The sequence below is a fragment of the Peromyscus californicus genome, unplaced genomic scaffold, assembly GCF_007827085.1.
Source record: "Peromyscus californicus insignis strain IS unplaced genomic scaffold, ASM782708v3 Scaffold_15__1_contigs__length_86483966, whole genome shotgun sequence".
Lineage (NCBI taxonomy): Eukaryota > Metazoa > Chordata > Mammalia > Rodentia > Cricetidae > Peromyscus > Peromyscus californicus.
The window spans coordinates 63,982,422-64,126,600 of record NW_026294447.1 but is presented as its reverse complement, the minus strand read 5'-3'; the positions used below and the strand labels follow the sequence as shown (position 1 = coordinate 64,126,600).

The following is a 144,179-nucleotide window of genomic DNA, read 5'->3' as shown; positions in this document are numbered from 1 at the left end:
TAACTGGAAACACAGTTAATAATTGTCCTTCCTAAGAAACTTCTTTAAGGCCTTTTGTGGGTAAGAGTCATTTATTTATACATTAGCATCCTGAAGGAACATATGCTGAGAAGATGCAAGGGATTTAGTAGGAGACCTTTTTTTCTGGGACTTCCTTTTCCTTTGGTGAGAATGTAGTGCTAGCCTAAGCTGGTACCATAGGATTAAAGTTTTTTTTTTAAATTTTTATTTATTTATTTATTTTTAATTATTGAGAAGTTTTCTACTCATTTTACATACAAACCCATAGATTCCCCCTCTCCTCCCTCATCCCGCCTCCCAGCTTCCCCCGCCAATCCATCCACTGTTCCCACCTTGGACTGCCAGCCAAACTAGTGGAAATGCGGGAACTGTGGACCAAGAGCTGTGTAGCCCCATGGTACTGGACTAGGCCCTGTCGATAGTCAAGGAATAAATGTTTTATTATAACTGGTCCCATAGATCAGCACAACTTATCACCGTTCTTTCTTCAAGATTCTTAGTGAGTCTCATGGTTGTCATAACATGGATGTTTCTTAGTCATGGTCAATTCTTGATGACTTTATCTTAATTATGCTCTGACTCCAATTCATTTATATAAGTTTTCTAGTTGGTTTGTACACATTCATAATCAACTCTGATTCATCAACATTGTTTCCACATGTTAAGGAAAGCCCTTCCCCGTGATGTCATTTAACCAAGAGCAAGCACAGATTTGAATTCCCTGTGTTGAGTCTTCCTGTGTTGTCTTCTGTTGTCTCTGTTGTAGGATCTGAATCTCTGTGTTTATCTCCATCTCTTCCTCTGCCCCTCTGAGCCCCTCTCTGTCTCTCTGTTCTCTGTCCCCCCTTGTCTCTGTCTTTCTCTGTCATTAACAAAGATCTTTACTCTGTATTTATTGAACAGCACGGAATGCATCACATCAGAAAAGAATTAAGGATATTAGACAGAAATCTTTAACAGAGTTTTACTAGAGATTGACAACTTATTCAAGCTCACTCACTCAAATAAAAAATAGTGCTACAAACATCTTTTCTTATTCAAACAATATCTGTATAATATTTCTAACTATTCTGGATACTTTATAAAATTTATTGAAACCTAAATTTGTGTTTTAAGCAAATATCATAACACACATATAAACACATGTGAATTAGTCTTCCTTCAGGTGCATGAAGATCACACAAAATAAGGTTAGAACTATGCATTATCTCATTTTGTAAAAGCTGATTATATTGGAAATCATAGGTGAATAATGTTTGGTGTTACAATGTTCTCCTTTTTTAATAAATATTTTTATTTTATAATTAATTTAATTTTACATATCAGCCACAGATTCCCCTGTCCTCCCTCCTCCCACCCTCCAGCCTTCCTTCCAATCCACTCCCCATTCCTACCTCCTCCAAGGCAAGGTCACCCTTGGGGATTCAGCTCAGCCTGGTAGATTCAGTTGAGGCAGGTCTAGTCCCTCCACCCTACAACAAGGCTGAGTGAAGTATCTCAGCATAGGCCCTAGGTTCCAAAAAGCCAGCTCATGCACCAAGGACAGGTCCGAGTCCCACTGCCTGGAGGCCTCCTGAACAGTTTAAGCTCATCAACTGTCTCACTTATCTTGAGGGCCTGGTCCAGTTCCATGGGGGCTCCTCAGCTATTGGTTCACAGTTTATGTGTTTCCGCTAGTTTGGCTATTTGTATCTGTGCTTTTTCCAATCATGGTCTCGATATCTCTTGCTCATATAATCCCTCCTCTCTCTCACCGGTTGGACTCCTGGAGCTCCACCTGGGGTTTGGCTGTGTATCTCTGCATCTGCTTTCACCAGTCACTTGATGAAGGACACAGTCAATAAGACAAAATGAAAATGTTCTCTTAAAGGAAGGTTAAACTAACAGCGTGAGTGTACAGTATGAACATAGTATGAAGAATTTCAAAGTATATTGTTCACTCTGGCTGTGTAGTCCATCAAAACTTTAAGTCTCTTAGAGTGTCAGAAATATTTTTATCATAATTTATTACCACAAAAGTATAATTCTTATAAGCTGGTTAAAAGTACTATTAAAACGTTTTTCACAGAACTCATTGACTGACACAATGTATGTACATGATAATTGTCAATAGTTCTGAAATTATCCATTATGCAGTATTCTCTAGTCTCATATTTACTGCCTTCCCAGTCTCAGTACTCTGACCTACACTGTAAAGTCTTTACAGAACACAGACCTACGCTGATACAGCAATATTTCTCACAGTCCTTTGGGTAGTTGGTGGTCACACTTCTGTGAGCATAGGGTTTTGGATAAACATATGAATAACAACTGGCATGGAGACCTGTGGTACTTGGCTTTTTAAGGGTTTGATTCCATAAGAAGACTCTTTATCTCAGAACAATAACATTTCATGCTCCTCTAGCAGACATTCCTTCTATTTGGGTAATATATTGTGGCAGGCATGATTTTTCTAGGCCAATTCTGTACTAAAGATTACACAAACCTATGTTGAGTTTTAAACACTGTTTCAAATACCAATAATTTCATAAAACATCTTCCTGTCTTCCTCCAACTGGAAAGCAGTGATTGATCAGGAAGCAGTTGATCTGATAATATTGATCTGATAATCAGTAGCATTATTTCATATTAAGTAACGAATTTTATGTATCATAGGGCAATTGTTATCCAATCACAGATTTACACTCTATGTGAGTTTATGAACACATTTCTAGCAGACCTCATGGAGGACTCCAAGAACCTGAGCTCTGGCATCTCTGCCTGTAAGTACCGAGGTCCCAAAACTCAAATATTATTCTATTCTCAAGATGGGGAAATGCATTCTTAGTAGAGGGAAGTGCACAAGTCTCTGCTTACATAGGGCCGAGCAACTAGGGCAGGGACAGGTGTGCTTTTCTTTCTGTTTCAGCTTCCCAAGTTCAGGGTTCCTGTCTGTCACCCATGAACCTTTGATAATTTTTCAGATAACTGTCAAGGGCTAAAGCATCTGGACCTGGCCTAGTAAAGTCCTCACAGGGTTTGTCTTCGCCTGAGCTGTCTCTAACTGGTCTACTGCAAGGTGATACCTACTGACACTGTATTTTCCCAGCTTCACAAAAAAGAACACACTGCTGGGAAAGAAAATCATTGCAGATTCAGAAAACAAACTCCTCTTTGTTCAGCCTCTTCTCCACTTCCAGGAGACCTTATCCTATGTCAGGTAGAACCCTTTGTTTGAAGGATACAAGATCTGACAGAGATCACTGCAGTTAGTTCCTCAAATCTATGTCACTCTGCTGGGAATGCTGAAGAAACAGAAATGACACAATTTGAAGGCCCTCTTAAGTCACCCTGAAGACAGTTTATCTCATAAAAAGTAGGAATTCCTCAATTAAAAATTAGGACCTAATAATCTTTTCTCATGGGAGGCAGTTTCATGGCTCTTCATTCTGAGTCTCACCCCAAATCAGCATAGAGTGACGTGTCCTGGGGAAGAGGCAGGAAAGGAGGGATGGAAGGAAATGAAAGCAGGGCCCTAGAATGCAGTGTCTAGATTTCTGTCTGTCTTTGGGTATTCACAGGCATGGGTCCTTTATTGCGGGAGGGTTACATGAAACAACCCATAGCAGATAAATAATAAATACAAACACACTAGTTCAAAATTGTAAAACATTATTCACATAGAATGATGCTCTATAGAATTAATGCAGTTTTATTTTTCAACCCATTGTTTTGCAAGAATCAGCACTAAGCTTCATTCTTGAAACCAATTTCATCAGTTTAATATCTGGATTCAACGGTCATAAACTTTGTTACTCCTTTTAAAGTTATCAACATTGTATTATGATGTTCTCTATGGAGTACTGAGTCTGAGCTGAGATTTCTCTATTGATTTGTAAAAAATTTAATTAAAATGGTGTTTTTCTGAGAATTTCTTACATGAGTACTGTACCCATCAATATCCACATCAATATCCATCCCTCACTCCATCTCAAGTTCATCACTTCTTCACCTTTAATTAATACTTTTACATATGTGTATTTCTCTCTGTGTGCAGGTGTGTATAATGTTTGAGCACAGTTAATTTTATGTATGTACATGTGTTTTTAGCTGACCATTGGGATTGAATAACCTTTCAGGGAGCTTGATCATGGAGAAAACAGGCTCTCCCTCTCTCAGCAGTCATTGATTATCTGTCACTCTTTATTTAGCGGGGAGAACTGAGACATCACCCCTATACTATGGCCATCTAGTTTAGGAAGCAATATTGTTGATATTTCATGGGTGAAGCATCCCTGTCCTGATTAGAATATACCATCTCACAGTGAAATTCTGGTCCTCTAGATCTTACAATCTTTCTGTCCCCTCTTCTAGGATTTTTCCTGAGCCTTAGATGTAGCGTTAACATTGAAGATATATCAAGTGTATCTGGGGATCCCAGGGTCACTTGTTCTCTTCATGTTTACCTGATATGGCTCTCTGTAATAGTCTCCATCTGTAATTAAAAACAAAAGCTTCTTTGATGAGGGAGTGTAGCTTTTATATGAGGTTATAAGGATAAAATTTTAGAACACAGTTAAAAAATATATTTGTGTCTTGCAGGCAGGTCACCATTGTAAGTCAAAGGGGTTGTAGTTGGGTAGTTGTTTACATTTCTCCTTTGGTAGTATGCAGAGCATCTTTTGTCAGAGCAATGAAACAATATCTGATTGTAATTCTGACTGACCACCTAAGATTGAATCCATTCCCATTCTGGAATGCCAGGCAGTTGGGCAGCACTTGGATGCAAGAACCCTGAGGAGGAGGAGGCCTATCGGGTAAGAAATAGCCATGTCTACTCAGCAGTGGAGAGAAGCAAGGCCACTTGAGATGTGGGAAAGAGCAAAGACAACATGATGTGAAGGGGAGGGATGTCCCAGGAAGAGAGCAGGCTGTAGAGAAGAAGGGGCTGGACTCCCTAGTGGTGCAGGGAGGGGAGTCTCTAAAGGCCATGCTGTACTTCTCTGTAAGAGCGACCTGTAGCATGAATCTTAAATTGTCTTATTAATAAAAACCAACTCAGAGCCAGGTATTAGAGTGAATGCTGTAAGATCAGAGAAGCAGAACAAGCCACAGCTATCTCACATTGTCAGTTCCTCAGCTGATCCTGTTTCTTCAGACTGGAAGCCTCTGAGTTCTCATCCAAATAGATCTCAGCTGAACTGTTGCTCAAAAGCCTAAAAGCTTAACCAGCCTCTAGTTCCTGGTTTTCATGCCTTATTACCTTTCTGCCATCACTTCCTGGGATTAAAGGCGTGTGTCACCATGCCTGGCTGTTTCCATTGTGGCCTTGAGCTCACAGAGATCCAGAAGGATTTCTGCCTCTGGAATGCTAGGATTAAAGGTGTGTGTGCCACAATTTTCTGGCCTCTCTATCTAGTGGCTGTTTTGTTCTGACCCCAGATAAGTTTATTAGGATGCACAATATATTGGGGAACACAATATCACCACAGTGACCTAGCTCCTGGGGAGAGAAAGACAACTCCTTGAGGAACTGGAGAGCAGAAGAATGTGTCAGGGAAATAAATGAGCCTACCTGGTGTCTTAGGGAAGTCACAGAAGAGTTGCCATCCCTTTGGGATGGGCGGGAGGAGGCCTGCACTGTGGGTGGGGTAAGTCAGGCCTGGAGGATCTAAATTGTAAGCACAGGTCTTCAATGTGTTTTTAATATTGACCAAATAATAAACTCAGATAGTATTTATATTTATATAACAGTTCTTTTAATTTTTGAGGATCAATTATGGAGCTTTATCCATGCTATACTGTACCACTGAGCTGGTACTGCTTCATCCACATATTGCAACTCAATTTTATGAATTCATTATAAACAAATCCTTATACAACATTGCTTAAATTATCATATTTTAGTTTTTCTTTTCTTAATTTCCTATGAATGTATTTGATAAGTTTGGCTAAGACATCAGAGGAGTTTACACGTAGAAAGTACAATAAAGTAAGGCTGCAAAGTTATATTTTTACTGTTAAATAACTGAATTCATACTAAGAGGTATCATTTCTTTTTCCTTCCTTCTTTTTTCTTCCTTCCTTTCTTTCTTCTCCTCTCTTCTCTTTTTTGAGACACAGTTCATGTAGCCCAATCAGAACTCGAACCTATGATTCTCCTGCTCCTTTCTCTTGCCTGTCATGCAGTGCTGGGGATGAACACAGAACACTTCAGTTGATGAACTCTGTCAGCTGAGCTATGTCCTGTTAGTGACAGTGATAGGACAATGATAAGAGATACTTTGGTGCTATAAATGTGACTTTGGCCCTTATTCCATCTCCTCTAAGGCTCCTACCCCTGAAGTCATGATATAGCAGGAAGACATGCAAATAGTGTTCCCCTCTGCTCATGAAAACCAGCCCTGACCCTACAGCTCTGACAGAGGCTCCCAGATCTGGACTCACAGGTCCTCTCATTCTGTGATCATTACTTCTAACATGGAGTTGAGACTGAGCTGGGTTTTCCTCATTGCCCTTTTAAAAGGTAATTAATAGATAAGGAAAGATACTCAGTGTGTGAGTGAGTGGACATGAGTGTGAGGGACAGTGGACATATGTGGCATTGTACTGACATGATTTTCTGTTTGTAGGTGTCCAGTGTGAGGTGCAGCTGGTGGAGTCTGGGGGAGACTTGGAAAGTCCCTAAAACTCTCCTTTGCAGCCTCTGGATTCACCTTCAGTGACTACTGGATGAACTGGGTCCGCCAGGCTCCAGGGAAGGGGCTGGAGTGGGTTGCTCTAATTATGATCCAAGCTAATAATTATGCAGCATACTATTCGCAGTCTGTGAAAGGAAGATTCACCATCTCAAGAGATGGTTCCAAAAGCAGCCTCTACCTGCAAATGAACAGCTTAAGAGCCAAAGACACCGCCATTTATTACTGTAGTAGATACACAGTGAGCAATCTTGAGTGTGAACCCAGACACAAACCTCCTTGCAGGAGCACTAAGTACCAGCAGGGGGCGCAGTGCGTTCTTGGGGAACAGACACTTTGTAGAAATGTGTGCAAATATTATTGAGTGCTGATTTCTTGGTTCTCACCTTTCATTGCATCTAATGATTTCTCAGAATGCGCTCTACATTTATGGTCTGTAACATCTGGGAAAACAGGGTTCCATTTTGCCACAATCTAAAATATATGCACTACTTCTAACATGAACTAAGTGCAAAGAATCACCTCTAAATGCAGAAATGTGTCTGGTGAAGTTGCCGAGATCAAATGCTTAGGAAGGTCCAGGATGACAGTGAGGCTTCTCCCTGGTGAGATTCAGAGCAAAGCCTCAGTGGTATTCTGATTAGGACAGTGTTTGGGATTAGGGTAACCACGGGGAGGTTAGGCCTTAATCAATGACCCATACACCATAACATGTAGCTGTAAGTTTTTCTGTGTCCTGCCAGCTGCACAGTCCCTCAGCTGCTTATAAAATAATCACTCAGAAGCTTATATTAATTATAACTGCTCAGGTATTTGCTCAGCTTATTACTGACTAGCTCTTACACTTAAATTAACCCATATTTTTTATCTAAGTTTAGCCAAGTGGCTTGGTACCTTTTCTCAGTTCTGCCTTGTCATCTTGCTTCCTCTGTGTCTGGCTGGCTACTCCTGACTCCTTTCCTCTTCCCAGCATTCTCCTAGGCTGCTCGCCTCCTATACTTCCTGCCTGGCTACTGGCCAATCAGCCTTTTAATAAACCAGTGTACAAAAGCATTATCCCACAGCGTTTCCCCTTTTCTGTCTAATCAAAAACGAAGATTTTAACTTTAACATAGTAAAATTACATATAATAGAACAGTTATCAAGCAAGAATTACAGTTACAATATCTAGTTTATTTGTAATTGGCAAAATGGAAGAAATTATTTTATCATCTATCCTATATTTGTGAGTCTAAAGTTTCATACCTAAGTTATCTTTTGTCATAACTAAGGAAAATTATAACTAACTATCTAGTCTTAAACTACATCAAAGACCTCAGAAGGATATAATATTACCTATTAAACAGGAAGAGCATTGTAAGCAACTTCCAAAAATCTAGAATGGCAGAGACAGCTGGCTGCCTGGAGAGTCACCCAAAGTCTCCAGTCTTTCTGCTTTCCCTGAGAACTGTGCACATCAGGCACAGATCTGACCCATTTATATTTCTAGCTGATTCAATTACTTAATCTGCAACTTTCATCATCATATCTCCCATTACATTTTGTTCATCTAGAAAAACTTCAGACATTTGTTCTAAACAGACAAGAGCCATTTACCTTAAACTCAGCTGAGGCCCAGGCTGTGCTCTAGGGGCATTTGAGGAAGGTTGTTGGTAAATTTTTAGTCCATATATCCCTGATTCCTTCAACCATCTCATGTCATAAAATCTTGGAATATGAAAAAGTACAGAGTTAAGCTGGGCATCAGTTTGCTAAATAAAATATTCTGTAGATGAAGGACTCACCATGTTCTGTTCCAACATCACACACTACTTTTGGAGATGAACAGATGGCTCTCCTGCTGAGCAGCAAACTCTAGCTCTCAGTGCCCAGGTCTTTGTGAACCATATTGTCCTTCTTCATGATGATTACCTTCCGGCCACTGAGTCTTGTTTCAGGAATGTCTTGCCCTTGGTGGACCTCTATCAAGAGTCTGCCACATTAACTTACACTTACAGCAAAGGACAAAATAATTTCTTGTTTTCCATCCATTACTTTATTATCAGTTGAAAACAGACATTTTCATTGAACAAAGATTGGTGTGAGGACAGCTTTAGCTCACAAAATGTATAAGTAGAATGTACTTTATTTCATGCATGATTCTTGTGGACAATGAGGAAAACCATTCACTTAACTGTACATGTTCCTTATTGAGTAACTCATTGCTTGATATAAAAAGACAGAAGTGTCCTCATTTACAGTAGAAGACTAGACTTGTGTGAACCTGCTCTACTTTATGTGTGCTGAAGACAGTTTTGAATGAGTCACATTGCATTTAATAGTTTGTGGGATCAGGGAAGATACCTCAACAACAGACAACACCCTTACCCTACAGACATGTGCTTGTTTGTCATTTGTAGATACTTATATTAAAAATAGATGTAAGATGAGAACAAGTACCATTTACAAAAAACACAGATATTACACAAATAAATGTAATTTCTGTGGTGATAACAGGCAAAATCCTCAAACATGGTGAAATATACAAATAGCACGTCAAAGAGTTCATGTGTGTGCAGCAAGGGAAATGTTCAGCAGAATAAAGAAACAGAACACAGTGAGATAAATCTCCTTATGCCCTGTTTTATCTCTTTACCCCCTGTTGTACTCCTTTCTCCATCTACCACTCCTGCTGACCCTTCTCATCCACTCCTGCTGACCCTTCTCATCCACTCCTGCTGACCCTTCTCATCCACTCTTGCTGACCCTTCTCATCCACTCCTGCTGACCCTGCTCATCCACTCCTGCTGACCCTTCTCATCCATTCCTGCTGACCCTGCTCATCCACTCCTGCTGATCCTTCTCATCCACTCCTGCTGACCCTTCTCATCCACTCCTGCTGACCCTTCCCATCCACTCCTGCTGATCCTTCCCATCCACTCCTGCTGACCCTTCTCATCCACTCCTGCTGACCCTTCTCATCCACTCCTGCTGACCCTTCTCATCCACTCCTGCTGACCCTTCTCATCCACTCCTGCTGACCCTTCTCATCCACTCTTGCTGACCCTTCTCATCCACTCCTGCTGACCCTGCTCATCCACTCCTGCTGACCCTTCTCATCCATTCCTGCTGACCCTGCTCATTCACTCCTGCTGATCCTTCCCATCCACTCCTGCTGACCCTTCTCATCCACTCCTGCTGACCCTTCTCATCCACTCCTGCTGACCCTTCTCATCCACTCCTGCTGACCCTTCTCATCCACTCCTGCTGACCCAGTATTTCATGGCACTTCACTCCATATTCTAGCTCTTACGATCTTTCTACCTCATCTTCCATGATGTTCCCTATCATTGGAGGAGATGCTATCCATGATTCCTTTAATGCTTTGCACTCCACAGTTGTCTGTCCATAACACTTTGACTCTGTTGCTAGTCCTTGCATTTGCTATCACTCTCTAGAATGAGGAAAGAAGTTCCTTTGACCTAAACCATGAACAGAAGTATGATTATAAACATAAAGACCTAAAAGGGAGTTTGCATACTTGTCCATTTAGCAGGATCTCAGCAGTACATTCTAACCCAGGGCCTATTACCTCCAGCTATATGCTTTGGATTATGGTAAGAGTGCCAGGCATGCAATGAACCAGTGGTTGCTCTCCACAAACTGATTTGGGATAATCAACCATTTTTTTCAAAAAAGTGAATTTGAGCCATGATACAGGAGGTAATACAGGCACATTACTATTCTTTAATTGAAAATAAGACTTTTATGCAATGTATTCTGATCACAGTTCTCCTCTCATCTCCTTCCAGATCCACTCACTTCCCTATCCTTCTATAATACACCCCATTTCAGAAGATAACACTAACATGACCCATTGAATATGAGGAAGTCAAGCTAGTCTCTAATTAGAAGTTTCACCCAGGCTGACTAGAATTCATAACGGGAAGGGATCTACAAAAACTATATGTGCTCTGTCTCAATCTGGATCTGATCTTGATATAAGAAATACACTGCCTCATGAATATGTAAATGAGAACTGGGATCTCCACACCCCTGAGAGCACCAAAAGAGCAGCTTCTGTCCACAGTCCCTGAGCACACAGATTCTCAACATGCACTGGAGCTGCATCATCCGCTACATTTTGGCAGCAGCTATAGGTAAATGGATCTCCAGCCACAGACCTGAAAGAGAGAGAGAGAGAGAGAGAGAGAGAGAGAGAGAGAGAGAGAGACTGAGGTGATAACGGCATCCTCTCTACAGTTGACCACTCTCAAGTTTAACTGTGACAGTCTGGGGTTGAACTGAGAACTCCTAGAGCTTCAGCACAGGTGTCCTGCAAGGACTTGGACTCAGATAGCTTCCTCAGTTTCTCTGTGAATTGGCTGAGGCAGGAGCATGGACATGGGATTGAATGGATTGGAAACACACTCCCAAGCACTGGCAGAACAGACTATGGACAGAAGATTCAGGACAGAGCCAGACTGGATGCAGACACCATCTCCGACACAGAGTCCTTGGAGCACAGCACCTGTCATCTGAGGACTCTGTCATCCATTGCTGTGCAAGGCACAGTGTCATGCACACACCTGAAGTATGTCAGAAAGGAGCAAATGTGTCTGAAGGAGCAAGAAGCCGCCTTGGGACTGAGAGGGCAGGGAAGAGCAACCCGAAGACTTGCTCAAAACTTGTGATTAAGTACCGAGGAAAGGAACACCAGGAGTAACAATTATTCTCTTTGCATAAGGAGTTTTCCTAGTCACCTTACATGCAAGAGTCAGAAAGCAGAAGATTTACATTAATATACTTGTTCCACATATTCCCGTGCTGATGTTAATGTGAGCACAGGTTTCTGTCATAATTGGGTCAATTTCCTGGGTTGAAATGTTTCATCATATATTACATCAGTGTCTAATTCCTAGGAGATGACCAACTTTGCTGCTGAATTACTATTAACAAAATTCCCTCAACAACCATCCAGTTTGTCTTCATAATATTTGAGGGGTTGGTTCAAAGATAACCATTTATCTTGATTTCACATTCATTGTCTTCACTAGTCCTTATACACTGCCCTATAATTACAAGCCTGTCACAGAACACTTACTCAAAGTGACACAAGACCATCTTCACTTGGGGACAGAGTAGTGTCACAGTCATCCTCATTCTTTACTGAAGATGTCTTTAGTGATTACAGATGCTGATTCATGAAATTTTTCAAGATGAATGAGCTGCAGAGGTTGTTTGTAACTTCTGCAGGAGGACATTATAGTGATCTCCAGAGACATATCCAAACTTATTTTTCCCCTGTCCCTGAGATATGTGACCACTGAGGAAACCATGGTATATTAATCTGTGAGTGAATCAGAGTGAGGAGATCAGAACAAGGTTCCAGATACAATCCTCTTTGCAAAGGGACTCAGGAATAGTGCAATTTGTGCTCAGGCCTTTCAGTGCTGTGCAGAGGATCAAATATAGCACAGTGACAGAAAGAATTGTTGAGTGTTTACGATCAATGAAAATAGGCCCAGATAGTGAAGAAGGGTAACATAATCCAGAGTAAAGAATGAGTGAGAATATTAGAAATCAATATGTGCATATATTTTACAGAAACTCTTGCCCAATTTCATACACATTGTACCAGCTCAGTCCATATTGTGATCCTCACAGTAGTTTAACTTAGGTGAAAAAGCTCATGTCATCTTTTTATGAGTCTAGACTTTGGTGAATAAATTCAGTGTTGAGAGGAAAATGTCTTTGTAAATCCATACAGATTGATTAGACCAGACTCCTGCACATCGCCACCCTTGATAGCCACTAGCATCCCACCATACTGGAGTATGAAGAATACCATTATACACATTACCCAGGAGAACAGACATGCAGAAAGCCAAGGGAAGCACCTCCAGCACCCTGAAACAGGGATAACTGTTCCTCTACAAAGAAGAAAGAATATTATTCTGTGGGTGTTTCTCACTGTTCTGACAGTCCACAGGACATCATATCAATTCTGACCAGTGATAGAAAAGAAGACATGCATCAGACTGGTCCTAGCCCTTCTATCCTGCAACAGTTGGTGCATCTGATTCATGACCTGATATTAGAGCAAAATATATATGAATAACCTGAATCAATGTAGTGCATATATTTGTATATTCTAGCGACACTTCAGTCATTTAAACACACATGTACACATATCCCTACATAGTTCTACTGACTTTTCTCATTCCTGAAAGCATATTCAAAATCCATCCTTCTTCCATGAAAATGTTCAGCTTCTGCAAAGCTTTACATACACATGCCCTGTCCAAGAATAAGAGAATAACTGGAAAGGTAGACATGGAGAGATAAAGCTGTGTAAGTACACACATCCACCACACAGGAGAATCCTTGTCAAGACATCTACCCTCTCCCCACATTCCTTTAATTGCATGCAAATGAAGTGTGGGAAACAGATTGAGTCTCAGCATATATTTGCTTGACTTCCATTTTCTAAAGATGTGAATATATTTTTCTGGACTTGTTAAGTTTTCTGTTCCACAGTAGTTCATCCTCTTTCTGTTGACTCCTTCATCTTCGTGTCTCAGGAATTCATACATAGATATACGGGGCACTGCATCCCAGTTTAAGACTCAGTGTCTTAAATGACATCAGGTGCTCAGTCCCAGGTACGGTCTGATGAAGGTAGTCAAGACTTTGTTCTCTTTGTTGTCACCTTACTACAAGTGGGAACTGCTAGAGCTGGATCCAGCTGTCCTCAGGGAGGAGCCTGCCATTGAGAGGGGCATTGATGATAGTATAGAAACAATTTAAAATCAATCTCTGAAACATCCAGTCAGCAACTCCAGATAACCAAGAGCCATTTCTCCCTGCAGTTGCACTTTGTGAGCACTGAAGTCTCAGGAATCTGTTTCTGCTCCAGGGAGACAGTGCAACTTCAGTGCAAGCCATGACAAACCAACCTGCAGGGGAGCTCATGACCAGCAGGGGGCACAATGGAGTTAAGAATCCCCAGTAGAGAGATGATATGTGTGCAGAGGGGACTCTGTAAACTCTGTGGTTTCCCTTCTTGGGTCTACTAGCTGACCTGCATCTGCTATGATTGACATGTGATGTTTCCATGCTCAAACACAGTAAAGATTCTTGGTTAAACACTTCACAGGTTTATATTTTCTTGTTTATATTGTGCAGTTTTCATTTACTTTTTACATTTTTTTTGAAAAATTTCATGCAGTGTTTTCTGATCACTGATTCCCCTCCCTTACTCCTCCTAGATCTTTCCTATGTCTCTCCTACCCAACTCCCCTCCCTGTCTTTCTCTTTGTAGGAAAGGAAAAGCCAAATACACAAAAAAATTAAAAAGAGAATAAAACCAAACAAAAATAAAACAATAAATACTCTCACACACAAGCATATACAAAATCCTAAAAAGCACAACTCTGACCATGATATACAGGTAAAAGAAAGTGAAACAAAAATGCACAATAATGTGATATGAGAGAAAATATCTATAAAAATACCATTGAGTTCATTTTGTTTTGTGAGAGCCTGGCAAGTAGCTGAGCAGGTAAAGGTGTCTAGTGCCAAGAGTAGCGATATCAGTTTGATTGCTTGGATCCATGTAATAGGACACAAGAATTGAATTCCATAAGTTGTCCTCTGAGAATCACACATATACCTTGTTACATGTGTACTCTGTTCTCACCACTAAAGATAGCATAACAATTTTTAAAACTATTAAATGGATGGAGAGAAACTCCTGAGGACACACACCAAGCTGTGGATCTATTGGAATTTGATGATGGATGAGGAAAATATAATCAATTTTCTTTGGAAGGTTTCTGGAGGTTTCCTATGTACTAGTGAATGACCCCACCTATGTGTATACAGGTAGCACTAATTGGACTCAATGTGTTATTAGTTTATGAAACAAAAGAGATCATGAAGTTGGGAGAGAGATTTATTGGAAGGTCCCATGGGGAACCAGTGGGGCATAGTGGGTGTACATATGATCATAATGTATTTTATACATGGATTATAATTTCAAAAAATATAAATTGTGAAAGGTAAAAATAACAATTTATATTTAGAAATTTTAGACATGTATATTTTGTACACTGTGTATATTTCCCCCATAATCCCTAACCTTATTTTTACTTACTCTTCCTTTACCTTATTTTACTAAACAATTTCACAAATACATCATTATATATTAGCATTCATAGTTGTATGAAAGTATGGAATGTCTAAAAACTACTAATGAGAGTATCATTTAATGTCTGTGTTTCTGGGTTTCTCTTAATACCTTTATCTCTCATTGCATCCAATATTCTATAACTGATGTAAGTTCCATATTCCTGGCAGATGAAAAACTTCTGTTGTGCTGTTTACATAAACATGTCTTCATGGTGAAATCCTCTGTTGACAGACACATAGTTAATTTCCATAATTTAGTTATTGTGTTGTTGCAATCATCATTGCTGTTCATCTACATCCGAAGTGTGTTTACTTTTGGTCATTTGAGTGAGTTTCTCAGTACATAATCTTTTGGTAAGGCAAATATTAACTGCATATATCTGAAAGGAGTCTGCAAATTTCAGACTTTTAGGTTTTAAATTTCCCATCACTGTCATCATCATCATCATCATCATCATCATCATCATCATTCTCATCATCATCATCACAACCACCTCCTGTAAATAAATCTGACAACCTGGTTACAAAGTGAAGCAATTGTCTCAGGCTTGAAATCTACTGAGAGGTCAGGTCCTGCTGTTACAATCTCAGCATCTGTACAGGGCTCATGGAAAGATCGTGTTATGCATTTCCTGAGAGAGGATTCAGACTTGGTCCTCAGCATCTTGCTGTCTGATCCAGGAGTCCTCTACCTCCTCTAGCAGGAGTAGGTACTTATATAAGACGTACCCTACTCATGAATATGCAAATTACTGAGTTATGGTGGTAAATACTGGAATATCTACAACCCATAACAGCATATGACCAGTGTCCTCTCCACAGTCACTGAGCACACAAGACCTCACCATGGGATGGAGCTGGATCATTCTCTTCCTCCTGTCAGTAACTACAGGTAAGGGGCTTTCCAGTTCCAAACCTGAAGAAGGAACAGGGTCTGAGGTGACAATGACATCCACTCTGTCTTTTTCTCCACAGGTGTCCACTCCCAGGTCCAGCTGCAGCAGTCTGGTCCTGAGCTGGTGAGGACTGGTTCCTCTGTGAAGTTGTCCTGCAAGGCTTCTGGCTACACCTTCACTAATGAATATATGCACTGGGTGAGGCAGAGGCCTGGACAGGGCCTGGAGTGGATTGGATGGATTTATCCTGGAAATGGTAATTCTGGCTCTGCTCAGAACTTCCAGGGGAAAGCAACACTGACTGTAGACAAATCCTCCAGCACAGCCTACATGGATCTCAGCAGCCTGACATCTGCGGACTCTGCGGTCTATTACTGTGCAAGAAACACAGTGTTGCAACCCACATCCTGAGTGTGTCAGAAACCCTGGGGGAGCAGGAAGCTGCCCTGGGACTGAGATGACAGAGAAGATTAGACTGGAATCTTCCTCAAAAATAATCATTCTGAGTGTCCCTTTGCCTGTCATTTCAGTCTTATAGGGTCTTTGTCAACTTTTCAAAAGGGAAAATACTGGGAGTAAAGTAATGTTGATTCATGATGCCCCGGCTGTTTACCAGTGACCATTGATAGGATTCCTTTTTAATAAAGTAAAGTAGGACAAACTTTGGCTATACATGACACTATAAATATCTCTTAAATCTAAGGGATGGGAACTGTTGGTGGAGTAGCTGGGAATAAGCTATAATATGAGTCAGGCCAGTAAAACACAAGTCAACAGCATGTGCACAAACAAAGCCCCTTTCATAGTGCAATTTGGTTTCCCTAAAACAAGCAAAGGCAGTTTGTTGGAAGGGGTCCCAATAGATTTCGGGGTTAGTGCTTTAACTTTTTCTATGAAATCCAATTTTATATCTTTAGTTATTGATACACATGATCCTGAATTCTTTTTGGAAATAATAATCAAATCTCTTACTGTATTAGGATTAGGGATGGAGCTGACTGTCATGTGGAGTCCCCATGGTGTGGAGTCTGCTACTTTGGCAACAAGCTGGGCTCCTGCTCAGATAGCACTGGGGAAAGAGCAGCGGATGCCAAGCTGGGAATGTAGAGGCCTGATCCTGACATCAGCAGTACTGGGTGCTCATTCCCCTGTTTCCTGAAATTAGATTCTCTTTGTCACCACTATTCACACAGACTGCACCAGTGAAAATGGTGTATATTACATTGTGCAGGTATTTTTAGAGGGAGGTTTACCATACTGAGGATGACCAGCAACTTTTAGTTTATATTATTTTTGTAAATGGTCCATTCCCTGTACATCTGAGACACATATGAGGCCATAATAACACGTGCAGAATTTGAGGCTTATGCTCCTCTGTGCCATCATTTTGGCATGCTTTTATAAATAAGCAATAGTATGAGAGGTATTAGCAACCATAGAATGAAACTTTTTCAGTTAAAATTTGCGTTTTGATAAGCAGATGAAAGAGATAAGGTAGAAGCAGCTTCTTTACTATCTGCCTGCTGCTCTGTAGCTTGTTGCAGGTGAGGGACAAAGTTACAAATGGCTCTGTAGATTTCTTTGTATAGTGTGAAATATGTCTGTGGAAGTATTATTATTATTATTATCAGGAGCTTTATTCCAAGCCATTATAGCAGCATGGCTGGTTTGGCTGTTAACAACTTGAGATCCTGCAAGCAATTGGGCCACTGATTGGAAGATTCCTTTTCTGATAATTTGATGATAAGTCATGTTTATAGCAGTCCTTGTCTTTGGTTATGTCCTAGCAGTGGACAGGCAATCGTCCATTCATTACTGAAGTCACTGACTAAACTGAGAGGTGGGAATTATTTTCATAAGGGCTTGTCAGCCTAAGGGTATTATTTCAGACATATTTGTGAAAATGTCTATTACTCCTATATGAAATGACTCTCAGCCCCATTTTCTATAACATTATTTTGGAGGTCTTCCGATATGGAGAATGGAGGATTGGTTCATGGGCAGGATTCTTCATACTTCTCTAATGACAGGAAACACAGTAATTGTCCTGCCTGGAAACACTTTGAGGCCTTTTGTGGGTAAGGATCAATTAATATATTGACATCCTGAAAGGACATATGAAGAGAAGATGCAAGAAGTTTAGTAAGAAGACATTATAATCTGAGACTTCCTTTTGCTTTGATGAGACTAACCAACTATCCTAAGCTGGTTCCACAAGATTAATTGTTTTAATGTAACTGGTCTCATAGAGCAGCACAACTTACCACCATTTTTTCTACAAAATTCTGAATGAGTCTTATGGTTGCTACCCCATGGATGTTTCTTAGTAACAGTCAGTAATTGAAGAGTTTATCTTAATTATGATTTGGCTCCAATTCATTTATTTAAGTTTTGTAATTGGTTTGAACTCATTGATAATAAACACAGATTCATCAATCGTGTTTCTACATCACATTAAGGAAATTTCCCTTGAAGTATTTCCCTTGAAGTCATTTAACCAAGAGGAAGCCCAGATTTGATTCCCTACTTGATATTGCCTGTGTTATCTTCTGATGTCCCAGTTGTAGGAGGAGTCTGAATCTCTGTGTCTATCTCCATCTCTTGTTCTTCATCTCTCCCTGTCTTCCTGTGACTCTGTCTCTCTCTGTGTCTCTGTTTCTCTGGGTGTGTGTTTCTCTCTCTCTCTGTCCTTAACAAAGATTTTTGCTGTGTATTTATTGAAGAGTACAGAATGCAGCATATGGGAAAAGAATAAGGGATATTTGACAGAAATCTTTAACAGAGTTTTACTAGGGATTAGTAAATTTTTTCAGTTTACTCAAATAAACTGTACTACAATCATCTTTTTTAAAAATCAAACGATATCTGTATATTGTTTTAAACAATTCTGGACACTCATTTCATAAAATTTATATTTTATATTATGTATTTTTAGCAAATGGTTTTCATAATATTCATACAAACGCACATGCATTAGTCTTTGGCCAAAGCATAGAAGAACACACAAAACAAGGTTAGAGCTATGCATTATCTCATTGTGTAAAAGCTGATTATACAGGAAATTCTAGGCAAGTAAAGTTGGGTGTTACAATGTTCTCTTAAAGACAGGTTAAATAGACTGAGTACACAGTATGATCACAGTCTGAAGAATTTCAAAGTATTGTTCACTCTGGCTACGTGGTCCAGCAAAAGTTTCAGTCTCTTAGAATGTAAGAGATATTTTTATCATAATGTGTCACCACAAAAGTATAATTTCTATAAGTTGGTTAAAAGTACTATTAAAACATTTTTCACAGGACTCTTTGATTGACAAAATGTATGCACACGTTAATTGTCAATATTTCTGAAATTATGCATTATTCCATATTCTCTAGTCTCTAGTTTCTTAGAGAAAATGTGCAGCCTGATATTTTCTCTGGTTCTGCCAGGCCCACAGTCTTGCAGATGCTTATAAAATAATCACTCAGAAGCTTATGTTAATTATAATCACTTAGCCATTAGCTCAGGCTTATTACTGACTAGCTCTTACACTTAAATTAACCCAAATTCTTACCTATGTTTAGCCATGTGCCTTGGTACCTTTTCTTAGTTCTGCATTGTCATCTTGCTTCCTCTGTGTCTGGATGGCAACTCCTGACTCAGCTCTTCTTCTTCCCAGAATTCTCCTTGTCTGCTTGTCCTGCTTATACTTCCTGCCTGGCTAATGGCCAATCAGCATTTTATTAAATCAGTGTTCAAGAGCATTATCCCATAATAAACATTGACCTACATTGATACAGCATTATCTCGCACATTCCTTTGGGTAGCTGTAGGTCACACTTCTAAAGAGCATGGGTATGGTGGTATTTTACTTGTACTGAAATGTGATTTTAATTGTATGCTAATAAATAAAGTTGACTGGGGGTCAGAGCTATTGGAGCCATAGCAAGAGCATGGCGGTGGTGGCGCATGCCTTTAATCCCAGAACTTGGTAGACAGAGCTAGGTAGATCTCTGTGTGTAAAAGGATACAGCCAGCATTGGAGACACATGCCTTTAATTTCAATCCCAACCATAGAAGACCTGGAAGTCTCTACAGACAGGCAGTGATGAAGCAGTCATGTGTTTGGGTTTACAACCAATGAGAAGGCAGAACAGAAAGACTATTTAAAGACAAACACACAGGAAGTAGGCCCCTTTTGGAGAGCTCTCTTGGCTGAAGAGGATCCCTGAAGCAGGAAGGGTGAGGATCTTAGCTCTGACCTCTTGGCTTTCTTCTCTGAATCGGCTCTGTGTTTCTTATTTAATAAGATGGTTGGTTACATCTACACATGGGGTTTTGGATAAAGTATGAATAACAAATGTAGTTAGAGTTTTCTTGCCTGGCGCACAGTCAGGACAAATCTCTTGTAACCCGCTACTCCCACAGTGGCTCAGACCCAACCAAGTAAACACAGAGACTTATATTGCTTACAAACTGTATGGCCGTGGCAGGCTTCTTGCTAACTGTTCTTATAGCTTAAATTAATCTATTTCTATAAAACTATACCTTGCCATGTGGCTCGTTGCTTACCGGCATCTTCACATGCTGTTTGTCATGGCAGCAGCTGGCAGTGTCTCCTTCTGCTTTCCTGTTCTTTTCTCCTCTCTGCTAGTCCCACCTATACTTCCTACCTAGCTACTGGCCAATCAGTGTTTTATTTATTGACCAATCAGAGCAATTTGACATACAGACCATCCCACAAAAAGCAACCAGTGTGGAGACCTGTGGTACCTGGTAATCTCAATGGTTTGATTCAATGCAAAGACTCTTTAGCTCAGAACAATAACATTTAATGCCTCTCTAGCAGACATTCCCCCCATGAAAAATATCAATGTCATGTGTTTAACGTGTATGCAACCATATGGGGAATACACTGTGGCAGGCATTAATCCCCTAGGCCAATTCTATGTTAAAGTTTATGTAAACCTATGTTGAGTTTAAAATACTGTTTGAAATACCAGTGATTTTATAGTATATTCTCCTGTCTTCCTCCAAGTTGAAAGCAGGGATTGACCAGGAAGCAGGTGAATCTTTCACTTCAGTCCTCTGTTCAACGGAACTCTCCAATGTACTGGGAAGGCATCTGTTATGTGGCTGTAAGAACTTGATTCAAGGGCTTCTCTAACATCTGTTGGAAGAGTCATTTTAAAGTACCCAGGTGCCTCATAGCACATGTGGCAGAGATCTCCAGGGAGAGTCTCCAGGGAATGTCTGAAAGATCAAAAAGTGAATCCTTGAGACTGAGATATGCTGTGGAAAATTTATTATACTTTGTCTTCTGCCCATAAGAAGCAAATGACTCATTTCAATTTTACTACAAGCCTATGAGAGCTAATTTTACATAGTTACCACCCAGAGGTGCTGTGTAATTCACAGCATTCCCTAAAAATATATTTGAAGCACTTTGTATTGGAGATTCAAGGAAGATATATAAATTTCATTTTCTAGTTTGCTTGTAACCAATAATATAAACTCAATTGTGTGCTATAAAAATGATTTCCCTTTCAATCTTTCAATTGGTTATCTGCTTATCAGTGGCATTATTTCTTCTTCTTCTTTTTTTTTTTTTTTTGATTTTTCGAGACAGGGTTTCTCTGTGTAGCTTTGCGCCTTTCCTGGAACTCACTTGGTAGTCCAGGCTGGCCTCGAACTCACAGAGATCCGCCTGGCTCTGCCTCCCGAGTGCTGGGATTAAAGGCGTGCGCCACCACTGCCCGGTGCATTATTTCTTCTTAAACAACTTATTTTATATATCAAGGCAAATGATATCCCATCATAGACTTACACTCTATGTGAGATTAACAAGAAAATTCTAGCAGACCTCATGAAAGACCCAGCAGAAACTGAGTTCTGGCCATCTCTGTGTGTAAGTACAGAGGTCTCAAAACTCATATATTCTTCTAATTTCCAGGGGGAAAATTGCATCCTCACTAGAGGGGGAGTGCACACATGGGCTGAGGCTCCTGGAGAAGGTAAGGTTTGGTCTAGAAGACAATTGTGGTGGTTTGAAAGAAAATGGCCCCCAAAAGAAGTGGTTCTATTTGGAGGTATGGTCTTGCTGTACTTGGTGTGGCCTGCTTGGAAGAAGTGTGCTACTGTGGGCATGGGTTTTGAGGTCTCCTATGTTCAAGATACACCCACTGTCACTGTTCACTTCCTGTTGCCTATGGATCAATATACAGAACTCTCAACTGCTTCTCTAGTACAATTTATGCCTAATAAATGATAACAGACTAAACCTCTGAAATTATAAGCTAGCCCCAATTAAACACTTTTCTTTATCAGAGCTTCTATGGCATTTTGTGTCTTAACAATAGAAACCCTAAGACAATGACATTACTGGCTCTGTTTTTCTTTCTGATTCAGCTTTCCAAGGTCAGTGTTCCCATCTGTTGCCCATTGGTTCTTGATAATTTTCCAGTGTGCTGACTGTCAAGGGCTACATATATCTGGACCTGGCCTTGTAATTCCATCACAGGGTCTGTCATCACCTGAGCTATCTCTGACTATTGTATCACAAGTTGAAACTCACTGTCACTGGATTTTCCAAGCTTTAGAAAAGGGGATACACTGTTGGGATATGAAATTATTGTGGAGTCAGAAACCAAAACCCATCCTTGTTCATCCTTATCTCCACTTCTAGAAACACAGCTAACAATCAGTTATCCCTGAGGTTTATATCTTTGACCGCATAGGTGACTGCTTTGTATTATAGTGAGACACAGTGAGGTGACATCACTGTATAGCACAGGACACTCTCTCTCTGTCTCTCTCTGTCTGTCTGTCTCTCTCTCTGTGTCTGTCTCTCTGTCTGTCTCTGTCTGTCTCTCCATCTGTCTGTCTCTGTCTGTCTGTCTGTCTCTCTCTCTCTGTCTCTGTCTCTCTCTGTCTGTCTGTCTCTGTCTCTCTGTCTGTCTGTCTCTCTCTCTCTCTGTCTCTCTCTGTGTCTCTGTCTGTCTGTCTGTCTCTCTGTCTCTCTCTCTGTCTCTGTGTCTCTGTCTGTCTTTGTGTCTCTGTCTGTCTCTCTGTCTCTCTGTCTCTGTCTGTCTCTGTCTCTGTCTCTGTGTCTCTGTCTGTCTCTCTGTCTCTCTGTCTCTGTCTCTGTCTCTCTGTCTCTGTCTCTGTCTCTCTCTGTCTCTGTCTCTCTCTGTCTCTGTCTCTCTCTGTCTTTGTCTCTCTCTGTCTCTCTCTGTCTGTGTCTCTGTCTGTCTCTGTCTCTCTCTCTGTCTCTCTCTGTCTCTCTCTGTCTCTGTCTCTCTCTGTCTTTGTCTCTCTCTGTCTCTCTCTGTCTGTGTCTCTGTCTGTCTCTGTCTGTCTCTGTCTGTCTCTATCTGTCTCTGTCTGTCTGTCTCTGTCTCTCTGTCTGTCTCTGTCTCTCTCTCTCTGTTCTTAGATCCAGCAAGGCCACTTAGGACCTTTCTTGATTTTTGGCTATTTAATAACTTTGACATGTCTGATTCCAATCCTTTCTGTCTATGTATACTGGTATATGTTTTTGTTTTTAACAAATAAAACACATATTCAGTCCCTACAAGAGCATAATGTCACTTTCAGGAGCAGTAATGACTCTGCCACTGTTAGAATGGTAACATTTTGTAAATTCCACCACACAATGGGATTCTGTGGTTTAAACACACTTTTCACTCAGATCAAAGTGAAAAAGTTGTGTAAACAATACCCCGTGAGTAAAAAAACCAATTGGTTTCCAACTTGTCATGGCTTTTCTCACACATGTGAGCACTCTTAGCCTGAGAGCTGGTTGGGGTGTTTATTTTTCTGCTGTTACATTTGTTTTCCTCCTGGAATTTATTCTCATAGCTCATCATTAACCTTCCTTATTCCCTGGTCCATTTCCAGTAGTTCACATGATACTCAGAAAGATTCTCCTCACCAGGTAAAGGTGGACACAAATTTCTTATCCTCTGATGTCCAATATCCTTCCAATATGCTCTGTGCAATGTCCAAGATGTTAAAAACATCCGGGACTTCAAATATGAACCACAGAGTCAGGATAGAAAGAAAGAGAAATTCCCCCCTTTTCAAATTTGTGGAACTGTAGTAGGACAGGTCCATAGGGTTGAAGAAATTGGCTCAGACCAGTTGACAAAGTATGCACATAACGTACTTCTTTATGAGCTAATCTGGAATCTGCCTGAGGGCCTAGCAATAGGCTCTGTCAGAGTTCCTGATCATACCTAGCCAATGAGGAATGATCACACAATGCCACCAGATTGGGATACAGGTTGGGTGCTGGGAGGAGGGTGTATAAGGCCTTCCCCATTATTGAATAAACAAATCTGATGTTTACCTTCAACTGACTCCCAGTGTCTGTGTTGTCGATGCCACACCTTCTCACCCCTCCCCCGAGGGAGCCATTAGATCCAGCAACATCTGTCACCTAAATGTGGGGCTTCTGTTACTTTCTCTTTTCTGGTGCGGTTTCTGATTGCTTCCCTCCCTTCACTTGCAGTGGTTGACAGCACCCCCAAGACAGTGTGGTTTGGTGAAAAGGCCTTTCTGTGTTGTGTTCTTTTGTTCCCTTCAGCGGGTAACTTTTGGGACCCTGTTTCTTTCCTTCTCTTGTCTTGTCTGTCATGTTTGTCTACCTGTCCCATTAGGAAGGCATAATTTTTTCTCTTTCTGTTCACCTGGCATCTCCACATATGGACTGACTCCCCAGGAAGTGGAACCAAGGCTCAGCTTCTGAATGCTATCTGTCATCCAGAGACACCATGTGGGCATATGACTATGGCCTGAAAAACCACAAAGTCCTCCACTAAGCACAAGACATAGGGGCCAATAAAAATTCCACCCTTGTTGACTGTCATCTTCTCTCTGACTGTGGTTTGCTTGCTATTTCCCTCTAAAAGATGGATAAGCTTTTCATCACCCCCCCCTACTCTCATGTTAGATATCTCTATAATATCTGATGATGAGGAGCCAGACACTTCGGGTGCCATGAAATCTGTCAAGGAGAATGTAGCTGTCAGTTTGAGCCCTGGGATATCTATCAAGGAGAAAATAGCTGTTAGTTTGGGCCCAGCAAATTCTGTTAAAAAGAATGCAGTTGTTAGTTTGGGTGTGGTGATGTATTGTGTCCCCAAATATACTGTGTCCCTCAGTAAAATTTATCTGAGGATCAGAGGAAAAAGTCAACCATAATAGGTAAACATAGATGTCAGGCAATGGTAGCACACGCCTTTAATCCTATCACTTGGGAGGCAGGGATTTGTGTCGATCTCTGTGAGTTCAAGGCCACACTGGGGAACAGAGCCAAGTGTGGCCTTTAATCCCAGCACTAATCATAGAGATCTGGAGGTCAGTACAGACAGACAGGAAGTGACAGAGCTAAGCAGAAGGGGAAGTGATATTGCTGGGCTGAAGAGCCAATGAGAGAACATAACAGAAATGCATATAGGCATGAATACCGGAAGTAACTCTCTTTGGAGACTTAGGTGTCTGTGAGGTGAGGTTAGCTTGTTGCTTTTCCTATTTCTCTGATCTCTCAGGTTTCAACTCCTATATCTGGCTCCAGGTTTTTATTTAATAAGACCATTTAGCAATTTGTCTACAATTAGGCCCCGCAAAATTTGTCAAGGAGAACATAGCTATCAGTTTGGGTCCTGCAAAATGTGTCAAGGAGAATGTAGCTGTCAGTTTAGGCACTGAGATATCTGTAAAAGAGAACGTAGCTGTTATTAAGTAATGTGCTGCTCCCCACTCTGCTCCACCACCATTGTGGGTGACTACTCCTCAGCTGGGATATTCTTTAGGCAATCTACCCATAGAATATGAAAAAGTACAGAGTTAAACTGGGCATCAGTCTGATAATTAAAATATTCTGTGGATGAAGGACTCATCATGTTCTGTTCCAACATCACATACCATTTAGTGGAGACCAGCAGGTGGTTGTCCTGCTAGCATCAAGCTCTAGCTCTCAGTTCCCAGGTCTCTGTGAACCATGGTGACCTTCTTCCTGATGATTACCTTTGTGCAACCGAACCATGTTTCAGAAATGTCTTGTCCTAAGTGGCACTCTATCAAGAGCCTGCCACATGAACCCTACTCTTACAGGCTGGTGAGACATAGTAACTGTCTCCTCTGTGGATTACTGGATTCCTGCTGCCAGACTTTTGAATACACTGTGTAAAAATATGTCACCGTGACTTGTTTAATAAGAATTTGGGCCAGGCGGTGGTGGCGCACGCCTTTAATCCCAGCACTCGGGAGGCAGAGCCAGGCGGATCTCTGTGAGTTCGAGGCCAGCCTGGACTACCAAGTGAGTTCCAGGAAAGGCGCAAAGCTACACAGAGAAACCCTGTCTCGAAAAACCAAAAAAAAAAAAAAAAAAAAAAAAAAAAAGAATTTGAATGGCCAATAGCTAGGCAGGACTTCCAGGCACAGAGGATGCTGGGAAGAAAAAGGGAGGAGATTCCAGGAACACAGAGCAAGTGGCATGGGCATTACAAAGTAAAGATAACCAAGCCTTGTAAAAGAATGTACATTAAAATATAGAGGTTAATTTAAGATATAAGAGCTAGTTTGAAACAAGCCTAAGCTATCCGACAAGATTTCACAATTAATAATAAATATCTGTGTCATGATTTGGGAACAGGCTGGTGGTATAGATAAAGAGACACGACAACTTCCTTTCTATCTAACAGTATTTTTTCTTTTCTTTTCTTTTGAATCCTCTCTACATTTATGGTATATATTATACTGTAATGTCTTTTAATATAAAATTATTTTTGATTTTGCGAAAATATAATAAAGCATGGAATATGAGGAAAAAACTCAGGAAAGCATGGAGACTATGGTGTGATTCTGGAAATAACCACAGTGGTGTTTCCTGACTAGAATATTGTTTGAGATTTGAAATCAAATGGGAGGGCTGACCAAGCTGCTGGACCCCAGAAACTTCTCAAATTTAAAACCTCTCTTCCTCTTCCTGAGGTACATTCCAGGCTCAGATATGACCAATTAGACTTCTAGCAGATGCGTTCCTTCATTCTGGCACTATTCTCAGCCATTTTCATTTGTCTCAATTCAGGTTTTTAACAAGGAAAAGCAATTTCTGAATCTTGTGGCTTTTGTTTATACTGACTGCTAAGTTAATAGGACCCAGAATCACATAGGAAATGAGTCTTGGGAAATCCTTTGAGGGATTATTTGGCTTTGGCTAGGTATAATTCTGTGAAGGAAGTTCTAGACTAGGTAAATTGGGTTAGGAAGACCCACTCTAAGTATTGTCCATACTATTCCTATAGGTTGTGGTCCTGGACCAAATACAAATGAGATAAAATCAAAAGTATAAGCAATTATCAATTTTTGCCTTTGAGTGTTGATGCAATGTGACTTAATACATTAAGGTCTTGACTCCATGAATTAACTGACATGATGGACTGTACCTCACACTATGAACAAAAATAAATCCTTTCTTCTAGGAGTTGATATTGTCTTATAATTTGTCCCTGCAATGCAGGTAGTGACTAACACAGAAAATGATTATTAAGAGGTAGGGCTATTGCTGTTCTATACCTAAATGCAGTGTTCAATTACTGTGAAGAGAGAGCATGACCAAGGACACCCTTATAAGAGAAGACATTTAATTGGGGTCTTACTTACAGATTTAGAAGGTTAGTCTGTTATAAGCATGGCAGGGAACATTGTGGCATGCCTGATATTTGAGCAGTAGCTGAGAAATACATCCTGATCACAGGTAGAGAGAGAAAGACTGCACCTCTCAAGAGTTTTAGATCCTCAAATCCAACCCCCAAGGACATACTTTCTCCACCAAGACCACACTTACTTTTCTAATCCTGTCAAAGAGTTCTATTCCCTGTTGACTAATTATAATAGTCTAGAGGCCATTCTTTTTCAAACCACCACATGAGCTGAAGGTGTTTCCTGCTTCTGAAAAGCCACAAAATCTTTGTCCTGCACCTTTTAAAAATTATTTCTCTCTCTCTCTCTCTCTCTCTCTCTCTCTCTCTCTCTCTCTCTCTCTCTCTCTCTCTCTTTTTAGATTTTTTGCCCATTACTGAAAATAGATTTTTCCTCATCCCCTATATATTGACATGACCTATTTTCAAATCTTGGGAGCTCAGCTTTGACTATAAAACAGGAGATACCAATGACATTTTGTTTTTTGAATCATTAGAAAAGGGAATAACTGGACAAAGGTTATTATAATGTAATAAAATAAAATTTAGTAGTGCAGTATTCGTGTTCTAAATGGCTTGTCCTGTAGAGTTATATGGTATTCTAGTTTTATAAGTAAAATTAAAATGTAAAAAGTAGGATTTTAGGAGTTATGTGTGCAAGGCCATTATCAGCTTTGATTATCTTAAGCATGGTCATAAAGAGATATCAAGCCTGTAAGTGAGATATAGCATGAATAACAGATTCTTCAGGATGAGCTGTTGCCCATGTCATGATTGAGAAAATATCTACAGACTGATGGAAATGTTTTTGCTTACCAAATTCTGGGATTATAGTAGTATCTGTTTGTTAGATGTCATTCGGTGTCTCTGTGGGTAGAATCCCTCAAGGAAATAGTTTAGTACCCAATTTAGAACAATCAGGACATTGTAGAACTAGGAGTTTTTACTGATTATTGGTTTGTTGAAATTTTGGGGCAGAAATGCAGCAGGATTGTGAGTTAGAGCATGACAGTCAGTGGCCCTCTGACAGATATAAAGACAAAGAGAAGACTAAAGTATCTTCCAAAGTCCCAGGCAATCCTGAACAAGCACACATGTAGATGATGAACAAATGTGAAGATCTGAAACAAGTTATTTGATAAGACTGAAAAAGAGTTTCAGATAGTGTTATCACTTAATGGTATGTAGGTTGTTTGTAACATAGGGATGATAATAGTAGTAAGACAGAATCAGGGACAATATTGACTAGAGAAGAGTGATGATTTAGACCTTTATGATTGTATAAAATTCATTCTGTTAGGATGAGCACAAATTAGTATGAAAACCTGCCTGATTTTAAAAGGGAAAACCTATGCTAACAATGATGTCATTGCTTGTGCCAAACATTCAGTATGAAATACCATTGCTAATAAGCATTTAAGTTCTTCTAATGTAGTAAGTCTTTTAAATGAATTTAAAATATACCAATGGTGAACAAGAGTTGTGATCAATATGATATAAAAGTTTGTAGGTGACTCTCATTGAACCTTATCACTGCACCAAAGGCTTCTAACCAGCTATTTTCCCCCACTAAACAGGTTCAGTTTCCTCAAAATCTTCAACTAGGGGAGAATCTATATGCCCAGAGAGTATTGTAAGTGATAGGCTTTCTTTAGGAAGAATCAACAGCAGGAGCCTAATTCAGCAATGCTGGGAAGAAACACCATGCATAGAAATGTACCTACAATATACAACATACATTCTGTATGTGAGCTTGACTTCAATAATTCCTATTTATAGCAAGCCTTGTATATAGAAGGTATTTTAAGCACTTACATACAGAAATGCAAAATCAAGTACCATGACACACTGAAAGTTTTCAATCCAAGACAAACTTATATAGGAGTGAAATGCACTTGATTCATGATGATGCTTACATCCATACAAATGCATCTACCCTGATATGCAGCACATATGTGTGGGTTAAAATGTGTGGCTCAATGTCACGTGTATTCCTGTGAAGGTACACATAGGTCATATGCATTGGTATTAGCTTCACCAACTCCTTGGACCTGAGGTGGGTTATTCAGCTCCACAGCCGTCATTCACTATGCTTATAGTAAATACATCAATGCCTTTGTAATCATTAGCCATAGCATTACATGAATAATAAGATGCTGAGCTTGGGGAAGTTAGATCCAAACAGAGAAGAAAGATGCCTGAGGACACAGATTGAATTTTCCACATAGAAAGATGCATGGCATAGGGTCTAACAATCCCTTTAAGTCTTTATATACAAGTCTACAGCTTGTCCATGATACAAATGCTGAATTAGCAAACAGATTGTATCACAGTCCAAATTTCCCTAAATTCTTGTCACTTCTCAAATGTGAAAATATTTTCTGTAGGTGGGAATTTTTCAGTAAGTACCATATTTGTTGGTCTTCATGGTGGTGTGAGTTTTTCCATCTCAAATGTAGCTACAGGATGTTGGAAATTGCATTGTAGATCAGTTGTGGATCCTGTCAATCACTAGTTCTATCTCTGGTAACTCATTTCATTGCCAGTGGTCACTGCTAACCTTGATCTAACATCCCCTAGAGAGAGGAATGTGGTTCATGGAGACAGTCTTTAAGGTACAGCTCATCATTCATCCTTGAAATATTTAGTCATCATCTCCAGGGACATTACAAAGAAGAGAAATAAGACCCTTGACCCCTTCAAGTGTGGTTCCTTTTATTGAACACAGATGTGGTGACTAGATCCTCACTTGGATGGTAGAGCTCTGTGCACACAGGTGCCAGGATACAGCAGGGAATGCATTTCCCAAGACAGGTTTAATTCTTGACCCTCATCCTCCCATTGACTAACAGAAAAACTCTACATGTTCTATCTCTGAAAGGATAAGTATGATCTAAGAGACACAATTGATCAATATTTCATAAATTATAGAATTTGTGATGGTAAATACAGTGACTTTTATACAACCAACATTTGTCCTCAGTTCTGAGCACAAAGGTTCTCACTGTGGACTGAAGCAGATCATCCTGTACTGTAGTGGGAAGGTTTCTCCAGTCCAGTCCGGCCCCATGATCCCACAACCTCTTATAAAATAATCATTCAAAGCATTAATATTATTTACAAATTGTATGGCCTGTGGCAGGCCTCTTGCTAGCTAGCTCTTATATTTTAAAATAACCCAGTTTCTATCAATCTATGTTTTTCCATGTGTTCTGTGGCTTTACTGGTCTGCTGACATGTTGCTACTTGGGCAGGTGACATCAGCTTCTCTCCAGACTCTTCCTTTCTCTTTCCTTTCTCTCTCTTTGGATTTCCTGCCTGCCTCTAAGCTGCCTTGCCATATGCCAAAGCAGCTAATTTATTAACCAATGGGAACCATATATATTCACAGTTTACAGAAAGACATCCTCCAGCACTGTACCTGGTGTCAGCAGCTATAGATATGTGCATTACTAGGAGCAGGGATGATGAGGGTCCAGGGACTGAAGTGATCATGGCATCCTTTCTATGTGTGATGCCCAATTTTAGGTTCAGCTGGAGCAATCTGGCATTGGACTGAGGAGTCCTGGAGAGTCAATAAAGTTTTCCTGCAAAGATTTTTACTCAGATAGCTTCACCATTTCCTGTATGAATTGGGTGAGGCAGAACCTAAAACTGAGTTTGAAAGGGCTAGATAGAGGCAGACATAATGTCCAACATAGTTTACATGGAGCTCAGCAGCCTGACATCTGAGGACTCTGCCATCTATTTGTGTGTTAAGAATAGTGTCAGAGAACACATCTCAGGTGTGTCAGAAACCCTGAAGGAGTAGGAAGCTGCCTTGGTCCTGAAAAGACAGGGAAGTGTAGCCTGAAGACTTTCTCAATACTTGAGATTAAGTAAACAAGGAAAGAAACAACAGATTAAGAATTAATTCTGTTACATAAACAATTTTCCTAGTCACCCTGCATGCAAGATTCAGAGAGCAGCAGTTTTAAATAAGTGAACTTTATCCACACATTCTCATGTTGATATTAATGTGAGCATATGTCTATCATAATTGTGTCAATACATTGGGGCAAAAATGTTTGATCATATTTCACGTTATTGTCAAATTCCTAGGATATGACCACTGTTGCTCTTGAGTTTTTATTAACAAAATTATTCATCAAACTAGTTCATATTTATGAGCTTTTAGAAATAGGGTCTTCGACTAAGCTGTGATGACTGGTTCCTCAATCCTAGTCTTCCCCAGTCTCAATACCATGCTCTGTAATCACAGCCTGTTACAGAACAGTGAACACCTTAACATAAGACATTCTCCTCCAGTCTTTGGGATACATGTGTCAGTCATACTCGGTGCTTTGCTGAAGTTTGTTTAGTTGTTAGTGTTGCTGAATCATGACATTTTCCCAGATGAATGGACTGCAGAGGTTGTCTGTAACTTCCTTCTGAGGCAAGTTACAGAGTGGACACTCCAGAGATGTCCATAAACATCTCTAAACTGGATCTTCCTGCATCTTAGATATCTGACCACTGAGGAAACCATGGGCATCAATCTGTGAGAATCACAATGAGATATGAGTCCATTTCTAAACACAGTCTTCCCTGTGGAGGGCCTCAGGAATTATGCATGGTGCTCAGGTCCTTAAGTGGTGTTTAGAAGAGTAAAATACAGGACAGTTACAGAAGGAACTTCTGGGGGTTTATGATCATTGAAACCAGAGCCCAGCCAATGGAGAAGGGAAAAAACCCACAGAGTAAAGGGAGAATGCGAAAAAAGCTAGAAATCAATGTGTGATGTATACAAAGAAAACAGCTGTTCACTTTCATATTTGTTGCACCACATATGTACTTATTATAATCCTAATACTACTATAATTCAGGAGAATAAGCTCATAGTATTGATATATATTTTCACAGAGCCCAGAATTTTGTGAATGGATTATGTTGTAAGAGGATTTCTCCATGCTATTTAAGTAAGCATGCACTCCTGTCCATTGCAAACTATGGTAGCCATCAGCATCCTATGCACTGGAGTATGAAATGCAGCTTTATAGACCTTACTCAGCACAACAGAGTTTCTGAAATGCCAAGATAAAACAACATTGCATCCTGAATTGTAGGGATAAGTGTTGCTTTATAAAGAGAAGAGGGTGTTGTCCTGTGAACTAACAGTCCACAAGACATCATATCTATTCTGACCAGTGACAGAAGAGAAGTACATCAGACTGTTCCCATATCCTATCCTGCAACATTAGGTGCATCTCATTTGTGAACTGATCTTAGAGCAAAATACACATGATTATCCTGAGTTTATGTATTTTTGTTTTAATATTGTAGCTATACTTCAGACATTTAAACACACATGCACACATATCCCTACATAGTGCTATTGGATTGTCCCATTGCTGGGAGCATATGTCAAATCTATCCTTCTTCCATGAAAATGTTCTGCTTCTGAAAAGCTTAATTAACGCATGCCCTGTTCAAGCAAAAGAGCACTCTGGACTTGAAAAGGTAGACATGGAGAGATAAAGTTGTGTAAGTACACTTATCCTCCACCCAAGAGGATCTTTGTCAAGCAGATCTCCTCTCTCCCCTCATTCCTTTAAACACAAGCGAATGCAGTGTGGAAAACAGATTGAGTCACAGTATATATTTGATTCATTTCTACTTCCTTCTTAATGCTAGTGAAATGTATTTTTTGAATTGTTAACTTTTCTGTGTGCACTACAGTCCTCTTTCTGTTGACCCCTTTATCTGTTTGTTGCAGGAATTCATACATGGATACACTGAGGGCTGCATCTGAGCTTCAGACTCATTATGGTTCTCTTACATCAGGTGCTCTGTCCCAAGTATGGTCTGAAGAAGGTAGTCAAGACTTTGTTCTCTTTGTTGTCACCAAACTACAAGTGGAAACTGCTAGAGCTGGATCCAACTGTCCTCAGGTAGGTGCCTGCCATCGAGAGGTGCATTAATGATAGTATAGAAACATCTTAAAATCAATCTCTGGAACATCCAGTCAGCAACTCCAGATAACCAAGAGCCATTTCTCCCAGCAACTGAGCTCTGTGAGCACTGAAGTTTCAGCGATCTGTTACTGCTCAAGGGAGACAGTGCAACTTCAGTGTAAGCCATGACAGACCAACCTGCAGGGGAGCCCATGACCAGCAGGGGGCACTGTGGGGCGTTTACCCAACCACCTCCACAGTTCCCCAGAGTTTTCTTGAGTGCGAGCAGCAGGAAATATTAGATAGAAGGATTTATTGCGGAGAATCTTGAGGAGACAAACAGATAGAAAATAAAGGATCGCCTCGAGAGGGCCTGGAACCTATTCCAACGGGCCCCGACTGTCTCTGCCCCAGGGTTTTTATAGAGACGCCAAGGGGTGGAGCAAAAGACCTCCTCCCCCAGCACAGCCAAGTGCAGACCATCTCAGACACCTGCACTCAGGCCCGTGGTCCTAATCATCCTCTATGCGGACCTGCTGGTTAAAGCCAAGAGGAACCCGAGAACGGGCTCCCACAGGGCACAATGGAGCTAAGAATCCCCAGTAGAGAGATGGAATGTGTGCAGAGGGGACTCTGTAAACTCTGTGGTTTCCTTTCTTGGGTCTACTAGCTGACCTGCATCTGCTATGATTGACATGTGATGTTTCCATGCTCAAACACAGTAAAGATTCTTGGTTAAACACTTCACAGGTTTATATTTTCTTGTTTATATTGTGCAGTTTTCATTTACTTTTTACATTTTTTTTGAAAAATTTCATGCAGTGTTTTCTGATCACTGATTCCCCTCCCTTACTCCTCCTAGATCTTTCCTATGTCTCTCCTACCCAACTCCCCTCCCTGTTTTTCTCTTTGTAGGAAACAAAAAGCCAAATACACAAAAAAATTAAAAAGAGAATAAAACCAAACAAAAATAAAACAATAAATACTCTCTCACACAAGCATATACAAAATCCTAAAAAGCACAACTCTGACCATGATATACAGGCAAAAGAAAGTGAAACAAAAAATGCACAATAATGTGATATGAGAGAAAACATCTATAAAAATACCATTGAGTTCATTTTGTTTTGTGAGAGCCTGACAAGTAGCTGAGCAGGTAAAGGTGTCTAGTGCCAAGAGTAGCGATATCAGTTTGATTGCTTGGATCCATGTAATAGGACACAAGAACTGAATTCCATAAGTTGTCCTCTGAGGATCACACATACACTTTCGTACATATGTGCCCTGTTCTTATCACTAAAGATAGTATAGCAATTTTTAAAACTATTAAATAGATAGAAACTCCTGAGGTTCCACACCAAGCTGTGAATCTATTGGAATTTGATGATGGATGAGGAAAATATAATCAATTTTCTTTGGTAGGTTTCTGGAGGTTTCCTATGTACTAGTGAATGACCCCACCTATGTGTATACAGGTAGCACTAATTGGACTCAATGTGTTATTAGTCTATGAAACAAAAGAGATCATGAAGTTGGGAGAGAGACTTATTGGAAGGTCCCATGGGGAACCAGTGGGGCATAGTGGGTGTACATATGATTATAATGTATTTTACACATGGATTAAAATTTCAAAGATATAAATTATAAATTATGAAAGGTAAAAATAACAATTTTACATATGTTTATAGTTTTCATACTTGTGTATTTTATACACTGTGTATATTTCTCTCATAATCTCTACCCTTACTTTCTTTTGCTCTTGCTTTACCTTATTTTACTAAACAATTTCACAAATACATCATTATATATTAGCATTCATAGTTGTATGAAAGTATGGAATGTCCAAAAACTACTAATGAGAGTCTCATTTAATGTTTGTGTTTCTGAGATGCTCTTAATTAATATGTTTATTACTAATTGCATCCATTTTTCTATAACTGATGTAAGTTCCATATTCCTTGCAGTTGAAAAACTTCTGTTGTGCTGTTTACATAAACATGTCTTCATGGTGAAATCCTCTGTTGACAGATACATAGTTAATTTCCATAATTTAGTTATTGTGTTGTTGCAATCATCATTGCTGTTCATCTACATCCGAAGTATGTTTACTTTTGGTCATTTGAGTGAGTTTCTCAGTACATAATCTTTTGGTAAGGCAAATATTAACTGCATATATCTGAAAGGAGTCTGCAAATTTCAAACTTTGCAGATTTTAAATTTCCCTTCACTGTCATCATCATCATCATCATCATCATCATCATCATCATCATCATCATCACAACCACCTCCTGTAAATAAATCTGACAACCTTTTCACAAAGTGGAGCAACTTTCTCAGGCTTGAAATCTACTGAGAGGTCAGGTCCTGCTGTTAAAACCTCAGCATCTGCACAGGGCTCATGGAAAGATCGTGTTATGCATTTCCTGAGAGAGGATTCAGACTTGGTCCTCAGCATCCTGCTGTCTGATCCAGGAGTCCTCTATCTCCTCTAGCAGGAGTAGGTACTTATATAAGAAGTACCCTACTCATGAATATGCAAATTATTTGAGTTTATGGTGGTAAATACAGGAATGTCCACACCCCAGAACAACATATGATTAGTGTCCTCTCTATAGTTACAGAAAACACAGGTCCTCACCATGGGATGGAACTGGAGCATCCTCTTCCTTGTGTCAGTAACTACAGGTAAGGGACTTTCCAGTTCCAAACGTGAAGAAGGAACAGGGTCTGAGGTGACAATGACATCCACTCTGTCTTTCTCTCCACAGGTGTCCACTCCCAGGTCCAACTGCAGCAGTCTGGTCCTGAGCTGGTGAAACCTGGGTCTTCAGTGAAGTTGTCCTGCAAGGCTTCTGGCTACACCTTCACTAGCTATGGTATGAACTGGGTGAAGCAGAGGCCTGGACAGAGCCTGGAGTGGATTGGATGGATTGGTACTTCAAGTGGTAATACTGAGTATAATCAGAAGTTCCAGGGCAAGGCCAAACTGACTATAGACAAGTCCTCCAGCACAGCCTACATGCAGCTCAGCAGCCTGACCTCTGAGGACTCTGCGGTCTATTACTGTGCAAGAAACACAGTGTTGCAACCCACATCCTGAGTGTGTCAGAAACCCTGGAGGAGCAGGAAGCTGCCCTGGGGCTAAGATGACAGAGAAGATTAGACTGGTGACTTATTCAAAAATAATCATTCTGAGTGTCCCTTTGTCTGTCATTTCAGTCTTACAGGGTCTTTGTCAACTTTTCAAAAGGGAAAATAGTGGGAAGAAAGTGATGTTGATTCAGGATGCCCCTACAGTACACTGTACCTTGACCAGCTGTTTTCCAGTAACCACCTCTGTTGACATGATTCCTTTTTTTTTTTTTTTTTTTTTTTTTTGGTTTTTTGAGACAGGGTTTCTCTGTGTAGCTTTGCGCCTTTTCCTGGAACTCACTTGGTAGCCCAGGCTGGCCTCGAACTCACAGAGATCCGCCTGGCTCTGCCTCCCGAGTGCTGGGATTAAAGGCGTGCGCCACCACCGCCCGGCGACATGATTCCTTTTTAATAAACTAAAATAGGACAAATTTTGGCAATACACGGTGCTATAAATATCTCTTAAATCTAAGGGACTGGAACTGTTTCTGGAGTAGCTGGGAATGAGCTATAATATGAGTCAGGCCAGTAAAAGACAAATTAACAGCATGTGCACAAACAAGGCCCCTTTCACAGTCCAATTTTGTTTCCCTAAAACAAGGAAAGGCAGATTGTTGGAAGGGGTCCCCATAGATTTCAGGGTAAGAGCTTAAACCTTTTCTATGAAATCTAATTTTATATCTTTAGTTATTGATACACATGATCCTGAATTCTTTTTGGAAATAATAATCAAATCTCTTACTGTATTAGGATTAGGGATGGAGCTGACTGTCATGTGGAGTCCCCAGGGTGTGGAGTCTGCTACTTTGGCAACAAGCTGGGCTCCTGCTCAGATAGCACTGGGGAAAGAGCAGTGGATGCCAAGCTGGGAATGTAGAGGCCTGATCCTGTCATCAGCAGCCCTGGGTGCTCATTCCCCTGTTTCATGAAATTGGATTCTCTTTGTCACCACTATCAACATAGACTAGACCAGTGAAAATGCATCTTACAATGTGCAGGTGTTTTAGGGGGAGGTTCACTATTCTGAGGATGATTAGCAAGTTTTCATTTAAATTACTTCTATAAATGGCCTGTTCCCTCCATATGTGAAATTCATATGAGGCCATAATAACATAGTCCGAATCTGAGCTCCTCTGGGCAATCATTTTGTAATTCTTTTATTAAATCAGCAATTATGGTGATATTTTATTTGTATTAAAATGTTATTTGTATATTAATAAATAAAGTTGCCCGGGGGTCAGAGCTATTAGCAAGCCATAGGAAAGCAGGGCAGTGGTAGCGTACGCTTGTAATTCCAGCACTTGGTAGGCAGAGCTGGGTAAGTCTCTGTGTGTTCAGGGATACAGCCATTATTGGATACACATGCCTTTAATCTTAATACCAATCATGGAAAACCTGGAGGCCTATACAGACAGGCCGTGAGGAGGCGGTCATGTGGTTGGGTTTACAACCAATGAGAAGGCAGGACAGGAACTCTATATAAAGACTTTAACACAGGGGTAGCTCTGGTTCGGAGAGGTAGGACCACTGCAGAAGGAAGGGTAAGGTTTTAGCTCTTAGCTCTGACCTCTTGGCTTTCTTCTTTGCATTGGTTCTGTGTTTCTTATTTAATAAGAAGGTTGGATACATCTACATTTGGCGCCCAACGTGACAAGAATTCATTAAAAACCGCTTGGCTTGGCTTGGCGGCAGGTCTGGTTTCCAGCCTGGGCGGCCCGGCTGCCTAGCTTGGGCCCAGGCCTGACTGACCCGCAGCTGGAGCTACTTGCAACTGCTACAAACAACTCAGGCCTGCCTTGCTGAACAGGGCCCCTGCCTGTAAGGGATTCTACTGTTCTACCCAGACGTGGTAAGTCAATTAACATTTCTATTTAAAAGAGAATTTTTTTCTACATTTAAAAAAATGGGCTTTATGTGTACATTGGAAGAAAATTGGGCTTTGTTTGAAATTTTAGGCACTCTGACAATGGAACAACTATATGAAAAGATTAATATTGATCGAATTATTCAGTTTATTACTTTTCTTATCCTCATTTTACTATTTAAAAAGATTGTCAACTTAAGTGCCAGGATAACAGTCTTAGAAAAACTTGTTAAACTGGTAAAAATGAATTATAGAGAAATTCAAATTCAGACAGAAGAAATAAATAGTGAAGTTGTTTCAAAATTGGATCATAAGGTTACAGAAAGAAAGCCAGTTTTCACACAATCACCCTTAATTTATCCAGTAGCCGTACAGCAGCTACCTGATGAAGAGAATGAACAAAATACTTGGGTTCCAGTTGAAATGTTAGACTTACGAAGATTTAAGGAGGCAATAGCATCTTATGGCATGCACTCCCCATATGTAAAGCAAATGTTAAACACCTGGTCAACTTGTAATAGGATTCTACCAAAGGACTGGCGGGAATTGGCACAGGCTGTTCTTGAACCCGGACAAAATCTCCAGTGGAAAATGTGGTTCAGTAATGAGGCTAAAAATATAGAAAGACAATGGAGGGATAGCGGAATACAAGTCTGCCAGGATCAGCTTATTGGAGAAGGCCAATATGCTTCAGTACAAACACAATGTTCATATGATGTCCAAACCCTAGTTCTATGTAAAACGGCAGCTTTGAATGCATGGGACAGAGTTGAAGAACCAGGAAAAAAAACTGAGTCATTTACAAAGGTTATACAGGGCCCCAAAGAATCTTTCACAGATTTCTTACAAAGATTGACTTCAGCAGTACAAAAAATGGTCCCGAATTCAGAGGCTAGTCAGATAATAATTGAATCTTTAGCCTTTGAGAATGCAAATGCAGCGTGCAAAAGAATAATCAGGCCGTTAAAGGCAAGATCTGCACCTTTGGAAGATTGGATTAGAGATACAGTTAATGTAGAGGCTTATGACCATGATGATATGTGGGTAGGAAAAGCAATTTCAAAAGGTTTGAGCAATGTTAGATGTTTTGGATGTGGAAAGCAAGGACATTTGAAAAGGGATTGTAAACAGGTCATTCCTAGAAATAATGTTTCTTCAAGGAACACTGGCAACAGAATGCCCCTTCCTTCTGGAGTATGCAGAAGGTGTGGTAAGGGAAAACACTGGACCAACGAATGTAGATCAACAAGGGACAGACAGGGTAACCCTCTGCCTCGAGCTTCGGGAAACTCCCAGAGGGGCCTCAGGCAGGCCCCCACAGTAAATCCAGTTCAAACCTTTCCTGCAGTTGTAGAGGAAACCCCTACTCAAAGCAACTAAATAACCAAATGTCTATTGGAATAAATCATGTTAGTCGAGATGATGAAACAGAGAAAATAGGAAATACAGGAAAAAACATAAAGAAAATTTTTTGGTAAACTTCTATTAATGAACAAAGACCAAAACTAACAATAAAAATAAATGGTGTTTTGTTGTCTGGTCTGGTAGACACAGGTGCTGACATTAGCATAATTGCACCAGAATTTTGGCATCCAACTTGGCCTCTTCAGGAGGTAAACATTCAACTCTTAGGAATTGGGACATTATCTAGAGTGAAACAAAGTGTAAGATGGCTTGAATGTATAGGTCCAGAAGGACAGAAAGGAAAATTAAAACCATATATGGCTAACATAGCTATGAACCTGTGGGGTCGAGACTTGTTACAACAATAGAATACTCAGATTAATATCCCTCCAATCTCAGAAACAAATCATAAATTAGTACATGTTTCTGAGAGAAATATTAAAAGATATTATTCTAATTAGTGCTCACCAGCCATCCATGTCATACAAGAACAGGGCACAACAACTGATAATCTTCCAAAAACACTAACAGCTCTACCTTTAAAATGATTAACAGACAAGCCTGTATGGGTTCAGCAATGGCCTTTAACAACAGAGAAACTCCAGGCTTTACAAGAGCTGGTGGAAGAACAGTTAAATGCTCAGCATATTGAGAAATCAACCAGCCCTTGGAATTCTCCTGTATTTGTTATTAAGAAGAAATCTGGTAAATGGAGAATGGTAACAGACCTTAGAGCAATTAACAAAGTAATTCAGCCAATGGGCTCTTTACAATCTGGAATTCCTTTGCCTACTCTGTTACCAAAAGGATGGCCTCTCATAGTTATTGATTTAAAAGACTGTTTCTTTTCAATACCCTTACAAGAAAAAGACAGAGAAAGATTTGCTTTCACAGTGCCTACTTATAATAATTCTCAACCGGTTAAAAGATTTCAATGGAGGGTTCTCCCACAGGGAATGTTGAATAGCCCAACTTTGTGCCAATATTTTGTAAAACAGCCATTAGAAGTGGTATGTAAAAAATTTCCTAAATCTATAATTTATCATTATATGGATGACATTTTATTAGCTGATTCAAATGCAGATACTTTAGAAAGAATGTTTGAAAAAGTAAAGAAAATTTTGCCTTGCTGGGATTACAAATTGCTTCAGAAAAGGTACAAAGAGGAGATTCTATTAATTATTTAGGATATAAAATAGAACTTCAAAAAATTAGACCTCAAAAGGTGCAAATTAGGAGAGATCGACTACAGACTCTTAATGACTTTCAAAGATTATTTGGAGACATTTCTCATCTAAGAACTATTGTTGGGGTAAAAAATGATGAACTGAATAATTTGTTTAAAACCTTAGAAGGTGATAAGGACTTAAATAGTCCAAGAGAATTATCACCTGAAGCTGAGAAAGAATTGGCCTTGGTAGAAAAGAAAGTACATGAAGGGCACGTAGATCGTATTGATCCAAAGCTGGATTGCATTTTGGTTATTTTACCTTCTAGGCATTCCCCAACAGGAATATTAATGCAAAGGGAAGATATTATATTGGAATGGACATTTTTACCAAATAAACCAAATAAAAAATTAAAAACTTATGTGGAAAAAATCTCTGACTTGATTTGGAAAGGAAAATTGAGACTTCGTCAATTAGCAGGAATAGACCCAGCAGAAATTGTCGTACCTTTAACTAAGGAGGACATTGAAAAATTATGGATAGAAAATGAAGCTTGGCAAAAAGCTTGTATTAATTTTTTGGGAGAAATTAACAGCACATATCCCAAAAGCAATAGAATTGATCTTATAAAGAGAGCTGATTGGATCTTGCCTCGAATTGTGAGGAAAAAAACCCATATCTGGAGTTCGTACATTTTATACAGATGCCAACAAACAAGGAAAGGCAGGTTACAAATCAGAAAATTTAAGTAAAGTGGTTCAAAGTCCTTATAATTCAGTTCAAAAATCAGAATTGTATGCTATTCTGTTGGTATTAATGGATTTTTCAGAACCTCTCAATATAGTAACTGACTCTCAGTATGCTGAAAGAGTAGTATTACATATTGAGACTGCAGAATTTATCCACGATGCTTCAGAATTAACTTCATTATTTATTCAATTACAAGATACAATCAGAAAAAGGAGTCATCCTTTATATATAACTCACATCCGATCCCATACTGGTCTGCCAGGCCCTCTAGCACAAGGCAATGATGAGATTGATAAATTATTGATAGGAAATGTGCTGGAGGCCTCAGAATTTCATAAAAAAACATCATGTAAATAGTAAAGGTTTAAAAAAGGATTTTTCCATAACCTGGCAACAAGCCAAAGAAATAGTAAAGAAATGTCCTACTTGTTCCTTCTACAATCAAACACCATTACCAGCAGGATGTAACCCAAAGGGTACTCAGAGGAATGAAATCTGGCAGATGGACGTGCTTCACTTTGCAGAATTTGGAAAACTGAAATATGTACACCACACTATCGATACTTATTCAGGATTTCAATGGGCAACTGCTTTGAGTTCTGAAAAAGCTGATTCTGTAATCACTCATTTGCTAGAAGTTATGGCCATTATGGGTATACCTGCACAAATCAAAACTGATAATGCTCCATCATATGTCTCTGTTAAAATGAGACAGTTTTTTGCTTATTATAATATAAACCATGTTACAGGTATACCACATAATCCTACAGGTCAAGCAGTTATAGAAAGATCAAACAGAACTCTAAAGGATATGCTAAATAAACAAAAAGGAGTAACAAAACCCCCCAGAAATAGACTACATAATGCTCTATTAACTTTGAATGTTCTCAATGCCAATGAGAAAGGAACAACAGCTGCAGAGAGACATTGGATAATAGAAAAAACTACAGAATTAAATCAACCTATATACTTTAAGGATGTACTGACCTCAGAATGGAAACCAGGATATGTGTTACATTGGGGACGAGGTTTTGCTTTTATTTCTACAGGAGAAGATAAGCTGTGGGTACCATCAAAATTGATAAAGGTTCGATTTGAACAAGAGAGACCTCTTAATTAGAGGAGGTGATAGATCATCAACTATCGTAAACATCCAATTTAAACTAACTTACACCAGTAACACATGCCTTTTCATTTAATCAGATAACTTGTCAAAAAGGAACATCCCCAAAAAACCTTGGGGAAAGGTTTTTGTTTTTGTCTTTTAGGAGAATGAAGGTTAAGGAATTTGAAGAACACTGGACAAATGAGACAACTGAAAAAAAGGGACAAATCATCTATCCTAAGAAACAGAGTGAAATGGCATATGGGTATGTTATCTAAAAAAATTTTATGTCTTCCTAAATGTTTGTTTCTGCTTTTCTTTAAAGATTTAACACTATTTAACTTCTAATAGTCCCAGTTCAATTAAAATTTAAAGCTGACTTTGGAGTTGGAGAATGGCTCTCTCCTTCTTTAAACTCAAGCATGTTGTTAAAAGGAAAATGCAAACTCCCTGTATCATGCCAGAATTAAAGAGCCATCTTCTGCTATGGGACAGGAGAAAAGCCAAATTAATTAAGGGACTATTCTATTATGAATCTCAACTCTTTGATTCTATTCTGATTCTTTAAACTTTTCTTAAAGTATGAATTTTATATCAAAATTTACAAGATCAATATATATAGATATATATATACATTTTAAACTTTGTTAAGATATAAATGGTCATATAGAGTACTAACTAATTCTAAAAAGTCGCATACATAGTCTTTGTGTTCGAGTCTCTTATCAGTTTTTTGCAGGAAATCACGGTTAGGCCTAACATCAACTGAAGTCTCCAGGAAGAAGATGGGGCCCCACAACAACAACAATTCCACATGGACAATAAGAACATCACTAAGCTGACAAACATCATCTACAGATCAGCTTTGAACTACAAAGTGCTCAGAGCAATTTTGAGAGAGCTAGCTGAGATGATCCAGCCTCAAAGACTACTTGAATAAGGATTTGAGATAAACCCTGAATTTTGGCATTATACACAGACTGGATAACGAAGGATATATTTACCTTTCCTAGAATTTGACAATTAACTTAAAATTTTTCTTTCAGGATAAAGATACCTTCGCCCATACCCAGCAGGAAGCAATTTCAAGAATACGACGCCCACATTCCCAAAGAGGTGGTGTGGGGCGGTTGGTTTTTTTGGTCTTTTAATGGGTTTTGGGTCTGGGATAATTTTCATTGTTTAGGGGGGTTGGTTACAAGTTGCTGTCAAGGGTTAGGAAAAAGGCTAAGCAAAGGAGATTAGATTTAAGGTTCTTATTAAAGAAAAAAAAAGAAAGAAAAGAAAAATGTAAATACTTTACATTGAATTGGATTGTTTTATATTGCATACAAATTATATATATTGAAATTGATATTGTTAGAAAATGTTATATATATTTTTCTAATTGTACCGTTCATCTAACAATGTAATGCAATTTTCTGATCCTTGAATGTTATTACCAACTATTAGGATATAAAGAAATGAATGTTAGTAGTTAGACATTATAATAGAACTTGTAGTTATATTAGGTATGTTTTCAAGATTGAGTAGATATATTTTAGATAGACAGGTTATCTTCAAACCCTTCAGAGATCTACAGAATATGGCATTTAAAATGTTTTAATAACTTAGAAAATTTTTCTTTTTTGTTATGACTATGAGACATGTCGGCTCCTGGCAGTACCAATCTACTTCAGAGAAAATATGGGCATTGAAGAAACTGCATATGGAGTTAACTTTCATTGTGGCAAAAGTTAGCCACTGGACAACAAATTATCCTCGAATCAACAGGACAAAATGGACAGACAGGACATAAAACAAAGGATTACTGATTCTTGCCAAAACAAGTGTGGTTATGGCTTTATCAAAAGGCATCTTCAGAGGCCAGGACAATATGGCACCATCCCTGAAGTGGCCTTCACAATTCGGAAAAGGTACAGTGCCCTTTTCTTCGAAGGCAGCTGAACAGGCAGTGGGCCGATGGCCTCTGATGTGCAATGGAACAGCAGCTGAAACAGTTATTCTTGAAGAATAACTAAGCTCACGCCTCTCAATAGTAGACTGGCATTTGATAGAGGGATATGGAGAAGAATGGGATGCTGAGATGAAGCCATATATACACAGCCAAGAAGAATGGACAGCTGAATTAAAAAACCATCAACAATTTCCAGAATTTAAAATCCTGAATCATGACATGACACTAGTGGAATTCAGGTGTTTCTGGTACATGGACTACTCTCACTCAATGTGAGGTTGAACTGTTGACCTTGTGTACATCCTACTTCACAAATGAGTCTGTCAGATATGCTAAGCCTATAGGCTGAAGATGATGCCCCAGCACTTCGGAGAAACCTCAGGTGACTGTCCAGACAGCTGGCTGTTTCTGTCAACTCACAAATTTTTTGGAAGTTGCTTGCATGCACTTCCTGTTTTTATTTTTGTTAGCTAATATTATTTCCTTCTTGGGGATCTGACGGAGTTGAAGATTAGTTAGTTATAGTTGAAGGTTAGTTAGTTATAGTTGAAGATTAATTAGGATACATTTTGGACTTACCAAAATAGGATAGATAATGAAATTATTTTCTCTGAATTTGTCAAATACAAATGGACTAGACATTGTTTAGGTATTTATTACTTGTATATATTGTATATAGTTATTGTACTTTTGTATATAGTTTTTCTTATATTAGTTATAAGCTTTTTCTTTTTTTTCCTTTTTATTAAAATAGAAAAGGGGAAATATGGTGATATTTTATTTGTATTAAAATGTTATTTGTATATTAATAAATAAAGTTGCCCGGGGGTCAGAGCTATTAGCAAGCCATAGGAAAGCAGGGCAGTGGTAGTGTACGCTTGTAATTCCAGCACTTGGTAGGCAGAGCTGGGTAAGTCTCTGTGTGTTCAGGGATACAGCCATTATTGGATACACATGCCTTTAATCTTAATACCAATCATGGAAAACCTGGAGGCCTATACAGACAGGCTGTGAGGAGGCGGTCATGTGGTTGGGTTTACAACCAATGAGAAGGCAGGACAGGAACTCTATATAAAGACTTTAACACAGGGGTAGCTCTGGTTCGGAGAGGTAGGACCACCGCAGGAGGAAGGGTAAGGTTTTAGCTCTTAGCTCTGACCTCTTGGCTTTCTTCTTTGCATTGGCTCTGTGTTTCTTATTTAATAAGAAGGTTGGATACATCTACAAGCAATAGTAGGAAAAGTATTAGCAACTAGAGAATGAAGCTTTTACAGTTTAAATTTACATTTTAATAAGCATAGCAAAGAGACAAGGTAGAAGTAGCTTCTTTACAAGCTGGCTGCTGCTCTCTAGTTGGTTGCAGATGATAGACAAAGTCATAAATGGTTCTGTATATTTCTGTGTATCCTGGGAAATATGCCTGTGGGAGTGTCAATACCAAGAGCTTTATTCCAAGCCGTTATAGCAGTGTGGCTGCTTTGGCAGTTAGCAGCTTGAGGGCTGGCAAACAGTTGGGCCACTGTTTGGAAGATTCCTTTTTTGATAATTTGAGGATGAGTCATGTTTATAGTGGTCTCTACCTTCGGTTATGAGCAGCAGTGGACAGGCATTTGTCCATCCATTACTGAAGACACAGGCTAAACTGAGAGGTGGTGAGAATTGTTTTCAAAAGGGCTTGTCAGACTAAGGGTATTATTTCATACATGTTTGTGAAAACATCTACTATTCCTGTAGGGAAATGACTCTCAACCCTGTTTTCTGTAACATTATTTTTTAGATCTTCCTATATGGAGAACAGATGACTGGTTCATGGGTAGGATTCCTCTCTAATGACTGGAAACACAGTCAGTAGTTGTCCTGCCTGGAAATACTTTAAGGCCTTTTGTGGGTAAGGACCAAACAATATATTGACATCTTGAAGGGACATTTGAAGAGAAGATGCAAGAGGTTTAGGTAGGAAGACATTATTTTCTGAGATTTTCTTTCCTTTGGTTAGACTAACCTTTGGTGTTATTGTGTTCCCCGAAATATTGTGCACCCTAATAAACTTATCTGGGGTCAGAGACAGAACAGCCACAATATTAAACATAGAGGATAGGCAGTGGTAGCACACGCCTTTAATCCTAGCACTTGGGAGGCAGAGCTAGGCAGAAATCCATGTGTTCGAGGATACAGCCAAGCATGGTGACTCATGCCTTTAATCCCAGAAAGCAAGCCTTTAATCCCAGGGAGTGATGGTAGAAGGCAGAAAGGTATATAAGGCGTGAGGACCAGGAACTAGAAGCATTTGGCCTGGTTAAGCATTTGGCCTGGTTAAGCTTTCAGGCTTTTGAGCAGCAGTTCAGCTGAGACCCATTCTGGATGAGGACTCAAAGACCTCCAGTCTGAGGAAACAGGACCAGCTGAGGATCTGGTGAGGGATCGAGGTGAGGTAGCTGTGGCTTGTTCTGGTTCTCTGATCTTCCAGTTCACCCCAATACCTGGCTCAGTTTTGATTTTGTTTGTAAGAACTTTTAAGATTCCTGCTACACTAACCAACTAGCCTAAGCTGGTTCCACCAGATTGAATGTTTTAATACAACTGTCTCATAGAGCAGCACAACTTATCACCATTTCCCTCAAGATTCTGAATGAGTCTCATGGTTGCGACCCCATGGATGTCAATTGGGGGTATGCAGGCTGATTGTAACATAGGGATGGTAACGGCAGTAAGACAGAATCAGGGACAACTGGAGAAGAGTAATGCTCTAGACCTTCATGGCTGTATAAAACTCATTCTGTTGGGATGAGCACAAATCAGTATGAAAACCTGCCTGATTTTAAAAGGGAAAACCTATGCTAACCATGATGTCATTGCTTGTGCAAAATGCTGTGGGATGGTCTGTATGTCAGTGTGTTGATGATTGGTCAATAAATAAATCATTGATTGGCCAGTGGCCAGGCAGGAAGTATAGGTGGGACAAGGAGGAGAATAAAGCTGGGAAGTGGAAGGCTGAGTCAGAGACACTGCCAGCCACCATGATGAGAAACAACATGTGAAGATGCCGGTAAGCCACAAGCTACGTAGCAAGGTATAGATTTATGGAAATGGATTAATTTAAGCTGTAAGAACAGTTAGCAAGAAGCTTGCCATGGCCATACAGTTTGTAACCAATATAAGTCTCTGTGTTTACTTGGTCGGGTCTGAGTGGCTGTGGGACTGGCAGGTGAGAGAGATTTGCCCTGATTGTGGGCCAGGCAGGAAAGCTCTAGCTATAGCAAAACATTCAGCATGCAAGACCATTGCTAATAAGCATTTAGGTTCTTCTAACATAGTAAGTCATTTAAATGGATTTCATGTACACCAATGGTGAACAAGAGTTGTGATCAATATGATATAAATGTTTGTAGCTGATTCTCACTGAGCCTTATCACTGCACTAAAGGCCTCTAAGCATCTATTTTTTCCCTAGAATCAGGTTCCAGTTCCTCAAAGTTCTTCAACTAGGGAAGAATTAATAGGCCAAGGGTGTTTGTACTGTAAATTCTAGGCTTTCTTTCAGAAGAATCAATAGCATGAGCCTTCTTCAGCAATACTAGGAAGAAATATGCAAACAAAAGCATCAACATTGTTCAACATATGTTGTGAATGTGAGCTTGAAGTCAAAAATCCCTCATTATAGCAAGACATGGATATAGAAGATAGCAAATGCACTTACATACAGAATTGCATATCCAAGTACCATGAGACAATGAAAAGTTTTCAATCTGGGACAAACTTGTATGGGGGTGAAATGCACTTGACTCATGACCATGTTGCTTCTTTCCATACAAATGCATCTATACTCTGATATGCAGCATTTATTTAGGGGCTAACATGTATGCCTACAGGTCACAAGTATTCGAGTGTAGGGTCGCATACATTGGCAATGGCTTTACCTACTCCTGGGCGCTGGAGGTGGGTTATTCAACTCCACAGATGCCATTCACTATGCTTATAGCAAATGCATCTAAGACTTTGACAATCATTAGCCATGACATTTCATGAATAAGATGCTGAGCTTGGGGAAGTTAGATCCAAACAAAGAAGAAAGATGCCTGAGGACACAGATTGAAATTTCTACCTAGAAAGATGCCTGCAAAGGCACAAACAATTCCTTTTAAGTCTTTACAAACAAATCTACAGCTTATTCATGATACAAATGTGGAATTAGCAAACAGATTGAATCACAGTTCAAATTTCCCTAAATTCTGGCCACTCTCAAATGTGAAAATATTTTCTCTAGGTGGGAATTTATTAAGTACCACATTTGTTCCTCATCATGGTGATGTGAGTTTTCTGCCCCAAATGCAGCTGGAGGATTTCAGAAATTGCATTGTGGAGTACTTGTGGATCATGTTCACCACTTGTGCTGTCTCTGGTATCTCACTCCAGCACCAGTGGTCACTGCCTAAGCTACATCTAACAGCCCCTAGAGAAAGGACTATGGTTCATGGAAACAACCTTTGAGGCACAGCTCATTATCCGTCCTTGAAATATCAACTCAGCATCACCATGTGCATTACAAAGAAGAGAAACAAGAGTCATAATGAGAGGTCTGTGTGTGAGAACTTATACAAGTTGGTTCTCATAACTAGCTGGGGGCCCTGTGGATCAATCTCAGAGGTAAAGGACAGAAGAGGCAGGTAAGAATGTTCTGCATTGAGGAGATTTCAACAAACTGTCTGGGACTTCATTGACAGTCTCATTACAGTCAGAGACCATGGTGTAGTTGACATGTGAAATATCCGTGCTACAACACTGGAGAGTTTATTTGTTAAATAAAATCCATTGTTGCCGGGCGGTGGTGGCTCACGCCTTTAATCCCAGCACTCGGGAGGCAGAGCCAGGCGGATCTCTGTGAGTTCGAGGCCAGCCTGGGCTACCAAGTGAGTTCCAGGAAAGGCGCAAAGCTACACAGAGAAACCCTGTCTCGAAAAACCAAAAAAAAAAAAAAAAAATCCATTGTGATGTCACTAAAATCCAAAACGAATTCCTACTGCTGATGGATAGGATATATGTTTATTGAAGACTTATTAGTAAAGGTTAAGGGTATTTGAACTCCAGGTCTCTGAGCAACATTATGGGAAAAAGTGTCCCAGGAGTTTCCAGCTTATATCAGAATATATATATATATATATGCTGATCACTGGTATAGAATGGACAGAAGCCTCCAAAGCTCTGTGTCAGTGTCTGATGGGGGCAAGATGGTCAATACAAATTCTCAGCATCACAAATATGGTTGACCCTAAGGAGGTTCAGGTGATCCTTGAACCTTTGACGTGTGGTTCACTTTATTGAACACTGATGAGTTGACTGGATTCTTGATGGGATGGAAGAGCTCTGTCCACACAGGTACCAGGATGAAGCAGGAAATGCATTTCCCCAGACAGGTTTCATACTTGAATCTTATCTTCCTACTGACTAACATACTAAAACTCTACCTGTTCTGTCTCAAAAAGAATAAGGTTGTGATCTGAGAAATACCCTTCCTCAAGATTACATGAACTACAAACTTTGTGGCAGTAAATAAAGGGATATCCACACAGCCAGCAGTACCACATTAATCCTCATTTGTCCACAGTCTATGAACACACACATTCTCACTGTGGACTGAGTTCAGATCATCTCCCTGGTGGCATCAGCTATAGGTAAGTGCATTACTAGGAGCAGGGCTGATGGGGAGCCAGAGACTAAAGTGATTGAGCATCCTGTCTACAAGTGATGTCCACTTCTAGGTTCAGCTGAGGCAGTCTGGTATTGGATGAGGAGTCCTGGAGATTCAGTAAAGTTTTCCTGCAAGGACTTTGACTCAGATAGCTTTCACATTTGCTATATACATTGGGTAAGACAGAACCTAGACCTGAGCCAGAAAGGATTGGATGGATACTTCCAAGGATTGGCCAAAGAAACTACAGACATTAGTTCCAGGACAGAGCACACAAGATACAGACACAATATCCAACACAGTCTACGAGGACCTCAGCAGCCTGAGATCTGAGGATTCTTCCATCTACTACTGTGCAAAGAACAGTGTCAAGAATACATCTGAAGTGTGTCAGAAACACTGAAGGAGTAGGAAGCTGCCTTGGGGATGAGAGGAGCAGGACAAGCAACATGAAGACTTTCTCAAAAGCTTGTGCTTAAGTACTGAGGATTGGAACACCCTGCATGCAAGATTCAGAGAGCAGGATTTTTAAATTAGTGAACTTGAGACACACATTCTCCTGTTGATATCAATGTGAGCATGTGTTTACCATAATTGAGTCAATACTTTGTAGTAGAAATGTTTGATCATATTTCACATCAATGTGTAATTCCTTGAGATGATCAATGTTGCTGTTGACTTTTTATTAACAAAGTTTATTCATCAAATGAGGTCATATTTATCAGCTTTTAGGAATTGGTTCTAAGATTAAGAAGTGATCACTGATTCCACATTCATAGTCTTCCCCAGTCTCAATATCCTGCCCTGTAATCACAGCCTATTACAGAATACTGAATGCAGTAACACAAGACATTCTCCTCTAGTATTTGGGATACATGGGTGTCACAGTCATCCTCAGTGATTTGCTGAAGATTATTTAGTAGTTAGTGTTGCTAATTCATGACATTTTCCCAAAAGAATGGGCTGCAGAGGTTGTCTGTAACTTCCTTCAGAGGTAAGTTACAGAGTGGACACTCCAGAGATGTCCAGAAACATCTCTAAACTGGATATTCCTACATCTTAGATATCTGACCACTGAGGAAACCCTATGCATCAATCTATGAGAATCAGAGTGAGGAGATATGAGGCTATTTCCAAACAGAATCCTCCCTGTGGAGGGATTCAGTAATTGTGTGAGTGGTGCTCAGGTCCTTAGGTAGTGTTCAGAAGAGTAAAATACATCACAGTTACAGAAGGAATTGCTGGGGGTTTATGATGAATGAAAACAGGCCCCAGCCAGAGGAAAGGGGTAAATAATCCACATAGTAAATGGACAATCATAAAAGAAGCTAGAAATCAATATGTGATGTATTCAAGGAAAACTCCTGCTCACTTGTACATTTATTGCATCAGATCTGGACATATTATAATCCTAATATTAATTTAAGTGGGGAAAATAAGCTCATAGTATTTATTTATATTCTCACAGGGCCCAGAGTTTTGTTAATGTATTACATTGTAAGAGGAGAAAGTCTCCATACTATTTAAGTAGACATGCACCGCCGTCCATTGTAACCTATGATAGTCATCAGCATCCCATGTACTGAAGTATGAAATGTGGCTTCATAGACATTATTTAGCCCAACAGAGATTATGAAATGCCAAGATAAAACCATTCAGCATCCTGAATTGCAGGGATAAGTGATATAGAAATATAGGATAAGTATTTTATGTTGCTATTGATTTTAGTTTTTGGTACAAATTTAAAGTTAATTGTGTTATACTGTATGTATATTTCTACTCTTGTTTAAGATATTATGTTTGTGCAGCTCATTTGAAATTGTAATGTATAAGAAATGCCGATTACTAGTCATCAAAGATAATCAAGTTTATAATCATGTTAGTTAAGTTTTTTAGGTATAGAAAGGTATATTTCAATTAGGTAGGTAATCTCCAAATACTTCAAAGATTTACAGAATATGGCATTTAAAATGTTTTAAAAACTTAGACTTTCTGGACAATGAGACATGTCTGCTCCTGGCAGCACTGATTTACTTCAAAGAGAAAGATGGTCATTGAAGACACTCCATATGGCGTTTATCTTCTTGACAAAAATAGCCATTTGGTTGAGAAACTGTTCTTGCCTGGACTGATTGACAAAATGTTGTATAGACTGGACATGCAGGACCCATGGAAAAATGACCAATAAATTTTGCCAATACAAGGCGAAATTGTTCTTTGAAATTGTTCTTCAGGTTCCTGCTTCACAGAGGACACTGCCAGACATTCTACAGGACACAGAGAGAAGTGACTGAGAGACTCTAGTCTTATATGGCTAAAGATGGATGCCCCAATGTTACAGAAGAATTTCCAATGACTGTCCAGTCAGGCAGCTGCCTCTGTCATTTCCTGTCTGTCTATACAGACCTCCATACCTCCATGGTTAACTAGTGTTGGAATTTAAGGCACATGTCACCACACCTGGCTCTGTTTCCAGTGTGGCCTTGAGCTCACAGAGATCCAGACAGATCCCTGCATGCCAAGTGATAGGATTAAAGTCATATTCTACCATTGCCTGATTTCTTTGTTTACTTACAATGGCTGAATTTTCCTCTGATCTGGCAACATTAGGTACATCTGTTTCATGACCTGATATTAGAGCAAAATATACATGGATAGCCTGAATTTACGTTGTATTTATTTTTGTTTAAAAATTGAATCTATACTTGTAACATTTAAACACATATGCACACATATCCCTACATAGTGCTCTTGGCTTGTCCCATTCCTGGGAACATAGTACAAATCCATCCTTCTTCCATGAAAATATTCAGCTTCTGAAATGTTTAACTAACACATGCCCTGTAGAGTAAGAGGACTCTGGACTTGGAAAGGTAGACATGCCTGCAAATGCATTGTGGGAAACAGATTGAGTTACAGCATACATTTGATTCATTTCTACTTCCTTCTTGATGTGAGTATATTTTTCTGAACTTGTTAAGTTTTCTGTGAGTACCACAGTGGGTTATCCTCTTTCTGTGAACCCTTTATCTGCATGTCTCAGGAATTCATAGATGGCTACATGTGGGGCTGGGGCTGAACTTAAGACTCACTGTGGTTCCCTGACATCAGGTGCTCTGTCCCAGGTACAGTCTGAAATGTAGTCAAGACTTTGTTCTCTCCTGTTGTCACCTTACTACAAGTGAGAACTGCTAGAGCTGGATCCAACTGTCCACAGGGACAAGCCTGCCATTGAGAGGGGCATTGATGATAGTATAGAAACAATTTAAAATCAATCTCTGATTCATCCAATCAGCATCTTCAGATAAACAAGAGTCATTTCTCCCTGCACTTGAGATTTGTGAGCATGGAAGTTTCAGGGATACGTTACTGTTCAAGGGAGACCTTGCAACTTCAGTGTAAGCCATGACAGACCAACCTGCAGGGGAGCTCAGAACCAGCAGGGGGCACAATGGAGACAAGAATCCCCAGTAGAGAAGAAGTTGGTGTGGAGGGGACTCCCAGATCATTCATATGGCTTCTGCTGCCCTGTTCTCACTAGTAAAGATAGTATACCAATTTTTAAAACTATAACATGGATGGAGAGAAACTCCTGAGGACCCACACCAAGATGAGGATCTATTGGCATTTGATGATGGATGAGAAAAACATAATCAATTTTCTTTGGAAGGTTTCCTATATGCTAGTGAATGACTACAACTATGCATATATAAATGGAACTGATTGGACTAACTGTGATGCTAGTTATTGAAACAAAAGAGGTCAGGAAGTTGGGAGAGAGACCTATTCTATGGTCCCAAGTGGAATCAATGGGACATAGTGGGTATAGATATGATCACACTATATTTTATACATGGGTTAAAATTGCAAAGACTATAAATTATGGAATGTAAAAATAACAATTTTACAATTGTTTACAATTTTCCTACATGTGTATTTTGTACACTGCATATATTTCTCCCATAATCTCTACCCTGCATTTTCCTTTCCCTCCTACTTTACCTTTGTTCTACTAGACAACTTCACTTATACTTCACGTGTATTTCTATTCATAGTTGTATGTAAGTATGAAATATCTAAGAACTACTACTAAGAGTCTCATTTAATGTCAGTGTTTCTGAGATGCTATTAATTAATACATAATCTGTAGCTGCGTTCATTTTTCTATAACTGATGTAATTTCCATATTCCTTGGAGATGAAAAACTTCTGTTGTGTTGTTTATATAAACGTGTCTTCTTGATAAAAACATAGTTTATTTCCATAATTTACTTATGTGATCTTGCTGTAATAATCATTGTTGTGCAAATGTTTCTGAAATATATTTACTTTTTGTTGAGTAAGTTTCTTAGTATACAATTTGTTGGAATGGCAACTATTAATTGCATGTATCTATAAGGAGGTTGTAAATTCTCATAACTTAGCAGGTTTTAAATTTTCCATCACCACCATCATCATCACAACCACCATCTGGAATTCAATTTGACAAACTTGTCACAAAGTGGAGCAACTGCCTCAGGCCTCACATCTATTGAGAGCTTAGGTCCCGATGTTACATACGCAGCATCTACACAGGGATCAGAGAAGGAGCATGTTATGCATTTCCTCAGAGAGGATTAGGACTTGGCCCTCAGTATCCTTCTGCCTGACCCAGGTGTTCTCTACTTCTTTCTTTTCCAGCTGGACTAGGTCCTGATCTAAGAAGTACCCTATTCATGAATATGCAAATTACTCGAGTCTATGGTGGTAAATACAAGGATGTACAATCCCCTCAACAGCATATGATCAGTGTCCTCTCCACAGTCACTGAGCACACAGGTCCTCACCATGGAATGGAGCTGGATCATTGTCTTCCTCCTGTCAGTAACTACAGGTAAGGGGCTTTCCAGTTCCAAACCTGAAGAAGGAACAAGGACTGAAGTGACAATGACATCCACTCTGCCTTTCTCTCCACAGGTGTCCACTCCCAGATCCAGCTGCAGCAGTCTGGTCCGGAGCTGGTGAAACCTGGGTCTTCAGTGAAGTTGTCTTGCAAGGCTTCTGGCTACACCTTCACTAGCTCTGGTATGAACTGGGTGAAGCAGAGGCCTGGACAAAGCCTGGAGTGGATTGGATATATTTATCTTGCAAATGGTGGTACTAGCTACAATCAGAAGTTCCAGGGCAAGGCCACACTGACTGCAGACAAATCCTCCAGCACAGCCTACATGGATCTCAGCAGCCTGACATCTGAGGACTCTGCGGTCTATTACTATGCAAGACACAGTGTTGCAACCACATCCTGAGTGTGTCAGAAACCGTGGAGGAGCAGGAAGCTGCCCTGGGACTGAGATGACAGAGAAGATTAGCCTGGAAACTTGCTCAAAAATAATCAATAATGAGTGTCCCTTTGTCTGTCATTTTACAGTCTTTTAGGGTCATTGTTAATTTTCAAAAGGACTTCAGAGAATAAAGTGATGATGATTCAGGAATCTTAGAGTGTACCATACCTTGACAAGCTGTTTACCAGTGACCACTTCCTTTAACATGATTCCTTTTTAATAAACTAAATTAGTACAAACTGTAGCAATACATTATGATATATCTGTTAATTCTAAGGGACTGGAACTATTACTATAGTAGCTGGGAATAAACTGTAGTATGAATTAGGCCAGTAAAATACAAATCAACAGCATATGTACAAAGCCCCTTTCATAGTCCAATTTGGTTTCCCTAAACCAAGAAAAGGTAGTTTGTTGAAATGGATCCCCATAGTTTTGGGGTAGTTGCTTTAACCTTTTCTATGAAATCTAATTTAAAGCCTTTAGTTATTGATACATCTGATCATGAATTGCTTTTGGCAGTAGTAATCAAATCTCATATTGTTTTAGGATTAGGGATGGAGCTGTCATGTGGAGTCCCCAGGGTGTGGAGTCTGCTACTTTGGCAACAAGCGGGGCTCCTGCTCACATAGCACTGGGGGAAGAGCAGTGGGATTCCAAGCTGGGAATGTAGAGACCTGATCCTGTCATCAGCAGCCCTGGGTGCTCAGTCCCCTGTTTCCTGAAACTGGATTCTCTTTGTCACCGCTTCTAGATCAACATAGACTGGACCAGTGAAAATACATCTTGCATTGTGTAGGTGTTTTAGAGGGAGGTTTATTCTACTGAGGATGATTAGCAAGTTTTAGTTTATATTATTTCTGTAAATGGCATGTTCCCTCCACATTTGAAACACATAAGAGACCACAAGGATATAGCCAGAATATAAGCCTTATGTTCCTCTGTGCCATCATTTTGAGATGCTTTCTATCAAATCTGCAATAGTGTGAGAGGTATTAGCAACTTCAAAATGAAGCTTTTTACAGTTAAAATTTTCATTTTAATAATAAAATTTTCATTTCAATTTCATAAAATTTTAATTTTCATTTTAACACCTGGGTCAGGCAGCAGGATACTGATGGGCCAAGTCCTAATCCTCTCTGAGGAAATGCATAGCGTTCCCCTTCCCTGATCCCTGTGTAGATGCTGAGTATGTAACATCAGGATGAAAAAGATAAGGTAGACACTGCTTCTTTATTATCTGTCTGCTGCTGCTCTATAGTTTGTTGCAGATGAAGGAATAAGTCACAAAGGGCTCTGTAGATTTCTGTCTATAGTGGGAAAGATGACAATGGGAGCGTTAATATCAGGAAATTTATTCCAAGCCCTGATAGCAGCTTGGCTGCTTTGACTATGAACCACTTGAAGGCTGGCAAGCTGTTGTGTGTAGCTAGAGTGTTCCTGCCTGGCCCACAGTCAGGACAAACCTCTCTCATCCATCAGTCCCACAGCTGCTCAGACCCAACCAAGTAAACACAGAGACTTATATTGCTTACAAACTGTATGGCCGTGGCAGGCTTCTTGCTAACTGTTCTTATATCTTAAATTAATCCATTTCTCTAAATCTATACCTTGCCATGTGGCTCGTGGCTTACCGGCATCTTCATATACTGCTTGTCATGGTGGTGGCTGGCAGTGTCTCTGACTCAGCCTTCCACTTCCCAGCTTTATTCTCCTCCTTGTCCCACCTATACTTCCTGCCTGGCCACTGGCCAATCAGTGTTTTATTTATTGACCAATCAGAGCAACACATTTGACATACAGACCATCCCACAGCAGTTATGTCACAGTTTGGAAGTTTCCTTGTCTGATAATGGTCCCTGCTTTTGGTTATGAGCAGCAGTGGACAGGTATTTGTCCACTGCTGTATTTGAAACACATAAGAGACCACAAGGATATAGCCAGAATATAAGCCTTATGTTCCTCTGTGCCATCATTTTGAGATGCTTTCTATCAAATCTGCAATAGTGTGAGAGGTATTAGCAACTTCAAAATGAAGCTTTTTACAGTTAAAATTTTCCATTACAGAAGCCACAGACTAAACTAAGGGGTGGTGAGAATAATTTTCATAAGAGCTTGTCAGGCTAAGGGTATTATTTCATAGATATTTGCCATAACATCTATTATTCTTGTAGGGAAATTACTCTGAACCCCATTTTCTGTAACATTATTTTTGAGATCTTTCTATGTGGATAATGGTGGTAGTGGGTCATGGGTAGGATTTGTCATACTTCTGTAATGACTAGAAACATTGTCTGTAATGGTCCAGCCTGAGAAACTTCTTTAAGGCCTTCTGTGTGTAAGGATCAATTAATATATTAACATACAGAGGAGAAGTATGTGGAGAAGATACAAGTGATTTAGTAGGAAAACAATTTTTTTGGGACTTTTTTTTCCTTTGGTTAGACTGTAGTGCTAGCCTAAGCTGGTTTCGCAGGATTAAATGTTTTAATATAACTGGTCCCATAGAACAGTACAACTTATCATAATTTTTTCCTCAATATTCTGAATGAGTCTCATGGCTGCAACACCATGAGTGTTTCTTAGTAACAGTCAATAGTTGATGAGATTATCTTAATTATGCTTCGACTCCAATTCATTTATGTAAGCTTTGTAGTTGGTGGAACACATTAAAAATAAACTCAGATTCATCAGTTATGTTTCCACATCACATTATGGAAAGAAATCAAAGCAATTCCCATTGATATCTTTTAACTAAAAGCAAGCCCAGATTTAATTCCCTACTTGACTCTTCCTGTGTTATCTTCTGTTGTATCTGTTGTAGGATCTGAATCTCTGCATCTATCTCCATCTTTTCTTATGCACCTCTCTCTCTGTCTCTCTCTGTCTCTCTCTCTCTCCTTGGATCTCTGTCTCTCTGTGTGTCTGTGTCTCTCTCTCCCTCTCCGTCTGACTCTCCCTCTCCCTCCCTTCCCTGCCCCCGCTCTGTCCTTAACAAAGAGCTTTGCTTTGTATTTGTTGAACATCACAGAAAGCATCACATGGGAAAAGAATAAGGGATATTTGAGAGAAAATTTTAAGAGAGTTTTACTATGGATTAATTACTTTTTCAAAGTTACTCAAATAAGTACTACATACATCTTTTTTGTCAAACAATATCTGTATACTGTTTTAGATAATTGTAGATAATCATTTTATAAAATTTATTGAAACATACATTTTGTATTTTCAGCAAAAGTTTACCATAACACACATACAAACACACATGCTTTAATCTTCAGTCAGGAATATGGAAGAGAACACAAAATAAGGTTAGAGCTATGCATTATCACTTTATGTAAAAGCTGATTATATGGAAAATCCTAGACAAGTAAGGTTGGGTGTTACAATATTCTCTTAAAGAAAGGTTAAACAGACGGAGTACACAGTTGATGGCAGTCTGAAGGACTTCCAAGCATATTGTTTGCTCTGGCTGTGTGGTCCAGCAAAATGTTCAGTCTCCTAGAATATAAGAGATATTTTTATCACAATGTATTGCCACAAAAGTATAATTCCTGTAAGGTGGTTAAACGTACTGTTAAAACATTTTTTTCACAGAACTCATTTATTGACACAATGTATGCACATGTTAATTGTCAATAGTTCTGAAATTATGCATTATGCAGTATTCTCTATTCTCATATTTACTGTCTTCCCGGTCTCAGTACTCTGACCTATACTCGAAAGTCTTTAGAGAACATGGACCTACACTGATACAGCATCTTCTCTTATTAAAGAAGGTATTTTATGTATCACATGGCAAATGATATCCCATCATAGACTTACACTCTTTGTGAGTTAAAGAAGAAATTTCTAGCATACCTCATAGAAGACCCAGGGGAACCTGAACTCTGGCCATCTCCACTTGTACATACTGAGGTCCCAAAACTCATATATTCTTCTCATCTCCAGGGGGAATATTGCATCTTCAGTTGAGGGGAATGCACAAGTTTCTGCTCACACAGGACTGAGGCACCTGAAGAAGGGAAGATTTGGGCTATAAGATAATACTGAGGGTTTGAAAGAAAATGACCCCCAAAGGAAGTGTCACTATTAGGAGGTGTGGCCTTGCTGTAGTTTGTGTGGTCTTCATGGAGGAAGTGTGTCACTGTGGGAGTGGGCTTTGAGGTCTCCTATGTTCAAGATATGTCAGTGTCACAGTTCGCTTCCTGTTGCCTGCGGATCAAGATATAGAACTCTCAGCTAGCTCCTTCTCTAGTAACATTTCTGTCTGAAGATGATAGTAGTCTAAACCTCAGAAACTATAAGCTATCTCCAATTAAACCTTTTTCTTTATTAGAGTTTCTGTGGTCATCTTGTGTGTTTACAGCAATAGAAACCCTACCTAAGACAATAATACTACAGGGTCTGCTTTTCTTTCTGTTTCAGCTTCCCAAGGTCAGAGGTCCTGTCGATAGCCCATTGGTTCTTGAAAAGTTTTGAGTGGTGACTGTCAAGGGCAACAGACATCTGGACATGGCCTTGTGAATCCATCACAAGGTCTGTCCTCACCTGAGCTGTCTTTGACTATTCTATCACAAGCTGATACCCACTGGCACTGGGTTTTCCAAACTTGGAAAAGGGGATGCGCTGCTGGGATATGAAATTATTGTGGAGTCACAAGCAAAACTTATCCGTATTCAACCTCATCTCCACTTCCAGAAATAGAGGTAAGGACCAGTTATCCCTGAGGTTTGTATCTTTGACTGCACAGGTGACAGCTTTGTATTATAGTAAGACACAGTGAGGAGACATCACTGTATGGCACAGGACACATCCCTTCATGCATACATACACATACACTCTCTGTTCTAAAACCAGCAAGGCCACTCAAGACCTGTCTTGATTTTTTTTCTCTGTTACAATTTTGGCATGTCTAAGTCCCATCTTTTCTGTCTATGTATACTGGTATGTGGTTTGTTTTGTTTTGTTTTTAATTAGGAAAACACATATTCAGGCTCCACATAGGCATCATGACACTTTCAGGAGCAGAAATGACTTTGCCATTGACAGAATGGTTACATATTGAAAATTTCCATCACACAATGGGATTCCGTGGTTTAAACACACTTTTGTATCAGATCAAAGTCATAATGTTGTGTAAACAAGACCCAGTGACAAAACTCAATTTGTTTGCAATTTGTCTTGAATCTTCTCACACATGTGAGAACCTCAGGCTGAGAGCTGATTTGGGGTGTTTATTTTCCTGCTGGTACATTTATTTTCCTTTTGGATTTTAGTCTCATAGTTCATCATTATCCTTCCTTACCCTCTGAGCCTTTTATACTAGGTCACATGATACTCAGGAAGGGTCTCAGCACCAGTTATTGTGGAAAGAAATTTCTTATTCTCCACTGTCCAATGTTCCTCAGATGTCCTCTGTGCAGTGTATAAGATGTCAACGGCATTGTGGACTTCAAATATAAACCACAGAGCCAGGATAGAAGGAAAGAGGGATTCCCCTCTCTGTGAATTTGGGAACAATCAACAGAAAGAGGAAGAGTGGTATGAATGTTGTGTTGTTGTTAGAGTTTAACTGTCTGGACCAATGCAAGTTTCACAGGGTAACTTCCGTAGGGACAGGCTGGATTTCTCCAAGAGAGCCAAATCTTCCATCCTCCACAACATCCAATTTATGGATGCCCTGTGTATCACAATAATACAGAATTGATAGGATAGCTTTTCTAACCTCTAAGGTATTTCTGAGATACTCTATGAATAACTACTACATGGGAGTGAGATTAATCAAATGGAGTGTTGTATGAATTCTAATAGGTCTTATTGAGAAAAAAACAAAACAAAACAAAACAAAAAACACCAAAGCCAGATATTGGGGTAAATGCTTAAAGATCAGAGGAAACAAAGGAACAAGCCACTTCATATCTTACCTCGCCAACTCCATGAATCCTCTGACTGAATATCTCAGAGTCCTTAGCCAAAAGCTCTCCAATGGAAAAGCTTTAGTTCCTGTCTCCTCACACCTTATATACCTTTTGCCACTCAGTCATATCACTGCCTTTTTAGTGCTGGGACTAAAGCCATGTGTGCTTCCCAGGCAAAGGCATGAGATTTCAAGTGCTGGGATTAAAGGTGTGTGATTCCCAAGTACTGAGATTAAATTTGTGTGCCACCACTGCCTGGCTCTGGTTCTCTCCTAGACTGAGTCAATCTCATACAGTCTAGGGTGGCTTTGAACTCACAGAGATCCAGACATATCTCTGCCTCTGGAGTGCTAAGATTAAAGGTGTGTGCCAACAAGCCACCATTGTCTGGCCTCTTTGTTTAATCTAGTGGCATCTTCTGTTCTCTGATCTTCAGGCAAATTTTATTAGGGTACACAATATATCACCACAATGGAGACCAAGTTCCATCAAGGGAAACACAGAGGTTCACAATCAGCTACTCTCTTATGATTTCCAAATGACATCAAGTTCATATAATTAATAGCATTGCTAAATACATATTGCTACGAGACAGCAAAAATAAAGATAACTAAATAAATCAGTTGTGCAGAGCCTGGGGAGCAGGTGCAGACAGGGGCCAGCAAGGGTGTTTCCTGACTCTACCCAGAGTTTGTTCCTCTCAGTTAACCACATAAAAGCCCAGGAAACCATGTCCTATGTCAGTTAGAAGCCTTGCCTCGAAGAATCTGATAGAGATCACTGCAGTAACTTCTTAAATCGATGTCACTCTCCTCTGAATGTTACAGAAACAGAAATGATACAATTTGAAGGTCTTCTTAAGTCACCATAAATACAGTATATCTCATAATAGAATCAGTTTCTTAAGTGGAAAACTAGGACCTGAGAACCTTGTTCCATGGAGAGGCAATTTTAAGGCTCTTCATGCTGAATTCACCCCCAATCAGTATGGACTGTCACATGCTGAGGAGGGGCAGACTGGAGACAGGGAAGGACATCAGAGCAGGATGCTAGAATGGAGGTCCTAGATTTCTCTATGCACTCACAGACATGTTAATTTACTACTTTGAGCATATTTGAAATTGTGACCTGATGTAGAATGCTACACTACACCAGATTAATAATAATACAATCACAAAGTTCAAGTATTTAAAAGTTTTTTTACAGAAAAATAATACTCTATAGAATATGTGAAGCTTTGTTTCCCAATACTGGGTATTACACACCAGTTGTTTTCTGTGAATCTACACTAAGCTACATTCTTGAAACCAATTTCTTCAATTTAATATCTGCATTCAATATTCATAAAGTTTGTTTCTCCTTGTAAAATTATAAAAAATGCACTATAATGCTTCTGTGGAGCACATAAGGCAGAGGGGTGTCTGTAATAAAAACATGATAAAATAAGACTTGGAATTATATCATAAATTTGTAATAAAAATAAATATTTTCCCTATTACTTAGGTTTATATCTTTCATCTGCTCTGGGCAGTCATATGCCTAATGTTTCAAATGCCCAGTTCATTATAAGAAAGATGACATGCAACCAGGACCTCCTTGTGCTCATGAAAACTAGCCCAGGCCTGATCCTGCAGCTCTGGTTAAGGAGCCCTGCCCTGGATTCCCAGGTTTTCCCATTCAGTGTTCAATATTGAACACAGACCACTCACCATGGAGTTGTGTGTGAGAGGAGATTTCCTGTTGCTTTTTCAAATTTTTAATTAAAGGATTTTTTGAGAATTTCTTTACCTGAGTACTATACCCATCAATATCCCCACTCAAATTCCCCTCATATCCACCCCTCACTCCCTCTAAAATTCGTCATGGCTTCATTGTTAATTATTATTTTATGTGTGTATATTTTTGTGTGTATTTAATCTATTGAGTCCAGTTAGCTGTGTATATGTACATGTGTTTAGAGCTGACCACTGAGTTTGAATAACTTATCAGGGAACTTGTCCTGGAATAAAACTGATTCTCCCTCTCTCAACAGCCGATGATTTCCTGCAGCTCTTCATTTAGGATTGAGAGCCTGAGAGATTTCCCCTATACTATGGATGTCTAGGCAGCGATATTGTTGAGATTTCATGGTGCAGTATCACTGTGCTGTCTAGAAGATATCACCTCACAGTGGCATCCTGGTCCTCTAGATCTTACAATTCTTCCCCTCTTCTAGGATTTTCCCTGAGCCTTATGTGTAGGGGTAACATTGAAGATGTATCAAGTGTAGTTGGGTATCCGAGGGTCACTTGTTCTCTGCATGTTTACCTGATATGGATCTGTGATATAGTTTCCATCTGAAAAATAATAAAAAAAGCTTCTTGGATGAAGGAGTGGAAACTTTTATCTCAGCTTATAACAATAAGTTTTTAAAATACAGTTATAAAAATATGTTTGTTTCTTGCAGGCTGGTCACTACTGTAGGTCCAAGTGTTCATAGACGGGTTTGTGTTTACCTTTCTCCTTTGGTAGTATGCAGTGTATCTTTGGTTGGAATAATCAATGAAAATATGATTTTATTTCAGGTTGACTTTATAAGATTGAACCCATTCCCAGCACTGCTCAGGTAGCCACGAACATGAGGTTAGATGGACCAGGTGGAAACCAAATACTACTATTTACAATATAAAGGAGGCATGGGGATGAAAGATTCTGCAAACACCAGGCAATTGCTAAATTTTCAGTCCACATATCCCTGATTCCTTCAATCATCTCTTCTCATAAACTCTTGGAATATGAAAAACTACAGAGTTAACCTGGGTATCCGTTTGCTACATAAAATATTCTGTGGATGAAGGACTCACCATGTTATGTTCCAACATCACATACTACTTTGGGGAGACTGGCAGGTGGACCTCCCGCTGAGCAGTGAGATCTAGCTCTTAGTGCTCACTTCTTGGTGAACCATGTTGTCCTTCTTCCTGATGATCACCTTCTTGCAACTGAATCTTGTCTTAGGAATGTCCTGCCCCTGGTAGACATCTATCAAGAGTCTAAACATTAACCCTGGTGGGACACCGTAACTGTCTCCTCTGTGGATTACTGGCTTCCCTTTGCAAGACTTTTGATTATGCTGTGTAAAAATGTGTCAGTGTGACTGATTTAATAAAAATCTGAATGGCCAATAGCTAGGCAGGACTTCCAGGCATAGAAGATGCTGGGAGAAGAAGGGAGGAGATTCCAGGAACACAGAGCAAACACATGGGCATTACAAAGTAAAGGTAACCAAGCCTTGTAAAAGAAGGTATGTTAAAAGATATTGGTTAATTTAATATATAAGAGCTAGTTAGAACAAAACTAAAGCTATCAGACAAGCTTTCATAATTAACTATAAATCTCTGTGTCATGATTTGGGAGTAGACTGGTGGTACAGATGAAGAGATGCAACAGCTTCCTTTCGATCTAACACAGTTTTTTCTTTTTTTTTTTTTGAAACCTCTCTATGTTTATGGTATATATTATACTTCAATGTCTCTTAATACAAAATGATTTTTGATTTTGCTAAAATATAAGAAAATGTGGAATATGAGATCCTAAGAAAACTCAAGAAAGCGTGGAGACTTCAGTGTGTTTCTGGAAATAACGACAGTGGGAATTCCTGACTAGAATAGAGTTTGAAATTTGAAATCAAATGGGAGGGTGGATCAAGTTGCTGGACCCTAGAATCTTCTCAAATTTAAAACCTCCCTTCCTCTTCCTGAGGTACATTCCAGGCTCATATTTGACCAAGTTGACCTTTAGCAGATGCATTTCTTCGTTCTGATACCATTCTCAGATGTCTCAATTCAATTTTTAACGAGGAAAAAGCAATTTAAGAATGTTGTGGTTTTGTTTTTATTGACTATTAAATTAATTGGACCCAGAATCACCCAGGGAATGAGTCTTTGGCATTCCTTTGAGGAATTATTTGGCTTTGGCTTGGGACAATTCTGCAAGAGCCGTTCTAGATTAGGTAAATTAAGTTAGGAAGACCCACCCTAAGTACTGTCTACATTATTCCTATAGGTTGTGATCCTGTAGCAAATAGAAATGTGATAAGATCATAAGTATGAGCATTTACCAGTTTCTGCTTTTGAGTGTTGATAAAATGTGACTCACTACATTAAGTTCTTGAATCCATGAATTAACTGAAATGATGGACTGTACCTCAAACTATAAACAAATATAAATCCTTTCCTCTATGAGTTTCTTTATTGTCATATACTTTGTCCCTATAACCCAGGTAGTAATTAACACAGAAAATGATTATTAAGAAGTAGAGCTATTGTGGGGATAAAGTTAAATGCAGTCTTAGTCAGTGTTCAATTTCTGTGAAAAGACACCATGACCAAGGCCACCCTTATAAGAGAATTTGGGTCTTCTTTACAGATTCAGAGGATTATTCTTTTATCATCATGGCAGGGAACATTGTGGCATGCCTGACATTTGAACAGTAGTTGAGAGATATGTCCTGATCACAGACAGAGAGAGAAAGACTGGGCCTCTCAAGGGTTTTAGATCCTCAAATTCAAGCCCCAGGGACACACTTTCTTCAACAAGAGCACACTTACTCTTCTAATCCTGTCAAAGAGTTCTAATCTCTGATGACTAATCATCATAGTCTAGAGGTCATTCTTTTTTGTATATTTAAGAAATTTTTATTCATTGTACATACCTACCACAAATCCTCCTCTCATCCCTCCTCCTGCTTCCCCCACTCCCACCTAATCTCCCCCCAACCCACCCCTCATTCCCTCCTCCAAAAGGATAAGTTCTCCCATGGGGGGATGGTAAAGCCTGGTGCACTTAGTTGAGGCAGGACCAAGCCCCTCCCACCTGCATCAAGGTGTCCGACCATAGGTAATGGGATCTGGAAACCACCTCTTGTACCAGGGATAGATCCTGATCATACTGCCAGGGGCCCCTCAAACTGACCAAGCTACACAATAGTCCCCCATATGCAGAGGGTCTAGTCCAGTCCCATGCAGGGCCCACAGCTGTTGGTCTAAAGTTCTTGAGTTCCTATGAGCTTGGTTCAGTTGTCTTTGTAAATTTCCCCATCATGATCTTGACCCCTCCTTGCTCATATAATCCTCTTCCCTCTCTTTGACTGGACTACCAGTGCTCGGCCTGGTATTTGGTTGTGGATCTCTGCATCTGCTTCCATCAGTTACTGGATGAAGGCTCTATGATGACAATTAGGATATTCACCAATCTGATTACCAGAGTAGGCCAGTTCAGGCACCCTCACCACTATTGCTAGTAGTCTAATCTGGGGTCCTTCTTGGATTTCTGGGAATTTCCCTAGCACCAGGTTTCTCTCTTACTCCATAATGTCTCCCTGTATCAAAATATTTCTTTCATTCCTCTCCCACTCTGTCTTTCCCCCAGTTTGACTATCCCATTCCTTTATGTTCTCATCTTCCATCCCCTATCCTCTATTGTGCCCCGCCCCGGGCCACAGTTTACTCATGGAGACCTCTTCCGTTTCCACTTCCCAAGGTGATCCATATGTTCCTCTTAGGGTCCTCCTTGTTTCCTAGCTTCTCTGGAGCTGTGAATTGTAGTATGGTTTTCCTTTACTTTACATCAAATATCCAGTTATGAGTACTTACCATGTTTGTTTTTCCGAGTCTTGTTTACCTCACTCAGGATAATATTTTCTAGTTCCATCTATTTGCCTTCAAATTTCATGATGTCATTATAGCTGAATATGTACCACATTTTCTTTATCCATTCTTTAGTTGAGGGGCTTCTAGGTTGCTTCCAGGGTCTGGCTGTTATGAATAATGCTGCTATGAAAATGGTTGAACAAGTGTCCTTGTGGTATGATTGAGCACCCCTTGGGCATAAACCCAAAAGTGGTATCATTGGGTCTTGAGGTAGTGTGATTCCCAATTTTCTGAGAAGTTGCCATATTGATTTCCAGAGTGGCTGTACAAGTTTTTACTCTCACCAACAGTGGAGGAGTGTTCCCCTTGTTCCACATCCTCTCCAACATAAGCTGTCTTCAGTTTTTTGATTTTAGCCATTCTGACAGGTGTAAGATGGTATCTCAGAGTCATTTTGATTTGAGTTTCTCTGATGATTAAAGATGTTGAGAAATTCCTTTTTAATGTCTTTCAGTCATTTGGGATTCTTCTGTTGAGAATTCTCTGTTTTGATCTGATTTTTAAAATTGGATTGTTTGGTATTTTGCTGTCTAGTTTCTTGAATTCTTTACATGTTTTGGAGATCAGCCCTCTGTCAGAGGTGGAGTTAGTGAAGATCTTTTCCCATTCTGTAGGCTGTCATTTGTCTTATTTACTGTGTCCTTTGCCTTACAGAAGCTTCTCAATTTCAGGAGGTCCCATTTATTGATTGTTGCTCTCAATGTCTGTGCTACTCATGTTATATTTAGGAAGTGGAATGCATTTACCAATGCATTCCAAGCTACTTTCTACTTTCTCCTATATCAGGGGTAGATTGGCTGGATTTATTTTGAGGTCTTTGATCCACTTGGATTTGAGTTTTTTTGCGTGGTGATAGATAAGGATCTATTTGCAATCATCTACATGTTGACATCCAGTTATGCTAGCACCATTTGTTGAAGATGCTTTCTCTTTTCCATTGCACAGTTTTTTTTTTTTTTTGTGACAAATCAGGTGTTCATAGGTGTGTTGGTTAATGCCAGGATCTTCAATTAGATTTCATTGTAACACATATCTTTATGCCCAAAGCAAGAAGTTTTTATAACTATAGCTCTATAGTAGAGCTTGAAGTTAGGGATGGTGATGCCTCCAGAAGCTGCTTTATTGTAAAGGATTGTTTTTAATATCCTAGGTTTTCTGTTTTTCCATATGAAGTTGAGTATTTTCCTTTCGAGGTCTATGAAGAATTGTGTTGGGATTTTGATGGAGATTGCATTGAATCTGTAGATTGTTTTTGGTAAGATTTGCACTTTTATTATGTTTCTTCTACCTATCCATGAGAATGGGAGATCTTTCCATTTTCTGATATCTTCTTCAATTTCTTTCTTCAAGGACTTAAAGTTTTTGTCATACAGGTCTTTCGCTTGTTTGGTTAGAGTTACCCCATGGCATTTTATATTAATTTTGGCTATTGTTAAGGGTGATTTCTTTCTCAGCCCATTTACCATTTGTATATAGGAGGGCTACTGATTTTTTTGATTTAATATTGTATCCTACCACTGAAGCTGTTTATTAGTTGTAGGAGTTCCCTTGTATAATTTTTGGGGTCACTTATGTAGACTATCATATCATCTGCAAATAGCAGAAGTTTGACTTCTTCCTTTCCAATCTGTATCCTTTTGGTCTCCTTTTTTTGGTCTTATTGTTCTAGCTAGAACTTCGAGTACTATATTGAGTAGATACCGGGAGAGCGGACAGCCTTGTCTTGTTCCTGATTTTAGTTTAATCACTTTGAGTGTCTCTCCATTTAATTTGATGTTGGCTGTTAGCTTGCTATAAATTGCCTTTATTATGTTTATGTATGTTCCTTGTATTGCTGACCTTTTTAGGATCTTTATCATGAAGGGGTGCTGGATTTTTTCAAAGACTTTTTCAGGATCTAATGAGATGATCATGTGGTTTTTTTCTTTCAGTTTGTTTTATGGTATATTACAGTGACAGATTTTCATATGTTGACCCATCCCTGCTTCTCTGGGATAAAGCCTACTTGATCATGGTGGATGATTTTTTATGTGTTCTTGGATTTGGATTGCCAGTATTTTACTGAGTATTTTTTTTAATCAATGTTCATGAGGGATATTGGTCTGTAATTCTTTTTCTTTGTTCATCTTTGTGTGGTTTGGGTATCAGGCTAATTGTAGCTTCATAAAAAGAGTTTGGCAATGTTCCTTCTGTTTCCATCGTGTAGAACAATTTGAAGAGTATTGGTATTAGCTCTTTTTTGAAATTCTGAGAATTCTGCACTGAAACCATCTGGCCCTGGGCTTTTTTTGTTGGGAGACTTTTAATGACTGCTTCTATTTCCATAGGAGTTGTAGGTCTATTTAAAATTTTTATCTGGTCTTGATTTAATTGGGTATATGGTTCCAATCCAGAAAATTGTCATTTCTTTTGATTTTCCAATTTTGTGGAGTACAGGTTTTTCAAGTATGACCTGATGATTCTCTGGATTTCCTTGTTGTCAGTTGTTATGTCTCCCTTTTCATTTCTGAGTTTGTTAATTTGGATTTTCTCTCTCTGCCTTTTAGTCTGGATGGGTTTTTTTTCTATCTTGTTGATTTTTTCAAAGAATCAACTCTTTGTTTTATTGATTCTTTGTACTGTTTTCTTTGTTTCTATTTTATTGATTTCAGCCCTCAATTTGATTATTTCCTGGCATCTGTTTCTCCTGAGTGTATTTGTTTCTTTTTCTTTTAGGTCTTTCAGGTGTGCTTTAAGTCATTAGTGTGAGATTTCTCCAACTTCATTATGTAGGCATTTAGAGCTATGAATTTACTCTTAGTATTGCTTTTATAGTGTCCCAGAAATTTGGTATGTTGTGCATTCATTTTCATTGTATTCTAGGAAGTCTTTAATTTGTATCTTTCTTTCTTCCTTGACTCAGTGGTGCTGTGGGATGTTCTGTATATTAAATGTGTTGCTCTGATTGGTTAATAAATAAAACACTGATTGGCCAGTAGCCAGGCAGGAAGTATAAGTGGGACAAAGAAAGAGGAGAATTCTGGGAAGTGGAAGGCTGAGGCAGAGAGATGCTGCCAGCTGATGTGATAAGTGAGATATAAGGTATGTGGCAACTTATAGACTAATAGAAATGGGTTAATTTAAGATATAAGAACTGGATAACAAGAAGCCTGCTGTGGCCATACAGTTTGTAAGCAATATAAGTCTCTATGTGTTTACTTGGTTGGGTCTAAGTGGCTGTGGGACTGGTAGGTGACAGAGATTTTTCCTGACTGTGGGCCAGGCAGGAATGGAGAAATCTCCAGCTACACAGTGGTGATTATTCAGTGTCCATGCAATTGTAGGCTTTCTGTAATTTGTGTTGTTGTTGAAATCTATCTTTAAGCCATGGTGGTCTGACATACAGGAGAGTATTCCAATTTATTTTGTATCTGTTGATATTTGCCTTGTGACTAATATGTGGTCAATTTTATAGAAAGTTCCATGGGGTGCTGAGAAGAATGTATATTCTCTTGTGTTTGGGTGGAATGTTCTGTAGATATCTATTAAGTCCATTTGAGTCATAACATCCCTTATTTCTCTGCTAAGTTTCTGTCTGGCCGACCTATCCAATGGTGAGAGTGGGGGTGTTGAAGTCTCCCACTATTAATGTGTGGGGTTTGATGTGCAATTTAAACTTTAGTAATGTTTCTTTTACATATGTGGGTACCCTTGTATTTGGGGCATACATGTTCAGAACTGACACTTCATCTTGATGGATTTTTCCTGTGATGAATATGTGTCTTTCTCGATCTCTTTTGATTAATTTTCACTTGAAGCCTATTTTGTTAGAAATTAGGATAGCTACAGCAGCTTGCTTCTTAAATCCATTTGACTGGAAAGACTTTTCCCAGCCCCTTACTCTAAGGTAGTGTCTGTTTTTGAGGTTGAGGTGCATTTCTTATATGCAGCAGAAGGGATGGATCCTGTTTTCATATCCATTCAGTTAGCCTGTATCTTTTTATAGGCAAGTTGAGTCCATTGGTATTAAGGGGTATTAATGACTAGTGATTATTAATTTCTGTTAGTTTTGGTGGTAGTGTTGTGTGTTTCCCTTCTTTGGGATTTGTTGGCATGGGATTATCTATTGCCTGTGTTTTCATGGGTGCATCTAACTTCCTTAGGTTGGATTTCTTTCCTTTTAATGCTTTCTGTAGGGCTGGATTTGTGGATAGGTATTGTTTAAATCTGGTTTTATCATGGAATATCTTGTTTACTCCATCTATGCCGATTGAGAGTTTTGCTGGGTGTAATAGTCTGGGCTGGCATCCATTGTCTCTTAGTGTTTCCATAACATCTGTCCAGGGTCTTCTGTCTTTCAGAGTCTCCATTGAGAAGTCAGATATTATTCTGATGGGTCTGCCTTTATATGTTACTTGGCGTTTTTCCTTTGCAGCTCCTAATACTTTTTATTTATTCTCTTTATTTATGTTTTGTGATTTGATTATTATGTCTCAAGGGGACTTTGTTTTTTGGGTCCAGTCTATTTGATGTTCTGCAAGCTTCTTTTATCTTCATAGGCATTTTCTTCTTTAGGTGCAGGGGTCCTGCCCCCACTTTTTCCCTCAGGGTACTGTTGAGCAGGGAGAAGTGAGAAATATTTACATACAAATATAGAGGAGAGAGACAGATAGAAACACAGGATAGCCTCAGGAGGTCCTGGGTCAAAACTTACCATCCTCTTCTGTCTCTGCTAAGTGGTTTTTAAAGGAATGCCATGGGGTGGAGCAAAAGACCTCCCCCCAGCACAGACCAGGTGCAGACAATTGCAAACACCTGGTAATCACACGTGTGGTCAAACCATCTGCTAAAGCAGCCCTGTTGTGTAAAGCAAGCTCTGATCTCACTAGGAAACATCTGTGGACCTCAACACTTAGGTTGGGAAAGTTTTCTCCTATGATTTTGTTGAATATATTCTCTGTGCCTTTGAGCTGGTATTCTTCTCCTTCTTCTATCCCTATTATTCTTAGGTTTGGTCTTTTCATGGTGTCCCAGATTTACTGGACATTTTGTGTTATGACATTGTTGACTTTAATGTTTTCTTTGACTTATGAATCTATTTCCTCTATTGTATTTTCAATGCCAGAGATTCTCTCTTCCATCTTTTGCATTCTGTTGGTTATAGAATGCAATCTATAGTTCCTATTCATTCACTCAGATTTTCCATTTCCAGAATTCCCTAGGTTTGTGTCTTCTTTATTGCCTCTATCTCAGTTTTCAAGTCTTGAACTGTTTCCTTCACATGTTTCTTTGCTTTTTCTTGCTTTTCTTGGCTTTCTTTAAGGGATTTATTGATTTCTTCCAATTTTTTTCTTTGTCTTTTCCTTGATTTCTTTAAGGGAATTTTCCATTACCTCTTTAAAGCCTTCTATCATCTTTTTAAAGTCATTTTAAGGTCCTTTTCTTCTGCTTTTTCTATGTTGGGATGTTCAGGTTTTGCTGATGTAGAAACACTAGGTTCTGGTGGTGCCATATTGCTGTTTATGTTGTTGAATGTATTCTTGCACTGGGATCTACCCATCTCTTCCTCCAATCAGTGCAAATGGTGTCTGTGTTTCAGGGAGCCACTCTTGGACCAATCATAACTCTTGATCTGATAGGAACTCTTGGTCCAATTGAAGCTGGCAGAGCATGTGTCTCAGGGAGCAGTTACCATCAAAGGGGAGGGGTGGGTTTGGGTGATGGAGTGGGGCTTGTAGGTCCCATTGGGGGTGGTGGTAGTCAGGCCTGCCTGCAGGAGTCCTGCCTGCTGACCTGTACCTGGGTCTGCAATGGGTGGGGGTATGGGGATACAGGTTCTGCCTCTGGACCTAAAGCCTAGAACTAGAGGCCATTCTTATTCAAACTATGACACAAGCTAATGGTGTTTCCTCCTTCTGAAATGCCACAAAACCTTTACCCTGTAACTTTTAAAAAATATTTCTGTTATTTTCGAGATTGGTTTTTTTTGCCTATTTACAGGAAAATATTTTTTCCCATTTCTCCATACATTAATATGACTGATTTTCAAATCTTAGGAGCTTAGCCTAGACAACCAAACAGGAGATATCAATGATATTTTGTTTTTTGAATCATTAAAATAGGGAATTTCTATGGGACAAAGGTTATTATACTGTAATAATCTAAAATTTAATAGTGCAGCGGATTTGTGTTCTAAATAGCTTGTCATGTAGAGTTATATGGTATTCCAGTTTTGTAAGTAACACCAAAATGTGGTAAAAAAAAATGGGACTTTAGGAGCTATGTGTGCAAGTCCATTATCAGCTTTGATTATTTTAAGGATGGCCATAAAGAAAAAGGAAGCCTGTAAGTGTGATATGACATCAATAGCAGATTCTTCATGAACAGCTATTGCCCATGTCATGATTGAGAAAATATCTAAAGACAGATGGAAATGTTTTTGCTTACCAAATTCTGGGATTATAGTAGTATCTGTTTGTTAGACGTCATTTGGTCTCTCTGTGGATAGAATCTTTGAAGGAAATGGTTTAGTAGCCAATTTAGAATGATAAGGATATTGTAGAGCTATGGATTTTACTGATGCTTGTATTTTTGAAATTTTTGTGCAGAAATGTAGCAGGATTGTGAGTTAGAGCATGCCAGTCAGTGGCCTTCTGACAGATGTAAGTAAAGTCAGAGGGAAGAACAAAGTATCTTCCAAGTTCCCAGGAAATACTGAATAAGCAAACATGTGGATGATGAATGATTGTAAAGACGTGAAAAAATTATTTGATAAGCTTGAAAAAAGTTTTAGATAGTGTTATCACTTAGAGGTATGTAGGTTGTTTTTAACATAGGGATGGTAAGGATAGTAAGACAGAATCAGTGACAATATTGACTAGAGAAGATTGATGACCTTTTATGACTGTATAATTCATTCTCATAGAATGAGCACAAATTAGTATGAAAAACCACCTGTTAGTAAAATGAAAAGCCTTTACTAACAATGATGTCATTGCTTGTGCAAAACATTCAGCATGCAACACCATTGCTAATAAGCATTTAGGTTCTTCTTCTAATGTAGTATGTCTTTTAAATGAATTTAGAATATGCTGATGGTGAACAAGAGCTGTGATCAATATGATATTAAAGCTTGTAGTTGATTCTCATTGAACCTTATAGCTGCACCAAAGGCTTCTAGCTAGCTATTTTCCCCAGAAACAGTTTCAGTTTCCTCAAAGTTCTTCAACTAGGGGAGAATCTATAGGACCAAGTTGTACTGTAAATGCTAGGCTTTCTTTAGGAAGAATCAATAGCAAAAGCCTATTTCATCAATGCTAGGAAGAAACATCATGCAAACAAAAGCATCCAAAAGGTACAACATATGTGTGTGTGAGCTTGGCTTCAACAATCTCTCTTTGTAGCAAGCCTTGAATACAGAAGGTAGTTAAAGCACTTATATACAGAAATGCAAAGTCAAGTACCAGGAGACAATGAAATGTTTTCAATCCAGGACAAACGTGTATGGGAGTGAAATGCACTTGATTAATGATCATGCTGCTTCCATTTATACAAATGTATCTATACCCTGATATATGAAGCATATATTTAGGGATTTACATGTTTGCCTACACCCACATGTAGCTGGAGTATTCTCTAGTCCTGCCCAGCACCATGGACCCCGCAACTACTTATAAAATAATCATTCAGAAACTTATATATTAGTTAAACCGCTCGGCCATTAGCTCAGGCCTAGCACTGACTAGCTCTTACACTTAAACTCATCCCATTTCTGTTAATCTACATGTAACCATGTGTTCCGTGGCTTTACCTATTGCCTTTACATGTTGCTCCCTGGACTGCAGGCTTGTGTCTCTGACTCAGCCTTCCTGTTCCCAGAATTCTCTTCTCTGCTTGTCCCGCCTATACTTCCTGCCTGGCTACTGGCCAATCAGCATTTTATTTATGAATCAATCATAGCAATACATTCACAGCATAGAGAACATCCCACAGCATCCATATGTAGTCCTCTGCAGTCACACATGGGTCATATACAGTGGTATTGACTCCCCCAAATCCTTTGAGCGGGTGGTGCGTTATTCAGCTCCACAGCGGTCATTTACTAAGCTTATAGCAAAGACATCAAAGTCTTTGAAAATCATTAGCCATGATACTACATAAATAAGAAGATGCTGAGCTTGTGGAAGCTAGATCCAGAGAAGAAAGATGCCTGAGGACACAGACTGAATTTTCTACCCTGAAAGATGCACGGCAAAAGGATAAAATATCCCTTTTAAGTCTTTACATACAAATCTGCAGCTCATTTATGATACAAATGTTGAATTAGCAAGCAGATTGTATCACTGTCCAAATTTCCTTAATTTCTGTTCACTTCTCAAATGTGAAAATATTTCCTGTAGGTGGGAATTTTTCTGTAAGTGCTACATTTATTGCTCTTCCTGGTGTTGTGAGTTTTCTGTCTCAAGTGCAGCTAGAAGATTTGGGAAATTAAATTGTATGTCAGTTGTGGATCCTGTTCATCACTTGTGCTGTCTCTGGTAACTCACTTCATCACCAGTGGTCACTGCTAAAGCTAGATCTACTAGCCCCTAGAGAAATGAATGTGGTTCATAGTGACAACCTCTAAGTCACAGGTCATCAGCCATCCTTGAAATATCTACTCAGTGTCACCAGGTACATTATAAAGAAGACAAACAAGAGTCATAGTGAGGGCTCTGTGTGTGAGAACTTACGCAAGCTGGTTCTCATAACCCACAGGGGCCATTGTGAGTCCACCAATTCTCTAATAGGTAAAGGATGACAGAACCATGCAAGAATGTTATGCATTAAGGAGATTTCAGCAAACTTGGTGGATTTATTGCCAGTCTCATTACATTCAGAGACCATGGTGTAGGTGACATGTGACATCTCCATACCACAACACTGGAGAGGGATTTTATTCAATAAAAACCATAGTGAGGTCAACAATATCCAGAATGGATTCCTATTGCCACTGGATAGGATACTAATTCACAAAAGACTTAACAGTAAAGTTAAGAGTATTTGAACTCAAGGACACTGAGCAACATTTTGGGGAAAATTGTACTAGGAGTTCCCAGCTGATATCAGAGGTGTTCATATTCTTGCTGATCAGTGGTGTAGAGTGAACACCAGCCTCCAAAGCTCTGTGTTGGTTTCTGATGTGGGCAGGATGGCCAATGCAACTTCTGATCATCACAAATAGGGTTGACCTTAAGGAGGTTCAGGTGACCCTCAAAGCCTTGACGTGTGGTTAACTTTAACATGGCTATGATAGTGGATTATTGATGGGAGAATAAGCTCATAGTATCTATTGATATTCTCACAGAGCCAAGAATTTTGTGATTGGATTACATTGTAAGAGGAGGATGTCTTCATATTATTCAAGTAGGGATACACTCCTGTGCATTGTAACCTATGATAGCCATCAGCATCCCATGCACTGGAGTATGAACTGCAGATCTGAAGACAATACTTAGCCCAATAGAGATTCAGAAATGCCAAGATAAAACCGTCTAGCACACTGAATTGTAGGGATAAGTGTTCCTCTATAATGAGAAGTGGGTGTTGCCATGTGAACTGACAGTCTACAAGATATCATATCATTTCTGACCAGTGATAGAAGAGAAAACATGTATCAGACTGTTTCCAGCTCCTTCTGTCCTGCAACATTAGGTACATCTGATTCGTGACCTGATACTAGAGGAAAATATACATGAAATACTGAATTTATTTAGTATATATTTTTGTTTTAATATTGAAGCTATACTTCAGACATTTAAACACACATGCATACTTATCTATACATAGTACTATTGTATGGTCCCATTCTGGGAAGCATATTCCAAATCCATCCTTCTTCCATGAAAATGTTCAGCTTCTGAAAGGCTTAGTGAACACATGCTCTGTCCAAGAATATGAGGACTCCAGAAATGGAAAGGTAAATATGTATAAAGATAAAAATGAAGCTGTTGAAGTACACATACACTCCACTCATGAGAATCCTTGTCAAGAAGATCTCCTCTCTCCCCTCATTCCTTAAATGCATACAAATGGAGAGTTGGAAACAGATTGAGTCACAGCATATAACTGGTTGATTTCTACTTCCTTCACAATGTGAATATATTTTTCTGGAATTGTTAACTTTTCTGTGAGTACCACAGTGGTTAGTCCTCTTTCTGTTGATTCCTTTATCTGCACATTTCAGGAATTCATACATGGCTACATGTGGGGCTAGGTCTGAACTTAAGACTCACTGTGGTTCTCTGACATCATGTGGTCTGTCCAAGGTGTAGCCTGATGAAGATAGTCAAGGCTCTGTTCTCTCTTGTTGTCACCTTACTACAAGTGGGAACTGCTAGAGCTGGATCCAACTGTCACCAGGGAGGAGCCTGTCATCGAGAGGGGCATTGATGATAGTATAGAAACAATTTAAAATCAATCTCTGATTCATCCAGTCAGCATCTTCAGATAAACAAGAGTCATTTCTCCCTACACTTGAGATCTGTGAGCATGGAAGTTTCAGGGATGTGTTATTGTTCAAGGGAGATAGTGCACCTTCATTGTAAGCCATGACAAACCAAGCTGCAGGGGAGCTCATGACTATCAGGGGGCACTATAGAGCCAAGAACCCACAAAAAGATGGAGGTTGGTGTGGAGGGGACTCTATCCTCTGTGGTTTCCTTTCTTGAATATACTTGTTGACCTACACCTGCTGTGATTGATGTGTGATGTTTCCATGCTCAAACACAGTAAAGTTTCTTTGTTAAACTCTTCTCAGGTTTATATTTTCTTGTTTATTTAATTTTCATTTACATTTTATAATTTTTTTTAAAAATTCATATAATATTTTCTGATCACTTATTCCTCTCTCCCTATTCCTCCAGGATCTTTCCCATGTCCTCTCCTACCCAACCGCACACCCTTTCTTTCTCTATGTAGGAAAAAATACAAATAGGCAAAAAAGGATTAAAAAATGGATTAAAATGAAACAAAAATAAACAAAAATACTCTCACACACAAGCATACACAAAATCTTAAAAACATACCTCTAAACCTGATATGCAGGCAAAAGAGAAGTGAGACAAAAAATGCACAGTGTGATATGAGAGAAAACATCTATAAAATACCATTGAGTTCATTTTGGTTTGTGAGAGCCTGGGAAGTAGCTGAGCAGGTAAAGGTGTCTACTGGAAAGATTAGCGAAATCAGTTTGATTGCTTGGACCCACATGATAGGATACAAGAATTGAATTCCATCAGTTGTCCTCTGAGTATCACACATTCACCTTGGTGCATATGTGCCCTGTTATTTCTCTAAAGATAGTATAACACAATTTAAAACTATTGGATGGAGAGAAACTCATGAGAAGCCATGCCATGCTGTGGCATCTATAGACCTTTGGTGATTGATGAGGAGATTGAATCAATTTTCTTTGTAAGGTTTCTGCAGGTTTCCTATGTACCAGTGAATGAATCCACATAGGTGTATGTAGGTCAGGAAGTTAGGAGAGAGAAATATTGAAAGGTCCCAAGAGGAACCAGTGGGGGCATAGTGGGTATAGATATGATCATATTATATTTTATAAATGGACTCAAATTTCAAAGATTATATAAATTATTAAATGTAAAAATACAATTTTACATATGTTTAGAATTTTCATACACATGTATTATGTACACTGCATATATTTCACCATAATCTCTACTCTTCATTTTCCTTCCCCTCCTAGTTTACTTTTATTATCCTAGACAAATTCACATACACTTCATGGTGTATTTGTATTTATAGATTTATGTAAGCATGAAATATCTAAGAACTACTAATGATACTCTCATTTAATGTTTCTGAGATGGTCTTAACTAATACATTTATCTCTAGTTGCATCCATTTTTTCTATAAGGCGTGTAAGTTCCTTATTCGTTTCAGATGAAAAAACTTGTTTGTTGTTTATATAAACATGTATTTTTGATGAAATCCTCTCTTCACAGATGCATAGATTATTTCCATAATTTAGTTATTGTGATGTTTTTTCAATAATCATTATTGTGCAAATATATCTCAAGTATATTTACTTTTGGACACTTGGATGAGTTTCTTGGTGTATAATCTGTTGGAAAGGCAAATATCAGCTGCATATATCTGAAAGGAGGCTGGAAATTTCAAACTTAGCAGGTTTTAAACTTCCCATCACTATTGTCACCATCACAACCACCATCAATCAATCTGATAACCTGATCACAGAGTAGAGCAACAGCCTCAGGCCTGCAGTCTATTGAGAGCTCAGGTCCTGATGTTACTTCCTCAGCATCTGCACAGGGCTCAGGGAAGGAGCATGTTATACTTTTCCTCATAGAGGATTACGACTTGTATCTCAGCATCCTGTTGCCTGACCCAGGTGTCCCCTACTCCCTTCTGCAGCTGGACTTATCCTTATCTAAGAAGTAGCCTGCTCATAAATATGCAAATTACTTGACTCTATAGTTGTAATACAAAGATGTACAATTCACTCAACAATATATGATCAGTGTCCTCTCCACAGTCACTGGGAAGACAGTTCCTCACCATGGGATGGAGATGGATTATTCTCTTCCTCATGTCAGTCACTACAGGTAAGGAAATTTCTAGTTCCAAATCTGAACAAGGAACAGGGACTGAGGTGACAATGATATACACTCTGCCTTTTCTCTACAGGTGTCCACTCCTAGGTCCAGCTGCAGCAGTCTGATCCTGAGCTGGGGAAACCTGGTTCCTCAGTGAAGTTGTCCTGCAAGGCTTCTGGCTACACCTTCACTGACCACTATATGAACTGGGTGAAGCAGAGGCCTGGACAGGGCCTGGAGTGGATTGGATATTTTGATACTTTGAATGGTAATACTAACTATGCTCAGAAGTTCCAGGGCAAGGCCAAACTGACTGCAAACAAATCCTCCAGCACAGCCTACTTGGAACTCAACAGCCTGACATCTGAGGACTCTGCGGTCTATTACTGTGTGAGACACAGTGTTGCAACCCACATCCTGAGTGTGTCAGAAACCCTGGACTAGAAGGAATCTGCCCTGAGATTGAGACGGTAGAAAAGATTAGCCTGGAAACTAGCTCAAACATAATTGTGGTGATATTTCATTTGTGCTGAAATGTGGTGATATTTTATTTGTGCTTTTATAAATAAACCTTGTGTGGAGATCAGAGGGAATAGCAAGCTATTTTAAGTAAACAAAGAAGTCAGGCAGTGGTAGCATATGCCCTTAATCCTATCACTTAACAGGCAGGATCTCTGTGTGTTCAAGGCCACACCAGGAAACAGAGCCAAGCATGGTGACACATGCCTTTAATCCCAGTACCAACCATAGAGGCAGACAGACAGAAAGTGACAGAGCTGTGTAGGAAGAGAAAATGAGGTAGGTGGGTTAAGAGCCAACAAGAGGGCAGAAAAGCAAGGCATATAAGCCTGGGTAGACAGGAAGTTGCACTCCTTGGAAGCTGTGGAGTTGGTGAGGTGAGGTTCCCTGGTGGCTTTCAGTATTTTCCTGATCTCTGTCAGACTTTAACCCAAATTTCTGGTTCCATGCTTTTTATTTAATAAGACCAATTAGAATCTCATCTACAAATAATCTTTCTGAGTGTCCCTTTGTCTGTCATTTCACAGTCTTATTGGGTCTTTGTCAACTTTTCAAAAGGACTGCTGGGAATAAAGTGATGCCCTTAGAGTACACCATACCTTCACCAGCTCTTTACTGGTGACTACCTCCATTGGCATGATTCTTTTTTAATAAAGCAAAATAGGACAAAATGTGGCACAACATTATGATATAAATATCTCTTAAATCTAAGGGACTGGAGCTATTGCTGGAGTAGCTGGTAATAAGCTATACTATGAGTCAGGCCAGTAAAAGACAAATCAATAACATGTGCACAAACAAAGCCCCTTTCACAGTCCAGTTTGGTTTCCCTAAAACAAGCAAAGGCAGTTTCTGGGGAGGGTCCCCATAGATTTTGGGGCAGGTGCGTTAACATCTCCTATGAAATCTAATTTATTGGCTTAGGTTATTGATGCATCTGATCATGAATTGCTTTTGGCAGCAGTAATAAAATTACTTATTGTTTTAGAATCAGGGATGGAGCTGAGTGTCAAATTGTGGAGTACCCTGATGTGGAGTCTGCTACTTTGGCAACAAGCTGGGCTCCTGCTCAGGTAACACTGGGGAAAAAGCAGTGGGATTCCAAGATGGGAATGTAGAGACCTGATCCTGTCATCAGTAGCCCTGGGTGCTCATTCCCCTATTTCCTGAAATTGGATTCTCTTTGTCACCACTGTCCACATAGACTGGACCAGTGAAAATGCATCTTACATTTTACAGGAATGAAGACAGAAATCCATTAATCATTCACATGGAGTAAAATGATAGGAGAGACAGTAGTCTTTATAGAATTCCTAAGATAAAAAGTGAGGCAGAGTAAGAATATGGGAGGTGGTAAACCAGTGTATCATTAATAAGGACCCATTAGTAATAAGAAACAAAGAATAGTGAAGTAGAGGGAGAGAGAGAGAAAGATATATAAAACATAAACATGCTAAAGATTGGTGAATACAAGTAGGGAGGATCTGGAGGAGTTAGAGGGGCACTGTCATAATGTATTATGTGAAAAAGTTAACAAAAACAGGAGAAATTAAAAAGTTCAAGTCTATGAACCTGAAAAAAATTCTATTTTGTGTTGTTGGGAGGGAGACAAATGTTCAGAAAACAAATTTGATTTCTGTTGTCACTGGATACAAAACACAACCCTGGGTCGCTCACCAGGTGTCTTGTGTGAGAACAAGTTTTTCTTTCTTTTTTTTTTTTTTTTTTTTTTTTTTTTGGTTTTTCGAGACAGGGTTTCTCTGTGTAGCTTTGCGCCTTTCCTAGAACTCACTTGGTAGCCCAGGCTGGCCTCGAACTCACAGAGATCCGCCTGGCTCTGCCTCCCGAGTGCTGGGATTAAAGGCGTGCGCCACCACCGCCAGGCAAGTTTTTCTTTCTAAAGCAAGTGAGCTTCATGATCCTGAAATCATGCTGGGGAAGCATCCACTGAAAATTTCCTGGACCATTTGCTCTTATCTTTCCTAGGCTAGCTGAAATGAAAGTTTCATCATTTGTTTTGTGCACATATTCCTGTGGTTACTGAATTGATCAAATATTTTAAGTGCATTCAATTCCTAAGAAATATGATTAAACCAATGTAAACTTCCATATTCAATTTTATGTGCATCTGTTTTCATTATTGTCTGTTCTACAACTAGAAGGATTATTACAATATCACAACTATGGGCAGATTTTCATGAATATTGTCCAGCAATTCTTGTGAGAAGAAAGCCATTGAGGTGACATCATATAAATGTACAAAGGAGCATAGAGCTCAAGAGAGGCCATGCAGCAGAAGTTCAATATCTACATTCTAGACCTGGATGAGTGCTGTGCATCAGCTAGACTCTAGCTCAGAAGGAAATCCCCAGACCTGATCACCCTGATGCATGTGGAACACAGGTCAGCAGGTGATGTGCACACCTCAGTCATTCAGGGCCCTAAGTAACAGGGCAAAAATGGAACAGCAAGTTACTACATCCATCCAGAGTTTCCTCCTTTTCCTTACCCACGTATAACACTGTTTAATTAATGGAACCCATCAGAGGAATGATTTGGTTATCAAAGGACTGAAACAGAAATGACTTCAGATCATCAGCTCTCTGCATTTAGTTGCTTTAAATAAAGTCGCTTTCCTGAAAATGCCACAGAAACAATAATGTCATAGTCCATAGGACCTCTTAACCCAGAACTCAGTATCTTTAATAGTTGAATTAGTTAATCAATTAAACAGTTAGTCCCAACATTCTTTTCTAATACAGGAGTTGCTATACCAATTGTCCTCATGTTGGGACAGGTCCCACAACCACCAAGTAAGTCCTCTATTCTCAGGGGGACTGCAGAGATGGGAGGACATACAGACATGGCATTACAGACCAGGTAACAGAATCCTCGCCTTCCTGTGGAAACCACAGGCAAGGAACATATACTTAGTTGAGGACATTAAAATAAAAAGAGCAGGAGTTCCAAGGATGTTAACTAACACACTACTAACAAATCCATGCACCATATACATGAATGTGAGTTTAATATGATTTTATTATTTATCAAAGAATAATCTCTGATAGTTGTAGTTGGAAGTTTTTCAGTGTCCCGCCTAGCCTGCAGTCAGGACAAATCTCTCTCACCCACACTCCCACAGTTGCTTATAAAATAATCACTCAGAGGCTTAATATTATTTATAAACTGTATGGTCTAATGGCTCAGGCTTCTGGGTAGCTAGCTCCTATTACTTAACCCATTTCTATTAATCTATAAGTTGCCACGTGGCTGTGGCTTACCAGCACTTTCACATCTTGCTCCTCCTGGTGGCAGCTGGTGTTTATTTTCTCTCTTTCCTTTCTTCTTCCTGTCTCTCTGCTTGCATTTCCTTCTTGCCTCTAAGCTGCCTTGCCATGGGCCAAATGGCTTTATTTATCAACCAATCAAAGTAACACATATTCACAGCATACAGAAAGACATCCCACAACAGATAGTATTAGTGTTTATATAATATATTTTGATTTTTCAAGAATGAAGATAAAACTTGGGCCCTTGTGCCTGTTACACTTTTTCACTATGCTGTGTCCCCAGCCCTATTTTGTTAATTAATTAATTAATTAATTAATTAATTAATTTTTAGACAGGGTTTCTCTGTGTAGTTTTGGTGCCTGTCCAGGATCTCACTTTGTAGACCAGGCTGACCTCAAACTCACAGAGATCTGCCTGGCTCTGCCTCCTGAGTGGTGGAATTAAAGGCGTGTGCCACCACAGCCAAGCTAATTTTGTTACTTTAATTTAATGTGTTCTTCATTATTCATTGATCTTTATATTAGTTCCCCTCAAATTATCAAATTGTAATTTTTACTTTATAAACTTCTATGAATTTATTGTATAATATCTGGTAAGATAAGTAGTAAATGGTGCATGTAAAAATGCACAAAAATAAATAAAGGTGGTTGAAGTTTTATTAGAAACATAATGAATAATATTTTAATGAAATTATGATCATGTTGTTACTTCATTTTCTCTCTGACATTTGCACCACTAATTGCTGCCCCAAAGGCTCACACAACAGACCATAAGATATGCAGGAATATATGCAAATACAGCCTTCCTCTGCTCATGAAAACCAACCCTGCCCTGACCCTGCAGTTCAGGCAGAGGACTCTAGCCCTGCCTTCTCATTTGGTGATCAGCACTGGAAACAGAACAACCAACATGGGTTTGGGGCTGCACTGGGTTTTCTTGGTTGTTCTTTTAAAAGGTAATTTATGGATATAAAAACGGCACTGGGTGCATGAAAAGACATGAGTAGGAGTGACAGTAGGCATGTGTGACAGTTTCTTCATCAGAATCCTTTCTGTTTGCAGGTGTCCATTGTAAGGTGCAGCTGGTTGAGTCTGGAGGAGGATTGGTGCAGCCTAAAGCAACATTGAAACTATCATGTGCAGTCTCTGGATTCACCATCAGTGACTTTACCATACACTGGATCCGCCAGGCTCCAGGGAAGGGTCTTGAATGGGTTGCCAGTATAAGAAGTAAAGGTTATAATTCTGAAACATATTATGCTGATTCGGTGAAAGACAGATTCACCATCTCCAGAGATGATTCCCAAAGCATGGTCTACCTGGAAATGAACAATCTTAAAACTGAGGACACAGGCTCCTATTACTGTGCAAGACAACACAGTGAGGAGTCTTCACTATGAGGCCAGGCAAAAACCTTCCCGCCAGGTACCCATGACCAGCAGGGGTGCTCAGCACACATAAAGCCCAGGAGCAGACATAATTGTTATTTTTCTGTGTTATCTGGGCACCCTCTCTATCTGATGCTTTTCTGGGGATCTTCTTTGAAACCATACACTGTAGAAATAGATTATGTCTCTAAAAGTTAAAAAAAGGCATCACTCAGTGATGATCTGGACTTTTTTCTTTTTTCTGGCAATAAATTTCTTTTTTTTAATTTTCAATTTTTATTTGACAGTTTTATAAATATCTGCAATTAATTTTAGTCACCTTCCATCCCACTCTTCTTTCTCTTCTTGTCCCTCTCTTGTGAAAAACCATCTTTTTCTCCACATGTCCAACTCCTAGCTCTGTGTCTCCTTTTTACTTGTGACCCATTGAATTTAAGTAGAACTTCTTGACTGACTGTGGGTGGGAGTGTTAGCAACTTATCAGTAGTTATACTACTGAAGAAAATGGCATTACATTTCCTAACAGCCATAATTTGCCAATAGTCTTTCTGAGATGGGTGAAACCTCGTGGGCTTTTCCTCTTTGTTTTTTTTTTTTCGAGACAGAGTTTCTCTGTGTAGCTTGGCGCCTTTCCTAGATCTCGCTCTGTAGACCAGGCTGGCCTCGAACTCACAAAGATCCACCTGCCTCTGCCTCCCAAGTGCTGGGATTAAAGGCGTGCGCCACCACCGCCCGGCTGGCTTTTCCTCTTTCTATGATGAAGGACAATTGCTGGGTATCTGTTAAAATAAGTTTAAAACATTAATTTATAGAAATAAAAGTAAATATATTGAAAGATAATAGAGGTTTGTAGACACATATATACAGCCATCATATACATAATGGAGGTCATTTGTGTCACCATTCATGGAACTGTATGACAATATTAATGTACAAGAGGAGAAAAGCCCTATTCCATCACTTCTTATTAGGTGGCAATCACATTGTGTTGGATATAGATGTGTGGATGGAGATAAGGGTAGAGATGGACAGTTGGTACCCACACAGATAAAGTGAGGTACTAGGTCTAGAACTCTATAGAACTTATGGCAACTATAATCTAAAGGAACTAATTACATGTTTGAAAGAACCAAAGGAAGGGAATAAAAATTGTGCTTAACAACATTATTCATTAAATATGTAAATCAAGTTACAATTCCATATTTTATAAATATGGACACATGTTGCATGACCATTACTGAAAAGATCACATTTCTCTGGAAATGTATATTCCAGGCTGGCACAGGAGTGGTCTCATGAATCTCATTAGTGCCCTAATCTGTCGTTAGGATCTCACTCTGTGGATCATCTGAACAAGGAAGTGTTACTGCACTGATTGTGGCATTTGACTCCTGTACATCCGGGTGTCAAGGCAGCAGAAAGCATTCTGGATAGACAGGATCCAGTTTCTCTGAGAGTTCTGTGTTTCTCATTGAATTTAAAACTATCCCAGAAAGATTCTATTTACAGAATTCCATGTGAGCAAAAGATGACACAGGAATCATCACTTGGGATATCCCATGGTCATCCCAGCAGGAAATGAGCACAGGATGATCGTCTCATAACATAGAGGTCAAGTGTAATAGACAATCCACATCTGGATTCAGTTGGGACCTCAGTAATGAACAGGACACAGCTGAAGCCCAGTACTAAGAATCCTGAACATTATGTAACCCAGAAGAAGAATCAACCACACTATGAAGCTAAGAATGCAGGCTCATCACTGTCTCAAACTCACTTTAGAGGAGACTGCTGAAAGAGTCTATCTGGAATCCAACTACAGAAACTATGAGGACACTCTCCAGGGGATGCTTCACCATCTTTGTGGATCCCTAAGAAACACAAGGCAGGCTTCACAACATTGGAATCTGACATTCTAAGTGTCCTTTCCTGAAATTAGCTGAACACAGGCCCCTCATGGGTAATGCTCACCCTTTCCTATTGCAGCCAGGCCATGAGGCCCCCTGCCCTGTATGATTTTGAGGTGGCTACAAAACTAAAGTGCAGAAGAAACATATTCCCATTGTGTAAAAATGGGATTACAGGCTTGTGGATTAATACCCACCAATATCTGACTTGACTCAAAGCCCACTATGTGAGATGGAGCCCATATTTGATGTTGCTTGAGTGACAAGGAACCTGGACTAGATACTCAAGGGACTTAGGGTGAAACCAAATACTGCTGTTCTACTAAAGAAATGCAGCCGTAAAATGACTTCTGATACATTCTACTACACTCATGTGCTGTGGGATATTCTGTATGGCAAATGTGTTGCTCTGATTGCTCAATAAATAAAACACTGATTGGCCATTGGCTAGGCAGGAAGTATAGGTGGGACAAGGAGGGGAATAAAGCTGGGAAGCAGAAGGCTGAGTCAGAGAGACACTGCCAGCCACCACGATGACAAACAGCATGTGAAGATGCCAGTAAGCCACGAGCCATGTGGCAAGGTATAGATTAATGGAAATGGATTAATTTAAGCTGTAAGAACAGTTAGCAAGAAGCCTGCCACAGCCATACAGTTTGTAACCAATATATGTCTCTGTGTTTACTTGGTTGGGTCTGAGCGGCTGTGAGACTGGCAGGTGAGAGAGATTTGTCCTGACTGTGGGCCAGGCAGGAAAACTCTAGCTACAAATGGCACCCAACGTGTTGGCAAGAGTTTCCACCTAAAACCTGAGTAAAAAGATTCTAAAACAGAGCTAAAAACAGCTCCTAGTTGTCTCTTTCAAGCTAGCAGCAGCCTGTGTGTTTGAGCTACTATGGCGGGTTCCTGGCGTGCATGCTCGACCTGCAGTATGGTGGGAATGAGGCCTCTCCAAGTGGCACATTAAGCTGTGTGGTGGATTTAGCCTTTGCTAGTACAAAAAAAAAAAAAGAGGTTTCTTGGCTACACGCTGCTTTGATAGAAGCATAGACCCACTATTTCTGAGAGTTGATGGCTCCCAGAGCTGGCAGAAAACGTACCACCGCCATGTTGGGAAGCTGAAGTGGGCGGAGCCAGCAGCGCCAGTGCCATTTCAAGCTTAGAAGGCTGCAGTTTAAAGCAATAGGCTCAAGCTAATATAAAAAAAATAAGCCACGTAAAGATGGCTACCACACAGAGAATCTGGATTATGTTCTCTTTGATATTTGTAACTGAAGAAAAACATTTGATTACAAAAACTGTTGAGTTATGCCAAAATGTATATTTTAAAGGTACCTTGACTTCAAAATTTGGATGTAAAGATATGTTTCTTTGGAAAGGAGGCTCTGCTTTTGTTTCCACAGAAAGCCAGAGGCTATGGATTTGTTCCAGATTAAGATACATCAGGTTTGACCAGACAAGACCACCTGAAAGGTCTCCAATGACACCATGGCCCAGATGATTCAACATCCAGAACCATTTCAAGGCAACTGGCTCAGACGATACAGCTTCACGGACTACTCCATAATCCTAAAATATTCTTTGTGTCCCCATAAGATACAGCGCCCCCCTCCAGCAGGAAGTAGTAAGAGAAGCTACGCCCAAATTCCCAAATATACCAAGCTGACTTTGGAGATGTAAAGGTTAAAACCTTCCTTTTTAAGAAAAGAAAAGGGGAAGTGCTGTGGGATGATCTGTATGTCAAATGTGTTGCTGATTGGTCAATGAATAAATCACTGATTGGTCAGTGGTCAGGCAGGAAGTATAGGCGGGACTAACAGAGAGGAGAATTGAGAGAACAGGAAGCTGAGTGAGAGGGACACTGCCAGCCACCATCAGGACAAGGAAGATGTAAAGTACCGGTAAGCTACAAGCCACGTGGCAAGGTATAGATTAATGGAAATGGATTAATTTAAGCTGTAAGAACAGTAAGAACAGTTAGCAAGAAGCCTGCCACAGCCATACAGTTTGTAACCAATATAAGTCTCTGTGTTTATTTGGTTGGGTCTGAGCGGCTGTGGGACTGGCAGGTGTCAGAGATTTGTCCTGACTGTGGGCCAGCAGGAAAACTCTAGCTACACTACCCCTCTTTATCATTTCTGTATCATATCCCCCCTTGTTTTAGAAAGAAATTGACTATGACCATTAACCATTATAATCAACCCCCTATAAATAAAAGCAGACATTTATAAACATTATTTTGGGGATTTGGGCATAGTTTGTAGACTACTTCCTGCTGATTGGTGGGTGCTGGTGATCTTAAGGGACCCTGACAAAATTTAGAATTATGATTAAGTCTTGGCTGTAGTAGACTGTGAGACTGCATCGTCTCAGCCAGGTGCCTTGAAGCTGTTCTGTATTTTGGATTATCTGGGCTATTGCTCCTTTGGAGACCTCTCAGGAGGTCTTTTTTGTGGAACCATATTAACCTGGAAAAAATCCACAGCTTCTCATCTTCTGTGGAAACAAAAGCAAAACCTCTTTTCCAAAGGAACATATCCTTAGACCCAAATTTTGAAGTCCAGATACCTTTAAAATATATATGTTGGTTTAACTTAGCATCCTTTACAATCAAATGTCCTTCTGGAGTTAGCTCATTAACATTAAAACAATTCAAAAAAATACAATAATTTACATAATCCAGACTTTCCGTGTATCTTTGTGTAGCTTAATTCTTTTATATTACTTTTACTGTCTTTTTAAATACTTTATTTTTTTAAACTATTATTTATATACTGTCTATACTCCTTTTCCTCTCTCTTCCAAGACTATGTACATTTTAAACACACTGTAAACTGTTTGGAGATTTTTTTTTTCCATCTGAATCTGTCCTATTGTGTATTTGTAATCCTTTTCAAACCAGAAGAGTTTTTAAATTGCTAAGCTGTGTGGCTAGAACCAAAGGCATGGTTTTGGTTGATGGCTCTGTCCTAGTCAATTTTTCAATACCACAGAAGTACACTTACCACAAGCTCTGGGAGCTATGCTCACCACCAACTCTGGGAAGCAGTGTGTCTGTGCCTCCACAGCATGCAGCATGCAGGCCAGAAACCTTATCTAAATCTGCCAGGCAGCATGCTGCATGGCTTGGAGAAACCTCTGTGTACCATGGCAGGAATTTGCCATGCTGTGCTCAAGCTCAAATGCCATAGAATCTCTGTATCTCATCATCTTTATACTGTAGCTAGAGTTTTCTGGTTCTGCCTGGCCCACTGTCAGGACAAATCTTTCTCACCCACCAGTCCCGCAGCCGCTCAGACCCAACCAAGTAAACACACAGAGACTTATATTTCTTAAAAACTGTATGGCCATGGCAGGCTTCTTGCTATCTAGTTCTTATATCTTAAATCAACCCATTTCTATTAATCTATAAGTTGCCACATGGCTCATGGCTTACTGGTATCTTAACATCTGCTTCTCATCAGAGCATCTTTCTGCCTCAGCCTTCAAATTCCCAGAATTCTCTTTTCTGCTTGTCCTGCCTATACTTCCTGCCTGGCTACTGGCCAATCAGCATTTTATTTATACAGAGCGATATCCACAGCATTGTACCATGGCCTGCATGAGAGACAAGAACTAGAGAGCTGCTCTTAGCTAAATTTTTGAAGATTTATTAACCTCTCAGGTTGTATATGGAAATTCTTGCCAAAAGTCTGGGCATCATATGTAGTTGGAAGTTTTCCTGTGTCCAGCAGCCACTCAGTCCCAAGTGAACACACAGAGGCTTATATTGATTACAAACTATTTGGTCTATGGCTCAGGCTTCTTATTGGCTAGCTTGTACATTTTAAATGAAAGCATTTCTATAAGTCAATGCATCACCACGTGTCTCATGGCTTTGCCTGTGTTGTACTACATCTTGCTTTCCTGGGCAGCTCTCAGCATCTTCTTCAACCCCACCTTTCCTCCACCTGTATCTCCCTTGGATTTCCTGCCTGGCTGTCTCCTGTCTTACCATAGGCCCAAACTGCTTCTTTATTAACCAATGGTGGGAACACATATTCACAGTGTAGAGAAGGACCATCCCATAGCACATGGTTGTCACGATTCTTCAATAAGGGGAAAATCTATAGGCTGAGGTTGTATTGTAAATGCTCAGCTTTCTTTAGGAAGAATCAACAGCAGGAGCTTGTTTCAGCAATGCCAGGAAGAAATATCATGGAAACAAAAGCATCTACAATGTACGACATGTATCATTCATGTGAGCTTGCCTTCAACCATCCCTCTTTGTAGCAAGCCTTGAATACAGAATGTAGTTAAATCACTTACATAAAGAAATGCAAAATTAATACCACAAACCAATTTAAGCTTTTCAATCATGGACAAACTTGTATGGGAGTGAAATGCACTAGATTCATTATCATATTGCTTACATCCAAACAAATGCATCCACACCCTGATATGCAGCTTATTTTTAGGGGTTAACATGTGTGCTTACATATCACATGTATTCATGTGCAGGGACACACATGAGTCATATATATTTTTTTGGCTTCATTAACTCCTTGGAACTGGTAGTCAGTTATTCAGTTTCACAGCTGCCATTCACTAAGTTTATGGCAAATACATCCAAGTCTCTGAACATCATTAGCCATGATCTTACATGAATAAGAGGATATTTAGCTTGGTGAAGCTAGATCCAATGAGAAGGGAGAGATACCTGAGGGAACAGACTGCATTTTCCACCCAGAAAGATCCATGAAGGAGGGATGAGCAATCCCTTTTAAGTCTTTATACAAATCTACAACCCATCCCTGATACAAATGTTGAATTAGCAGATTGAATCACAGTCTAAATTTTTCTAAAATCTGGCTGCTTCTCAAATGTGAAAATATTTTCTGTATGTAGGAACAGAACTGGGAGTACAACATTTGTTCCTCTTGCTGGTGTAGTGAATTTTCTGTCCTACATAAAGCTGCAGGAATGGGGGAATTGCATTGTTGAGCAATTATAAATTCAGTCCATCACTTGTGCTGTCTCTGGTAACTCACTTCAGCATCAGTGGTCACTGTTAAAGCAAGATCTAAGAGCACCTCAAGAAAGGACTGTGGTTCTTGGAGACAACCTTGGAGGCACAGCTCATCATCCATCCTTGAAATATCTACTCAATACCACCAGGCACATTCCAAAGAACAGATACAAGGGTCACAGTGAGCAGCCTGTGTGTGAGAACCTATGTGAGCCAATAACCATAACCAGCAGGGGGCCCTGTGGATTCACCAATTCTCTAAGAAGTAAAGGGTAGCTGAAGCAGGTAATGATGTGCACTGAGAAAATTTCAACAGCCTCTGTGGATTTCATTGCCAGTATCATTAAATTTAGAGACCATGGTCTAGTTGACATGTGAGATCTCCAGGCCACAACACTGGAGAGGTTATTTATTAAATAAAACCCATAGTGAGGTCACCAATGCAGAATGGATTTCTGCTGCTGCTGGATAGGATAGTAGTTCATGAAAGACGTATCAGTAAAGTTTAAGGATATCTGAGCATCAGAACCCTGAGCAATATTTTAGGAAATAGTGTCTGTCCAGGAGAGCCCAGCTGATGTAAGAGGTGTGCATATTCCTGCTGATCACTCGTATGAAATGGACAGCAGCCTGAAGCAGTGAATGTGTTTTCCCAGACTTGAACTTCACCATCCACCTGGCTAACACAGAAAAACTATACTTGTTGTGTCTCAAAAAAAGAGCAGGTCTGGCTCTAAGAAATACCATTCCTCATGGTTACATGCATTAGAGTTTGTCTGTGAATACAGGGATATTCACAAAAGGAACAGTAAAACACTGGTGCTCTTTGGCCACAGTCCTTGAGCACACAGGTTCTCACTGCAGACTGAAGTCAGATCATCCTCTACCTGCTGGCAGCAGCTATACGTAAATGCATAAATGGGAGCAAGGCTGATGGGGAGCCAGAGACTGAAGTGATCATGACATCCTTTCTACATGTGATGTCCATTCCAAGGTTCAGCTGCAGCAGTCTGTAGTTGGACTGAGAAGTCCTGGAGATTCAGTAAATTTTTCCTGCAAAGATTTTGACTCAGATAGCTACCCATTTCCTATATGAATTGGGAAAGGCAGAATCTAGACCTGAGCTTGAAAAGATTGGATGGATACTCCCAAGCATTAGTCCAACAAACAACAGACAGAAGTTTCGGGACAGAGCCACATTAGATGCAGACACAATATCTAACACAGTCTACATGGAGCTCAACAGCCTGACATCTGAGGACTCTGACATATAATACTGTGGAAAGATCAGTGTCACAGCACACATCTGAGGTGTGTCAGAATCCCTGAAGGAGCAGGAAGCTGCTTTGGGTTTGAGAGGACAGGGAAGAATAACCTGAAGGCTTTCTCAAATTTGTGGTTAAGTACCGATGAAAGGAACAACAGACTAAGGATTAGTTCTATTACATGAAGAATTTCCTAGTCACACTGCATGCAAGATTCAGAGAACAGGAGTTTTATATTAGTGAACTTGATCCATTCATTCTCATGTTGATATCAATGTGAGCATGTGTCCACCATAATTGAGTCAATACTTTGGAGCAGAAATGTTTATTCACATTTCACATCAATGTCTAATTCGTAGATGACCAATGTTAATGTTGAATATTTATTAACAAGTTTTATTCATCACACCAGTTTATGTTTATGAACTTTTAGGTATAGGCTCTGAGATTAAGCAGTGATCACTGATTCACATTCATAGTCTTCCCCAATCTCAATACCCTGCCTTGTAATCACAGCCTGTTACAGAACAGCGAACATGGTGACATGAGACATTCTCCTCCAGTCTTTGGGATACATGGGTTTCACAGTCATCCTCAGTGCCTTGCTGAAGGCTGTTTAGTAGTTAGTGTTGCTGATTTATGACATTTTCCCAGAGGAATGGGCTTCAGAGGTTGTCTGTAACTTCCTTCAGAGGTAAGTTACAGAGTGGACATTCCAGAGATGTCTAGAAACATCTTCTAAACTGAATCTTTCTGTGTCTTAGATATCTGGCCACTGAGGAAACTGTGCATCAACCTGTGAGACAATCAGAATGAAGAGATGAGAACCTGTTTTCAGACACAGTCTTCCCTGTGGAAGGCCTCAGGAATTGTGCAAGTGGTGCTCAGGTCCTTAAGTGGTGTTTAGAAGAGTAAAATACAGCACAGTTACAGTAGGGAGGTCTAAGGGTTTATGATCAATGCAATCAGGGATCAGCCAGAGAAGTGTAAACAGTCCACAGAGTAAAGAGAGAATCATAAAAAGCTAGAAATCAATATGTGATGTATTTAAGGAGAACTGCTCACTTTCACATTTGTTGCAACAGATCTGCACATACTATAATCCCAATATTACTTTACCTCAGGAGAATAAGCCAATAGTATCTATTTATATTATCACAGGGCCCAGAATTTTGTGAATGGATTACATTGTAGGAGGAGAAAGTGTCCATACTATTTAGTAGGCATGCATTCCTGTCCATTGTAACCAATAATAGCCATCAACATTTTATGTACTAAAGTTAAATGTAGCTTTATAGACATTACTTAGCCCAACAGAGATTCTAAAACTCCAAGAAAAAAACATCCAATACCTTAATTGTAGGGATAAGTATTCTTCTTTCATGAGAAGAGGATGTTACCCTGAGGACTGACAGTCCCCAAGATATATTAATTCTAACCAGTGCTAGAAGAGGAGATATGCAAAAGACTGGTCCTAGATTCTTTTTTATGCTTCAACATTAGGTGCATCTGACCCATGAGCTAAAATTAAAGCAAAATATACATGAATAGCATGAATTTATGTAGTGTGCATTTTTTGTGTAAATATTGTAGCTATAGTTCAGACATTTAAACACATATGTACATGTAACCCTGCATAGTGATATTGGATTCCCCCATTCCTGAGAGCATATTTCAAATCCATGAAAGTGTTCAGCTTCTGAATAGCTTAACTAACACATGCCCTGTCCAAAAATAAGAGGACTGTGGACTTGGAAAGATATACATGGAGAGATAAAATCTTGTAAGTATACATAGCCTCCACCCAAGAGGATTCTTGTCAAGGAGATCTCCTCTCTACCCTCATTCCTTTAAATGCATGAAATGCAGTGTGGGAAACAGATTGATTCACAGCATATATTTGCTTCATTTCTACTTCCTTCTTAATGTGAGTATATTTTCTCATGTTATAATTGTTAACTTTTCTGTGAGTACCACAGTGGGTTATCCCCTTTCTGTTGACCCCTTTATTTGCATGTCTCAAGAATTCATACATGGATACACTGAGGGCTGCATCTGAGTTTATGACTCATTGTGGTTCTCTGACATCAGGTGCTCTGTTCCAGGTATAGTCTGAAGAATGTAGTCTCCTGTTGTTCTTTACTGTTGTGGCCTTACTACAAGTGGGAACTGCTAGAGTTGGATCCAACTGTCACCAGGGAGGAGACTGGTATTGAGAGGGGCATTGATGATAGTATGGAAATATCTTAAAATAAATCTCTGATATATCCAGTCAGCATCTCCAGATTGACAGCAACCATTTCTCTCTGAAGCTAAGCTTTTTGAACACTGAAGCTGTGGGGATGTGTTACTGCTCAAGAAAGACAGTGCTATACAAGTTTACACTCCCCCCAACAATGGAGGAGTGTTCCACTTGCTCCACATCCTCTCCAACGTAAGTTATCATCAGTGTTTTTGATCTTAGCCATTCTGACAGGTGTAAGGTGGAATCTCAGAGTCGTTTTAGTTTGCATTTCCCTGATGAATAAGGATGTTGAAAAATTCCTTAAATGTCTTTTGGCCATTTGAGATTCTTCTGTTGAGAATTCTCTATTTAGATACATAACCCATTTTTTTAATTGGATTGTTTGGTATTTTGCTTTCTATTTTCTTGAGTTCTTTATATATTTTGGAGATGAGCCCTCTGTCAGATGTGGGGTTAGTGAAGATCTTTTCCCATTCTGTAGGCTTTCATTTTGTCTTATTTAATGTGGCCTTTGCCTTATAGAAGCTTCTCATTTTCAGGAGGTCTCATTTATTAATTGTTGCTCTCAGTGTCTTTGCTACTCATGTTATATTTAGGAAGTGGTTTCCTGTGCCAATGCTTTCTAGGCTACTTCCTACTTTCTCTTCTATCAGGTTCAGTGTAGCAGGATTTATGTTGAGGTCTTTGATCCACTAGGATTTGAGTTTTGCACGTAGTGATAGATATGGATCTATTTGCAATCTTCTATGTGCTGACATTCAGTTATGCCAGCACCATTTGTTGAAGATGCTTTCTTTTTTCCATTGTACAGTAGTGGCTTCTTTGTAAAATATCAGGTGTTTCCAGGTGTGTGGATTATTGTTAGGATCTTCAATTTGATTCCTTTAGTCCACATGATGGTTTTTATGCCAATACCAAGCTGTTTTTTATTACTATAGCTCTATAGTAGAGCTTGAAGTCAGGGATGGTGATGCCTTCAGACGTTCTTTTATTATACAAGATTGTTTTAGAAATCCTAAGTTTTCTGTTTTTCCATGTGAAGTTGAGTATTGTTCTTTTGAGGTTTGTGAAGAATTGTGCTTGGATTTTGATGGGGATTGCATTGAATCTGTAGATTGCTTTTGGTAAGATTGCCATTTTTATTATGTTGGTTCTACCTATCCATGATCATGGGAGATCTTTCCATTATCTGATATCTTCTTCAATTTCTTTCTTCAAGGACTTAAATTTCTTATCATGCAAGTCTTTCACTTGTTAGAGTTACCCCGAAGTATTTTATATTATTTATAATATTTATATTATTTATATTATTTGTGGCTATTTGTAAAGGGTGATGTGTCTCTGATTTCTTTCTCAGGATAATCATACTACAACCCACAGCTCCAAAGAAGCTCGGAAACAAGTAGGACCCTAAAAGGGATACAATGAGGGGAGATCTCTTCTTGCTTCGTAAAAGGAATTTAAAAAATAATTTAAAAAGATACTGCAACTTCAGTGTAAGCCATGATAAACCAACCTACAGCAAGCTTATGACCAACAGGTGGCACAGTGGAGCCAAGAATCCCCAGTAGAGATGAGGCTGGTGTTGTGGGGACTCCCAGATCTTTCCTATGTCCTTTCCTGCCCTGTTCTCACCACTAAAGATAGTATAACAATTTTTAAAACTATAACATGGATGGAGAGAAACTCCTAGGACCCACACCAAGGTGAGGATCTATTGACATTTATGATGGATAAGGAAAATATCTATGTGTATATAGATAGCACTTATTGGACTCACTGTGTTATGAGTTAATGAAACAAAAGAGGTCAGGAAGTTGGGAGAGAGATCTATGGTCCCAAGAGTAACATGTGGACCATAGTGGGTGTAGATATAATTATAATATATTTTATACATGGGTTAAAATTTCAAAGAATACAAATTATTAAATATAAAAATAACAATTTTACATATGTATAGAATTTTCATACACATGTATTTTATATACTGCATATATTTCCCCATAATATCTCCCCTTCATTTTCTTTCCCCTCCTACTTTACCTTTATTCTACTAGACAATTTCACTTATAATTCATCATGTATTTGTATTCCTAGTGGTATGTAACTATGAAATATCTAAGAACTACTAATGAGAGTCTCATTTAATGACTGTGTTCCTGAGATGCTCTTAATGAATACATTTATCTCTAGCTGCATCCCTTTTTCTATAACTGATGTAGTTTCCATATTCCTTGCAGATGGAAGACTTTGGTTGTGTTGTTTACATAAACATGTCTTCTTGATGAAATCCTCTGTTGACAGACACATAGTTTATTTCCATAATTTAGTTATTGTGATGTTGCTGCTATATTAATTGTTGTGCAAATATTTGTGAAATATGTTTACTTTTGGACATTTGGATGAGGTTTTTGGTATATAATCTGTTGGAATGGCAAATATTAATTACATATATCTCTGAAAGGAGGCTGTAAATTCTCATAACTTCACAGGTTTTAAATTTCCCATCACTATCATCATCGTCATCATCACAATCACTAACCTGAAAGCCTGTTCAGACAGTGAAGCAACTTTCTCAGGTCTGAAATCTGTTGAGAACTTTTGTCCTGATGTTACATCCTCAGCATCTGCACAGGGATCACAGAAGGAGGATGCTGCACATTTCCTCAGAGAGGATTATGACTAGGCCCTCAGCATCCTGCTCCCTGACCCAGCTGTTCTCTACCTCTTTCTTCTCCAGCAGGACTAGGTCCTGATCTAAGAAGTACCCTGGTCATGAATATGCAAATTACTTGAGTCTGTGATAGTAAATACAAGGAAGTCCACACCACAGAACAACATATGATTAGTGTCCTCTCCATAGTTACAGAAGACAAAGGTCCTCACCATGGGATGGAGCTGGATTATTCTCTTCTTCATGTCAATAACTATAGGTAAGGGGCTTCCAGTTCCAAACCTGAAGAAGGAACAGGGACTGAGGTGACACTGACATCCACTCTGCCTTTCTCTCCACAGGTGTCCACTCCCAGGTTCAGCTGCAACAGTCTGGTCCTGAGCTGGTGAAACCTGGGTCCTCAGTGACGTTGTCCTGCAAGGCTTCTGGCTACACTTTCACTAGCTATACTATGCACTGGGTGAAGCAGGGGCCTGGACAGAGTCTGGAGTGGATTGGATGGATTTATCCTGGAGATGGTGATACTAAGTACAATCAGAAGTTCCAAGGCAAGGCCAAACTGACTGCAGACAAATCCTCCAGCACATCCTACATGGATCTCAGCAGCCTGACCTCTGAGGACTCTGCGGTCTATTACTGTGCAAGAAACACAGTGTTGCAACCCACATCCTGAGTGTGTCAGAAACCCTGGGGGAGCAGGAAGCTGCCCTGGGACTGAGATGACAGAGAAGATTAGCCTGGAGACTTGCTCAGAAATAATCATTCTAAGTGTCCCTTTGTCTGTCATTTCACAGTCTTATAGGGTCCTTGTCATCTTTTGACAAGGACTGATGGGAATAAAGTTATGTTGATTCAAGATGCCCTTATAGTTCTTTAGACCTTGACCAGTTGTTTACCAGTGACCACCTCCATTGACATGATTCTTTTTTAAGAAACTAAAATAGAACAAACTGTAGCAATTCATTATGATATAAATATCTCTTAAGTCTAAGGAACTGGGACTGTTGTAGGAGTAGCTAGGAATTAGCTATAATATGAATAAGGCCTGTAAAAGACAAATCAACAGCATGTGCACAAACAAAGCCCCCTTAACAGTCCAATTTTGTTTCACTAAAACAAGCACAGGCAGCTTGTTGGAAGGGTCCCTATAGATTTTGCAGTAGGTGATTTAACCTCTCTTATGAAATGTAATTTAATGTCTTTAGTTATTGACACATCTGATCATGAATTACATTTGACAGTCGTAATCAAATCTCTTATTGTTTTAGGATTAGGGATGGAGCTGACTGTCATGTTGTGTGGTCCCCAGGGTGTGGAGTCTGCTACTTTGGCAACAAGCGGGGCTCCTGCTCAGATAGCACTGGGGAAAGAGCAGTGGATTCCAAGCTGGGAATGTAGAGACCTGATCCTATCATTAGCAACCCTGGGTGCTCATTCCCCTGTTTCCTGAAATTGGATTCTCTTTGTCACCACTTCTAGATTGACATAGACTGGACCAGTGGAAATGCATTTTACATTGTTCAGGTGTTTTAGATGGAGGTTTACTATTCTGAGGATGATTAGCAAGTTTTTGTCTATATTATTTCTGTAAATGGCCTGTTCTCTCCATATGTGAAGCACATATGAGGCCATAAGAACACTGTGGTGATATTTTATTTGTGTATTAATAAATAAATTCTTAGAGATATCAGGGAAACATGAAAAGCCACGAGCTAACCTCAGTTGGCCAGGTGAGGTTAGCTGTGGCTTGTTCTGTCTCTCTGATCTTCCAGTGTTCACCCCGATAACTGACCTCAGGTTTGATTTTATAAATAAGACTCTTTAAGATTCCTATTACATCTGGCACCCATTGTTTGTGGTACAAATTCACGAAAAAGTCTCTTGCCTGTGGCGTTGTGGGCCCCAGCTCAGACCCGAGCTACACTCGACCGGTTGTGGTGGTGCCCGTCGGTAGGATTTATTGAAGAAGGCAGGGGCAGGAGGATCCCGAGTTTGAGGCCAACCTAGGAGAAGCTTCTGCCAGGGCCGAGACACAAACAGTGGCAGTGGGACCTTGGAGGCAGCGGCTGCTGTTCTGAGTTGCTGGCTGCTTCTCATCATGTTGGTGACTATGGTGATGCTGCTACCTGGGATGAAAGGTTTACTACTGCTTGTTCAGAGAAGAATTGCCAGGACCATTGTGTTACGAGAAAGCATCAGCAAAGGTCAGTTTGGAAAAGTTTGGCCAGACAAATGGTGGGGAGAAATTGCTGTGAAGATTTTCTATTCTAGGGAAGAACATTCGTGGTTCCAAGAGACAGATATTTATCAGACTGTGATTACTCCAAACCACAGAGGTGGCAAAAAAAAAAGTCTGCAGGGAACCATGACCACGCCTAACAGTGACTTTGAAATCTTCAAAAGGATAATGGGACCCCACAACGATGATTCCACATGGACTATAGTAAAGACATTAATCTGATTAACACCACAAAAGATCGACTTTGGACTACAAACTACTCAGGACAATTTTGAGATGGCTAGCTGAGATGATCCAGCCTGACAGACTACTTGAACTAGAATTTGAAACAAGACCTGCACTTTCGCAATACACAGAGACTGAACAAATGATACAGGACTTGACAATTAACCCAAAAATTTTCTTTCCAAGATTCCCTAAAGATATCTTCACCCCTAGAAAGCAAAAAGAAAAAGAGAATATAGATATGAGATAGATCATCGAATCTACTCTGAGAAAAAAAGATGAAGAAATAATAGGATAAATAGGTAGATCATGAATCAACTCTAAAAAGAAATAGGGGAAGATATACAAATGACAAGGTAGACTACTGAATCTACTATGAAAAGAAAAATAATTTTAAAAAGGAACTACTTGTCTTACATAGGATAAGTAATGAAAATTTTTTGTCTGAGTTTATAAAATGTTACTGGACTGGACATTGTTAATATATATAATGGAGTTTATTGTCTGAACCTGTCAAATGTTAATGCACTAGACATCATTAATGTAATCTTGACTGTGTATATTGTATATACTTAATGGATATAATTTTTCTTGTATTAGTTATAAGCTTTTTTAATTTTAGACAAAAAGGGGAAATGTGGTGGTATTGTGTTCCCTGAAATATTGTGCACCCTAATAAACTTAACTGGGGTCAGAGACAGAACAGCCATAATATTAAACATAGAGGATAGGCAGTGGCAGCACATGCCTTTAATCCTAGCATTCTAGAGGCAGAAATCCATGTGTTCAAGGATACAGCCAAGCATGGTGACTCATGCCTTTAATCCCAGAAATCGAGCCTTTAATCCCAAGGAGTGATGGTAGAAAGCAAAAAGGTATATAAGGCGTGAGGACCAGAAACTGCAGGCATTTGACTGGTTAAGCTTTCAGGCTTCTAGCAGCAGTTCAGCTGAAAGCCATTGGGATGAGGACACAGAAGCTTCCAGTCTGAGGAAACAATACCAGCTGAGAAGTTGGCCAGGTGAGGTTAGCTGTGGCTTGTTCTGTCTCTCTCATCTTCCAGTGTTCACCCCAATAACTGGCCTCAGGTTTGATTTTATTAATAAGGTTCTTTAAGATTCCTGCTACAAACCTCACCTCACCAACTCTGCAGCTTTCAAGGAGAGAGACTTCCTATCTACCTAGGCTTATTTGCCTTGCTTTTCTGCCCTCTCATTGGCTCTTAGACCAGTTACCTCACTTGCTCTTCCTGCAAGTCTCTGTCAGTGTCTGTCTGTCAATATAAATATCTAGGTCTCTATGGTTGGTACTGGGATTAAAGGCATGTGCCAACACGCATGGCTCTGTTCCCTAGTGTCACCTTGAACACACAGAAATCCTACCTTCTAAGGGATTAAGGGAATGTTCTGCAAATTTGTTGTTTTAGTAAAAAATGATGAACTGCATAATTTGTTCAAAACCTTAGAAGGTTACAAGGACTTGCAGAGTCCAAGAGAATTGTCACCTGAAGCTGAGAAGGAATTGGCTTTGGTGGAAAAGAAAGTATAGGAAGGATGTGTGGATCATGTGGATACAAAGCTTGATTGCATTTTGTTTATTTTACCCTCTGAGTGTTCTCCTACAGAAATTTTTTTTTTTTTTGGTATTTTTCGAGACAGAGTTTCTCTGTGTAGTTTTGCGACTTTCCTGGAACTCACTTTGTAGACCAGGCTGGCCTCGAACTCACAGAGATTCACCTGCCTCTGCCTCCCGAGTGCTGAGATTAAAGGCGTGCACCAACACCGCCCAGCCTCCTACAGAAATTTTAATGCAGAAGGAAGATATTATATTGGAATGGATATTTCTACCAAATAAACAGAGTAAAAGTTAAAAAATTATGTGGAAGAAATCTCTGACATGATTTTAAAAGGAAAATTGAAACTTCATCAATTAGCAAAAATAGACCCAGCAGAAACTGTAGTACCTTTACAGATGAAATTGACACATTATGGGCAGAAAGTGAACCTTGGCAAAGAGCTTGCAGTAATTTTTTGGGAGCGATTAACAGCAAATATACCAAAAGTGATAGAATTGAACTTATAAAGAGAGCTGACTGGATACTGCCCCATATTGTTTGGGAAACACCCATATCTGGAGCCCGTACATTTTATACAGATGCAAACAAACAAGGAAAGGCAGGTTATAAGTCAGAAAAGTAAAGTGGTTCGAAGTCCTTATAATTTGGTTCAAAAATTGGAATTGTATACTATTCTGTTGATATTAATGGATTTTTCTGAACCTCTCAACAGGGTTACTGACTCTCAGTATGATGAAAAAGTAGTCTTGCATATTGAGACTGCAGATTTTATCTTTGATGCATCAATTAAATTTGTTATTTGTTCAGTTACAAGACATATTCAGGAATAGGAAGCATCCTTTATATATAACTCATATCTGATCCCATATGAGTCTGTCAGGCCCTCTAGCACAAGGTAATGATGAGATCAATAAACTATTGATAGGAAATGTGATGGAGGCCTCAGAATTTCATAAAATAACATTTTGTCAATAGTAAAGGTTTAAAAAATTTTAATAAGAAGACAAAAGAAGCAAGGTAAGCTGGGCAGTGGTGGCACACGCCCTTAATCCCAGCACTCGGGAGGTAGAGGCAGGTGGATCTCTGTGAGTTCAAGGCCAGCCTGGTCTACAAAACGAGTTCCAGGAAAGGCGCAAAGCTACACAGAGAAACCCTGTCTCGAAAAACCAAAAAAAAAAAAAAAAAAAAAAAAAAAGAAGCAAGGTAGAAGCAGCTTTTTTACTATCTGCCTGATGATCTGTAGCTTGTTGATGATGATGGACAAAGTCATAAAGGGCTCTGTAGATTTCTGTATCGTGGGAAATATGCCTGTGGGAGTATTAACACCATGAGCTTTATTCCAAGCCATTATAGCAGTGTGGCTGCTTTGGCTGTTAGCAGCCTGAGGGCTGGCAAGCAGCTGGGCCACTGTTTGGAAGTTTCCTTTTCTGATAATTTGAGGATAAGTCATGTTTATAATGGTCCCTGCCTTTGGTTATGAGCAGCAGTGGACAGGCATTTGTCCATCCATTACTGAAGACACAGAATCAACTGAGGGCTGGTGAGAATTGTTTTCGTATGGACCTGTCAGGCTAAAGGCATTATTTCATACATATTTGTGAAAACATATACTATTCCTGTAGGGAAATGACTCTCAACCCCATTTTCTGTAACATTATTTTTGAAATCTTCCTATATGGAGAATGAAGGATTGGTTCATGGGCAGGATTCTTCATACTTCTCTAATGACTGAAAACACAGTCAGTAATTGTCCTGCCTGGAAACACTTTGAGGCCTTTTGTGGGTAAGGATCAATTAATATATTGACATCTTGAAGGGATATATAAAGAAAAGATGCTAGAGGTTAGTAGGAAGACATTGTTTTCTGAGACTTCCTTTTCATTTGGTGAGACTAACCAACTAGCATAAGCTGGTTCCACAAGATTAATTGTTTTAATGTAACTGGTCTCACAGAGCAGCACAACTTGTCATGATTTTTTTCTCAAGATTCTGAAGAAGGGGTCTCACAGTTGCGACCCCATGGACGTTTCTTAGTAAGAGTCAATAGTTGATAAGTTTATCTTAATTATGCTTTGGCTCCAATTCATTTACGTAAGTTTTGTAGTTGGTTTGGACACATTGATAATAAACTCAGATTCATGAATTACGTTTCTACATTACGTTAGGGAAAGAAATCAAAGCAGTTCCCTTGAAGTCATTTAACCAAGAGCAAGCCCAGATTTGATTCCCTACTCAATATTGCCTGTGTTGCCTTCTGATGTCCCTGTTGTAGGAGGAGTCTGAATCTCTGTGTCTATCTCTTGTTCTTCATCTCTCCCTGTCTGTGTTTTCCTATGACTCTGTCTCTCTCTGTGTCTCTTTTTCTCTCTCTGTGTGTGTCTGTCTCTGTCTGGCTCTTTCCCTTGCCCGCTCTGTCCTTATTAAAGATTTTTGCTGTGTATTTATTGAATAGCACAAAAAGCATCACATGGGAAGAGAATAAGGGATATTTGACAGAAATCTTTAACAGAGTTTTACCAGGGATTAGTAAGGTTTTCCAGCTGACTCAAACAATAAACAGTACTATGATGATCTTTTTTAAAATGAAACAATATCTGTACATTGTTTTCAGCAATTCTGGACACTCACCTTATAAAACTGATTGAAACCTATATTATGTGTTTTCAGCAAAAAGATATCATAATATACATATAAACACATGCATTAGTGTTCATTCAGGAGTGTGGAAGAGCACACAAAATAAAGTTATAGCTGTGCATTATCTCATTGTGTAAAATCTGATTACATGGGAAATTCTAGGCAAGTAAAGGCAGGTTACAGGCTGAGTACACAGTATGATCACAATCTGAAGAATTTCAAAGTGTATTGTTCACTCTGGCTGTGTGGTCCAGCAAAATTTTCAGTCTCTGAGAGTGTAATAGATATTTTTATTATAACATATTACCACAAAAGTAGAACTCCTATAAGCTGGTTAAAAATAGTATTAAAACATTTTTCACAGAACTCTGATTGACACAATGTATGTACATGTTAATTATCAATAGTTCTGAAATTATGCATTATGAAGTATTCTCTAGTCTCATATTTACTGCCTTTTCAGTCTCAGTACTCTGACCTACACTCTAAAGTCTTTATAGAATGTGGACCTATACTGATAGAGCATTTTCTCTCACAGTACATTGGGTAGCTGGAGGTCACACGTCTATAGAGCATGGGGTTTGGATAAAGTGTGAATAACAACCAGCATGGAGACCTGTGGTACTTGGTAATCTCAAGAGTTTGATTCAATAAGAAGACTCTTTATCTCAGATCAATAACATTTCATGCTCCTTTAGCAGACATTCCCCCCATGACAAATATCAATGTCATGTGTTTAATATGTATGCAACCATGTGGGGAATGCATTGTGGTAGGCAAGAATTCCATAGGCCAATTCTATGTTAAAGATTATGCAAACCTATATTGTATTATGCAAAATACTGTTTGAAATACCAGTGGTTTTATAATATATCCTCCTGTCTTCCTCCAACTGGAAAGTAGGGATTGATCAGGGGAATCTTCCACGTCAGGCCTCTGTATTGAATGGGACTCTCCAATGAACTGGGAAGACATCTGTCAAGTGACTATAAGAACTTGATTCAAGAAGTTATCTAACTCCTGCTAGACAAGTCATTTTAAATACACAAGAACCTCATACCACATGTGGAAGAGTTCTCTGAAGAGGGTCCTGAATGTCTAAAAGATCGAAAAGTGAATCCTTGAGACTCAGATATGCTGTGGAAAATTTATTATACTTTGCTTTCTGCCAAGAAGAAGCAAATGATCTATTTCAATTTGATTCCAAGCCTATGAGAGCTAATTTTGCATAGTTACCACCCAGAGGTGCCATGTAAATCACAGTATTCCCTAAAAAATATGAAAATACTTTGTATTGGAAATTCAAGGAAGAAACATAAATTTCATTTTCTTGTTTGCTTTTAAGCAATAACATAAACTTATTGTGTGCTATAAAAATTATTTCCTTTCAATCTTCCATTTGGTTATCTGGTTATCAATAGCATTATCTCTTACTAAACAAGATATTTTATGTATTGTAGGGCAAATGATATCCCATCGCAGACTTACACTCTATGTGAGATTAAGAAGAAATTTATAGCAGACCTCATGGAAGACCCAGTGGAACCTGAGATCTAGCATTTCTACTTGTAATTACAGAGGTCTCAAAACTCAAATATTCTTCTAATCTCCAGGGAAATATTGCTTCCTCAGTGGAGGAGAGTGCACAAGTCTCTGCTCACACAGGACTGAGGCACCTGAAGAAGGGAAGGTTTGGGCTAGAAGAAGATAATTGTGGTGGTTTGAAAGAAAATTGCCCCCAAAGTAAGTGATTTTATTAATGGCTATTGCCTTTTTTTAGTTTGTGTTGCTCTCTGGGATGAAGTGTGTCACTGTGGGCATGGGCTTTGGGGGTCTCTTTTGTTCAAGATATGTCCAGTGCCACAGTTCACTTCCTTGCCTGAGGATTAAGATATAGAACTCTCAGCTCCTTCTCTAGCACAATTTCTACATTATGATAATAGACTAACCCTCTGAAACTATAAACTAGCCCCAATTTAACCTTTTTGTTTATTAGAGTTTCTGTGATCATCTTGTTTCTTCACAACAACAGAAACCCTAGCTAAGACAATATAAAACTACTAGGTCTGCTTTTCTTTGTTTCAGCTTCCCAAGGTCAGGGTTCCTGACTGTTGCCCATTGGTTCTTGATAAGTTTCCAATGTGGTGACTGTCAAGGACTACAGGTATCTGGGCCTGGCCTTGGAAATTCATCACAGGGTCTGTCGTCTCCTGAGTTCTCTCTGATTATTCTATGACAAGCTGATACCCACTGGCACTGGGTTTTCCAAGCTTTAGAAAAGGGGACATGCTGCTGGGCAATGAAATTATTGTGGAGTCAGAAAACAAAAGCCATCCTTGTTCATCCTCATCTCCACTTCCAGAGACACAGCTAGGCACCAGTTATCCCTGAGGTTTATGTCTTTGACTGCACAGGAGACAGCTTTGTATTACAGTAAGACGCAATGTGAGGACATGAGTTGTATAGCGCAGAACACCCCCCAACACACACACACACACACACACACACACACACACACACACACACACACACACACACTTTCTCTGTTCTTAGATCCAGCAAGCTCACTTAAAGCTTTTCTTGATTTCTGGCTTTGTTATACCTTTGCCATACCTGAATCCAGTCTTTTCTATCTGTGTATATCGCTATGTGTTTTTGTTTTTGTTTTGTTTTGTTTTTAATAAGTAAAACACATATTCAGTCTCTACAAAAGAAAAACGTCACTTTCAGGAGCAGAAATGATTCTGCCATTGATAGAATGGTTATATTTTGAAAAATTTCATCACACAATGAGATTCTGTCGTTTAAACACACTTTTCATTCAGATTAAAGTCAAAGAGTTGTATAAACAAGACCCAGTGATGAGAAAACCCAATTTGTTTCCAATTTGTTCTGGCTCTTTTCACACATGTGAGTGACCTCAGGCTGAGAGCTGATTGGGGTGTTTATTTTCATGCTGGCACATTTATTTTCCTTCTGGACTTTATTCTCAAAGTTCATCGTTATCCTTCCTTATCTAACTCTGGGCCTTTTCCAGTAGATCACATGAAACTCATGAAGGGTCTCCTCACCAGGTAAAGGTGGACAGTTCTTCTTATCCTCTAATGTCCAGTGTCCTCTGGAAGTCGTCTGGGCAATGTACAAGATGTCAACAGCATCATGGACTTCAAATATAAACCACACAGTCAGGATAGAAAGAAAGGGATTCCCCTCTCTGTGAATTTGAAGAACTATCCACAGAAAGATAAAGAGTGGTATGAATGCTGGGTTGTTAGATTTGAACTGTCTGAACCAATGCAGGGAGAAGGACAGGCTGGATTTCTCCAAGAAAGACAAAGCTTCTATCTTCCACAGAACTCTATCTGATGGCTGCCCTAATGTATCACAATAACACAGAACTAATAGGATGGCTTTTCTTATTTACAAGGTATTATTGAGACACTCTAATACTATCTACAAAACACTTTAGATTAACTTCTACATGGGAGTGACATTAATTAAATGGAGACCATGTTCCAGCATGGTAAACACAGAGGTTCACAATCAGCTACTCTATATTATGACTTACAAATGACACCAAGTTCATATAATCAATAACATTGCTAAATACTTGTTGCTCTGAGACAGTAAAAAAGAAGAAAACAAAATAAATCAGTTGAGCAGACCCTGAGAAGCAGGTGCAGGGAGGGGCCAGCAAATGTGTTTCCTGATTCTACCCAGAGTTTATTCCTCTCAGTTAACCACATACAAGCCCAGCAAACCATATCCTGTGTCAGTTAGAACACTTGTCTTGAAGAATCTCACAGAGATCACTGCAGGAACTTCTTAAATCTATGCCACTCTCCTTTAAATGTTACAGAAACAGAAATGATACAATTTGAAAGTTGTCTTAAGTCACCATGAAGACAGTTTATCTCATAATAGAATGAACTTCTCAAAGGGAAAACTCAGACATGAGAATCTTGTCTCACACAGAGGCAATTTTAAGGCTCTTTGTGCTGAGTTTCACTACCAATCAATCAGTACAGAGTGTCATGTCCTGATGAGGGGTCCCACTGGAGAGCTGGAAGGACATCAGAGCAGGAAGCTAGAGTGGAGGCTCTAGATTTCTCTGTGTACTCACAGACATCTTACTTTATTACTATGAGCATATTTGAAAATAGTGACCTGATGTAGAAGAATGCTACATGAAACAGAGCCCACACTGGTGAATAATAGATATAAATACAAAGTTCAAATATGTAACAAGTTATTTACAGAAAAATAATACTCTATAGAAGGTGTGTAACTTTGTTTCCAAATACTGGGTATCATACATCAGTTGTTTCCCATGAATCTACACAAAGCTTCATCCCTGAGACCAATTTCTTCAATTTAATATCTGCATTCAACATTTATAAAGTTTTTTCTCCTCCTAAAATTATCAACATTGTATTATAATGCTTCTGTGGAGCACATGAGGCACAGGGCTATCTGTGATTAAAAAACACATAATATAATAGGATTTGGAATTACATTGTAAATAGGTAAAAAAAGTAAGCAAGACTGGATGCAGACACCATCTCTGACACAGAGTCCTTGGAGCACAGCACCTGTTATCTGAGGACTCTGCCTTCTATTGCTGTACAAGGCACAGTGTCATGCACACATCTGAAGTGTGTCAGAAAGGAGCAAATGTGTCTGAAGGAGCAAGAAGCTGCCTTGGGACTGAGAGGACAGGGAAGAGTAACCCGAAGACTTGCTCAAAATTTGTGGTTAAGTACTGAGGAAAGGAACACCAGGACTAAGAATTAATTCTCTTTGCATAAGGAGTTTTCCTAGTCACCTTGCATGCAAGAGTCAGAGAGCAGAAGTTCTACATTAGTGAACTTGTTCCACATATTCCCATGCTGATGTTAATGTGAGCACAGGTTTCCAACATAATTGGGTCAGTTTCCTGGGTAGAAATGTTTGATCATATATGACATCAATGTCTAATTCTTAGGAGATGATCAACTTTGCTGCTGAATTACTACTAACAAAATTCCCTCAACAACCCAATTTGTCTTCATGATATTTGAGGGGTAGGTTCAAAGATAAGCATTTATCCTTGGTTTCACATTCATAGTCCTCCCTAGTCCTTATACCCTGCCCTATAATTACAAGCCTGTCACAGAACATTGACTCACAGTGACACAAGGGCATCTTCTTCACTCTTTGTGACACAGTAGTGTCACAGTCATCCTCCCTGCTTTACTTAAGATGTCTTTAGAGATTACAGATGCTGATTCATGAAATTTTTCAAGATGAATGAGCTGCAGAGGTTGTTTGTAACTTCTGCCAGAGGATATTCTAGAGATCTCCAGAGACATATCCAAATTATTTTTTCCTGCACCTGAGATATCTGATTAGTGAGGAAACAATGATATATTAATCTGCGAGTGAATCAGAGTGAGAAGATCAGAACCAGGTTCCAGATTTAATCCTCTTTGCAAAGGGACTCAGGAATAGTGCAAATGGTGTTCAGGCCCTTCAGTTGTGTTCAGAATTATCAACACAGTGACAGAAAGAATTGTTGGGTGTTTATGATCAATAAAAACAGGCCCAAGTCAGTGGAGAAGGATGAAATAATCCACAGAGTAAAGAGTGAATGAGAATGCTAGGAATCAGTGTGTGCATGTATTTTAAGGATACTCTTGCCCAGTTTCACACACATTGCACCAGCTCAGGCCATATTGTGATCCTCACATTAGTTAAACTTAGGAGAAAAAGCTCATGTCATCTTTTGTGATGTCACTAAATCTAGACTTTTGTGAATGAATTCAGTGGTGGGAGGAAAATGTCTTTGTAAATCCATACAGATTAATCAGTCCAAACTCCTGTACATTGCCACCCATGATAGCCACTAGCATCCCACCATACTGGAGTAGGAAGCACACCATTATACACATTACCCAGGACAACAGAGATGAAGAAATCCAAAGGAAGCACCTCCTGTATCTTGAATTTGAGGGATAATTATTCCTCTACAGTGAGAAGAGAATATTATCCTGAGGGTTTTAATCAGTGTTCTTACAGTCCACAGGGCATCATATCAATTCTGACCAGTGATAGAAGAGAAGACATGCATCAGACTGGTCCCAGGTTCTTTTATTCTGCAACAATAGGTGCATCTGATTCATGACCTGATATTAGAGGAAAATATACATGAATAGCCTGAATTTATGTAGTATGTAGTTTTGTATTAATGTTTTGGCTATACTTCAGACATTGAAACACACATTCACACATATCCCTACATAGTGCTTTTGGATTGTCTCATCCCTGGGAGCATATTCCAAATCCATGCTCCGTCCATGAAAATGTTCAGCTTTTGAATAGCTTAACTAACTCATGCCCTGTCCAGGAATAAGAGGACTCTGGAATTGGAAAAGGTAGACCTGGAGAGATAAAGCTGTGTATGTACACATATCCTCCACCCATGAGGATCCTTGTAAAGGAGATCTCCCCTCTCCCCTTATTCCTTTAAATGCATACAAATACAGTGTGGGAAACAGATTGCGTCACAGTGCATATTTGCTTAATTTTCACTTCATTTGCAATTTGAATAAATTTTTCTGCAACTGTTAACTTTTCTGTGAATACCACAGTGGTTCATCTTCCTTCTGTTGACCCCTTTATCTGCATGTCTTAGGAGTTCATATGTGGATACATGGGAGGCTGCATCTGAGTTTCAGACTCGTTATGGTTCTCTAACATCAGGTCCTCAGTCCCAGGTACAGTTTGATGAAGGTAGTCAAGACTCTGTTCTCTCCTGTTGTCACCTTACTACATGTGGGAACTGCTAAAGCTGGATCCAACTGTCCTTAGGGAGGAGCCTGACATCGAGAGGGGCATTGATGATAGTATAGAAACATCTTAAAATCAATCTCTGAAACATCCAGTCAGTAACTCCAGATAACAAGAGCCATTTTTCCCTATAGCTGCGCTCTGTGAGCACTGAAGTCTCAGGGATCTGTTTCTGCTCCAGGGAGACAGTGCAACTTCAGTGTAAGCCATGACAAACCAACCTGCAGGGGAGCTCCTGACCAGCAGGGGGCACAATGGAACCAAGAATCCCCAGTAGAGAGATGAGGTTGGTGTGGAGGGGACTCTGTATCCTCTGGGGTTTCCTTTCTTGAGTCCACTAGCAGCTCTGCACCTGCTGTGACTGACACATGTCATTTCCATAGTCAAGTAAGTTTTTTTGTTAAACTCATCACAGATTTTTATTTTCTTGTTTATTTTATACAGTTTTCATTTACTTTTATCAAGTTCGTTTGTTTTTGTTTTTGTTTTTTTGAGACGGGGTTTCTCTGTGTAGTTTTGGTGACTTTCCTGGATCTTGCTCTGTAGACCAGGCTGGCCTCGAACTCACAGAGATCTGCCTGGCTCTGCCTCCGGAGTGCTTGTTTTAAAAGCATGCACCAACACCACCTGGCTGAACAAGGCTTTTTTTTTTTTTAAATAAAACATTGATACACTATATTCTGATCACTAATGACCCATAATCTACTCCTCCCAGATCCCCCTTCTGTCCTCTCCTACCCAACTCCATGCTCTTTCTTTTCTCTGTAGGAAAAAAAACAAAAAGACAAAAAAAAATTTTAAAATTGGGATTAAAACAAAACAAAAATAAAACAATAAGTACTGTCACATTCAAGCACACACAAAACCATGAAAACACAGTTCTGTAACCATGTTATATAGACAAAAGACATGTGAAATAAAAATGTACAATGTGATATGAGAGAAAACATCTATAAAAACGCCATTGAGTTCATTTTGTGTTGTCCTTCTACACCTGGGAATGTGTCAGTCCTTAAGTGTGGTTGATATACCCAACGAGACTCTGTGAATGAATACTATGTTTTCATTAATTATAGAAACTTCTTGATTAAGGGTGTGAGCCTGTGTCCATGTCCCCCTCTCAACACTGGGACTCCATCTGGCATGACTTGGTTTAGGCTCTGTTCATGTTGTCATAGTCTCTGTGAGTCTGCATGTGCATTATTCCTGTTGTGTCTAGAACACAGTTTCCTTGGAGTCCTACACCCCCTTCTGACCCTTACAATAAATTCAGATTTTAAATGCTCAGAAATGAGACCTAACTACACAGTTGTCATGGGCAGCCAAAAGCACTGTCATTACGTCATACTGTCTTGAGCACCTGTGGAGCCACTGTGATCATGAACTCATACGGAGTTGTCTTGTACCTGGAACTGAGATGTCCACCCATGCAGATGCCTGTGTTCAAAGACTCTGAAGTTAAACTAAAGTACAAATCACATCCATGTACTTTCTACTCAGCTTTCTGTAAGCATAATCTCACATAACGATAGAGAATGATCAGAATCAGACCACTGAGACAGTATTAATACACTACAATTCTTATCTAGATATCTCTCCAGCTTTGTATACCATTTTCTTAAAGTTATTATTTTTGGTAAACATATTGTATCAACAGATGCATACAACTTAACCAAAATCTGAATACAAATTTATTCTATCAGCACTAACAAAATCTTAAATGTAAAATTAGGCAACTATGAATTATTCATGATTTCCAGACTTTTTGTTACAGAAATAACACTGTAATTTAGTGTCTCTTTACTCTACAGTGCACTTTCCTTGGTTCCCAGGACCTCCCTTTGTTTTGCTGTGCCACATGTATTCTATGTCCTCTGCAGTCATGTTTATTACTTACATTGCAAGATCCTAGATTTCAATATAGCTTTCTTTTAACCTAAATATTGATTTACCTGACTCCAATCCTCATTTCTCCATTTCTTAACACCACTTCATGTTTGAACATTTAGGTCTCTATTATTTACCCTATCTACTTTCATTTTATCTGAACGTTTACTATATCTTTTACCTTATTTCCCAAGATTCCAATGACACATTTCTAATCTCTTGGCTTCTATAATTAACTCCACAATCCTAAACATTCAAATTGACAATTACACACAGTAGAAAACACATAGCATTTGTCTTTCTGTATCTGGGTGATCTCACAGCATATTTTTCCAGGTCCACTCACTTTCTCTGGATTTCATGATTCATCCTTTACCACTGAGTAATATTCCATGATTTATATGTCCCACATTTTCACTACCTATTTATCCTGTGTTGGGAACCTAGGTTGCTTCCATTTCCCAGATGCTGTGAGAACAACAGTGACAGACATGGATGTGCAAGTGTCTCTGTAATAAGATGTCGAGTCTTTTAAGTACATTCTTGGGGGGTAGGTGGGATGAAGCATTATTTTAATTATTATTTTTTGGTGAGAACTTCAAACTTCTTTCCAAAGTCACCGCACTAGCTTGCACTCCTGTCAAGGGTGAACAAGGGTTACTCTCTACCACTCCATGCCGGCATTTGCTGTCATTTGTTTTCTTCTTTATGGTTATTCTGACTGAGGTGAAAATATAGCATTAAAGGTGTTTTAATCTGCATTTCACTATTAGCTAAGAACTTTGTTTGCAGGACATAGAGAAACCAACCGTGAAATTCTCCCTGCGGTCTAGGTTTCCTAGAGCAGGAAGGTGCTACACAGCCTGCAGGGAGAGAAAAGACACTAATGATCTTACACATTGCAGATTGAAATATCAGCCTTCAGGTAAGATGTATCCACTAGTGCCTGACTGTTATGTAGTGACCAACTACGTTCTAATTTGGTTTGTATTCTGCTCCATAGGAAAGATTTATCCACGGTAAACATGTTCAAAGACCCATGGATATGGAAAACATAGCCTTGCTAGATCCTATTGTATGGCTAATGGTCAAGTTGTCAACTGCCTTATGTAGTTGATATATTGTGCACCCCAATAAACTTATCTGGGGGCCAGAGAACAGAATGGCCACTATATTAAACATAGGTTTAGGCAGTGGTAGCACACGCCTTTAATCCTAGCATTCCAGAGGCAGAGATTTGTCTGGATCTCTGTGAGTTCAAAGCCGCACTGGAAACAGCCAGGCTTGGTGACACATGTTTTTAATCCCAGGAAGTGATGGAAGGAAGCAGAAAGGTATATAAGGTGTGAGGACCAGGAACTAGAACCTTTTTAAGCTTTTAGCTTTTAGCAGTAGTTCAGCTGAGATCCATTCAGATGACGATTCAGAGGCTTTCAGACTGAGGAAACAAGATTAGCTGAGGCTTTGGCTAGGTGAAGTCAGCTGTGGCTTGTTCTGTTTCTCTGATCTTTCAGAGTTCACCCCAATACCTGGCTTCGGGTTTGTTTTTATTAATAAGACCTTTTAAGATTCGTGCTATAGCCTTATAACACTTACATTAATGCTGCTCTCAGCCATGATCACAGAAGCTTCTGTGTGCCGTGTATTGATCAATGCAAACATTCACGACTGGTCAAAGTGCTGGGAATGAATGACGGAATACTCCACAGAGAGGGAGAACAAGGAATAAGAGACCATGATAAATGAAGACCACATGGGAATAGGAAGAAGCAAAGTGCTAGAGAGGTCCCCAGAAATCCACAAAGATACCTCCACAATAGACTACTGGCAGTGGTCGAGAGACAGCCCGAACTGACCTACTCTGGTGATAGGATGGCCAAACACCCTAATTGTCGTGCTAGAAACCCCATCCAATGACTGAGGGAACCGGATGCAGAGATCCATGGCCAGGCCACAGGTAGAGCTCCAGGAGTCCAATTGGCGAGAAAGAGGAGGGATTATATGAGTGAGAATTGTTGAGACCAAGATTGGAAAAAACACAGGGACAAATAGCCAAACTAATGGAAACATGAACTATGAACCAATGGCTAAGGGTCCCCCAACTGGATCAGGACCTCTGAATAGGTAAGACAGTTGATTGGCTTGATCTGTTTGGGAGGCATCCAGGCAGTGGGACCCGGACCTGTCCTTAGTGCATGAGCTGGCTCTTTTGAACCTGGGGCTTATGCAGGGACACTTAGCTCAGCCTGGGAGGAGGGGACTGGACCTGCCTGGACTGAATCTACCAGGTTGAGCTGAATCCCCAGGGGAGTCTTTGCCCTGGAGGAGATGGGAATGGGGAGTGGGCTGGGGGAAGGTGGGGGGGGGGGGCGGGAGGGGGAAGAACAGGAGAATCCATGGTTGATATGTAGAATTAAATTAAATTATAAAATAAAAAAAATAAAAAAAAAAGAATGATGGAGTACTCAGCCACAGATGAGTACTATATCTACATCATCCTCCCACCAAAGGGGAAGAACCACAATATAGGTGAGATTGGAAAGAATGTAAGATACAGAATATGAAGTAGCTAGTCATGGAATTCTATCTTAGGACTTGGCATGGTCATTATACAAAAGAACTCACAGTAGCTATAGTTACCAGCCCAAGACCTGAGCAAAACAAGCCAATCACAGTTACAGCATGTAAGCTTGTGAAATACCTGGGCAGGTAAAGGAATCTATGCAAAGGTTAGCATTGTTAGTTTGATTGCTTGGACCAATATGATAGCATACAAGAACTGAATTCCACATGTTCTTTTTTCTCACAACTAAAGATAGTATAACAATTTTTAAAATTCTTACTTGGATGAAGAGAAACTCCTGAGGCCCTACACCATGCTGAGGATCTATTGGCATATGGTGACTGATGAGGAAAATACAATCAATTTTCTTTGAAAGGTTTCTGGAGGTTTCCAATACACTAGTGAATGAACCCATCTATGTGTATATAGATAGTACTGACTGGATTCACTGTGTTATGAGTTAATGAAACAAAAGAGGTCAAGAAGTTGGGAGAAAACCTTATTGGAAGATCAAAAGAGGAGTAAGATGGGCATACTAGGGGTAGATATGATCATAATGTATTTTATACATGAATTAAAATTTAAAAGAATAAAAATTATGAAATTTAAAAATAACAATTTTGCATACATTTAGAATTTTCATAAATATATTTTGTGCACTGTCTATAATTCCCTCATAATTTCTACTCTTTATTTCCTTTCCCCTCATACTTTTCCTTTATTATACTAGGCAATTTAACTTATACATCATTATGTGTATGCATTCATAGTTGTATGTAAGTATGCAGTATCTATAAACTACTAATGAGAGTCTCATTTAATGTCATTGTTTCTGAGATGCTCTTAATACATTTATCTCTAGTTTAATCCATTTTTATAACTGATGTAAATTCCATGTTCCTTTAAGATGAAAAACTTCTGATGTTTATATCAACGTCTTCTTGATGAAATCTTCTATTGACAGATACATAGTTTGTTTCCATAATTTAGTTATTGTGATGTTGCTGCAATAATCATTGTGCAAATATTTCTGAAGTATATCTACTTTTGATCATTTTGATGAGTTTCTTAGTATATAATATGTTGGAAAGGCAACTATTAATTGCATATATTTATAAGGAGATTGTAAATTCTCATAACTTAGCAGGTTTTAAATTTTCCATAACCACCATCATCATCACAACCACCATCTGGAATTCAATCTGACAAACTTGTCACAAAGTGGAGCAACTGCCTCAGGCCTCACATCTATTGAGAGCTTAGGTCCCGATGTTACATACGCAGCATCTGCACAGGACTCAGGGACTTGTCACAAAGTGGAGCAACTGCCTCAGGCCTCACATCTATTGAGAGCTTAGGTCCCGATGTTACATACGCAGCATCTGCACAGGACTCAGGGAACGAGCGTGTTATATATTTCCTCAGAGAGGATTAGGACTTGGCCCTCAGCATCAAATTGCCTGACCCAAGTGTCCTCTACCTCCTTCTGCAGCTGGACTAGGTCCTTATCTGAGAAATCTTCTGCTCATGAATATGCAAATTACTTGAGTATATGATTGTAAATTCAGAGATTTCCACACTCCAAAACAACTTATGACCACTGTTCTCTCCACAGTCACTGAGCACACAGGTCCTCACCATGGGATGGAGCAGGATCATCCTCTTCCTCTTGTCAGTAACTACAGGTAAGGGGTTTTCCAGTTCCAAACCTGAAGAAGGAACAGGGACTGAGGTGACAATGACATCCACTCTGTCTTTCTCTTCACAGGTGTCCACTCCCAGGTTCAGCTGCAGCAGTCTGGATCTGAGCTGGGGAAACCTTGGTCCTCAGTGAAGTTGTCCTGCAAGGCTTCCGGCTTCAACACTGTTGATACCTATATGCACTGGGTGAAGCAGAGGCCTGGACAGGGCCTGGAGTGGATTGGAGCTATTAATCCTGGAAGTGGTGGTACTAGCTACAATCAGAAGTTCAAGGGCAAGGCCACACAGACTGCAGACAAATCCTCCAGCACAGCCTACATGGAGCTCAGCAGCCTGACATCTGAGGACTCTGCGGTCTATTACTGTGCGCGAAACACAGTGTTACAACCCACATCCTGAGTGTGTCAGAAACCCTGGGGGAGCAGGAAGCTGCCCTGGGACTGAGATGACAGACAAGATTAGACTGGAGACTTGCTCAGAAATTATCATTTCAAGTGTTCCTTTGTTTGTCAGTTCACAGTCTTATAGTGTCTTTGTCAACTTTCAAAAGGACCGCAAGGAATAAAGTGATGCTGATTCTGGATGTCCTTAGAGTATACCATACCTTAACCAGCTGTTTGTTTACAAGGGAACAGATCAATTGACATGATTACTTTTTCATAAAGTAAAATAGGACGAACTGTGGCAATACATTATGATATCAATATCTCTTAAATCTTAGGAACAGGAACTATTGCTGGAGTAGCTGGCAATAAACTGTAATATGAATTAGGCAAGTAAAAGACAAATCAATAACAAGTGCACAAACAAAGCCCCTTTCATAATCCAAATTGGTTTCCCTAAAACAAGCAAAGATAGTTTGTTGGAAAAGGTCTCCATAGATTTTGGTGTAGGTGTCTTATCTCTCCTATGAAATCTAATTTTATGTCTCTAGTTATTGATACATCTGCTTATGAATTGCTTTTGGCAGTAGTAATAAAATATCATATTTTTTAGGGTTAAGGATGGAGCTGACTGTCAGTGGAGTCTCCTGGTGTGGAGTCTGCTACTTTGGCAACAAGCTGGGCTCCTGCTCAGATAGCACTGGGAAAAGAGCAGTGGGATTCCAAGTTGGGAATGTAGAGACCTGATCCTGTTATCAGCAGCCCTGGGTGCTCATTCCCGTTTCCTGAAACTGGATTCTCTTTGTCACCACTGTCAACACAGACTACACCAGTGAATCAAACGCATCTTACATTTGAAGGTGTTTTAGGGGGAGGTTTAGTATACTGAGGATGATTAGCAAGCATATATATATATATATATATATATATATATATATATATATATATATATATATATAAATGTCTATTTCTCTCCACATTTGAAATATATTGGAAGTCATAAAAATATGTCTAGAATATGAGCCTTATGTTCATTTGTGCCATCATTTTGGCATGCTTTTATGAAGTCAACAATAGTAGTAGAGGTATTAGCAAATGCAATAAAGCTTTTTTACAGTTGCCACTTTCATTTTAATAAGCAGATGAAAAAGACATGGTGGAAGCAGTTTCTTTATTATCTGCCTACATTCTATAGCTTGTTGTAGATGACTGACAATGTCATAAAGGTCTACGTACAGTTTTGTCTATAGTGGGAAATATGCTTGTGGGAGTATTAATATCAGGAACTTTATTTCAAGCCCTTATAACAACTTGACTGCTTTGGCTGTGAACTACTTTCGGGCTGGCAAACTGTTCAGCCACTCTTTAAAAGTTTCCTTGTATGACTGATTATATTATATTATATTATATTATATTATATATATTATATTCCAACTGATTATAAGTAATGTTTCTAGGGGGTTCTTGCCTTTAGTTGTGAGCAGCAGTAGACAGGCATTCACCTGTCCATTACTGAAGCCACAGTCTAAACTGAGGGGTGGTGAGAATTGTTTTCACAAGGGCTTACCAGGCAAAGAATATCCTTTCATAAATATTTGCCATAACAGCTATTGTTCCTGTAATGAAATCACTCTCAAATCATCTCTCTGTAACATTTTTTTGAGATCTTTTATATGGTGAATGGAGGCTTCTTTGGGCAAGATTTGCCATACTCCTCTAATGACTAGAAACGTAGTTAATAGTTCTCCTGTCTGAGAATTTTCTTTAAGGCATCTTAAAATCATTAAGATGGTAGGTAAAAATCATTAATATATTAACATAGAAAAGGGAAGTATGCAAAGAAGATGAAAAATACTTAGTAGGTAGACATTTTTGTGGGACTTCCTTTTCCTTTTGGTGATGGCTAGGTCAACCTTGTCCAAAGGATTAAATAGTTTTGTATAACTGATCCTACAGAATAGCACAATTGATCAGCATTTCCCCCCAAGATCATGAATGACTCACATGATGAGGTTGTTATGGATGTCTCTTAGTAACAGTCAATAATTGATGAGTTTATCTTAATTAATCATTGATTTGGACTTTAGACAAAATTCCTTATTGTGAATTTTCTATCTGCTGTGCAAGTACAAGAACTGCAAGAAACAAAGAATCCCCTCAGTGAGAGCATTTTCAGAGCCAAAAGAGAGAAGGCAGAAGCATGGTGCACTACATGGAAAGCCCTGCTCTTTCCTTGCAATTGAAGATGAACTAGAACAAAACTGGACCAGATACAGAAGGAGATACAAAGCAATAAAAGTTTATCACTTGATGGAAGCTTTCAGGACATAGTATCCCTGCTCCTGAGATCCACCTACTGGTTCTGTTGACCTGAGAAGTCCAAATTTCCCTTTTCTTTGAGAACTCTCCACCACCCAAACAAGTGAGGGAGGAGCTTTTTGGAGCTGTCCAGGCTCCTGTTGCTTTTGATGACAGAGATGTCCAAATTCACATCCTCAACAAGGGATCTTCCAGATTCCCTCTCAAGAGTTTAGACAGTCCTTAGCTCACACTGTGTGCTCTGAAATGCTTTAAAATAAATTAAATGTTATTCACACAGAGCCCAAAATGGATATATTTAATGTATTGGTGAGTCCTCACACAACATAAAAATGTATTGGTATTAGCAAATCAACAATAAACTCAGACTCATCAATCATTTTTCCACATCACTTTAAGGGATTCAATCAAAGCACTCTCCTTGATGTCCTTTAACCAACAGCAAGCCCAGGTTTGAATTCTTGACCCTTCTTGACTCTTCCTGGGTTATCTTCTGTTGTCCCCATTGTAGGCTCTGAATCTCTGTATTTACCTATCTGTTCCTCTACACCTCTCTGTTTCTCTCTGTGTGTCTCTGTTTCTCTGTCTCTTTCTCACTCTCTCTGTCTCCTTGAGCCCCCCTCTGCCTCTGTCTCCCTGTATTTCTGTCTCTCCATCTCTCAGTCTCTCTGTTTCTCAATCTCTCCATCTCTGTCTCTTTTAATATCTGTTTTTCTGTTTCTCTCTCTCTGTGTGTGTGTGTGTGTGTGTGTGTGTGTGTGTGTGTGTGTGTGTGTGTGTGTGTGTTGAATCCTTAACAAAGGTCTTTGCTCTGTATTTATTGAACAGTACAGAGAGCATCACATGGAAAAAGAATAAGGGATTTTTTACAGAAAAATTTAACAGTGTTTTACTAGGGATTAATAACTTCTTCCAGCTGACCCAAATAATAAGCAGTACTATAAACATTTTTATTAAGAAATATCTGTATATGTTGTCTTCAGCAATTTTTGATGCTTATTTTATAAAATTTATTTAAATCTACATTTTGTGTGTTCAGGCAATGGTTATCATAACACACATATACAAACACAAATGCATTATTCTTGAGTCAGGAGCAAGGAACAGCATGAAAAGTAAGGTTAGAGACACGCATTATCGTAGGCTGTAAAAGATGACTACATGGGAAATCCTAGGCAAGTAACATTGAGTGTTACAATAGTAACTTAAAGGCAGGTTAAAAACACAGTATTAGTGTAGAGTATGATCACAGTCTGAAGAATTTCAAAGTGCATTGTTCACTCTGGCTGTGTGGTCCTGCAAAAGTTTCAGTCTCTTGGATGTAAGAGATATTTTTATCATAATGTATTACCACAAAATTATAATTCCTGTAAGCTGGTTAAATATACTATTAAAACAATTTTCACAGAACACATTTATTGACACAATTTATGTACATCTTAATTGTCAATAGTTTTGAAATTATTCATTATGCAGTATTCTCTAGTCTCATATTTACTGCCTTCCCAGTCTCAGTACTCTGACCTACACTTTAAATCTTTACAGAACATGGACCTACATTGATACAACATCTTCTCTCACACAGTCCTTTAGGTAGCTGGTGATCACACTTTTATAGATCATGGGATTTTGGATTAATGTGTGAATAACAACCAGCATGGAGAACTTGAGTACTTGGTAATCTCAAGGGTTTGATTCAATAAGAAGACTCTTTAGCTCAGAACAGTTGCATTTCATGCTCCTCTAGCAGACATTCCCCCCATGACAAATATCAATGTCATGTGTTTAATATGTATGCAACCATGTGGGGAATACATTGTAGCAGGCAAGAATCCCATGTGTCAATTCTATGTTAAAGATTTTAAAAACATATATTGAGTTGTAAACACTGTTTCAAGTACCAATGATTTCATAAAACATCTTCCTGTCTTCCTCCCACTGGAAAGCAGGGATTGACCAGGAGGGAGGGGAACCTTCAACTTTGGGCCTTTGTATTGAATGGGACTCTCCAGTTTCCTGGAAGTCATTTGTCAAGTGTCTAAAAGAACTTGATTCAAGGACTTCTCTAACACCTGTTGGACAAGCCATTTTAAAGTCCCAGCAACCTCATACCACATGTGGGAGAGATCTCCAGAGAGGGTTCTGAATGTCTGAAAGATCAAAAAGTGAATCCCTGAGACTAAGATACGTTGTGGAAAAATTATTATATTTTTTCTTCTACTCAGAAGAAGCAAATGATTCATTTCAATTTGATTCCAAGTCTATGAGAGGTAATTTTCCATAGCCACCATCCAGAGGTGATATGTAAATCACAGTATTCCCTAAAATATATTTGAAGTACTTTGTATTGGTGATTCAAGGAAGAAACATAAATTACATTTTCTTGTTTGCTTTTAAGCAATAATATAATCTTATTGTATTCTATAAAATCATCTTTTTTCAATCTTTTGTTTGGTTATCTGGTTATCAGTAGCATTATCTCATACTAAACAAGAGATTTTATGATTCATAGGGCAAATGATATCCCACCACAGACTTACATTTTATGTGAGATTGATAAGAAATTTCTATCAGACCTCATGGAAAATGCAGGAGAACCTGAGCTCTGGCCATCTCTGTCTATAAGTACTGAGGCCTCAAAACTCATCTATTCTTCTGATCTCCAGGGGAAAATTGCATCCTCAGTGGAGGGGAGTACACAAGTCTCTGCTCACATGATCTGAAGCACCTGGAGAAGGGAAGAATTGGTCTAGATGATTATTGAGGTGGTTTGAAAGACTATATCCCCCCAAAGGAAGTAGCTATATAAGTAGGTGTGGCTTTGTTGTAATTTGTGTAGCCTTCTTGGAGGAAGTGTGTCACTGTTGGGGATTCATATGTTCAGGATACTGCCCAGTGTCACAGTTCACTTCCTGTTGCCTGCAACAAGATATAGTTCTATATCTTTCAAGATATAGAACTATCTGCTCCTTCTCTAGCACTATTTCTAGAGTGATGATACTAGACTAAACCTCTGAAACTGTAAGTTAGCCCCAATTAAACTTCTTTTTTATTAGAGTTTCTGTGGTCTTGGTGTTTCTACACAGTAAAAAAAAACCCTAACTAAGACAATAATACTACTGGGTCTTCTATTCTTTCTGTATCAGCTTCCCAAGATCAGGGTTCCTGTCTGTTGAACATTGGTTCTTGATAAGTTTCCAATGTGGTGACTGTCAGGGTTTACAGGTTTCCTGGCCTCATAAATCCATCAGTAGGACTGTCTACACCTGAGCTGTTTCTGACTATTCTATCACAAGATGGTATCTACTGCCACTGGATTTTCCAAACTTTAGAAAAGGGTATAAACTGCTGGGAAATGAAGTTATTGTGGAGTCACCAAACAAAACTCATCCTTCTTCACCGCATCTCAACTTTCACAAACATGGCTAAGTTGTCACTGAGGTTTATGTCTTAAATGGCACAGGTGAAAGCTTTGTATTATACTAACACACAGTGATGAGATATCAATATGGCACAGGACACAATCAGAAGTATATATTTTCTCTGTTCTAAGATCCAGGAGGCCACTTGATTTTTGGCTCTGTTATAACTTTGACAAATCTGAATCCAATCTTTTTGTCTGTGTATAGCCATAAGTGTTCTTGCTTTTGTTTTGTTTTATTTCTACTAGGAAAACAAATATTCAGGCTCTACAAAGGCATATTGTCACGAGCAGAAATGACTCTGCCATTGATGGAATGATTACATTTTGAAATTTTCCATCACACAGTGGGATTCTGTGATTTAAACACATTTTCACTTAGATCAAAGTCAAAAAGTTATGTAAACAATACCCAATGAGTAGGAAATCCAATTTGTCTTGGCTCCCCTCACACATGTGAGCACCTCAGGCTGAGAGCTGTTTGGGTGTTCATTTTCCTGCTGGTATATCTATTTCCCTCCTGGAATTTATTCTCATAATTCATCATTATCCTTCCTTATCCTCTTGTGCTTTTCCAATACATCAAATGATACTCATGAAAGGACTCCTCATCAGGTCTTATGGACAGAAATTTCTTATCCTCTAATGTCCAATGGCCTCCAGATGTCCTTTGTACAATGTACAAGATGTCAACTGCATCATGGACTTCACAGTCCAAATTTCCCTAAACTTTGGTCATTTCTCAAATGTGAAAATATTTTCTGCAGGTGGGGATTTAGCTCTTAGTACCACCTTGTTCCTATTCATGGGGTTGTGAGTTTTGTGTCCCAAGGGCAGCTGGAGGGTTTTGGAAATTGCATTATAGAGCAGTTGTGGATCCTGTCCATCACATGTGCTGTCTCTGGTAGTTCATTTTATTGCCAGTGGTCACTGCTAAGACTTGATCTAGCAGCTTTTAGAGAAAAGATGTGGTTCATGGAGACAACCTTTGAATCACAGCTCATCATCCATCCTTGAAATATGTATTCAGCATCACCAGGTACATTACAAAGAACAGAAACAAGGCTCTTGAACCCTTGAAGTGTGGCTCACTTTCTTGAACATGGATGTGGTGAATAGATTCTCACTGGGATGGAAGAGCTCTGTTCACACAGGTGCCAGGATGAGGCAGGGAAGGCATTTCCCCAGACTTGTTTAATTCTTGAAATTGATCCTCTCACTGACTGATATAGAAAAACTCTACCTGTTCTGTCTCAAAAAGGATAAGGTTTTGATCTAAGAAATACCTTCCTCATGACTAGGTAAATTACAGACCTTGTGCTTGTAAATATGGTGATATCCACACAACAAACAGTATCACATCAGTCCTCATTTGTCCACAGTCCCTGTGGACACAGGTTCTCACTATGAACTGAAGTCAGACCATCCCCTTCCTAGTGGCAGCAGCATAGACAAGAACATTACCAGGAGCCAGGCTGATGGGGAGCCAGTGACTGAAGTGATCATGACATCCTTTCTACATGTGATGTCCACTCCTAGGTTCAGCTGCAGCAGTCTGGAGTTGGACTGAGAAGTCCTGGAGATTCAGTAAATTTTTCCTGTAAGGACTTTGACTCAGATAGCTTCCCTATGTCCTATATGAATTGGGTGAGGCAGAACCTAGACATGAGCCTGAAAGGATTGGAAGGATACTCCCAATCATTGGCCAAAGACACTAAGGGAAGAAGTTTCAGGACAGGCACACTGGATGCAGACACAATATCCAACATATTCTACACAGAGCTCAGGAACCTGACATCTGAGGACTCTGCCATCTATTAATGTGTAAAGAACAGTGTCACAGTACGTATCTCAGGTGTGTCAGAAACACTAAAGGAACAGGAATCTGCTTTGGGGTTGAGAGGACAGGAAAGAGTAACCTGAAGAGTTTCTCAATACTTGTGGTTAAGTACTGAGGAAAGGAACAGCAGACTAAGGACTAATTCTACTACATAAAGAAGTTTCCTAGTCAACCTGCATGCAAGATTCAGAGTTAAGGAGTTTTAAATTAGGGAACTTGATCCACATATTCTCATGGTGATATTAACATGAGCATGTGTTTCCCAGGAATATGTAAATGCATTAGAACAGAAATGTTTGATCACATTTCATATCAATGTCTAATTCCTAGATGACAAATGTTGATGTTGAATTTTATTAACAAAATTTATTCATCATACAAGTTCATATTTCTGAGCTTTTAGGAATAGGTTTTGATATTAAGCAGTGATCACTGATTCCACATTCATAGTCTTCCCCAGTCTCAATATCCTGCCCTGTAATTCCTGCATGTTACAGAACAGTGAACGCAGTGACACGAGACATTCTCCTCCAGTCTTTGGGATACATGGGTGTCACAGTCATCCTCAGTGCCTTGCTGAAGACTGTTTAGTAGTTAGTGTTGCTGATTCATGACATTTTCCCAGAGGAATGGGCTGCAGAGGTTGTCTGTAACTTCCTTCAGAGGTAACTTACAGAGTGAACACTCCAGAGATGTCCAGTAACATCACAAAACTGGATTGTCCTGTGTCTTATATATCTTACCAATGAGGAAACAGTGGTGCATCAATCTTTGAGTGTCAGAGTGAGATGTGGGCCCATTTCTAAACACAATCCTTCCTGTGGAGGGCCTCAGGAATTATGCAATTTGTGCTCAGGTCCTTAAGTGGTGTTTAGAAGAGTAAAATACAGGACAGTTACAGAAGGAACTTCTGGGGATTTATGATCAATGAAACCAGAGCCCAGCCAGTGGAGAAGGGAAAAAACCTACAGAGTAAAAGGAGAATGGGAAAAAACATAGAAATCAATGTGTGATGTATTCAAGGTTAACTTCTGATCACTTTCATGTTTATTGCATCTGATTTGCACATATTGTAATCCTAATATTACTTTAACTCAGGAGAATAAGCTCATAGTACCTATTTATATTCTCACAGAGTCCAGAATTTTGTGAAAGGATTACATTGTAAGAGGAGAATGTCTCCATACTATTCAGCAGGTATTCACTCCTATCCATTGTAACTTATGATAGCCATCAGGATCCTATGTACTGAAGTATGAAATACAGCTTTATAAGCATTACTCAGCCCAACAGAGATTCTGAAATGCCAAGACAAAATGATCCAGCACCCTGAATTGTAGGAATATGTGTTCCTTTATTGTGAGAGGAGTGTATTTCTCTGTGTACTGACAGTCCACACGATATCATATCAATTCTGACCAGTAATAGAAGAGAAGACATGCATCAGGCTGGTCCCAGTTCCTTCTATCCTGAAATATTAGGTGAATCAGACTCGTGACCTGATATTAGAGCAAATATACATGCATAGCCTGAACTTATGTTGTATGTATTTTTATTTTAATATTATAGGAACACTTTAGACATTTAAACACAGATGCACACATATCCCTATATTGCTATTGAATTGTCCCATTCCTAGGAGCATATTCCAAATTCATTATTCTTCCATGAAAATGTTCAACTTCTGAAAAGCTTAACTAACACATGCCCTGTCTGAGACTATGAGGACTCTGGACTTGGAAAGATAGACATGGAGAGATAAAACTGTGTAGGTACACATATCCTCCACCCACGAAGATCCTTGTCAAGGAGATCTCCTCTCTTCCCTCATTCCTTTAAATGCATGCAAACGCATTGTGGGAAACAGATTGAGTCACAGCATATATTTGTTTCATTTTTACTTCCTTCTTAATGTGAGTATATTTTCTGGAACTGTTAAACTTTCTATGAGTGCCACAGTGGGTTATCCTCTTTCTGTTGACCTCTTTATCTGCATGTCTCAGGAATGCATTCATGGATATATTTAGGGCTGCACCTGAGTTTAAGACTCATTATGGTTCTCTGACATCAGGTGCTCTGTCCCAGGTATAGTCTGATGAAGGTAGTTAAAATTTTGTTCTCTCCTGTTGTCACCAAACTACAAGTGGAAATTGCTAGCTAGAGCTGGATCCAGCTGTCACCAGGGAGGAGCCTGCCATTGAGAGGGGCATTGATGATAGTATAGAAACATCTTAAAATCAGTCTCTGAAACATCCAGTCAGCATCTCCTGATAAACAAGAGCCATTTCTCCCTGCAGATGAGATCTGTGAGCTCTGAAGTCTCAGGGATCTGTTACTGCTCAAGGGAGACAGTGCGACTTCAGTGTAAGCCATGACAAACCAACCTGCAGGGGAGCTCCTGACCAGCAGGGGGCACAATGGAGCCAAGAATCCCCAGTAGAGAGATGAGGTTGGTGTGGAGGGGACTCTGTATCCTCTGTGGTTTCCTTTCTCAAAGTCTGTTAGTTGACCTGCACCTGCTGTGATTGATATGCAACATTTCCATGCTCAAACACAGTAAAGATATTTTGTTAAACTCTTCACTGATTTACATTTTTGTTTGTTTTATTAAGTTTTCAATTACATATTACAGTTTTTTGAAAAATTTCCGTGTATTCTGATCACTGATTTCCCTTCTCTCTACTCCTTCCAGATCTTTCCTCTGTCCTCTCCTTCCGAAGTCCACACCCGTTCTTTCTCTCTGTAGGAAAAAAAACCAAAAACAAATAGACAAAGAAAAAAATAAAATAAAAGAACAGGACTAAGAAAAAACAAAACTAACACACTAAATACTCTCACACACAAGCATATACAAAATCCTCAAAACACATCTCTGTAACCACATATACAGGCAAAAGACAAGTGAAAAAAATGCAAAATGCGATAACAGAGTAAACATATATAAAAATACCATTGAGTTCATTTTGTTTTGTGAGAACCTGTGAAGTAACTGAGCAGGTAAAGGTGCCTACTGGCATGCTTAGCAATATCAGTTTCATTGCTTGGATCCATGTAACAGGATGCAAGAACTGAATTCCGTAAGTTGTCCTCTGAGGATCACACATGCACCTTGGTACACATGGGCCCTATTCTCAGCACTAAAGACAGTATGACAATTTTTAAAACTATTACATGGATGGAGAGAAACTCCTGAGGACCCATGCCAAGCTGTGGATCTGTTGGCATTTGATGACTGATGAGGAAATATAATCAATTTCCATTAAAGATTTCTGGAGGTTTCCTATGTACTAGTGAATGACTCCACCTATGTGTATATAGATAGTACTGATTGGACTCATTGTGTTATGAGTTAATGAAACAAAAGAAGTCAGGAAGTTGGGGGAGAGACTTATTGGAAGGTCCCAAGAGAAACCAGTGGGGCATAGTGGATATAGATATGATCATAATATATTTTATACTTAAATTAAAAATTTAAGGGATATAAATTATGAAATTTAAAAATATCAACTTTTTATATGTTAGAACTATACATGTATATTTTGTACAGTGTGTATATTTCCTCCATAATCTCTACCCTTCATTTTTTCCCCTCCTACTTTACCTTTGTTCTATTAGACAGTTTCACTGTACACCATCCTGTATTTGTATTCATAGATTTATGTAAGTATGCAATATCTAAACACTACTAATGAGAGTCTCATTTAATGTCTGTGTTTCTGAGATGATCTTAGCTAATATGCTTATCTCTTGTTGCATCCATTTTTTTTATAACTGATATAAGTTCCATATTCCTTGTGGATGAAAAACTTCTGTTGTGTTGTTTATACAAACATGTCTTCTTGATGAAATCCTCTGTTGACAGTATATAGTTTATTTCCATAATTTAGTTATAGTGATGTTGCTGCATTAACCATTGCTGTGCAAATATTACTGAAGTATATTTACGTTGGCGATTTGGGTGAGTTTCTTAGTACACAATCTGTTGGAAAGGCAAATAATAATTGCATATATCTGAAAGGAGGATGTAAATTTCAAACTTAGCATGTTTTAAATTTCCCATTACTATCATCAACATCATCAAAACCACCATCTGTAAATCAATCTGATAACCTGGTCACAAATTAGAGCATTTGCCTCAGGCTTGAAATCTATTGAGAGCTTAGGTCCTGTTGTTACATCCTCAGCATCTGCACAGGGCTCATGGAAGGAGCATGTTATACATTTCCTCAGAGAGGATTAGGACTTGGCCCTCAGCATCCTGCTGCCTGACCCAGAAGTCCTCTATCTCCTTCTCCAGCTGGACTAGGTACTTATCTAAGAAGTACCCTGCTCATGAATATGCAAATTATTGAGTCTATGGTGGTAAATACTGGAATGTCCACACCTTATAACAGCATATGATCAGTGTCCTCTCCACAGTCACTGAGCACACAGGCCCTCACCATGGGATGGAGCTGGAGCATCCTCTTCCTCCTGTCAGTAACTACAGGTAAGGGACTTTCCAGTTCCAAACCTGAAGAAGGAACAGGGACTGAGGTGACAATGACATCCACTCTGTCTTTCTCTCCACAGGTGTCCACTCCCAGGTCCAGCTGCAGCAGTCTGGTCCTGGGCTGGGGAAACCTGGGTCCTCAGTGAAGTTGTCCTGCAAGGCTTCAGGCTACACCTTCACTAGCTATGTTATGCACTGGGTGAAACAGAAGCCTGGACAGGGCCTGGAGTGGATTGGATACATTGTTCCTGGAAGTAGTAGTACTAGCTACAATCAGAAGTTCCAGGGCAAGGCCAAACTGACTGCAGACACATCCTCCAGCACAGCCTTCATGGATCTTAGCAGCCTAACATCTGAAGACTCTGCGGTCTATTACTGTGCAAGAGACACAGTGTTGCAACCACATCCTGAGTGTGTCAGAAACCCTGGAGGAGCAGGAAGCTGCCCTGGGACTGAGAGAAGATTAGCCTTGAGACTTGCTCAGAAATTAGCATTCTAAGTGTGCCTTTGTCTTTCATTTCACATCTCACAGGGTCTTTTTCATCTTTTCACAAGGGAAAATGCTGGGAATAAAGTAATGCTGATTCAGGATGCCCTTAGAGTTCACCATACCTTGACCCGCTCTTTACCAGTGACCACCTCCATTGACATGATTGCTTTTTAATAAAGCAAAATATGACAAAATGTGGCAATACATTATGATATAAATAAATCAAATCTAAGTTACTGGAACTGTTTCTGGAGTAGCTGAGAATAAGCTATAGTATGAATTAGGCCAGTAATAGACAAATTAACAGTATGTACACAAACAAAGCCCCTTTTACAGTCCAATTTGGTTTCCCTAAAACAAGCAAAGGCAGTTTCTTGGGAGCGTCCAAATAGATTTTGGGGTAGGTGCTTTAACCTCTCGTATGAAATCTAATTTAATGTCTTTAATTACTGATACATCTGATCATAAATTGCTTTTGGCAGTAGTAATAAAATCTCTTAATTTTTTAGGATTAGGGATGGAGCTGAGTTTCATATTGTGGAGTCCCCAGGCTGTGGAGTCAGCTACTTTGGCAACAAGCTGGGCTCCTGCTCAGGTAACACTGGGGAAAGAGCAGTGGGATTCCAAGATGGGAATGTAGAGACCTGATCCTGTCATCAGCAGCCCTGGGTACTCATTCCCCTGTTTCCTGAAATTGAGTTCTCTTTTTCACCACTATCCACACAGACTGGACCAGTAAAAATGCATCTTACATTTGCAGGTGTTTAGAGAGAGGTTTACTACTCTAGGATGATTAGCAAGTTTTAGTTTATATTAGTTTTGTAAATGACCTTTTCATTTCCCATTTGATACACATATGAGGCCATAGTAACACAGCCAGAATCTGTGCCCTGTGCTCCTCTGGACAATCATATGGCCTGCTTTTATAAAATCAGCGATTGTGTGTGAGGTATTAGCAACTACACAATTAAGTTTTTACAGCTAATTTTAATAAGCAGATATATGAGGCAAGGTTGAAGCAGCTTCTTTATTATCTGCCTGTTGCGCTATAACTTGTTACAGATGAAGGAATAAGTCATAAAGGTCTCTGTAGATTTTGTTTATAGTGGGAAACATTCCTGTGGGAGTGTTAACATCAGGAACTTTATTCCAAGCCTTTATAGCAGCTTGACTGCTTTGGCTGTTAACCACTTGAGGGCTGGCAAGCTGTTGGGCCACTGTTTGGAAGTTTCCTTGTCTGATAAACTGATGAAAATAAAGGTTATAATTGTCCCTGCCTTTGGTTATGAGCAGCAGTGCAGAGGCGTCTATCTGTTACTGAAGCCTCAGTCTAAACTGAGGCATGGTGTGAATTGTTTTCATAAGTGCTTGCTGGGCAAAGAGTATCATTTCATACATATTTGCCAAAACATCTATTTTTCCTATAGTGAAATGACTCTCAACCAACCTCTCTGTAACAGTTTTGAGATCTTTTATATGGTGAATTGCTGTGGGATGGTCTGTATGTCAAATGTGTTGCTGATTGGTCAATGAATAAATCACTGATTGGCAGTGGCCAGGCAGGAAGTATAGGCGGGACTAACAGAGAGGAGAATTGAGAGAACAGGAAGCTGGGTGAGGGAGACACTGCCAGCCGCCATCAGGACAAGGAAGATGTAAAGTACCAGTAAGCCACAAGCCACGTGGCAAGGTATAGATTAATAGAAATGGATTAATTTAAGCTGTAAGAACAGTTAACAAGAAGCCTGCCACGGCCATACAGTTTGTAATCAATATAAGTCTCTGTGTTTACTTGGTCGGGTCTGAGTGACTGTGGGCCAGGCAGGAAAACGCAAACTACAGTGAATGGTGGATTTCATGGTCATGATTCACCATATTTCTCTAGTAACTAGAAACACAGTTAATAGTTTCCTGATTGAGAAGCTTCTTGTAGGCATTTTGTACTTAAGGATCTTTAATATATTAACATAAAGAAGGAAGTATGCAAGGGATTTAGTATATAAACATTTTTCTGGGACTTCTTTTTTCCTTTTTGTGATACTGGATGACAAGCCTACTCTTGTTCTAAAGGATTAAATGTTTTAGTATAACTAATCCTATAGAATATCATAATGCATCATCATTTTCCCCAAGTTCATGAATGAGTCACATGATCAGGATGACATGAACGTCTTTTAGTAACAGTCTATAGCTGATGAGTGTCTTATAATTCTGCTTTGTCCCAAATTCATTAATGAAAGTTTTCTATCTGTTGTGCATGTACAGAAACTGCCAGAGACAGAGAATCCCCTCATTGAGAGCATTTTCAGAGCCAAAGAGAGAAGGCAGAGGCATGGTGTACTACATGGAATGCCCTGCTCTTTCCTTGCAGTTGAAGATGAACTATAAAAAAATTGGACTAGGTACAGAAAGAGAAACAAGGAAATAAAAGTTTATCACTTGATGGAAGCTTTCAGGACATAGTACCCCTGCTCCTGAGATCCACCTACTGTTTCTGTTGACCCAAGAATTCCAAATTTCTCTTTCCTTTGAGACCTCTCCACCACCTAACCAAGTGAGGGGAACTTTTCAGAGATGTCAGGCTCCTGTTGCCTTTGATGACAGAGATATCCAAATTTACGTCCTTAACAAGGGATCTTCCAGATTCCCTCTCATGAGTTTAGGCAATCTTTCACCCACACTCAATGTTCTGAAATTCTTTACAAATGAATTAAATGTTACTCCCACAGAATACAAAAATAGGTATATTTGATGTACTGGTGATTCCTTACACAACATGGAAATGTATTGGTTTTAACACATCAATAGGAAACTCAGATTTATTAATTATGTTTGCAAATCACATTAAGGAAAGAAAAGCACTTCCCTTTGATGTCATTTAACCAAGAGCAAGCCCAGATATGGAATCACTACTTGTCTCTTCCTATGTTGTCCCTCTTGTAGGAGTCCAATTTCTGTATCTATCTCTGTCTCTTCCTCTGCACCTCTCTCTCTCTCTCTCTCTCTCTCTCTCTCTCTCTCTCCTTGAGCCCCCTCTCTGCCTCGGTCTCCCTATTCTTCTGTCTCTCCATCTCTTTGTCTCTCTGTTCTCCTCTCTTCTTCTTTGTCTCTTTCACTATCTGTCTGTCTGTTTCCCCCCACCTCTCTCTCTCTCTCTCTCTCTCTCTCTCTCTCTCTCTCTCTCTCTCTCTGTGGGGGGGGCATATGGTGTGTGAATCCTTAACAAAGATCTCTGCTCTGTATTTATTGAACAGCACAGAATGCATCACATGGGAAAAATAAGGGATATTTGATAGAAAATTTTAACTGAGATTAACTAGTGATAGTAACTTATTCCAGCAGACCCAAATACTAAGCAGTACTATAAACATCATTTTATTAAACAATATCTGTATATGCTGTCTTCAGCAACTCTTGATTCTTATTTTGTAAAATTTATTTAAACCTACATTTAGTGTTTTTAGCCAATAATCATCATAACACACACATACAAATGGAAATGCACTGTTCTTGAGTCAGGAACATGGAAAGTATGTAAAATAAGGTTAGAGCTATGCAGTATCTTAGGTTGCAAAAGCTGATTATATGAGAAATCCAAGGCAAGTAAAGTTAGTTGTTACAGCATTCTCTTAAAGGCAGGCAGACCAAACAGGCTGAGTAGTCATTATGATCACAGTCTGAGATGACCTCAAAGTGTATAGTTGCCTCTGGGTGTGTGATTCAACAAAACTTTCAGTCTGTTAGAATGTCAGAGTTATTTTTATCATAATATAATGTCAAAAAAGTTTAATTTCTGTAAACTGGCTAAAAATATTTTGAATTATTTTTCACAGAACTCATTCGTTGACACAATGTTTGTACATGTCAATTGTGATTAGGTTCAGATATTTTGCATTATTCTCTAGTTTCATATTTACTGCCTCCCTATTCTCAGTACTTTGACCTACATTCTAAAGTCTTCACAGAATGTGGATCTACACTGATAAAGCATCATCTCTCATAGTCCATTAGGTAGATTGTGGTCACACTTCTATAGAGCATGGGGTTTCAGATAAATGTGTGAATAACAACCAGCATAGAGAACTCTGGTACTTGGTATTCTCAAGTGTTTGATTTAATAAGAGTACTCTTTAGCTCAGAACAATAACATTTCATGCTCTTCAAGCAGACATTCCCTCCCTGATATGCACACATCCATTTGGGTAATAGAACTGGCAGGTGAGAGAGATTTGTCCTGACCATAGGCCAGGCAGGACACAGGAAAACTTTCAGTTACAGTTTGTGGCAGGCATGATTCCTCTAGACCAATTCTATGTTAAAGATTATGCAAACCTATGTTGAGTTTTAAACACTGTTTCAAATACCAGTAATTTCATAAAGCATCTTCCTGTCTTCCTCCAACTGGAAAGCAGGGATTGATCAGGAGGCAGGGGATCTTCCACATCAGGTCTCTGTATTGAATGGGGCTCTCCAATGTACTGGGAAAGCATCTGTCAGTTAATTCAAGGACTTATCGGATATTTGGGCAAGTAATTTAAAGTACCCAAGCACCTAATATTGCACGTGGGAGAGATCTCCAGAGAGGGTCTTGAATATCTGAATGATCAAAAAGTGAATCCCTGAGCCTTAAATATGCTGTGGAAAACTTTCTTTCAAATCCATTTCTACTTTACCTTCTGCCCAGAAGAAGCAAAAGATTCATTTCACTCTGATACCAAGCCAATGAGAGCTAATTTTACATGGTCACCACCCAGGGGTGTTATGTAAGTGACAGTATTTCCTGAAAATGTATTTGAAGTACTTTGTACTGGGGATTCAAGGAAGAAACATGAATTTCATTTTCTTGTTTGTCTTAAGCTATAACATAATATTTCGTGTGGTATAAAATACATTCTTTTCAATCTTTCATTTTTAAAATCTGATCATCAGTAGCATTATTTCATACTAAATAATGTATTTTATGTATCATAGGGCAAATGATGTCCATTCGCAGATTTACACTCTGTGTGAGTTTACAAAGACATTTCTAGCAGACCTCATGGAAGATTCTGAGAACCTGAGCTCTGTAGCTGGAGTTTTCTCTCCGTGTCCTGCCAAGCCCCGGCAGTCCCTTAGCCCACTTATAAAATAAACATACAGATGCTTATATTATTTAAACTGCTTGGCCATTAGCTCAGGCCTATCATTGTCTAGCTCTTACTCTTATTTTTAGCCCATTTTTATTAATCTATACTTTGCCACGTGGCTCGTGGCTTACTGGTACCCTACATCTTCCTTGTCCTGGCAGCGGCTCCAGCAGTATCCCCCTGCCTTCCTGTTCCCTCAATCCTCCTCTCTGTTAGTCCCGCTTATACTCCCTGTCTGGCTACTGGCCAATCAGTATTTATTTATACAGAGCGATATCAAGAGCACTTCTCCTTTTCTTCTTTTTCAAAAAGGAAGGTTTTAACTTTAACATAGTAAAATTACATATAACAAAACAATTATCAAGCAAGAATTACAGTTACAATATTAAAGAAGATATCCTATCTATCTTATATTTGTGAGTTTAAGGCTTTATATCTAACTTATCTTTTATCATAACTGAGGAAATTATAACTCTAGTCTTCAACTACATCAAAGACTTCAGAAGGATACAATATTACCTGAGAAACAGGAGGATGCAAGCAACTTTTGGAAGTCTTGAAGGGTAGACAGAGATAGCTGAGCCTGGACAGTCATCTCATGTTCCTTTGTAAAGTTGGAGCATCTGTCTTCAGCCCACAGGACTAGAGTCTCTCAGTCACTTCTCTCTGTGTCCTGTAGAATGCCTGGCAGTTTTCTCTGTGAAGCAGGAACCTGAAGGACCATTTTGTCAAGCAAAGTTTAGTGGTCATCTTTCTATGGGTCCTGTATGTTCAGTCGATCAAGCAGTCCAGGCAAGAACAGTTTCTTGCCCAAATGGCTATCTTTGCCAAGGTGAAGATAAACTCCGTATGGAGTGTCTTCAATGCCTGTCCTCATCTCTCAAGTGTAGCTAGAGTTTTCCTGCCTGGCCCACAGTCAGGACAAATCTCTCTCACCTTCCAGTCCCACAGCTGCTCAGACCCGACCAAGTAAACACAGAGACTTATATTGGTTACAAACTGTATGGCCATGGCAGGCTTCTTGCTAACTGTTCTTACAGCTTAAATTAATCCATTTCCATAAATCTATACCTTGCCACATGGCTCGTGGCTTACCGGCATCTTCACATGCTGTTTGTCATCGTGGCGGCTGGCAGTGTCTCTCTGACTCAGCCTTCCATTTCCCAGCTTTATTCTCCTCCTTGTCCCGCCTACACTTCCTGCCTAGCCACTGGCCAATCAGTGTTTTATTTATTGACTAATTAGCAACACATTTGCCATACAGAACATCCCACAGCACTGAATTAAATTGATGCTGCCAGGAGCAGACATGTCTTACTGTCCAGAAAGTCTAAATTTTTAAAAATATTTTAAATGCCATTTTCTGTAGGTCTTTGAAGTATATAGGCCCTAGAATGCAGTGTCTAGTTTTCTGTCTGTCTTTGGGTACTCACAGGCATGGGTCCTTTATTACAGGAGGGCTACATGAAACATAGCCCACAGCAGATAAACAATAAATACAAACACAGTAGTTCAAAACTGTAAAACATTATTCACATAGAATGATGCTCTATAGAATTAATGCAGTTTTATTTTTCAACACTGGGAATCACACACCCCTTGTTTTGCATGAATCAGCACTAAGCTTCATCCTTGAAACCAGTTTCTTCAGTTTAATATCTGGATTCAACATTCATAAACTTTGTTACTCTGTCTAAAATTGTCAACACTCTATGGAGCACATGGCATTGGGTTTGAGCTGAGCTTTCCTTATTGATTTGTAAAAAAATTATTAAAACAGTTATTGTTTTGTATATATACATGTGTTTTTAACTGACCATTGGGATTGAATAACCTTTCAGGGAGCTTGATCATTGAATCATTGATTACCTGATGCTCTTTATTTAGGGAGGATAACTAAGCGATTCCCTCTATGTTATGGACATCTAGTTAGGAAGCAATATTGTTGACATTTCATTGGTGAAGCATTCCTGTCCTGTCTAGAAGATACCATCTCACAGTTACATCTTGGTCCTTTAGATCTTACAATCTTTCTGCCCCCTCTTCCAGGATTTTTCTTTGAGCCTTAGATGTAGCATTAACATTGAAGATATATCAAGTGTTGCTGGGGATACTAGAGTCACTTGTTCTCTGCATGTTTACCTGACATGGATTTCTGTAATAGTCTCCATCTGTAATTAAAAACAAATGCTTCTTTGATGAGGGAGTGGGAGTTTTTATATGAGGGTGTAAGGATAAGTTTTTAGAACACAGTTAGAAAATATATTTGTGTCTTGAAGGCAGGTCACCATTGTAGGCCAAACAGTTTGTAGTTGGGTAGCTGTTTACATTTCTCCTTTGGTAGTATGCAGAGCATCTTTTGTCAGAGCAACCAAACAATATCTGATTGTAATTCTGATTGAACCCATTCCCAGCACTGCTCAGGTGGCCAAGAACCTGACACTAGATAGTCTAGATGAAAGGTTCTGTAATGGCAGGCAGTCTGGCAGCACTTGGATGCAAGAACCCGGAGGAAAGGGAGACCTACTGGGTAAGCAATAGCAGTGTCTACTCAGCAGTGGAGAGAAGCACGTCCACTTGAGATGTGGGAAAGAGCAAAGACAACATGATGTGAAGGGGAGGGATGTCCCAGGAAGAGAGCAGGCTGTAGGGAAGAAGGGGCTGGACTCCCTAGTGGTGCAGGGAGGGGAGTCTCTAAAGGCCATGCTGTACTTCTCTGTAAGAGCAGACCTAGCTCCTCGGGAGAGAAAGACAACTCCTTGAGGATCTGGAGAGCAGAAGAATGTGGCAGGGAAAGAAATGAGCCTACCTAGTGTTTTAGGGAAGTCACAGAAGAGCTGGGAGTGCCTTTGGGATGGATGGGAGGAGGCCTGCATGGCTGGTGGGGTAGGTCAGGCCTAGAGGATCTAAGAGGTAAACACAGGTCCTCAATGTATTTTTATTATCGACTGAAGACTAAACTCAGATAGTATTTATATAATAGTTCTTTTATTTTTCAAAGTTCAATTTTTAATCTTTTTCCCTGCTGTACTGTGCATTGGAACAGCTACTGCTTCATCCACGTTTTTTTTTTTTTTTTTTTTTTTTTTTTGTTTTTCGAGACAGGGTTTCTCTATGTAGCTTTGCGCCTTTCCTGGAACTCACTTGGTAGTCCAGGCTGGCCTCGAACTCACAGAGATCCGCCTGGCTCTACCTCCCGAGTGCTGGGATTAAAGGCGTGTGCCACCACCGCCCGGCTGCTTCATCCACATTTTGTAATGACCTTTTATGTATGAATTCATTATGGAAGTAACCTTATACAATATTACTTAAATTATCATATTTTAGATTTTCTTTCCTCAATTTTCTATGAATTTATTTGATAAGTTCTACTAATACATCAGAGGAGAGTTTACATGTACAATGTACAGTATAGTAAGACTGCAAAGTTACATTTTTACTGTGAATAACTATGAATTCATACTACAAAGTATCTTGCTTCTTTTTTTCTTTCTCCTCTTGTCTTGTCTTGTTTTGTCTTATCCTGTCCTGTCCTGTCCTGTCCTCTCCTCTCCTCTCATCTCCTCTCTTCTCTTTTTTGATTGATCAGGCAAAACTCCTGCACTTTGATACCCATGATAACCACTAGCAGCCCACCATACTGGAGTATGAAACACACCATTATACACATTACCCAGGAGAAAGAGATGCTGAAAGTCAAGGGAAGCACCTCCAGCACCCTGAAACAGGGTTAACTGTTCCTCCACAATGAAAAGAGAATATTGTCATGAGGGTGTTTCTCAGTGTTCTGACAGTCCACAGGACATCATGTCAATTCTGACCAGTGATAGAAGAGAAGACATGCATCAGACTGGTCCCAGCCACTTCTATTCTGCAACATTAAGTGTATCTGATTAATGACCTAATATTGGTGCAAAATATACACAAATAGCCTGAATTTATGTAGTATGTATTTTGGTATTAATATTTTAATTGTTCTTCAGACATTTAAACACATATGCACACATGTCTCTACATAGTGCTACTGAAAGCATATTCAAAATCCATCCTTCTTCCATGAAAATGTTCAGGTTCTGAAAAGCTTTACCTACCCATGCCCTGTCCAAGAATATGAGGACTTCAGAAATGGAAAGGTAGACATGGAGAGATAGAGCTGTTGAAGCACACATATCCACCACACAGGAGGATCCTTGTCAAGAGATCTCCCCTCTCCCCTCATTTCTTTAAGTGCATGCAAATGCAGTGTGGGAAACAGATTGAGTCACTGCCTATATTTTCTTGGTTTCTATTTCCATCAAAATGTGAATATATTTTTCTGGAATTGTTTAGGTTTGTTTCTTTTTTTTTTTTTTTTTTTTTTTTTTTTTGTGAGTACCACAGTGGTTCGTCCTCTTTCTGTTGATCCCTTTATCTGCATGTCTCAGGAATTCATACACGGATACATGTAGGGCTACATCTGAGTTTTAGACTCACTGTGGTTCCCTGACATCAGGTGCTCTGCCACAGGTGTAGTCTGCTGAAGGTAGTTAAGACTTTGTTCTCTCCTGTTGTCACCTTACTACACATGGGAACTGCTAGAGCTGGATCCAACTGTCCCCAGGGAGGAGCCTGACATCGAGAGGGGCATTGATGATAGTACAGAAACAACTTAAAATCAATCCTTGAAACATCCGGTCAGCATCTCCAGAGAGCCAAGAGTCATTTCCCTCTGCAGCTGAGCTCTGTGAACCCTTAAATTTCATGGATGTTACTCTTGAAGTGAGACTACATAACTTTAGTGTAAGCTATGACAAACCAACCTGCAGGGGAGCTCTTGACCAGCAGGGGGCACAAGGGAGCCAAGAATCCCCAGGAGAGAGGTGAGGTTGTTGTGGATGACTATCCTTTGTGGTTTCCTGCTAGCTGACCTGCAATGTTGTAACTGACATGATGTTTCCATGCACAAACACATTAAAGATTCTTTGTTAACCTATTTATGGGTTTATATTTTCTTGTTTATTTTAGTCAGTTTTCATTTACTTTTTACAATTAAAAAAAATGATACAGTGTTTTCTGATCACTGATTCCCCAGCCCCTACTCCTTCCAGATCTTTGCCATGTCCTCTCCTACCCAAATCCATGCTCTTTCTTTTCTCTGTTGGAAAAAAATCAAAAAGACAAAACATATTTTAAAAATGGGATTACAACAAAACAAAAATAAAACAATAAATATTGTCACACACAAGCACATACCAAACCCTATAAACACAGCTCTGTAACAATGTTGTGTAGGCTAAAGACAAGTGAAACAAAAATGCACAATGTGATATGAGAGAAAATATCTATAAAATACCATTGACTTCATTTTGTGTTGTCCTTCTACACCTGGGAACGTGTCAGTCCTTAAGTGTGGTTGATATGGCCAACGAGACTCCATTAATTAATATTATTTTTTCCGTTAATTGGAGAAACTTCTTTACTACGCGTGAGAGTCAGTGTCCATGTCCCTCTCTCAAACCTGAAACTCCATCTGGCATGACTTGGTTTAGTCTTTGTGCATGTTGTCATAGTCTCTGTGGGTTCACATGCGTATTACTCCTGCTGTGTTCAGAAGACAATTCCTTTGGAGTTCTGTACCCCCTTCTGGCTCCACAATCTATTCAGATTTTAAATTCTCAGAAATAAGATCTACCTATAGAGTTAACATGGGCAACTAAGAGCAATGACAATATCTCATACTGTTTTCAGGACCTGTGGATCCACTCTGACCATTAAGTCATACAGCATTATGTTGTACCTGGAAATGAGATGTACAGTAAACAAGTCCTTTCTTTGGGGAATAGCTCTGTCCACCCATGCAGGTACCTGTCTTCAAAGACTCTGAAGTTAAACAAAAGCACAAATCACATCTATGCACTTTACACTCAGCTTTTTGTAAGCATAATCTCACATAACGATAATGATCAGCACCAGATCAGAGACAGTACTAATAACTGCACTGCAATTGTTATCTAAATAGCTGCAGTTTTGCATACACTTCTCTTAAAGTTATTATTTTTGGTAAAAACACTGTATCAATAGATGCATACAACTTAACCACAACCTGAATACAAAATTATTCCTTCAACACAAATAAAATCTCAAATGTAAAACTAGACAACTACAATCTGTTCATTATTTCTAGACTTTTTGTTACAGAAATAACACTGTAATTTAGTGTCTCTTCACTCCACAGTGCACTTTCCTTGGTTCCCAGGACCTCGCTTTGTTTTGCTGTGCCACATGTATTCTATGTCCTCTGCAGTCGTATTTATTACTTACATTGCAAGATCCTAGATCTCAATATAGCTTTCTTTTAACCTAAATATTGGTTTAGCTGACTTCAACCCTCATTTCTCCATTTCCCAACACCACTTCATATTTGAATATTCAGGTCTCTACTAGTTACCCTATCTGCTTTCATTTTTCCTCAATGTTTAATAAATCCTCTCTTTAATTTCCCAAGACCCTAGTGGCACATTTCTAGTCTCTTGGCGTCTATAAATTAAATTCATAAAACTAAACATTCAAATTGACAACTACACAGGATAGAAAATATGAAGCCTTTGTGTTTCTGTACCTTGGTGATCTCACTCAGATAGCTTCCCCATTTCCTATATGAAGTGGGTGAAGCAGAATTTAGACCTTAGCTTGAAAATCTTGGATGGATATTCACAAGCATTGGTCCAACAAACTACAGACAGAAGTTTCAGAGCCACACTAGATGCAGACACAATATCTAACGCAGTCTACATGGAGCTCAGCAGCCTGACACCTGAGGACTCTGCCATCTATTACTGTGCAAAGAGCACTATCATAGCACATATCTGAGGTGTGTCAGAAACCCTGAAGGTGCAGGAAGCTTCTTTGGGGTTGTGAGGACAGGGAATTGTAACCTGAAGACTTTCTCAAAACTTGTGGTTAAATACCACGGAAAGGAACAACAGACTAAGGATTAGTTCTATTACATGAAGAATTTCCTAGTCACACTGCATGAAAGATTCAGAAAGCAGGAGTTTTAAATTAGTGAACTTGATCCACTCATTCTCTTGTTGATATCAATATGAGCATGTGTCTACTACCATAACCGAATCAATACTTTGGAGTAGAAATGGTTTGATTGCATTTTACATCAATGTCTAATTCCTAGATGATCAATGTTGTTGTTGAATTTTTATTAACAAGATTTATTCATCAAACCAGTTCACATTTATGAGCTTTTAGGAACAGGCTCTGAGATTAAGCAGTAATCACTGATTTCACATTCATAGTCTTGCCCAGTCTCAATATCCTGCCATGTAATCAGAGCCTGTTACAGATCAGGAACACAGTGACATGAGACATTCTCCTCCAGTCTTTGGGATACATGGGTGTCACAGTCATCCTTGGTTCTTTGCTGAAGACTGTTTAGTAGTTAGTGTTGCTGATTCATGGTATTTTCCCAGAGGGATGGCCTGCAGAGGTTGTCTGTAACTTCCTTCAGAGGTAAGTTACAGAGTGGACACCCCAGAGATGCCCAGAATCATCTCTAAACTGGATCTTCCTGCATCTTAGATATCTGGCCATTGAGGAAACTGTGTGCATCAATCTGTGAGAATCACAATGAGATATGAGCCCATTTTAAACACAATCCTCCCTGTGGAGGGCCTCAGGAATTGTGTAAGTGGTGCTCAAGTCCTTAAGTGGTGTTTAGAAGAGTAAAATACAGCACAGTTACAGTAGGGAGGTCTAAGGGTTTATGATCAATGCAATCAGGGATCAGCCAGAGAAGTGTAAACAGTCCACAGAGTAAAGGGAGAATCATAAAAAAGCTAGAAATCAATATGTGATGCATTAAAGGAGAATTGCACATTTTCACATTTGTTGCAACAGATCTGCACATATTATAATCCTAGTATTACTTCAATTCAGGAGAATAAGCTCATAGTATCTATTTCTATTCTCACAGGGCCCAGAATTTTGTGAATGGATTATATTTTAAGAGGAGAAATTCTCCATACTATTCAAATAGACATGTACTTCTGTCCATTGTAACCTATGATAGCCATCACCATCCCATGGACTGAAGTATAAAATGTGGCTTTTTAGACATTACTTAACCCAACAGAGATTCTGAAATGCCCATACAAAACCATCCAGTATCCGCAATTGTAGGAATA

The 144,179-nt window shown here is 39.4% G+C and overlaps 2 pseudogenes and 6 gene segments (V, D, J or C); all 8 read left to right on the top strand.

Moving 5' to 3' along the window:
- The first annotated feature begins 15,716 nt into the window (after positions 1–15,716).
- LOC128110412 (Ig heavy chain V region 108A-like) lies at positions 15,717–16,177 on the top strand. The segment is given in 2 exon segments: positions 15,717–15,762; positions 15,846–16,177. Coding segments are annotated over 2 exon segments (378 nt in total).
- Positions 16,178–36,010: 19,833 nt separating this feature from the next.
- On the top strand, positions 36,011–36,483 carry LOC128110411 (Ig heavy chain V region VH558 A1/A4-like). The segment is given in 2 exon segments: positions 36,011–36,068; positions 36,152–36,483. Coding segments are annotated over 2 exon segments (378 nt in total).
- Positions 36,484–55,269: 18,786 nt separating this feature from the next.
- Positions 55,270–55,733, top strand: LOC128111034 (Ig heavy chain V region 108A-like). The segment is given in 2 exon segments: positions 55,270–55,321; positions 55,405–55,733. Coding segments are annotated over 2 exon segments (375 nt in total).
- Positions 55,734–79,942: 24,209 nt separating this feature from the next.
- Positions 79,943–80,423, top strand: LOC128110410 (Ig heavy chain V region 108A-like; annotated as a pseudogene).
- Positions 80,424–84,698: 4,275 nt separating this feature from the next.
- On the top strand, positions 84,699–98,287 carry LOC128110409 (immunoglobulin heavy variable 3-49-like). The segment is given in 3 exon segments: positions 84,699–84,744; positions 84,851–85,168; positions 98,094–98,287. Coding segments are annotated over 3 exon segments (558 nt in total).
- A 186-nt stretch (positions 98,288–98,473) lies between these two features.
- LOC128110407 (Ig heavy chain V region VH558 A1/A4-like) lies at positions 98,474–98,948 on the top strand. The segment is given in 2 exon segments: positions 98,474–98,534; positions 98,617–98,948. Coding segments are annotated over 2 exon segments (378 nt in total).
- Positions 98,949–117,863: 18,915 nt separating this feature from the next.
- Positions 117,864–118,330, top strand: LOC128110406 (Ig heavy chain V region 23-like). The segment is given in 2 exon segments: positions 117,864–117,915; positions 117,999–118,330. Coding segments are annotated over 2 exon segments (378 nt in total).
- Positions 118,331–130,331: 12,001 nt separating this feature from the next.
- On the top strand, positions 130,332–130,797 carry LOC128111033 (Ig heavy chain V region VH558 A1/A4-like; annotated as a pseudogene).
- Positions 130,798–144,179: the final 13,382 nt, after the last annotated feature.